Source organism: Mauremys mutica, chromosome 4, assembly GCF_020497125.1.
Source record: "Mauremys mutica isolate MM-2020 ecotype Southern chromosome 4, ASM2049712v1, whole genome shotgun sequence".
NCBI lineage: Eukaryota > Metazoa > Chordata > Testudines > Geoemydidae > Mauremys > Mauremys mutica.
The window spans coordinates 59,777,898-59,908,321 of NC_059075.1; the positions used below are offsets into that span (position 1 = coordinate 59,777,898).

Genomic DNA, 130,424 nt, shown 5'->3' on the forward strand with positions numbered 1-130,424 from the left:
CTCAAACATTTTGAGCACTAATGGTTCAATCCATCCACAGTAGCCATACTGAAGTGCTTTAAGAATTGATGATCCACAACCACACTGGTATTGCCCTAAACTCTTTCTCTGGGTTTCTAACCCACAGACCCCTGGCTCCACTCCAAACAACAGTGAATTCTGGAAGATTTTGCAAGGCCACCATTGCTCTGTGAGACAGGAGTAGGAAGAACTACTTGAATCGTTTCCACTAGTCTGCGTCTACACTGATTTTTAAATGATTCAGGCTGAACTGGTTCAGACTACTTAGCCCAGAAAAATCATAGACTGTGGTGCCTGGTTGGTAACATGCTTGTAAACAAATTGGAGAACTTTGCAAAGGGTGCAAGTGGATTACAAAGGTGCTAGGAAGTTAGAATGGTTCTTAGCACAGTCAATTTCTTCAGTGTAGATAGGCTATTGATGGGGCACAGGGGAAGCTTTGATAGCTGCTGTCCAGTGTGCCATCTCTCTCCATCTGATTATACTAGAGCTGTTTCAGTAAAATGTTTCTACACTGGAAAATGCTGATTTGCTGAACCCAAGACTCTTTGCAAGAAAAGGTCAGTTTTAACAAAGGTCCCATTCTGAAAAAAAAATTGAAAAAAGTTTCGAAATTGTCAATGTCCCATTTTGACAATTTCAAAATGAAAAGGTTCATTTTTTTCAGGTCTAACTCACTTTTTGTTTCAGAACTTAGGTTCATTAATAGGGGGGAAACATTAAAAGGCCAGAATCTAAACAAAATGTTTCAGCTGACCTGATCTGAAATTTGAGATTGTACTACTTTTCATCTTGGTTCAGGATTGGGGGGAGAATCTGTCAAAGTCACATGCAACAGAAAAACATTTCTTACCCAGTTCTAGATAATACTAATATTTAGCTCTTCAACATGCTTTACAAAAATGAAAGAATAAATCTCGCAACACCCCTATAAAGCAGGCAAGGCCATTGGTCCTAATGTGCTGCACTGAAAACAAGTATGTGGCACTGACCCTGGAATTATGCAGCATTGGTCCTACAAACTCTCTCCCCCTCACTACTTCCATTCCAATCAGTACAGCATCCCTCATGTTACTTATTTTTATAATAAATTCCCATTATTTTACTCCTCCCCATTTTCAGCTTTCAGGATGCTGCAGAGACTTTTGTTGACAACCACAGGAGGTGGAATATCCTTGTCCAAGGAGACTGACATAGAAGAGCTCATGCAACAAATAACTGAGGTGAGTGAGGAGGAGGGGGTTGTGGATAGGATTGGACAGCCAACAGTGCCCAACCTCCAACCAATCAGAGACAGGCAGCTAGACAATCATCTGGGAGGTGAGTTGTGAGTGAGAAGTGAGTAATTGCTCACCTGATCCCTCGTGTCTGTGTGGCTGTTGTCAATGTGACATTTATTAGATTATGGGGCCTTTGCATCAATCAGTGTTAGCAGACTAGAGAGTGACATCATCATGTGTTTAGCAGGACATGGGGGCGGGGAGGAGTGGCTGGTTTTTTGGATAGTTGCCTATGGTTGCCACTGTGTTAACTTATTGACATTGGCAGATGCAGAACAGTCAGGCTGTTTCTCCGCTCCTACAGAAGGCAGGACATCCTGCTAGCCTACGGGTAACAGTAGAAAATGATTTGGATTTAGGGGAATGAGTTTTCTGAGCAGACATAAGAGGAAGAGGGGCAGGCAGGAGGGTGTTGATGAAAAGGCATCTCCTGTTTCCTTTTGTGGGAGTATCATGACTGAGTTTGGTTTAGGTTTTGCCCACCGACTACATGGTTCGTGAGGACTTATTTCCAGAATATGACGTAATCAGATGTGACAGAGACATAATAAAAGGAGGAGGTGTCTGTATATTTATAAAGAAAGGTCTTTGTTACATTGAAATAGTCGTAGAGAACTTACATTTTGAGTACAACTGTTGAGATTCCTTTGCAGAATAATAATACCTTGACCATGAAGCTATAATATTTACAGCCCATGTAAAAACACTAGACAAGCTACAACTGGAAATGTTAGTTAAGGGTTTCAAAGACCCATGTATTATTTGTTGAAACCTTAATAGCTATAATTGTAACCCTTCCGCCAGGTGGAGCCGGCCGCAGCCAGGGCCGGGTTCAATATCTAGGGCTTCCTTTTCAACAATACAACACTGAACTGGCTCGAGCCCCCACTCAGTAACCTGGGAAAATTACACACCACCCCTGGGTGCCTCTGAGAGTACAGCACAGAGTCTGAGTGTAGAAAATAAACTTTTAATGAAAGGAGAAAAGGCAGCTGACATTAATTAGGGAAAATGCCACAAGCAGGATTCATAAACATAAAACTGTGAGCAGGACAGCCACCCCAGAGTGCATGGGGCAGAGTTTTCTGCCTCATGATCTTGAGCTCTACAACCAAAAATTCCTTTTCTGTGCCCTCCTCTGCTCCCTCACCATACCCCTCTCACAATGATTGTCCTTGGTCAGTGAGGACCCAGGTTCAGAGGTGCATCTGTGTGAGTTCTCCTCCCACCCGGGGAAGAAGGCTCCTGGCTTGCTCCAGCATCTGAGCACTTGCTCTCACTGGCCATCCCGCTAGCCACTGTTCCTCACTGCCCCCCCAGCTCGCTGCCTCCTGCTGGCTGACTGCTCACCACTTTCGCTGGCTGCTTCCGGCAGTCACCTTCTGGAAAGTAATGGAGAATTGTCCAGTTTTCCTGGCAGCATGCTCTAACTCTATGTTCCTTCTGTTTTACAGCACTCCTTTGGTTCTAGAAATCTGCTTACTCTCTCCTAAATCATAGTAATGCACCTGTGTGTCTTTCCACCTTTCATCAATATCTTCCTCTGGTAATCTCACCTTTTGCAGACTCACCTTTATTGGGTGTGGTGGGCTATGCAGAACTGTGCATGTATATAAATCTATGTAAATACATACATAAATACCTGAACAAGCAGAGGGCAAGATGTAAGTAATCAGCTGTGTGTGCATGTGTGTATATTTATAACATAGAAATCTAAGAAAAAAAACCAAGATATCTGAATCTTTCTATGTTTATATTGCTGAGTGAATTATCAATACAGCACATACTCCTACAAACAAGAAAAACAAATCTGAAAAACAGCAATATTGCTTCGCTTTAAATCATACTATAAGTAGATAAGGTGAGCCTCTGATAAAAATGTGCATCTGTGCATACCCAAGTAATTGAATAAGCTGTGCACCCATAAATGAGAGCTGAAAATACTCTGGACCTTGAAAAACGGAACACTTCTATTTAGGAGATTAAATAAGATCTAGGCACTTCAGACACCCAGCTCTGAAATGTTTGGCATGTGTCCACCTTTATGAAGGTGGCTCTTAGTGTGAATGAGTCTGATTCAGCTCCTGGCATTTGAACTGTGACTGCAATGCATTGCCATGTGTATATTCAACACCTCTGAAGTTGCAAAGGGTGAATGGTACTGACTGTGTTGCTGCTGTAAAATAAGCCTGGCGCAGAGGAGGTGAATCGTAGTTTATATAATGAGCTCACACATCCGCAGCCATGCAGGGATTGTTCCTCAGGGTCAAGTAGCCAGATATGAATAGTGTCACTTCAGATCTACATTAGGAAAGGTTGCCAGTTTCATAGAATCATAGAATCATAGAATCTCAGGGTTGGAAGGGACCTCAGGAGGTCATCTAGTCCAACCCCCTGCTCAAAGCAGGACCAAACCCAACTAAATCATCCCAGCCAGGGCTTTGTCAAGCCTGACTTTAAAAACCTCTAAGGAAGGAGATTCCACCACCTCCCTAGGTAACCCATTCCAGTTCTTCACCACCCTACTAGTGAAAAAGTTTTTCCTAATATCCAACCTAAACCTCCCCCTCTGCAACTTGAGACCATTACTCCTTGTTCTGTCATCTTCTACCACTGAGAACAGTCTAGATCCATCCTCTTTGGAACCCCCTTTAAGGTAGTTGAAAGCAGCTATCAAATCCCCCCTCATTCTTCTCTTCTGCAGACTAAACAATCCCAGTTCCCTCAGCCTCTCCTCATAAGTCATGTGCTCCAGCCCCCTAATCATTTTTGTTGCCCTCTGCTGGACTCTCTCCAATTTATCCACATCCTTCTTGTAGTGTGAGGCCCAAAACTGGACACAGTACTCCAAATGAGGCCTCACCAGTGCTGAGTAGAGGGGAATGATCACATCCCTCGATCTGCTGGAAATGCCCCTACTTATACAACCCAAAATGCCATTAGCCTTCTTGGCAACAAGGGCACACTGTTGACTCATATTCAGCTTTTCATCCACCGTAACCCCTAGGTCCTTTTCTGCAGAACTGCTGCCCAGCCATTCGGTCCCTAGTCTGTAGCAGTGCATGGGATTCTTCCGTCCTAAGTGCAGGATCTTGTCCTTGTTGAACCTCATCATATTTCTTTTGGCCCAATCCTCTAATTTGTCTAGGTCCCTCTGTATCCTATCCCTACCCTCCAGCGTATCAACCACTCCTCCCAGTTTGGTGTCATCTGCAAACTTGCTAAGGGTGCAGTCCACACCATCCTCCAGATCATTAATGAAGATATTGAATAAAACCGGCCCCAGCACCGACCCTTGGGGCACTCCACTTGATACCGGCTGGCAACTAGACATGGAACCATTGATCACTACCCATTGAGCCTGACCATCTAGCCAGTTTTCTATCCACCTTACCGTCCATTCATCCAGCCCATACTTATTTAACTTGCTGGCAAGAATACTGTGGGAGACTGTATCAAAAGCTTTGCTAAAGTCCAGAAATAGTACATCCACTGCTTTCCCCTCATCCACAGAGCCGCTTATCTCATCATAGAAGGCAATTAGATTAGTCAGGCATGACTTGCCCTTGGTGAATCCATGCTGACTGTTCCTGATCACTTTCCCCTCCTTTAAGTGGTTCAGAATTGATTCCTTGAGGACCTGTTCCATGATTTTTCCAGGGACTGAGGTGAGACTGACTGGCCTGTAGTTCCCTGGATCTTCCTTCTTCCCTTTTTTAAAGATGGGCACTACATTAGCCTTTTTCCAGTCATCCGGGACCTCACCCAATCGCCATGATTTTTCAAAGATAATGGCCAATGGCTCTGCAATCTCATCGGCCAACTCCTTTAGCACCCTCGGATGCAGTGCATCCGGCCGCATGGACTTGTGCTCGTCCAGCTTTTCTAAATAGTCCCGAACTACTTCTTTCCCCACAGAGAGCTGGTCACCTCCTCCCCATACCGTGCTGCAGAGTGCAGCTGTCTGGGAGCTGACCTTGTCTGTGAAGACAGAGGCAAAAAAAGCATTGAGTACACTAGCTTTCTCCACATCCTCTGTCACTAGGTTCCCTCCCTCATTCAGCAAGGGGCCCACACTTTCCTTGACTTTCTTCTTGTTGCTAACATACCTGAAGAAACCCTTCTTGTTACTCCTAACATCTCCGGCTAGCTGCAACTTCAAGTGTGATTTGGCCTTCCTAATTTCACTCCCGCATGCCTGAGCAATACTTTTATACTCCTCCCTGGTTATTTGTCCAATCTTCCACTTCTTATAAGCTGTTTTTTTGTGTTTAAGACGAGCAAGGATTTCACTGTTGAGCCAAGCTGGTCGCCTGCCATATTTACTTTTCTTCCTACACATCGGGATGGTTTGTTCCTGCAACCTCAATAAGGTTTCTTTAAAATACAGCCAGCTTTCCTCGACTCCTTTCCCCGTCATGTTATTCTCCCAGGGGACCTTGCCCATCAGTTCCCTGAGGGAGTCGAAGTCTGCTTTTCTGAAGTCCAGGGTCTCTGTTCTACTGCTCTCCTTTCTTCCTTGTGTCAGGATCCTGAACTTGACCATCTCATGGTCACTGCCTCCCAGGTTCCCATCCACTATTGCTTCCTCTACTATTTCTTCCCTGTTTGTGAGCAGCAGGTCAAGTTAAGCTGGTAAAGCTATACCATCAAACCCTCCACGTATAGCTGCAGCTTATACCAGCAAAGAAGTGCTTTTATGAGTGGTAGGTTATTCCAGTCCCTTAAGCAAAAATAAGCTATAGCAGCAAAGGCACTTGTATGCCAGTATAACTGCATCTACACTAGGGCTTTTGCTGGTATACATATGTCATTTTAAAAAATCACACCCCTAACCAACATTACTGTATCAGTAATATTTTCTAGTACAGACCTGGTCTGAGTGGGCTGGAGCAATAAAGAGTTTATTAAGGCAAAGGATACATGATTGTGCCACTGGTAGAGCTTGGCAAATAATGGATTTTTTTGGTTGTCTGGCAATTCTGAAAAATCCAAAATTAAATTAATTTTGGATCAACCCCTCAACAATTTTTACATAGTCGTTGGCAAATCGAAAAGTTAAAACCAAAATGATTTGTTCAACCTGAAGCAAAATATTTTTGATTTCAAGTTTTTTTTAAATATTTTGATTGCTTTTTCTTACAGGAAATCTTTCAATAAAAGTTGTTTGGAACCAAAAAATTGAAACATTTCATTTTGAAACTGTCAAAATGAAACTGACTTTTTTTCAGAATCTTTTTGTCTGAAACAATTTGACAAAACTGACATGAATTTGAAAGCTTATGCCCAAATACATTTGTTTGTCTCTAAGGTGCCACAAGTACTCCTTGTTGTTTTTACTGATACAGACTAACACGGCTGCTACTCTGAAACCTGAAACATTTCAGTGATGCCAAAAAAAAGTTTGGTGCTAAAGATTTTTGCCCACCTCTAGTCACTGGCTCCATCCTGGCAGCTGGCACTGAGCTTTGTGTGTCTGCATAGATAGCTCTGTTTTACTTTGTGTGTCAGCCTGGCTTTGTCTGTCTTTGCATCTCATGCATGCCTGTGCTTGGGGATTTGTACTCCAGTCTGCCTCTGTATTAGGATAGGCACTTCTCTGTGTACATTTGTCTATCAGTGCCAGTTATTGGACCTGATGAATTTACTGGTGAAATACAATGGTCAGTGTTATGCAGGGGGTCACATGAGATTATCATAATGGTTCCTTCTGGCTTTAAAATATGTGACTCTATACTCATATACAGCTTAGTGGGTATTTATCCAAATTGGTGTGTCTCTGTGTGTATGTGCCTGTCTGGCCAAATATCATTTGCTACAGTATGTGCATTGTGGGGGGGGGGGGGGAGAGATGGGGGGTTGTTTTTGTTTTTTAATGTTGCTAGGTTTTGTCCAAGGCCTGGATTTCTTTTCTGGCTCTGTTTAGATTTTCTTTTCAGTGCCTGACGCTTATGGATAAGTTTTCAGTGCAAAGTGCAGCAATTTAATTAGGTAACTCCCAGGAGTCACCCAGCCAAATCCCCATAAACCAAGCAGAAAATGTGTCTATCTTTTCTTATGCCAAAACCAGGCAAAAGAGAATTGAGCTGAGAAATCATGAGCCAGATTAAATATAGATGACAGAAGAACTGAAAATATATGATCCAAAATGGTATGTGCAGAGCTACAGAGATGAATTAGGAAAGTGCGAAAAAGGAACCAGTCTGAGCTTTGAGCCAGGCTGGAGTATGTATCTTGCTCTGATGTTGGATGTGTTTTGCTGAGCCAATTTTAACTGGAATATACTTTGCTGAGATGTGCTAATCTGAGCCAGGACATTATGAATTGAGCTATCCTGGGCTAGGATTAGTGGATTTGAAGTGAACTAAAATAAACTGTGCTGCATGTAGCTAAACTAAGATGGGATGTTCTGAGACGACTCATACTGAAAAGTGCAGAGCTGCATTGAAGTGAACTAGATAAGTTAAGAAAACATGCGAAGAGCTTTCCTTCACTCGACCTGATCCACCATACACATGCTAAGGAAAACACTAGAGAGGCAAGATGGATGAGATAATCTTTTATTGGACCAACTTCTGTTGGTGAAAGAGACAAGCTTTCGAGCTACAGAAGCTCTTCTTCAGGCCACCAACAGAAGTTAGTCCAATAAAAGATATTACCTCATCTACCTTGTCTCACTAATATCCTAGGACCAACATAGCAAACAAAAAAGGAAAACAGTTTTCCTTGTACCTCCCTAAAGAATCTCCTAACTATAGATCCTAGGGATCCGCAAACGTTTGGAGGGTGATCCTGTACCATTGAGGACAATGGAAACTTTGAAACTCACTTCAGTAGGAGCAGAATAGAGCCTTTGATGCTTCAGAACTTTCTAACCAGGAATCTTATAGTTTTTTCTTCTTCTTCTTCATGAAGGCACCTGCATGTGATGGTGGTGGTAGTGGAGGCGAGAGGGGAGATATGTAAGTATGGAAAGACATGGAAAGAATATTATATGTCCACATCAAATACTGTTTCAAAGCTCAAATGCAAGGTTATTTTTCTTTTCTTTTTCACAGCCAAAATGCCACAGGTAAGAGAACTCATTATTTGGCAGTAAATAAACACATTCCTAATCACTGGGCTTTGTAATGCAATTCACCCAGCATTCCCTATGTCCTGCCTTAACTGCCAGCTAGTCCATGTGGATCCAAAGGAGAAGGAGGAAGTATTGTGCAGTCTGACTCCTCCAGCCACTGCCACCAGACCCTTGGTTGCGGGGTTTGATGGCAAAGTTTTTGCTTATTATGCCCCAGGAGGCACATACTGCCTCCTTAGCTGCCCCAGAACCTGCATGGGGCATATAAAAAACATCTTCTACAGACATTTTTCCCCTGGGCGGTGGCAGGTTGGGTCTGGGGAGAGGAGGCATGGCGTGGCTTCGGCCAGCCTGGCCAGGGCTCCTCCAGGCGGGGGGAAGCTTGGCTTGGCTCGGGGCTTTGGCCAGCCCAGCCGGGGCTCCTCCCGGTGTGAGGGGATGCTCTGAGCTGCAGCTGCTCCTTTAGGCAGGTAGGGGGTGAGGGGCCTCAAGGCTTCGGCCAGCCTGGGCCTCTTCTGGACGGGGGTGGGATGGGGGACTGGTGCAGCTTGTGGCTCTGGCCACGGGGGGAGGGGGCACAAGGGGTCTCGGGGATCCAGCCATGGGGAGGGCGTGGGCCGAAGGGGCGGAGTGGGGGCTAGCCTCCCCAGAAGAGGGCTCCACCCGCCACCCATGAGTATATTTAAATCCCACCCTTACATCTCAGCCTCTTTCATCTCCCTTATCCCCTCTTCATCCCATACACCACTTTTATTTCTCTTCTCTCCTTTCTCATCTGTATTTTTCCCTTACTGTCTGTTCCTTACTCTCGTTTGCCCTTTTCACTTCTCCAGTTGTCTCTCATCTCTTTCCTTACCTCATATCTCTACTTTAGCTATCTTTCCCTTCACTTTTATTCTTTTTCTTCCTCTCTCTTTCCACCCCCAGTGCTTAATACCTTCGTTCAGGTCAGAAGGACAATAGAGAACAGCTGGACCTGTCTAATTTAGTGACAAACCTTGGATGTGTGGTTTGGCTGTGCTCCCATGGCGCACAGCCAACTACCTCAATGGCAAAGAGCAAAGGAAGGACGAGTGACTTCACACACAACTGTGCCAGCATATAACTGCTGTAAAAGGGACTTTGATATATATGGTAATGCCTATATGCCCCAGCTGAGATCAGGGTCCGACTGTGCTAGGCCGTGTACAAACACATAATAGGAGAACACCCCTGGTCAAAGAGCTTACAGTCTAAATAGACAAGACTGTCAAAGGGTGGGAGGAAGGGGGAGATGCGGCGGGGGGGGGGAAGCAAGGGTCACATACCCCTCCCCAATTGCCTGGGTGGGGTAAGGGCCCAGCTGCTGCTAACAACTTCCACCCTTGGGGCAGGGAGTTTGTTTATAAACAGAGGCAGGGTGATTAAGATAACAAAAGGCTTGTCATTAAATTAAGGATCATTAGATGATCCTGTAAGCATTCCCAGGCACTCCAGTTAAAAGGAAACAAAGGGTAGGAATAAATGGAGAGAAGTAAATAGAGATGTCCCCAGGGGTCTGTACTGGTCTGGGATCAGTGCTGTTCAACATATTCATAAATGATCTGCAAAAAGGGGTAAACACGGAGGTGGCAAAGTTTGCAGATGACACAAAATTACTCAAGATAGTTAAATCCAAAACAGGCTGCAAAATATAATCTCAACAATACATACAAAATGATGGTGCCTAAATTAGCTGTTACCCATCAAGAAAGAGATCTTGGAGTTATTTGCAGTACTCTAGAAGTACTGTTTCCAGAGTACTGTAAATGTAAAAGGGCTTGTCCACACTTACATTTTATAGTGCTCTAACTTGCTGTCTCAGGGCTTGGCTACACTTACAAGTTGCAGCGCTGGTGGAGGCTTTCCAGCGCTGCAACAACACCCCGTCCACACTTGCAGGGCACAACCAGCGCTGCAACTCCCTGGTTGCAGCGCTGGCTGAAAACCCATCCCGGCAGGGGTATAAGGAGTGCAGCGCTGGTGATCCAGCGCTGCCCAGCAGGTGTGGACACTCACCAGCGCTTTACCTGTCCTCCAGGGAATAAGTAGTTATCCCAGAATTCCTGTTCAGCCACTCTGCACATCAGTTTGCACTCTACTGCTCTTGCCTCAGGTGACCCGCCCTGTAAATGCCCCGGGAAATTTAAAAATCTCCTTCCTGTTTGCTGCAGCCAGGTGTGGAGTGCAATCAGTTTTAATCAGTTACAGGTGACCATGCCTCCACGCGGCAAACGAGCCCCAGCATGGAGCACTGGTGAATTGCAGGACCTCATCAGTGTTTGGGGTGAGGCATCTGTTCAGGCACAGCTGCGCTCCGGCCGTAGGAATTACGATATCTTTGAGCAGATATCAAGGGCCATGCTGGATCGGGGCCATGATCGGGACGCAGTACAATGCAGGGTGAAAATTAAAGAGCTGCGGAGTGCCTATTACAAAGCCCGAGAGGGGAATCGACGATCCGGAGCTGCTCCCACGACCTGCCGTTTTTACAGGGAGATGGATGAGATACTTGGGGGTGACCCCACTGCCAATCCCAGGATAACGATGGACACTTCTGAGCAGGCTGGGGGACAGGAGGAGGAGGCGGAGGAGGCGGCGGAGGCGGAGGCGTGGGGGGGGGAGGAAACCGCGAGTGAAGCTCCTGGCATGGGGGAAGAAACCGCAGATTCCCTGGAGGCATGCAGCCAGGAGCTCTTCTCAAGCCAGGAGGAAAGCACCCAATCGCAGCAGCCAGCAGTTGCAGAAGGACAAGCAGAGGAGCGTGTTACCGGTAAGCGGCTTTTATTTTCTGGGTGAAATGTTTCTGGAGAGGAGGGGGGGTTATGGATGCATGCATGCCAGCCTCTAGATGTGGAATAGCCCGTTGATGTGGTCTATCACGTCGCGGTAATCTGCCTCAGTTATCTCAGCAAAAGCTTCATCCAGAGCGTGGGCAATATGCCTGCGCAGGTTTATAGGCAGAGCCACTGTGTCCCTTGTCCCAGTGACGGTGACGCGTCCGCGCCACTCTTCTGCCAGTGGTGGGGGGACCATTTCTGAACACAGGCAAGCCGCATAGGGTCCCGGGCGGAATCCACATTGCTCTAAAAGAGCCCCCCGCTGTTCCCTAGTGACTCGCAGTAGGGAAACATCTTCCAGGATTAAGTCCTGTGAAAAATGTTGGGAGACTCTTTAGTGAAGAGATAGGGAGATAAGATCACCCCTGCATCTGCATCTTCATTTCACTCAACCCCTCTAGCACTCCAGATTACCCGAAGCAACCAGCTCCCCTCTTACACCCAAGCCCCACTTCTCCCCATATAAGCACTGCTCACTCACCATGTCGTGGCTTCTGTAGTGTTATGCGTGTGGGTAAAAGAATGCTTAAATAAGAACTCACTCCCTCAGTGTAACAATTCATGTCTGGAGATAGTGGATACAATGCTGCCCGTGTTAAATGTTGTCATTTCTGTTTCTACAGTGACCTTGACTACTGGACTGCCCAGATGTTCAACATCACAGAGGCTTCAAAATTTGAGAAAAAATCCCCGAAAGAGCAAAGAAGACATGCTGAAAACTGTTCTTAATCAGTCTGCTCGAGAGAGTAAGGACTTGAAGGATTGGCGAGAGAAAGAAAGCAGGACACGCAAGAGAAATGCAGTGGCCAAGAGGAAAACCACGGAGCGGCTGCTAAGCATCCTGGAGCGCCAAGCGGAGTCTATAGAGTCACTCGTTGCCATGCAAGCAGAGCACTACCGTGCTACTCCCCCACCCGCCCCGTCCTTTGTGCCTTGTGCCCCAATGTCAGCTCAAACCACCTTTCCCCAGCATCCAGGTTCTTACCACCACCAGCTGCCTCCAACACCTGTATGTTCCCCAACCAGCCCTGATACCTACCACCACCCTTACCCTCTGCATTCAACCCCCATCACCATGCAGTATATGAACCCTGAAGTGCAGGATTCATTAAACAGCAATCCAGACAGGGCATATGCAAACTTGTGACTGTACAGTTCACCAACCCACACCCCTGCCCTCTTGTGTTCATGAAATGTTGTGTGTCTGTCTGTCTGTCAAGGAAGTTTTTTTCTTTTCAATAAAACAATTCTTGGCTTTGAAAACAGTCTTTATTATAGCAGATAGTGAAAGATAACTTAGCCCAGTAAAGAAAGAGGCACTACAAATCATATTATTATTATGGATAATAGAATAACAGTGTAAGCAGTGCAATTCACTCCCATGCAAGGCAGCAAACATTATTGTTGGCTTTCAGCCTCAAATTCTTCCCTCAAGACATCCCTAATCCTTGTAGCCCTGTGCTGGGCCTCTCTATTAGCCCTGCTCTCTGGCTGTGCATATTCAGCCTCCAGGACTTGAACCTCGGTGGTCCATGCCTCACTGAATGTTTCACCCTTCCCTTCACAAATATTATGGAGGGTACAGCAAGCGCATATAACCGCGGGGATGCTGCTTTCCCCCAAGTCTAGCTTCCCATACAAGCAACGCCAGCGGGCTTTTAAACGCCCAAAAGCACACTCCACAGTCATTCTGCACCGGCTCAGCCTGTAGTTGAACCGGTCCTTGCTCCTGTCAAGCTTCCCTGTATAGGGTTTCATGAGCCAAGGCAGTAACGGGTACGCGGGGTCTCCAAGGATCACAGTGGGCATTTCGACATCCCCTACTGTGATCTTCCTGTCTGGGAAAAAAGTCCCTGCCTGCATCTTCCTGAACAGGCCACTGTTCCGAAAGATGCGTGCATCATGCACCTTTCCAGGCCAGCCTGTGTAAATGTCAATGAAATGCCCGCGGTGATCCACAAGCGCCTGGAGAACCATAGAGAAATACCCCTTCCGATTAACGTACTCTGATGCCAGGTGGGGGGGGGCCAGAATAGGAATATGCGTCCCATCTATCGCCCCTCCACAGTTAGGGAAACCCATGTGTGCAAAGCCATCCACAATGTCCTGCACGCTCCCCAGAGTCACGGTCTTTCTTAGCAGGATGCGATTAATTGCCTTGCAAACTTGCATCAAAACGATTCCCACGGTCGACTTTCCCACACCAAACTGGTTCCCGACCGACCGGTAGCTGTCTGGAGTTGCCAGCTTCCAGATTGCAATAGCCACTCGCTTTTCCACCGTCAGGGCAGCTCTCAATCTTGTGTCCTTGCGCCGCAGAGTGGGGGCGAGCTCAGCACACAGTCCCATGAAAGTGGCTTTTCTCATACGAAAGTTCTGCAGCCACTGCTCGTCATCCCAGACTTCCATGACGATGTGATCCCACCACTCAGTGCTTGTTTCCCGAGCCCAAAAGCGGCGTTCAACGGTGCTGAGCATTTCCGTAAATGCCGCAAGCACTTTAGTGTCACACGCGGCAGGCAAATCCATATTGATATCATCGTCGGAATCCTCACTGTCACTTTGGAGCTGAAGGAATAGCTGGACTGCCAAACGTGTTGTGCTGGTGACACTCATCAGCAGAGTCCTCAGCAGATCGGGCTCCATTTGCCACAGAAATCGCGATTCACACAGAGAGTAACAGAAAGACACTCACAATGGCGCCAAACGCTGCTGGAAAGAGTGAATGCTGGGATGTGAAGCGATGCACCACGGGGCGCTGGCAAACAGGAAGCGGAATGACCCGCACACTTCCTTCCCCTTCCCACAATACTCAGCGCCAAAACGGCGCCAAAACGGGACGAGGTGCTCTGTGGGATAGCTGCCCACAATGCACCTCTCAATACAGCGCTGGAAAGTGCTGCAAGTGTGGCCACACTGCAGCGCTGGTAGCTGTCAGTGTGGCCACACTCCAGCGCTGGCCCTTCCACAGCTGCATGACCAGCGCTGTAACTCCCAGCGCTGCAACTTGTAAGTGTAGCCAAGCCCTCAGGGGTCACCCCATTGAGCGCAACAAGTCTGGGCGTTTTAAAGCGCTAGTGTAGACAGGCTCTGAGTGCTCCAGCACTAATCCCCTCATGGAGCATTCCCGCTGCAGAGCTTTGAAGTTTCCAGTGTAGACATACCCTATGAATCCTTCTCACTGTGCCTGTATCATCCTGAACTCATTCTCCAGCTTCAGAAGATTTAAAAATTATCTCCAGTCATCAATGGGACAGATGCAACTAAATAATGTAGCTATCCTTAATGTGCAGGTCATGTTGGGGGGGGGTCACTTTTTAGCTTTTAAACACCTTTAGTTGGTGCCCCCCTTTGTCTCCCTCCAATGTGTCACCTAATACAGATGGGGAACAGAGGCACAGACAAACTATGGGCTTGTCTACACCACGCAGCTTTTAGTGACAAGGCCTTGTCGCCAAGTCAGTGTGTGTAAACGCTCTTTGTCGGCACTTTTGCCGGCAAAATATTTCCAGACCTGTGAGCGTCATCTGTCGGCAGGAGAGTGCTCCTGCTGACAAAGCCGCGTTCACACTGCCACTTGCATCGGCAAAACTTTTGTCTTTCACAGGGGGGCTTTTTTAAGTACCTGTGAAAGATGTTGTACTTAAAGTACTGCACAGGATCTTTTCAGGGGGGATAAGGCAAAGTGCTACATTTATTGGTAATACATGTATCAATCAACACTATCATATGCATGTGATATATATTACACTCATGCGCTCACATACACACATGTTGTTACCAACTAGTTGCTCCCCTTAACTTCACTGGCCAGATGAGTTAGATGGGGCAAGGGTGGAGCCAGGATTTTGTCGATCCAGATCGATGCTCCAGTGTTGACAAGACAAGACCTGGGATCCTCTGCAAGACACCTCACATTTATAGCAGCTGCCCTCTCATGCAAATCTCTACCAGATGCAAAATCTGTGTCGGTGTCAGTTGGTCATTGATGGGTGCTTCCTTCTGGGTGTTGTCTTAATGCTGCCACATTTATTTTCAAAGACGGTGTTTTCAAGAGAAGGTGCTCGCTTCTAACTCCCAAGGCCTTCAATATGTCTGATCGTCTTTAATAAGTCCACTTGGCAAGTGGACACTTTTGCTTTTGACATGTTTTATTGTTCTTGGGTCTGGCTTCCCTCCCCTCTCCAACTGTTGCAGCTGTCTGGAGGTGCTTGCCTTCCATGCCTTACTCATTCACACCTCATTCATTCAACAGGGCAATTGATTAAAAGGGGGGAGATCTTATTCTACTCCTAGTGAAAAGATTTGTTTCTTCTACCGTAACTATCCTTAGGGGCTATAACATTATACCAAGGCTCAATACAAAGTTTCTATATAAGGAATTGATACAAAGTTCCTATATCAACAGACTTGATACAAAGTTGTATGAAAATAGAGGTTATATATGGAAAGACTTAATAGAAGGTTATATGAAGAGGCATAATACAAAGTCATATGAAAATGATACACAGTTATGCAAAGATGCTTAATACAGAGATTTATCTACAAAGACAAAAGTTTTGTCGACAACTTTGCAGTGTAGACATACCCTAAGTGACGGACAGCTTGTGGCATAGCTGAGAATTGAGCCCAGATCATTTGAAGCCCAATCCACTGCCTTAACCACAAGACCTTACTTCTTCTCAAATTGGTACTACATATGAGACTGTATTGCCCAAGCAACATTGCAGAAATCAAGAGCATAGAACAAGGAGTAGATTAAGCTCTTCTAGTTACAATAGCACTAACCCAACTCATAAAAATAAAGCCACAGTAATAGATTATAGCCTATATGAAATTGCTAGCTATAAAAGTAGCAGCATATTTATAATAGGGTTTGAAAAGTCTATCTCTCAATCTTTCTTTAATATTCTATTGCTTGTTTTATTTTATAGTAGCAGGAGGCAGGAAAAAGGGAAAGGAAATGGTAAGTGGAGACTTTACCATCAAATAAATCCTGTCCAATCTATTCAGTAGACTTGAAGTTTTATTTTTTTCTAGGCAGGCCACATAAGCTATTCTAGATCTAATAACTGCAATTTATTCGATTCTAATGAGCAAGCCCTTTGCTTAATTGTAGCAGAGAAACATTTTCATAGCTTTCACAGTGGTACCTGTATTAGTCTGTATCAGCAAAAAGAACGAGGAGTATTTATGGCATCTTAGAGACTAACACATTTATTTAAGCATAAATTTTTGTGGGCTAAAACCCATTTCATCGGATTCATAGCTGATATTCAGTAAAGGGGACTCCTTCCTCACTGTGCAGCCAGTACATCTCGACCTGGTCAGGGAATATTTTATTAGAGACATTGGTAGTCTCCATACCCTATTCTTGGGATTCCTCTTCCGCTGGATTATAAAAGCACTTCATTGCCCATCAAGGAAAGACGTACGCTTTTTACACCTTCTAAAAAATCTAGAGCAATAAAGCAGGAAGGGCTTATTCTAAGCAGCTAGTGGATTAGTGGGAGTTGCCAGGATACTCAGCACAGTAATACTCGTCCTTTTTGCTTTGGTTTTTTCACAGCAAGTAAAGCCATGAGGATGCCGTAGTCATGACTGTGTTCACTGTCATGAAAAAGGTCAAGGTCACTGCCATGGTGAAAATCACAAGCAGGGTCATGGCCATTACCAAGAATAAAGTTCTGGAGTGAGCTGCTGCAAATTAATCTTCTACAGTTATCCAGCGAAGTTTTCCTGTTCTCAGCCCAAACTGTGGTCAGTGGCACCCGTCTGACACCATGCAACACAAATGTTATTAAGTCTTTTCTAGCCATAAATAAACATACTCAGTGATACATTTGTGATAAAGGGAAACAGTGCGGTTGTTCATATTCTTTGTAATACAAGTATCAGAGGGGTAGCCGTGTTAGTCTGGATCTGTGAAAAGCAGCAAAGAGTCCTGTGGCACCTTACAGACTAACAGACGTATTTCGTGGGTAAATACCCACTTTGTCAGATGCATGTAGTGGAAGTTTTCAGAGGTAGGTATAAATATGCAGGTAAGAAACAGTCTAGAGATAATGAGGATAGTTCAGTCAGGGAGGATGAGGCCCTCTTCTAGCAGTTGAGGTGTGAACACCAAGGGAGGAGAAACTGCTCAACTACTAGAAGAGGGCCCCATCCCAGCTGCACTCAGGCGGGAGGAAGTAGAGTTGCTCCACTTGTGCGGAAGTGTGTGCGGGCGGGGGAACACTGCTGGGGGGGGGGAAGGGGAGTTGCCCCTCCCTGGAGCAGGCCCGCTTACCAGCTGGGGCAAGGGAAGGGCTCCATGCTGGGGCTCGCTCCCCCGCCCCTGTGCTGCCAGACACCTGGTCCCAGCCGCTGGCGGCTTCCCAGGGCCCGAGCCCCCTCCTCTTGGGGCCAGCGTCAGCTGCTGCTGCGGGCTCCCAGCCGCGCTCCGCCCCGAGCCTGGTCCTAGCCCCGCCCCGCTCTCAGCCGGGCGCCGCTATTGGGCCACGCGCCCGGCTCGACACCTCTCCCACTTCCCGCCCCGCGCCCTCTGCGCTTGCGCAGGCGCTGTGCCCGCGGGGAGGGGGGCGGGCGCCCGGGCGTTCAGTACCCGCGAGCGGCGGACAGCTCCTTCCCCCGCGGCCGGAGCCTGCAGCGAGCCCGGCCGAGCCGCCGCCGCCGCCGCGAGGCCATGGAGGGAGCGCCGGCCCCGCAGGAGCAGCCGGCGGCCGCCGAGGCGGAGCGGGGGGGCCGGGAGCAGGGCACCTGCTCGCCCAGGTATGACCCGCAGCGCGTCCCTGCAAAGCCACCCGGGCCTCCCCACCGCCCGCGGGTCCCCTCCCTCTGCCCCGGCGCCCGCCCCCAGCCCGAGCCGCTGCCTCCAGAGGCGCCTTCCCCAGCCTCTCCGGGGACCCGCTGCCTCCTGCCAGCTGCGCCGCTTCCCTGGAGGCCGGCCCCGCCTGCCCCCCGCGGCTGTGCTCCCCCTGCCATCCCCGCGGAGCCCAGGCAATCGGGGGTGGGTGGGTGAGTGAGCTCCCCACAGGGGCCGCCAGCCTTCACGCCCCCAGCTCGCCTCCTCCTGTCCCCTCCCTGCCTCCCTACGGTGCAGCACGGTGCGAGTCGCTGCAGCAGCTGCTGGCTACAGTACCCGCCAGGCTCCAGCTGCGATTGGCCTCGATCATCCAATATCACCTGAAGAAGAGACTCGCGACTAAACACAGGGCTTTCCAGTTCCGTGGGGATGGGAGGGACTAACGCCTGAGCAGGTTTCACTGGTGCTATCAGACAAGCCCCTCTGCACATCTGTCTCCAGATTGGTTTGGCGTTTATCCTCGAATTAAAACGGCACACACTGCCCTAGATCCCTGAAGAGAGCTGCCTGTCGCGTCAGCCAGGATTTTCTCAAACAGGGTAGAATATCTAATTTACCTGCCTCATGATTGCACAAACAAGGGAAATATATGCAGATTTTGCACCTATTTCCACTTCCAATGTAACAATGAGCAGGGGTATTAAAGTGGGCTGTGGATGGTGTCCTACAGAAGGGCAGCCGCACTCCTTATGATTCTGGAGATGACCTATCCTCGGTAACCGCCACATTTATAACAAGCAAGAGGGAAGCCATTAATAACTGCTACAGATCTGTGAATGGTATTTTTTCCTGCAGGGCACAACGGAATAAAATTCTAACCAGATATTATCAAAGTAAGGAGGCTGAAAGATAGTCATGGGAAGACAGTGATGTGGCATTAGGATGTGAGACCTGCAAGCACTGAGAATACCTATCTTTTTTATTAGACTGCCTCTGCCTTTAAATAAGGAGACATACACACACTACAAACCTCTGTGGGGGTAGATATAGAGAGATAAAGCTATACAAGAGTGACAGAGAGCTAATCAGATAGTTAGCTGTCAAATGCTATTTGCATACACACATTCTGATTGCTCTGTTTCCAAATGATTTTGCTTGCAAAACTGTGAGTCCCATATATCATTATGATCTGCATTTGTCTGGGTATGTGATTTAGCCTTATGAATTATAAGTTCTGTAACAAAATATGATATTGTTAAAGTTATTCTTAGTATTTATTATATTCTCTTAGCATCCATAATGTGCTAGGCGCTGCACAAACACAAAAGATGGCACATTCCTTGCCCCCAGATACTTTAATCACAGTCTAAACAAAACTCTGCAGCCTTGGTCATGTCCTTTATGCTATATGTCCCAATGCATAGCTTACAAAATCAGTTACTATGCATATATGCAACATTACAGTAATTTTCCTATGAAGCCCAATAGTCATTTTATTATAGGGCAAAGGCAGCCCTAAATAATTAAACAGATTTTCATTTGTTATTCAGGAGGCATAGGTCTTCCAAATTACCTGGATTTTCTAGTTGATCAGAGCATAGCAGATCAAACTAAGCTAAATATAGTCATAAAGGCAATGAGTTTCACTTTTGCCTAATACAAATAATAAACTTTACACTAGTGCTGAGATTATTCCAACCTGCCCAAGGAAAGTGGGCAGTCCAATCTCCTTAGATAGCTTTGAAAATCTCAGGCAAGAAGTCTGTGTGTTTTGGTTAATAAAATGCTCATGTACTATTCTAAAAATAAACCCTTCCTTTAACCATTGTACAATAAATTTTTGTTTTAAATCTTGGGAATCTGGTGACATAGAAATGACCAGTGGACCAGTGTACACAGGGCAAATTATACTTTGAAATTGTAGAATCATAGGGTTAGAAGGGACCACAAGGGTCATCTAGTCTAACCCCCTGCCAAGATGCAGTTGTGTTGTGTCTAAACCATACAAGACAGATGACTATCCAGCCTCCATTTGAAAACCTCCAGTGAAGGAGCTTCGACTTCCTAGGCAGTCTGTTCCATTGTCCTACTGTTCTTATAGTTAGGAAGTTTTTCCTGAGATTTAATTTAAATCCACTATGCTGTAGTTTGAACCCATTGCCTCTTGTCCTGCCCTCTGTGGCAAGAGAGAACATTTTTATGGGAGCTTTTCAAGTATTTGAAGATTGCTATCATGTCCCCCCTTAATCTCTTCTTTTCCAACTAAACATACCCAGTTCCTTCAGCCTTTGCTCATATGGCTTGCATTCCATCCCTTTGATCATCTTTGTCACTCGCTTCTGGATCATTTCCAGTTTCTCTACATTCTTTCTATACATTGGTGATGAAAATTGAACATAATACTCCAGCTGAGGCCTTACCAGCGCCACGTAGAGAGGTACTATCACCTCCCATGACTTGCATGCATTGCTGACTTATGTTGAGGTTGTGATCCACCACAACTCCCAGATCCTTCTCTGCAGTGCTGCTACCAAGCCAGTTATCCCTTATTTTGTAATTATGCATTTGTTTTTTCTTCTTTAAGTGTAGCATCTTACAGTTGTCTGTTGAATTTCATTTTGTTGATAATAGCCCAGTTCTCCAGTTTATCAAGATCCCTCAGAATTGTAGCTCTGTCCTCCAAAGTGTTGGCAACCCTCCCTTGCTTTGTGTCATCTGCAAATTTGATCAGTGTGCTCTCTATTCCTACGTCCGTGTCATTAATAATGATGTTAAACAACACCAGACCCAGAACAGGCCCCTGTGGAACCCCACTTGAGACTTCCCTCCGAGCTGGCATCATTCCATTAATAGTTACTCTTCGTTTGTTGTTGGTTGTTTAACCAATTATGTATCCACTTAATGGTAGTTCCACCAAGCCCACATTTCTCCAGCTTACTTATCAGAATGTCATGCGGGACTGTGTCAAAAGTCTTGCTGAAGTCCAGGAATATTATGTCCACTGTATTCCCTTTGTCCACCAAACCAGTTACTCTGTGAAAGAAGGAAATGAAACTGGTATGGCTTGATGTGTCCTTGGTAAATCCATGCTGGCTGCTAGTGATTATCCCCTCATCCTCCAGGTATTTGCAAATTTAATGTTTTATACATTACTTTCTCAGATATTAAAGTCAGGCTGACTGGTATATAGTTCTCCAGTTCCTCCTTCCTCCACTATTTAAAGATGGACACTATGTTAGCTCTTCTCCAGTCTTCCAGGACATCTCCTGTTATCCATGAGTTTATAAATATTATTGCTAGTGACTCTGAGATTTCTTCAGCTAATTCCTTCAGTATTCACCTTCTTGGGTGAATAGCATCCAGCTCTGGATATCAAGTCTTTTGTTTATTATGTGTATATGTATATATGTTTGTTTAAATATAATTGCATCAATAACTATTTGATAGTAAATTCAATATTATGTTTAGTAGCATCAAAGGATAGGAATGGTAAAGCTAAACTTTTCTTGTCAGTGGAAAGGACAAATGTGGGAGGCAGCCTTTTGCCATCTCATTCATTCTTCATACTGATTTAACATACTCAAGAGTCCCATTAAAAAGATTGCAGGGCTCCTCAAGGATAGCTTCTGTTGCTATGGTGAAAAAACCTGCGGATTTTTTTTCAATGTATAAGATATTGAGTATACAAAACATTGGCCATTGGAAAGAGTGAAAGTAATTGGGCCCCCCTCTGAAATTGTTCTGTTATACAAATTTTTAATCAGTTAAATAAATAACAAAATTCTTAGATCTTCTCTTTCAAGGCCCAATCCAGAAAGGTGCTGATCACCCTCTACATCTATTGCCTTTAGTGTTATTCTTGGGATGAATTTGGTCCATTTTCTGTGCATAAGAGGAAGGGGGAATTGGGCCTAATATTGCTGTGAATGAAGTCAATGGGAATTAAGAGTGCTCAATGTCTCACAAGAGATCCTCAGAACCATGCAGGATTGGCACCATAAATGTACATGATATGTAGGACTTATGTTTTTGGGGGATTGTTAATTTTATGGGGGCAGGGGGGTATTTTCAGTAAGGGTTTGGGGGGCTTTCTCTTTGTATTTACTGTAATGGGTAATCTTTCTTATGTTCCCTAGCAATTACTATATTAAAGCTCATTAGGGGATTTTTAATGTGCACCAGCAGGGTCTACATAGACTAATCAATTAACAACACGTTCATGTGCTTTCGAAATCACACCTCTGTAGCCCACATAACTGCTCTGTGTAGATAAGCCCTTAGATACAAGTAACTATTTCCAGTGTTTTTCTGCTGTTTATTGGATAATCCCTGGTCTTTCTTTCTTTCTTTCTTTCTTTCTTTCTTTCTTTCTTTCTTTCTTTCTTTCACTTGTTTATTGGTTAAACCCTAAAATCAGAAGCCTTAATAATATTGTATGTATACATTATCAAAGATGCCATCCCAAGAGCCGGGACTGACACAATCCCAAAGTCTTATTGACTTAAGTGGGAGCAGAAATGGGCTCCAGATTGTTTCCTCTTCTATTATCTCAACTATGTGACATACATAAATTGAGTCAAATTCATCCTGGTGTGAAGCTACAGAAGCCAATGACATCTCACTAGTGATGACTTTGGGCTATTGTACTTGTCTTTACCAGGATGTTATCAGATTCCACTAATAACTAAGGCCATGTCTACATTACAAAATTATGTTGACCTAACTTATGTTGGCACGCAGCCACCACAGTTATTAAATCGCTTGTGTGTGCACACACTTGACTCCTTGTGTTGGCGGTGCACATCCTCACCAGGAACACTTGTATTGATTGTATTGTCAGTGTGGGGCATTGTGGGATGGCTCCTGAAAGCCAGTAACAGTCGATGTAAGCCACACTGTGTCTACATTGACACTGCGTCAATGTAATTACATTGACAGTGGCTCTATTCCACTCGGGGAAATGGGTTCTAAATTGGCATAGAGAGGCACTTACTTCGGCAGGAGCCAAATTTAACTGAAGACATTTCCACAGCTAGGTCAGCACAAGACAGCCTACATTGACTTACCCATTTAGTGTAGGCTAGGTTTAAGAGCCTGATCTAAAGACCATTAAAGGCAGGCCCTCATTTAGTAAGATGCAATACTAAGATTAAAGAATTAAACATTCTTAAACATGCTAGCAACATATGAACAAACCATAATTGTTGAACAATTTTTGATCCTGTCATATTTATGATAGTCTTGTCTCTTCTTCCTGTTTTGTTTTATTTTATTTTATTTTATTTTGTATCCTATAACTATTTTTAATTGCTTGTTATGCAGAACATTAGATGACAGTTTTAGCTTGAGTGCTTGATATATTCTGATAGCGTTGTGCTGCTTTTCTGTTATCTCTGCCTTGTCTCTGAATGCTTGCAGCTGTGAGCTCCCAGTGTCTAAAATATGGTCCTTTTATCACCTTAAAAAAGTTAAATCAGAGAACTCATTCCCTCCCAACTATCGTGTCACATTTCCATGTTGCCGGTGTCATATTCCTAGTGCTTGAGAAAAGAGTCTGTCAGTATGTCTATTATAAACCTCTCTTTAAATTCTATTATAGTGCCCCTTCTAAAAACTCCTATTGTAAGTCTCAGTAAAAATTATAGCAAGTCTAGACAGAAACTTGGCACACAATATTAGGTCTTAGCCCAGGAGGATTTATTAATTATTATTATTATTATTTTATTATTTTGAAGAAAATTGGTAGAATTCATATTTTATGTGAGGAAAAACCCACTGCAACAAAAAAATGATTTAAAAAAAAATGAATTTTTGCAGGATTTAGTCCTTAATATGAGTGAGGGTCTTTTCAGGGGAAAAAGATACAGATTGACTCTAGCTTGTTTTGTCTTGGGACTGTAATTCTTCCATTTTTAAGAGTATGTGAATGGTGATTACTGCTACTGATTGGCTAGAATTGTCCACAGAGCTAGTCTGTTATATTTGTTACCTCCCCTCTCTCCTTGTCCCACACCTGCTTTTTTCTTTCATTCACCTAGTACATCTTGTCTTTTAGGCTGTAAGTTCTTTGAAGCAGGGATTGTCATTTAGGATCTGTTTGTACACGGTCTAGAACAATCCGGCTTCAACCTCAAGGTGTACCACGAAATAAATTATTAGTACATAATAAACAAAGACATTTACATTATTTGGGAAAACAGTGAGTGATGGCATCCTGCTAAGTTACTGATTCATATAACATCTTCAGAGGAATATTACATCATTGAGACAGTAGCAAAATAAGAAATACACAATGGGGAAACTGCAGCAGCTCAGGGAGGTAGTGAAGTCCATATAGTTTTCAGATTGGTTCTCATAGACCCACATTTTAGCTCTCCTTAAAAATGCTGGATTTGTTCCCCCCTCCTTTCTCAGTTTGAGCTACATGCTTTCTCTCACTGCATGGCTCAGAGAGAAGCAAAATTACAGAAATGCTGGAGAAATGGGGTTACTGCGCGGAGGGGGATGGTGGTTATGTGATACTGTTTTTCTGCCATGTGAAGCTGCTTCTGCCACAGTGCCTGAGCTCAGTTCCCTGTGACTGGATGTAGTCAGCCAATGGGAAGGAATTGGGGACCAGCCAATTTACACAGCATGTTTGCAGCACTAACTCTTCCTCTACAGCTTTTACACTGTGCGTGGGAGGTTGGGGGCCAGTCAATGACCACGCAGCACCTGAGCCACAGCCACGTGTATAGCCGGTGCTGAAGTTTGACAGCATGGCACAGATCCAGACTCTAGGTGCATACATGGGCCAAGACCTGTGGGCTTGGCCTCTGCTAATCCCATGTCTCATGGATCTGTGGCCCTTGCTCCTTGCATAAGCCACACCCTCTGCTTGGTCTGCATCGTTGTTGCTCTACCTTCCAGATGAGGTAAAGTAGTAGAAAGGAGTCTAGTTAGGAGTCAGTAATTGGTTAAGCTTTCCTGCACATTTTCACAAGGGAAGAGGAAGATACAGTCTTTGTTCTTTTGCTGTTTCTGATTCCTCAGGTGATGCAAAATGTTGTTGTCTGTGCTGCGGTATCATCTCAGAAAAGTAATGTAACAAGGTGATTAGTACAGTTTCATAAATTTGATTTTCAAATTGTCTGAACATCTTAGTGAAGGGGGAAACTTCCAGTGGAGACCAAATTTTCATAAGGTTACTGCTTCCGAGAGGATGGTCATTTAATCCAATCCAGCAGTTGTGCCATAAGTAAGGGTAAGATTATATCACAGAGATCATGGATTCCGTGACTTCCAGAGACCTCTGTGACATTTTCCGCTTCAGCCCCAGGGCAGTGGGACTGGAGCTGTCAGCCGTCAGGGGCCCTGGAGCTCCGAGTTGCCATGGGTGGCAGGGGTCCCCACAGCTGTGAGCCACCGTGGTTGGTGGGCGGAACCCAGAGTTCTGAGCTGCCGCGGATGGTGGGGGGACCCAGAGCTCTGAGCTGCCAGTAGGGTTGCCAACGTTCTGATTGCCAAAAACTGAACACCCTTGCCCTGCACTCTGCCCTGCCACTTCCCAAGGCCCCACCCCTGACCCACCTCTTCTCCAAGGCCCCACCGCCATGCACTCCATCCCCTCTCCCTCTGTCACTCGCTATTCCCCACCCCCTCTCAGTCGCTCATTTTCACTGGGCTGGGGCAGGGGGTTAGGGCATGGGAGGGGGTGAGGGCTCCGGCTGGGGCCAGAAATGAGAGGTTCGAATTGTGGGAGGGGGCTCCAGGCTGGGGCAGAGGGTTGGAGTGCAGGAGGAGGTGAGAGCTCTGGCTGAGGGTGAGGACTCCAGGGTGGGGCCAGAAATGAGGGGATTGGATTGCAGGAGGGGGCTCTGGGCTGGGGCCAAGTGGTTCAGAATGCAGGGGAGGGGGCTCAGGGCTGGGGCAGGGGAGGAGGTGCGGAAAGGGGTGAGGGGTGCAGGCTCTGTGTGGCGCATACCTCAGGCGGCTCCCAGAAGTGGTCGGCATGTCCCTGTGGTCCCTAGGCAGTTCCTGGCCAATGGGAGCTGCAAGGGCAGCACCCACGGGCAGGGGCACCACTCGGAGCTGCCTGGCCACCTGTGCACCTAGGGGCCACAGGGACATGTTGCCACTTTTGGGAGCCAAACAGAGCCAGGGCAGGCAAGGAGTCTGACTTAGCCCCACTGCGCCGCCGACTGGACTTTTAGCGGCCGCCAGGGTCCCTTTTTGACTGGGCATTCCGGTCGAAAACCGGATGCATGGTAGCCCTAGCTGCCAGCCCTGGAGCTCTGAGCCAGCTGCTCAAGGAGGCAAACATTGTAAAGAACACAACCAGCAATGGTAGATAACAGGAGCAGTTAATTTCAGTCTGGTCCTTGCTCTCTGCCTCCCGCGCCTCTCTGTTTATCTCTTGGGTTGCATCCAGCTGGGTTGGCAAAATGAGGCTATGAGGTCACCACTGTAGGCTGCTACTTTTCTGTGCCTGAGAGAACATTTCTGCCCACACAGCCCCAAAATTGTTGAATATATCACATCACCCTGATTGGAAATTATCTTCCAGAAGATGTTCTTCTTTCAGTGTTAGCTTCTTGTTCAGTTCCAGTATCATTAAAGCATGTGTGCAGATGATTCATAAATGCACTGATCTAGCCAGTCCTCCCCTTCCCCGCCACAATAAACAAACACCACAAACTCCTTCATCCTCTCTTCTCTAATAAGATTAGAGGGTCCTGTCTACGCTGCAAAATAATAATGTTCTGACCTGGTATAGGCAGACAAACAAGAGCCAGTCTACGACTCAGGCAAGGACTGCAGCACATAAAATGTGGAGGCTGCCAGATCGACAGCTAATTGGGATTGTAGGCTCTGCAGACTTTGAAATCTTCAAAGCTTACACAGGTGATTACCAATCCACAATTATCCAAAAGCTTCAGGTCTCCTGTAAGACCTTTGGATAACCAAGATGACACTATAATTAGTTGGAGAGAGTACAGCATAGGGCAGCTAAGATGATGAATGGAAATTAGGTGCTTACATATGATAAAAGATTGACAGAACTGAAATTATTTTGTCATGAGCAATGATTAACAGGTGACTTAAGTGAAAGATTTAAACTAGCTCAAGTTATTATAAACTATGAAGTTCTTGGACAGGCCAGGGTCAAGTGTATCAGCTGGAGGGAACATCTGGAGGAAGAATTTAAAGTGGCATTATTTTACAGGCAGAGTGGTGAATAGGGGGAATAGACTTCCACTAGGAGTGTTAGAGTCAAGACTATTCATGTATTTAAGCAACAATTGGATGCAATTGAATACATTAAAGGGTTATCTGTCCATTTTTATGATCAGTTATTTTTGTAGCTGACTGCTTTTTTGAGCATGTCAGGAGGATTTTTTCACAGCTTGTTTCCCCCATCTCCCCAGTTGGCTTCACAGTGTTGTGCATGACAATGTTTTTCTCGTCCTGTAATACAGACAGACATGGCAGAGTAGATATTAAGCCACTCTATATATGAAAAATCAATTAACAGTTTCTGGTCCTGCTCCACTATCTAGCACCAGCCCTTTAAAGGAAGAAAAAATGTATTTTCACTAGATGTATAATATTTTGAAAAATCCAAATATCTTATAGGCGTTAGATCACCAAAATGTATTGAGGACAACTTCTTGTTTCAGAAGGTGGAAGCAGCTATTTTACACTTGATTCTGAATACCAGCGAGGAATTAGTTGTGAATCTTAAGGTAGAAAGCAGTTGATAGTGATCATGAAATGATAGATTTCATGACTGTATGGAAAGGAAGAAGTAAGAGCAGCAGAATAAGGACAATGGACTTCAAAAAAGCTGACTTTTACAGGCCCAGAGAACAGGTAGCTATGGTCCCACTGGAGAAAAGTCTAAGGAAAAAGGAGCTCCAGACAGCTGGCAGTTTCTGAAAGAGAAAATATTATAGACACAACAGCAAACTATCCCAATGTGAAGGAAAGATAGGATGACTAAAAAGAGGGCAATATGGCTCCATCAGTAGCTCTTTAATGTCCCAAAATTCAAAAAGTGAATCATACAAAGTATGGAAACATGGACAAATTGCTAAGGATCAATACAAAATAATAGCACAAGCATGTAGGAACAAAATCAGAAAGGTTAAGGCACAAAATGAGTTACTTTGTGAGACATAATAGGCAATAAGGAGGTGCTATAAATACGTTAGGAGTGCCACTATTTAGCAGGGAATAAGAGTTAGTAACGGATGACATCAAGAAGGCTGAGGTGTTTAATGCATATTTTGCTTCAGTCTCCACTAAAAAAGTTAATTGTGACCAGATGCTTAACACAATTAATATTAACAACAAGGGAGAAGAAATGCAAGCCAAAATAGGGAAAGAACAAGTTAAAGAATATTTAGATAAGTTAGCTGTATTCAAGTCAGCAGTGCCTGACAAAATTCATCGTAAGGTACTTAAGGAATTAGTGGAAGCAATCTCAGAACCATTAGCAATTATTTTTGAAAATTCATGGGGACAGGAGAGGTTCTAGAGGGACTGGAGAAGGGGAAAACATAGTACCTGTCTTTAAAAAGGGGGAACAAAGAGGACCCTGGAGAATTAAAGACCAGTCAGTCTAACTTTAATATCCAGAAAGATACTGGAACAAATTATTAAACAATCACAAGCATTCCTTTAGGCCAATAGAAAATCCGTACTCTTATGTTGCAAACTACCTTTATCTGGAGTCATACCACAAATCACTTGCTTGAATGTCTGGATAAGTCTTCCCACTAATCCATTTGTGGCAAGATGGTAAGGAGCTGATGTGACATGTTTTATACCATTCTTTCTGACAAACAACTGAACCTCCACAATTGTGATTTGAATTCTTTTGTTGCTGACAGTCCCTTTAGGTACTCCTGACTTTGGAAACAAGAGTCTTAACACTTCTACCATCTGTAGTGATTTAGTTGAATTCATATAGCATATTTCAGGCCATTTAGAGTGGTCATCTAGTGCAATCAAAAAGATATGTCCCATAAATGGGATAGCGTAGTCTATGCAGATTTACTGCCACAGGGTTTGGCCACACCCAAGGATGCAAAGGAGCATTTTTAGACATGTGTTGTGTTTTCCCCAAACTTCCAGACATTTTAACCCCTTTTCCCTTTCTAAATGAATAGTTCACTCATACTCTCAGTGGTGGTAGGTTAGCTTCCTTTAGTTTCAGTTTCATTAAGCCTCTTGGTTACTCTCTGTTTCACTGTATTCCTGGATTATGATCCCATCCTTGTCATTAATTATTGTCTCTTTTGCCCTTTACACAACAATAAGAGCTTGAAGAAACCAAAAAGGAACTGTGGGGTCCAAATAACTATGACACAACATGGAAAACTTAGTTACATATTCACAATGCTACTCTGCCAGGTTTCTAAAACACAAAACACAATAAGCATCCCTACCAGGCTCACAAACTATTAAAAGGACTACTACCCAATTGCCATATACTACACAAATTACCTAGGGATGTGGTGGAGTCTCCATCACCTGAAGTCTTTAAATCCATCTCCTATGTCTTTCTGAAAAAAATGTAGACCCCCTAGCTCAACCACAAAATATGGGCTTGATGCAGGCCTTATTGGGTGCAGTTCTATGGTCTATGTTATGCGGGGTTTGGCCTTGAATGATCATAATGGTCCCTTCTGACTTTAAAATCTATTAATCTATCAAATCCTTTAGACTGGGAGATGTGATCCCATACAGGGCCTTTCAACCACTCTAGTACATGATACAATTGTTCCATGTTTTCTCACAGAGAGAAAGTAAACCCAGAACCTTGCCAAACCTGTCTTAATGTGCCAGAGATCAAGAAGACTGAACCAAGCCATGGTGGAGCTCCCTGGGAAAGAGTCTGTCCAGTCCATCGGTGCCCTATCACTGCATCTCCCAGCTTGGTGAGAGGTCGTCTGCCTTCCTCCAGCCGCATGCTTGGACCAATGTCTGTTCAGTCCAATGGTCAGGTACCATCCAGCTCCCAGGACTTACATCAACATCACCTATATTACCATTGCAACCAGCAAGAACCTAGAGACAGCTATGGCTTGCCCCCACTGCCAGGGCATGGAGAGAGGGCCACTTTGTGCTCCCACCATTCCAGTAGGGATTCTTTACCAGCTGCCCACCACGAGACCTCTGAAAGTCAATGGAAACAGTGGTCACATGACCAGCAGCAGTCACGACCAGTGCAGCACCACATTGTAACAGTCAGGTAAGCCAAAGTCTGTACAGGTCACAGAGTTACTCACAATTACAGCTGGGCAAAATTTTTCTACTAAAACTTTTTGGCAAAAAAATAAAATTTGGTGACACCAAAATATTTCACAAATTTATATCAATCTCACTGAATTGTTTCAATTGAGGGAAAAACCCCTAAAAAATCTGAAAAATCAAAAATGTTTTGTTTGACATTTTCTAAACAAAGCATTTCAAGTTTTTTTTATTCGAACTGACTTCTAATGTTTAAATTTCCTTTAATTCTATGTAACCAAACAGTTCATTTCAGGTCAAATGAAACATTCAGTTTCAACAACTTTTTTCTTACTTTTGATTTGCTGAAAATTTAAAAATCATATCATTTTTGCATCAGCCTGAAACAATTGGTTCCCTAATTTTTCAAGATTGCCAGTGAAATAAAATATCCATTATTCACACAGTTCTGTTCTCAACCTGTCTTAGAGCTTTGGGATGTGCTGGGAAGGGAAGTGCTGAATTAGAGAGGTGGTGAGGATGGAGATGGGGACCAAGGCTCTGCCAGCTCCTCTTCTGCTTTGGGGCAATAGGCACATGGAGTGAGCAGTGCTACTTGTGTAGGGCATACAAGCAGTTCCTAGTTCCTTCCCCCTGTGCACCCCACACTTTGATCCTAATAGGACTCATTAGATAAAGCCAGTGCTCTTCAAACTGGGGTCAAGATATCTAATATAGCCATTATCAGGCCCATATTTTGCAGTTCTCATATTTTCTTCTGGTATATTGCAAGAAGTACCCCAACACCCTTTGGTTCTTAAGTATTTCAGTGAGACGAAGAATGCATTTAATCCTGTGAGGCTATCAAAATGTTGGAGAATCCCAAATAGCTGCCAGGGTTTCCTTTCTGGTAGAAGAAAAATTCCATGTGAACTGGGGTGTTCTCTCTTAAAGTATGGTTATGGTCAGAAAAATTATTGTAAAAATGATCTTCTCACTCAACATAGTTGCCCTCTGAGAACTAAACTGGGACGTAAAGCCACTGCCTGGGTTGGTTGTAAGCGGAGGCTGAGGAAAAGCCTAGTGCCAGTGACATTGCTCCTGAGGCAGGCATGTCTCTGGAAGTGCTGTAAGAATACACAGAGGAGTGGCATCTGTTACACTCCTTAACAGAGTGAAGTGTACATTCTCCATCATCCTGCACCGAGCGCTGCCACTCTATTGGCACTAAAGTTTCCAAGCCCTTTAATATCACAGTGACAGGCACTTTAGAAGATCCTCATGGAGGTAGATTAGATAGTGTTGAATCTATCCCTGCACTCTGGTACAAGGTTAAGCACATTCTGTCCCTTTATTTTCTTAAGCTATATCTAGCAACAGAAAAAAAAACCTTTGTTTTCCTCTGTTTGCACAGCTGTCAGAGAGTGACCAGGATCCTATTTTAGCTCATATACCTTCAACAAAATTATCAGTTAAATTCTTTATAATAGGTGATTTAAGCTACAGACTCAGCTGGTTTTGCAAAGCGCTTGCAGAGTTTGCAGTGCTGGTAGTTAGAAAAGTCATAATCATCATCATCACCATAAAACACAGTTGTGATTTGTAATCTGAGCAAATGTGCGATAGATTTATTGAAAGAGAATTACTGTAGAGATCCACAGTGTATCTTCTGACTGTAATCTCAGTTTAAAAAAGAATGTAAACAACACTCCAGAATCCAGAGAGAGCTAAGGCTGCGTGAAAAACTAAAAGTGATTTATACTAAATGAATGTGTGCCATTAACTACCTTGGAGAGTACAGTACAATGTTTGGGCCCTCGTCATTTGCTTAACAAATACCAGAACTGTTCTGTATTGCAATTCTCCCATCCATCTCACTCTGAAAAAGCTGCCACCATACAACAGCTGGTGGTAAACTCCATCTAAGGCTGAATACTGGCACGAGACCAGTAGTCAACAAGTACCGTAAGGGAACGTTGAAAAGAACATACAACTGAAAGTCTCTTAAGCAGCATGCACTTGTACATGAGATACGCAGGGGTTCTCAAACTTCATTGCATTGTGATCCCCTTCTGACAGCAAAAATTACTAAATGACCCCAGGAGAGGGGACTGAAGCCTGAGCCCACCCAAGGCCCACTGCCCCGGGCAGGGGAAAAGCCAAAGCCCTCTGCCACCCCAGGGAGCCAAAGGTGAAGCCCAAGGGCCTCAGCCTTGGGCGGGGGGGCCTGTAACCTGAGCCCTGCCACCCAGCCCTGGGGGATGGCACTCAGGCTTTGGCTTCAGCCCCAGGTCCCAGCAAGTGTAACGCCAGCCCTGATGACCCCATTAAAACAGGGTCGCAACCCACTTTGGGGTCCTGACCTATAGTTTGAGAACCACTGTGACAGAGAAGTGTTATGCTGGGCAATCCTGAGCCTTCCCTGAATGAGGAGGAGGTTAGGCTACACACTTAAAGGGGATGAGAGAGGAAAAAAGGTTCTTCAGATTTGAAAGATATACAGAAATGGAGCTTTTGTTAATTGTGCAAGTGGAAAGCTCAGGCTCACCGGTTTGTTAACAAAAGTGACCTTGGAATCCCTCAGAGAAGGCTTGTTTGCTGAACTCCTTAGAACAGTGCAGCTAGGAATAACAAATGTTCATCTATGAAGGCATTTGTTTTGTGGCAAATTGTCATGAGCAGTTCCATATCCCTCAAACCATCATCAGCATTAACTGCAGAAAACAGAGCCCAATGCACAAATAATGTGTACCCTGATGGAAAAGCCCTATTGTGTTTAATAGAAAATTATACTCTTATTTTGAACCATCCTATAGAATTTAATGGAGAATTATACCCATGCTATGGAATGATTAAAAATCTGTTGAAAATATATAATTTTCTATTAAAATCTATAGATTTTAGTGTATAGAGAATATAGAGTAATTTCCATAGAACTAAATTGTTTATGTTCCAATTAAATTCTATAGGATTTTCCCATAAGGCAAAAGATCAGGAATGGGATTCAAACCTACGTCTTCTCTTGTTGTGTTTCTTTAAAATACCAGTGGGAGAAGAGTGTACTAGTCACTAGACTGCCTACCTCAGGATGTAGCTAGAGCAGTGTCAGATAGCTTTCATCAGCTGGAACTGCACTGTACAGCTTTCTTGTTTTACAGTTCCTGAAAGGGTTAATTTGCTCATTAACAGCACAGCATGCTACTTCAAGTTAAAATAATAAACCAACAACTCTCTTTCTGTCTGCAGACATGACAAAGCTTTCAGGATGCCAAAAAGGTATGTTTAATATCAAATGCTTCCTGTCTTGCTATCCTATTATCATTGCTCTCCTACCCTGTTATTAGGAAACACAGTGTATTATTCCTGGTGACATTCCAGACAGGCGCAGCTTCAGAGGCAAGAGCAGAGCTCCTCATTAAAGGCTTCCCATCTGTCTGAAAAAATCTCTTTCTGTTTGTGTAATAAATTTAACCTGCATTCATGAAGAGCTTCTTTGTCTAGCTAGCTTTCCTCTGAGTGTGCGCTTTCTCTGGTGCAGCCAACAGCTTTATTTGTTTTTCTTGACTGGTCTAAACCAAGCCTAGAGGAGCAGCCGGGTCCACTGGCCTGGGAGTCAGGAAACCTGGATTCTGTTGCCCACTCAGTCACTGACTTTCCGTGCCACCTTAAATCAAGTAATTACACTTCTTTGTGCCTCAGTTTCCATATTTGGAAAATAGGGATAATAATGTTTACCTACCTCGGTGAAATGCTTTGAGATCTATGGATGAAAAGCACAACACAAGTATCATTATTAAATGACTGTAGTGGATTCTCCTGGATCCTGCATCTCAGAATTAAAGCAGACTGGAAGATCTTCAGACACAAGATTGCTCGATATGAGGGTAACAGCAGTAATAGTCTCAGAGCTTTGCATTTTCCCATAGTATTTAGTGATGGAGATGTGTTTGTCAAGGTTATGTTTAGTGCTTCCTAGTTCTTCGTGTATTAATGCACCAGACCCTCTACAATTAAATTTAGATGACTAAAATATTTAACAGAGGTCAGGGAGTATAAAGTGCAACTCTATGCTGTGGCAGCATGGAATCATGTGTATGATGGAAAGGAGATTATGGACAATCTAGACACACTTCAGGAAATAAATGTTATATGAGAAAAGATAAATAAAATGATGACTTGTTGCCCTTATCTCCTGCCCTATGTTTCTCATATTTAAATCCAAAGGAATGAGAATACTTAAAGGGACATTGTCAATACACAGAATTATTTTTTAAAATCCTTTTTTGTGTAACCATAATAACAAAATATTACAATTCAAGGAATACTTAATTTTTAGAATTAATAACTTAATGATCAAAAGAATAATTAAAAGTATGGCTAATTTGCAGTATTTTTCACCTTCTAGTCTTCTTAATATCATGCTTGGAGAACACTTAGCTCAGAGAATGAAAATACATGCAGGAGGGACCCTTTCTGGCTGCTACAGGGCTGTTACATTTGGGTTTCCAGCACAGCAATGGAATGTAACAATTTTAAAAACTGGTTTTGTTGAAATGCACAAATTAAACATTTTTGTAATTCCTTTCACAACACTCCATTTAAAAATAAAATTTTGAGGCCTAAAACTAATTAACAACATCCATTTAAGCTGACATCAGCAAGATACAAACTATTTTAACAGGTGGTTCTCTACCTCTTAGCGCTTCCAGTTTTTGGTTTCCAAACTGTGTTTATCAGCTAGGTTCTCTAGTGGAGTTGTGTAAGAATCTTTCACCTCTGGAGGTTGACGGCCTGATGTTTAAAAAGTTAGGCATCAAATTACCCCAGCCCCACACATAAATAGATAACTTAATGTGCAAGTGGCCATTTCTGATCTTTTGCTTGCACAAATACCTGCTTTGTGCATGCAAGCTTAATAACTGTCTAAATTTAAAAAAATCAGGTCATAGGTTCAATTCCAGATTCAGTCACATGGGCTCATTCTTGTCCCTGGTTATGAAAAAGCTACATTATTTGTCACAATTAACAGTCTTTGGCTCAAGAGACGCATGGGACTGGGCTAACTCGAGTATTACAATACAGGATTGAAGTGCAGTGGCACAGCTCCTTAGGCTTGTAAACAGTAAATTCATTCATAAATCTAAAATACATCAGGACCTGTTTGCTAACAAATAGTCCTTAGACCTTACAAAGGCAGAAATATTTAAAAACAAACCAGATCAGATCAATAGCTCTTGTGGTCCAATATCCTGTCTCCAACAGTAGCTAGTGCCAAATGCTTCTGAGAAAGGTACAAGAAACCCCAGGCTAGGTCTACATTAGAAAAGACTTGCCAATAGACATGCCAAACCCATGGAAAAAAATGCAGAAATTGGGCGTGGTTGTTGGCTAATTTTTGGCTTGTACAGTAACTCCTCACTTAACGTTGTAGTTATGTTCCTGAAAAATGCAACTTTAAGTGAAATGATGTTAAACAAATCCAATTTTCCCATAAGATTTAATATAAAGGCGGGGGTTAGGTTCAAGGAAATTTTGTTGGAGGGCAGACTGTACTGTGGTGGGGAGGTGCCCCTGGCTTACCCCTGGGGCTCAGGGCTGGGGGTGCAGGGTCTGGGAGGGAGTTAGGGTGTGGGAGGGTGCTCAGGGTGGGGGTGCAGCATCTGGGAGGGAGTTAGGGTGCAGGAGGGCACTCAGGGTGGGGTGCGGGGTCTGAGAGGGAGTTAGGGTGCAGAAGGGCACTCAGGGTGGGGGTGTGGGGTCTGAGAGGGAGTTAGGGTACGGGAGGGCGCTCAGGGTGGGGGTGCGGGGTCTGTGAGGGAGTTAGGGTGCGGGAGGGCGCTCAGGGGGGGGTGCAGGCTCTGGGAGGGACGTAGGGTGCGGGAGGGCGCTCAGGGTGGGGTGCGGGGTCTGAGAGGGAGTTAGGGTGCAGGAGGGCACTCAGGGTGGGGTGCGGGGTCTGAGAGGGAGTTAGGGTACGGGGGGCCTTTGCAGGACCCTGGGCTATGGGGGCAGGTCCTGGCCTGCAGCTCTAAAGCCCCTTTTGAAATGCAGTCCTGCAAGCACGGACCGGAGGACTCAGGAGGAGCAGGGGCAGCCACGCAGCTAGTGGCTGGAAAGAAGCGTCGCTTTCCCCTTCAAAGCCGGCTGGAGAGAAGCGGCGCTTTGAAGGGGAAAGCGCCGCATCTCTCCTGCTGCTGGCTGCGCGGTTGCCCCTGCTCCTCCTGAGTCCTCTGGTGTGTGCTCGCAGGGCCGCATTCCGAAAGGGGGTTTAGAGCTGCAGGCCAGAGCCCCGAGGCACCCTTAGCCCAGGGCCCTGCAGCCCCTAAAGCCCCTTCGTTCCGAGTGGTCCTGCCTGCCGGGGTGGGGGGGTTTGAGGCGGCTTCCTCGCTCGCTTGCTCCCTCCCTCCCAGAAAGTCCTAAGCGCCGCGGCAGGGGAAGCGCTGGGAGGGAGAGAGAAAGAGAGGGGGAGGAGGCGGAGAAGAGGAACTTGTGCAATGCTCCCTTGTAAAGTCACAACTTTAAACGTATGTTCCCTAATGAAGCAGCGACGTAACTTCGAAACAACGTTAAGCGGGAGGATAGTAAGTGAGGAGTTACTGTAGCTTGTTTGGCATGTAGCTTGTTGCTTCTTTTTTTTGATCGGCTCCCAGCAAGCAGGGGCTAAGGGAGGCAAGTAGGGGCAAGGGGGAGAGCGTCAAGGGTACACAGCAGGCACACCACAGTACCAGACTGCATGCCGAGGGGATTTAGTCACACAGAGTGTTGGGGTTCTTAGGGATTGGCTTGTTTTGAAATGGGATTAGCTTGCTTTTTGGCATATTGTGAAAGTCGGGGTGCTTATTTACCGCGTGAAAGTTGGCAACTGTGCTTGCCAATATAGCTATACCAGAAAAATCTCCTAGTGTAGATACAGTTTATACTGGCAAAAGAGTGCTTTTGCTGGCATAACTTGTTCTTTGTCAGTTTATGCTAGTTCTCTCACACAAACACACACCCTTAACTAACATTACTGTATCAGCAAAAGTTTCTCATGTAGACCTGGCCTGAGAGGTTGCTGTATGTTTTGAAGCATGAGGGTTTATATCCCTTATAAAAATAATTATCTAATGAATGATCTTATTATCCACATACATTTATAATTTTCTTTTGAATCTTAGTAAGCTCTTAGCTGCAATAATATCTTGTGGCAGCAGATTCACAAGCTAATTACCTAATTACCTGTATTTTCTGTTGAGATCCCAAACTTCATGCTGCTCCTTGTCAGTTTCACAATGACTAGACTGTCTGTCAGTAGATAGTTTGGATTCTGCAATGTGGGGGAGGAGGAGAACGAAAGAATAAGAGGGGAAAAACAACCTTCCCAAAGGGATTTTTGCAGTTAAATATTAAAAGCTACATTTTGCCCAGGGAGGCAAGTGCCTGGTTTTTACTAATTCCAATTGAAAAGACAGGGAATTGTAGGGATGCAGAATGTAATTACCCAATTTAATGAGAGCTGCATGCAAGCATCCAATTGCAGACAGAATGTGTTCAGTGGAACTCTTACCTCCTGAGTGTTTCAACAAATAAATGCCCAAACCAGGAAGCCCTCATTCTATTAAATATTCTTCTTCTAACGTTGTGCTAGTACCGCAGCATGTTTTATGTTAATCTTAGAAATCAGGTTAACAGCAGCATTTGTTTTCTCCTGTTCATTCCAGTTATTCCCAAGTGATTGCTGAGTGGCCGGTAGCTGTCCTTGTGCTCTGTTCGGTGACAGTTCTGGTTTGTACTTTAGCTGGCCTGCTAGTTGGAAATCTGCCAGATTTTTCAGAACCGTTGATGGTAAGTCCTTGCAGATAATATGGGGCAAGCATGTCATGCATGAATGCAAGGAAAATCAGTGGAACAATCAGTTATGTTTTCTTCCTGCAGTGTAAAATTTTCACATTCCCTACTCCTTTGGAAATGGATGGAGAAGAGAGCAGGCCTATAAATACATGAGGACATTAAAGACACTCTCACATTCCCCCAGAATGCACAACAGTTTATAATATCTACCACTAGATGACAATCTGCTACCCCCTCATTCTCAGAAATATCAGAAAGCCTATTAGGTTACAAGGGGAATCTGCATTCCCTGCTCTTCTTTTGATACGAGAATCACAGAAATTGAAACTGAAAAGAAACCTGTTAGGTAAACTAGTCCATCTCTCTCATTCAGTACAGGAGTGTTCGCTGCACTGTATTTGCCTGTGTGTTGGCCTGTCATAGTTTTAAAGGATTTTAGTGAAGTACTTCCATTACTTCCTTTCGGAGACTATTTCACTGTTCATTAAAATATGTTTATTATTATTCAATCTTAACGTTCCTTTGCTCATTTTTCAACATATTGCTCCTAGTAGTGTGTAGCAATGAATGAAGCCAAGTCCGTCAGTCTGTTCCTGTGGAGCCGCCCCAACGGGGCTGTCCACGTCTATTTATTATAGTTGGTTACATAAATCATTCTATTATACGCATGTACAAACTCAAGCCAACGTCTCGCCCCCTCTCCTGATTGGTGCTTTATGCACTGCGTACTCCAGTAGTAAACACCTGGTCAGCGCTTAATCTGTGTGTCTCCTGACCGGAAGTGTGGGGGGGTGGGAACCACTTCAGCCGCTCTAAATCCAGGGGCGGTTTTCCAACCCTCTTAGTGCTTGAGAAGTGTAACATTCCTACAGAGTGCCCCTTCAGTATTTCTTAAATAGTTCCTCTCCCTCCTGGGTGTTTACCCTTTTCCTCTACCTAAGAAAAAACATGGAAAAATACCATCCTACTCAAACAGGCTCTAGGATAAGATGAAGGACACCTTTCCAGGAGAGAGAGAGAAGAAAATCATTCTGGTCAAGGTTCAAGTGTGGACTATAGACTGTGTCGAGAGGGAAGAAAATAAATCCTGCTTCTGCAGCTGTTGATTTTGGTTGACGCCCCTTACCTAGAGAGGAAGAGAGAAAGCCTGCTTGGCCTGTTCATGATGAACTATCTCACTACTGGCTGAAAAGGAAAGGATAAATTATATTTCTGTAGGTTCACGTATGGACTATGCCCCCCTTTCTAGGAGAAATTCAATTTGTGTGTGCCTCAAAAAATGTGATTAGATTCTAATAATCACAGACACATGCTGTGTCTGACACAAGGTGTGGAGGAGGTGGACTAAGGAAGGTTAAGCCAAAGCACAAGTCTGACAAGTTAATTAAACCCTTTTGCTTGGCTATAGGGATTTGAGCCTCGAGATACTGACATTGGCAGAAAACTCATTGTCTGGAAGAATGTACAAACCCATACAGGCTATCAGAAGACCCTTTCGCTTTCTCCCTACACTGAAAAGAACAGGTATCTGAATTTAGTTCTTTGGGTTTCAGTGCATGCAATGCCATGATGAGACTGCTTTACTGATGATGTGACATCTTAGTTTGGTTGCAATTGGGTTGTAAAATCGATAAGTAACATTTTCAAACATCCCAAAGTGAATTAGGAGCCTAAATCCCCATTTTCAAAATTGGTTATGTACTTAGGAGCCTAAATCCATTGGTTGTCAATGAGACTTAGGCTCCTAAAATCACTTTTCAAAATAGGATTAGGCTTCTAGGGATATGTCTACACCACAATAAAAAAGCTGCGGCAATGAAACTCAAGTGCCCAGGTCAGCTGGCTCAGCCATGTAGCGCATCGCCTGTGGGTCTAAAAATTTGCAGTGTAGACATTTGGGCTGAGGCTGGAGCCTGGACTTTGGGACCCTCCCTTCTCACAGGGTCTCAGAGCCTGGGTTCCAGCCTGAGCCTGAATGTCTACACTACAGTTGTATAGCCCTACAGCCCAAGACCTGCGAGCCTGAGTCAGCTGACCCAGGCCACCCACTGCCATGCAATGGGTCTTTCATTGCAGTACAGTCACTTAAATCACTAAGGCATTTTTGAAAATTTTACTCAACAGCTTTAAGCAGCTGCAGAGATAATTCAGTGACTCCAAAAGGAGTGATGTGGGATCTAACTTAATCACTCATCACTGCAAATTGATGCAGTCAGACCTGCACAACAGTCCAATACTGAACCTCTGGACCTAAACCATGTCCTCATTTTAGGTCAGTGGCCGCTCCAATTGCATTATGTCTCATCAAAGCACATTTTCATGGTGTGACAACCCATGGCTAGTCAACTACATGACTTGTAGAAAGATGTTGAATCTAGCTGTTCCATAGAAGGATAACTGTGATCTCTTGATAGCTATAGGGACGTTGGTATTAACAGAGGGCAGAGGTTTATCCATGGCGAGCAAGAAGCAAGAACACGACGGATGGTAGAACAAGACTATGGAAAGGACAGTTTCTTTTGTGGCCCCCCAGGTGAGAGACATTTTAACATACACCTTCAAAATGTAACCACCAAAAAAGAGGGGACAGTGGGAAACTGCAATAGCACGAAGAGATGTAACATCCGGTACATGTGGAAGTGTTCAGAAAATGCCCAAGAAAGCAGTCAGGCATAATACAATTTGGTGCCCTCTGTGTATTTCATCTAGTGATCTTGCAGCATTTTGCAAACATTAATTTATTAAGCCTCCCCAGTTATCGGTGAGCAAAGCTGACTGAAATTTGGTATGGGTTTTATTGGATTTCATGAAAAATGTATTCTTCCCTTCGTGCCCCCGCCCCCCAAAAAATCATTGTCGAAGGGTGTGTTTTTAAAAATATATATATATATATATTTTTTTTTTTCTTCCAAAATTGAAAATTTTCAAAAATGTTTATTTTGAAATAATGAGAAAGTACCCATTTTATCTCTCAGTTTCTTACTTTTTTCTCCTTCTTTTTTCCCAACTGGAACAGTATGTAAAAAGTAAAAAAATGAAAATAACACTTTGCCACAATTATTTTCTTTTACACTTTTCCAGTGGAAAATAAGAGAAAGTGAGTTTTTTTTCTCTCACTTCCACACCCCTCCATACACCCTTTTTTAATTAAAGAAATGGAGGAAAATAGTGAGTGCAAGGGGGGGGACTATCCCAAATATTCAAAAGAAAAATCTTAATTTTGTTTTGAAAATTTTGTTTCAAATGTTTTCAGCAGAAATGAAATTGAAAAACGAAAAAATTCAAATGAAATGAAAAGTGTTGATTTTTCTTTTGAAAATTTTTGACCAAAAGAGAAATAAATCTGAGTCTGTTCTGTTGGTGGGGGCATTAGTATTCCATTTTACAGATGGGTGGGGAAATTGAGCACAGAGAGGTTAAGTGACTTGCCAGAAATAGCACAAGTGAGTGGATTTATGGGAATAGCACCTAGATATTCTGGTTCCCAATCCCCTGCTTTAAGTCATCCTCTTAAGTAAATGGTTCAACTACTGGAGAAACCAACAGTTTCTCAGGGCCTCAGACCCTCCCTCCCTCCCCACGACCGACTGTACAGACTTTTGTCAGGAGGTAACAGAAATGGCCTGAATCTGATCCACAATAGTTTCACTGTAGAGAAATGACATTCACAAGTGAAAATTATGAGAGAACCCCATGTCCCCCCTTTCCTGACTCTGACACATATGGAAAGCGTGATGGAGCAGAGTCACATGAGGCAATTTGCACACTTTATAGCCCTATCATTCATCATCCATAAGCCCTGTTGCTCCATTCAACTGATAGAATCATCAGTGGTAGACTTACACACAACGTTATGTTTTTTAAATAGACTAATTATTTCAAACAGTGTGGCTGATTCCTCTTCGGTTACCTAACTACATTTCTGGGTTTTAGGAAAGAGTTATTCTCAGCTGGTGTTTATGTCCACAACTGCTGGGAGCTTGTGGAACTTGCAAGCGATTCAGTCCATGTGTCAAATTGAACAGGACAAGGTTAGTAATATCATGCGGAATGTATACACATGCAATCTCATTTCAATTTACTGGTTTAAACATTAACTAAAAGCTAGCAGGGAAAAAATCATATGAGAGATATAGTATCTTTCATCCTGGAGAATCCCAGTGGATTTTACTGGCTTATTAATAAAAGAATAACTTTACCTACCACTGAAATGCAGCTGCCTCTGGGTTGAAGAGCCATAGCTGTTTTATAGTACACACACAACAGCTTGGGCAAGAAACTGATGATAGTATATCGAACTGAAACTATAGAATTTAGGGTGGTTAATGTAATTACCAAAAGAGGAATTTGGCCCATATACTGAGCCTCACTACAGTGAGGAGAGCCATATAAACAGAAAGATTAGATTGGATTAGATTATGATAGTTTTGTGAAAAGCACCATGGGATCTTTAATAAACATAAGTGATCATATTCATCGGAAGTTGGCAATTCTAACAGCACAACATCCTCTCTAAATTAGAGGTGCCAAGTAAGTAGATGGAGATAGATCAGCAATATGGCCTTCTATCCAGAGAGCACTGCACTGGATGTGACTAGATTTAATCTTCTAAATAGCCAATAATATTTTACATCCAAGACTGGTAAGAATGGCTCCGTGGTCTCTTGAATGCTCCTTGCTACAGTAGTAGAAAGACATAGCAGAGGACAGGACAGTGAGTGGAAGACTGGAGTATTAATTAGGACTAGTTTATCAGTGATGGTAAGAAATACCAATAGCTAGTGTGCCTGAAGAGTTAAAATTGGAAGGGCTATGAAAGCCTTACAAAGAAAAAGATGTTTGAATGTATCCTCTGTGCAAGTGCCAGGCAAAAGGGTCCCTGAGAAGGAAGGGAATAGTATTTGCCCTATGCAATTAACAGGGAAACAGTGTTAAGCATTGACTGGATCAGAGGTGGGCAAACTACGGCATGCAGCCCACATCCGGTCTGCAGGACCGTCCTGCCTGGCCCCCGAGCTCCTGGCCCAGGAGGCTCGCTCCCCGGCCCCTCCCCTGCAGCCTCAGCTTGCTCGCTGCGCCACCGGCGTAATGATCTGGGTGGCAGGGCTGTGAGCTCCTGGAGCAGCGCAGCTGCAGAGCCCAGCCTGACTCGGTCTCTGTGCTGCGTGGTGGTGGTGGCGGCGTGGCCAGGCTCCAGCTGGGCGGTGCAGCTGTAGCGCTGCCAGCCACCGGTGCTCCAGGCAGCACGGTAAGGAGGCAGAGAGCACGGGGGTTTGGATAGAGGGCAGGGGAGTTCAGGGTGGTGGTCAGGAGGCAGGGGTCTGAATAGGGGTTGGGGCGGTCGGGGGGGCGGAACATGGGGTTGAATGGGGGCAGGAGTCCCGGGGGGCAGTCAGGAAGGAGGGTGGTGGGATGGGGCAGCAGGGGGCAGTCAGAGGCAGGGGTTCTGGGGGCAGTCAGGGGACAGGGAGAAGGGGTGGTTGGATGAGGCAGGGGTCCCGGGAGTGGGGCGTCAGGAATGAGAGGAGGGATTGGATGGGGCGGTGGAGGTCCGGGGGTGGTCAGGGAACAGGGAACGGGGGGGGGATTGGATGGGGCAGGAGTCCTGGGGGGGCAGATAGGAGGTGGGGGCCGGGCCACGCCACGACCCCCTCCCCTAACCGGCCCTCCATACAATTTACTAAACCTGATGCGGTCCTCAGGCCAAAAAGTTTGCTCACCCCTGGATTAGATCATGGTGGAAGAGAGTCTGTAACACCTGTTACCCTCACAAAATTCTGTTACTCACACACCCTAGGGGCATCCACTCTTACCCTGTTCCTAGGGCTCAGGTGTAACCCTGTTAATTTGGGCACCCATCCTTACCCTTCCTTTGGCTCAGGGCATAACCTGATACTCGGCAGGTTTGTGGGGTCTTTTACCAGTGAAAGAGCTTTATACAGTAATATCCTACTTAACCTCTATTTATTAACAATTTCCCCCCGCCCCCAAATGCATATGCTAAACATACAATGCTCACCACTCCCAGTCCCAATAAGGCAGATGAAATTTTCTTGATGGCCAGTCAGGATCAGGTCCTCTGGGGGACTCCAGTTTCTGCACAGTGTCATTAACAGAGTGTTGAGGTCTGGCAGCTCTGATCTTGGGGCTGTGTCCTGGAGTTGGTTTCCAAGAACTTCCTTTTGAACCCCAATTTATATAGTGAAACTTCAGTCTCTCTTAGCTATACCTCAACCAATCATTTTACTAAAATTTTACTAACCAATCCTAACATATTGTAACAAAATTCTCTAACCAATCATACCCCACCACCTTAACTGATTTACACCTTGCAAAATTAATTATGTAACAGACAATCAATCAAAGAACCAGACAGAGATCATACAGATAAACACTAGAGAAGTGGGGACCATAAAGACAAAACTATAAAGAAATGAGGATTTCACAACCACAACTATTGATAAGTGATTTCTTGCCAGACAGAATGCTATCAAACTAAGTTTTCTTTAACCATCATAAGATCTGTTTCTTTATCTGGTGATGGTGGGTGCTATTAGGACAGGATCGCCTTCTTAACAGCCTGATATTACATTGTTTTAATGTAATTTAGATGGAATGTGAGGATGTGATTTTCTGTTTCTTAGCTAATGGCTGCTGCTCTCCTAATATGGCTGCAGACAAAGGCCTTAGGTCTTACAATATGGCTACAGGAAAAGGCCTTCTCCTTACAGCATTATGCCTCCTGCTTATGTCCTTCACAGAATGTCACTGCAGTACAAAAAAAAAAAAGAAGCTTAAGAGAAAAAGGATAAAGGTTGTAAAAATTCTCATCTTAGTGGTCCTAATGCAGAGAATGAATGTAAATTGAGGAAAGCTGCTGTCACTAGTAGTAGGACAATGGATTGAGGAAGGGTCCCAATTCCTAAATCTGTGCAAAAAATACATAATGGAGGTTATTAATTTAGTTTTGGAAAAAGTGCTGCCCAAACATCTTGTTTCAATGGCTACAATATATTGTATTTTGTCAACAAAAGGTTGGGGAGTCAGGGTTTATAAACATGGGGAGGATAGAATAATTCTTGTGAGAATTTAAACACTCTGCTGTATAAAGGCAGTTGGGTAAAAAGTTTTATCGGGAGAGTCTAATCTGATGTCCTCCTATTGGCTGTTTTTCAGATCCGCTCACATGCTCATTTTGGGAATCTCTGTCAACGTACTGAAGGCAATGAATGCTGCCCAAGCTGGTCTCTGGGTAACTATATTGCTGTCCTTCACAACAGATCATCTTGTTTGGAGATAACTCAAGCAGATGTCTCCCACACCCTGGCACTCCTCCGTTCCTGTGCCCCAGACTACCACAAAGGCATCCTTATTCCTTCTTGCATAGGTCCCAGGACTGGAAGAGAGAAACACTCTCAGTGTGCCAAAGTACCAGAAAAATGTACCCGGTTCAGTGGTATTTACCAGCTTCTTCACTTCTTGGTTGACAGAGACTTTCTCAGTCTTCAGACAATGGAATATCAAGTGCCATCACTGAAATACAGCCTGCTGTTTTTGCCTACAAAGAAAGGAGCATCTATGATGGAAATCTACCTGGACAACCTTGAGTCATGGGACCTGTTTGATAATTACACATTAATCACTGGAATGGACCTGGGTCTTAAACAGAAACTATTCCAGCACTATCTTTTACTGGATACAATGTATCCAGTCCTGGCAATATTAGCCATTTTTCTAAGTATGACTTTTTATTTACGCTCAATCTTTATTACATCTATGGTTCTTATGATTGTTGTCAGTTCTTTGATGATCTCCTTCTTCTTGTATAAGGTGGCCTTCAGATTCACCTATTTCCCTTTTGTAAACCTGACAGCAGTTGTCATTCTCAGTAGCATTTGCGCCAATCACACCTTTGTGTTTTTTGATCTCTGGAGCCTCAGCAAGAGCCAGAATCCTTCTGCAGGCCTCCTGCAGTGGATGAGCCAAACCATGCACCACTTTGGCTATCTCATGTTGGCGTCTTCCTTTACAACAGGTGCAGCTTTCTATGCCAGCTATATGAGCAATATAATTGCCATCTGCTGTTTTGCCATCTACATGGGCACCTGTGTATTGGTAAATTTAGTATTCATGGTAACTTGGCTTCCATCTTCTGTTGTGTTGTATGAACGCTACATAGCAACAAACTGCATTTATAAACCGGAAGACTACTGGAACTATAGTGGGCATAAAAGAGTTATTTTCTCTCTCCATCATATACTCAGGGGTCTCCAGAATACTTTGTGTGAAACCTCCAAGCTGTTATTTGAGAAGATTCTTCCATGTGGTGTTATAAAGTTTCGTTACATTTGGATCTGCTGGTTTACAGCCTTGGCAATAGGCGGTGCCTACATTTCCTGTTTTAATCCTAAACTAAAACTCCCCAGTTTAGAGATGCCATCTGTCCAGATGTTTAGGTTAAGCCATCCCTTTGAAAGATATGATGCAGAATACTGTCACCAGTTCATGTTTGAGAGGCTGGAGCATGGAGAAGGACAACGCATGCCCATCACTATAGTCTGGGGCATACTGCCTGTGGACAATGGGGATCATTTCAATCCTAAAAGCAATGGCACACTGGTGAAAGATACCACATTTACAATCCAAAATCCTGAAGCTCAAAACTGGCTCTTGGAATTCTGCCAAAAAGTGAAGAATCAAACTTTCTACTATTCTGATTTGGAGCAGAAATCTACAGTTTGTTTCATGGAGGAGTTTCACACGTGGATGGACAGTCGCCAGTGCTCCCAGCAAGATCACAGCTTCAATCTCTGCTGTAACCACTTCCCCTTCCCCTATGGAAGTGAAGTCTTCCTGCACTGCATCAAAATGATGATCATGGAACAAGGCAGAGATGGAGCTGAAACCTATGACTTGGGTCTTAGATTTGACGGAGAGGGAAACCTAGTTGCCTTGGTGCTACAGTTTCAAACTATTTATCACTACAGCTTCAACTACAGCAAAGCCAAACAATTCTACAATGAAATTGGCCACTGGATAACAGAGGAAATGAAGACTGCCCCCATGGGGCTTCAGAATGGATGGTACACCAGTAAACTAGAGCTATATAATCTCCAGCACAGTCTTAGCACAGAGACAATGGTGGTCATAGGGCTATCCATAACCATCTCTTTTGTGGTGCTGCTGCTCACCACCTGGAATGTCATTCTTAGCATATTCTCTGTTACAGCTATCACAGGCACTGTCCTGGTAACTGTTGGACTTTTGGTGCTGTTGGAATGGCAGCTCAATGCAGTGGAGTCTCTCTTCATTTCAGCAGCAGTAGGCCTCTCCACTGACTTTACAGTGAACTACTGTATTTCCTACCACCTGTGCCCACATTCTGATCGCCTGAGCCGAGTGGCCTTCTCTCTGAAGCAGATGAGCTGTGCCACTGCTATGGTGGCATCTGCTCTGTTTTCTGCAGGTATCATCATGCTGCCTGCCACAGTGCTGGCATACCGGAAGCTGGGGATATTCATAATGATGATCAAATGTATCAGCTGTGGATTTGCCAGCTTCTTTTTTCAGTCTCTATGCTGCTTCTTTGGCCCAGAGAAGAACTGTGGTCAGATCCTTTGGCCTTGCACCTATGCCTTGAAGGACTATTCTGATGACTCCAGGCCAAATGGAAGCTTTAACTGTGGGGGAGAAGAGAAGCAGAACAGATTACGGAAGGTGCAAGAGTCTAACACTGCAAATGAACAGTATGAGCTCCAGCCCTTGGCCAGAAAACTTAGTGACAGCTTTGACAACAGCACTTCCACAAGCAAATTGTCTAATCGTCCTTCTGTCCTGTCTGAAGACATACAGCTCCAAGACAGCAGGTGTCCCCGAATAGGAATCCATCCTTCTCTTGAAACAGACAGACAGAATCTGCAGGAGACTCTAATGGACCACCATGTAGATCTTTGTCAGTGTCCCGCCTTGCAAACATCTTCTCCTTACAAACATAGCAGCACAGGAGCAGAAGCAGAAATTCATAGAGAGAGACTCTGCAGAGATTGTAGATGTCAAAAGTATGGTCCAAAAGCCTGGGATGGATACATGCTGGACTATCTTTATTCAGCCAGCATGAAAGATGAAGGACAGTTAAATAACTCTCAGTGTTCTAGAGACACTGCTCAACAACAATCAGATTATACCTCAGAAAATAGTAATCTCCCTGAAGCTGAAATTTACAAATTTCACAGAGGCCTTTGTTCTCATAGCAGTTCTTTCAACGTGCTCAATGTCTCCAGTGAGATCTCGCTGAGTGATTTTGAGCAGAGCATAAAACTTGCTGAGTCAGCCAGTTCTTGTCCCAATGTCTTAGATGTGTCTGATTCCTGCTGTGCAGAAGAGAGAGGTCAGCTGAATGGGAAGAGAGACACCCTGAGGTTGGACCTGAGAGAGACTGTCTTTGACGTGTCTCTACCAGCATCCCAGCAAAACAGCTCTTCTTGGAAAAACCGACTGGGATTAGGGAGTGAAGGTCCAGTTGTTTTACCAAACAGCCAACCAGACATGCCTGATGTTTGGATCAAACGATCCAGTGCACAAAATTCTGGTTACAGCAGCTGAAATCTCCAAGAAAGCAAAACTCAATTACAGAAGAAAACAGGAAATGAACCTCCTATGTACACTGTAAATATAAAATCTTTCCTCCCTTCCCTTTTTTAGCTAGGAATATTTCCAGATATTTCAGCTGCAGAGATGCCTACATTTTCACTGAGTCAGCAAATCTGATATTAAAAAAAATGAGGATTAGAGATGAATTTTAATGCAGTAAAAAAATCTTTGACTGTCCAGCAGCCCGTGCCATATTCACAATTGTACTGTATGACATTCCCTACAGTGATTAGATTTTGTTTTCCTACCAAGTACAAGAAAGAAGGGGATAATGATTAAAGAGGTGACTCGCTCCAAATATTTAAAGAAATAAATCCCATGTACAAAAATATCTATAATTCTTAATCATTGGAATCTGACTAATGGCTGGAGAAAGAACTGTTTCCTGTTGAAGCAGATCTGTTTTTATTAGCAGTCCAGGTTTACAAATTTCCCCAAAGGAATTGTATTCAGATATTTGTTTAAATCTGTCCAGTGAGTGTTTTTCAACTGGTATGGTCTGTTACTCTTCAACGAGAAGACTATATAGTCCAGCCCCAAATATCTTTCAGATCAGGATTTCAGCTGGTTTTGCTCGAGGGAACTCCATCTGACACTGCTTCAATGTGGGGTTTTCCTTGGCAGAAAGCCATCTCCTTGTCCTCTGTGACTTGGGCAGCTTGTGTTTCATGTTCATAGCTAGTTTCTATCCCAGGCAAAAATGTAAAAATATTTTTAAAGTTGGCATATCTGCTGAATCTTGAATTTTACTTTTTTCTTTACCAGAAAAACAAAAAAACTAAACATTGTCTTTATCTGTTACAATAAGAAAAAGCTTTCTCTCTAGAAGTCAGCATAAAAATAAATATTGACGACAAACTTTCCTGAACACCATGATACCTTGTGCCTTTGCTATGAATATTGTGATTCGTTTTCTTTATGTTGTACATGCCTAATGTGTTTTCCTATGGCATCAGCAAGAGGAAATTTGCACCTCTGAGCTTCCATCCATCAACATGCACACTGTAGCTATCTATTCATTCATATTAGCTATCTGGGAAACTCACCAAGGTTGGCTGGTGCAGGTTAGCAAGAGCTAAGAAATTCAAAAAAGCAAGAAATTCAAGTTGGAACACTGGACCTTCTGGTTTGTATTTAATGTGGTTCAATTTTCCAATTTGATTTTATGTTTGCCTATATCCCATATGGATGGCACCTACAACTTGCATTTCAGCTCTACAGTAATAAATACGAAAAGTGACTTGAGAATACACAGTGATTTTGTTCTTCTGTAAATTAGGACCTCATATTCATTGTTTGCAATGATTTGTAGCCCACATCTGAAAATGTCAGCAAATATGATCTAAGCATTCCAGAAAGTCAATGACAGATTTTATAAATATCTTTTTTTGGTTTGTTTTTTGCTCATATCATTGTGCAAGTGGAACAAGTGTCTGCGGGGGAAGGAGGGGGGGAGGAGGAGAGGGGAGAATCATCTGATTGAAATATAAAATGAAGGCCTAGTTCTGCAAGGTGATCTAAACTAGAGGATTTACACCTGCACAAATCAGCTCACACAATTGGGCCCTAAGGGAAGAGCTGATTATGTAACAACTTATCCTTTAGCAGTATCTACTAGTGCAAAATTACAGAGCAATAAAGTTAATAACTAAATGTAATATTTCAAATGACCCAGCAACAGTTCTATGAGACCTCCCTGTGAGAGAGATCTCTTATAATTGTAACAAAAGCCAGCAAGGCTGGTCTTGGCTCAGTGGTGGGAAAATCAATATCTCTTGTGTTTTATCTCAGGCACTGATCCTGCAAAGACTTACCAGTACATACTTAACTTTAAAAACGTAACTCATTCTAATGGTATCCCAGAGTATGTGATATCCTTGAATAGAAAAGCTTATCTATCAGATTTGGGTAAAAGAAGGAAGACAAACAAGATATTTAGACATATGGAAATACCTTGGATTACATATTCAGAAAAATAAAAAATAGCAGCAAAAGCTAAAACTATCCACCCTTCTTCAAATATTGAGGACAAGCTCTGAGTTCCAAAGGGCTTGCAAGTCTCTTAAAAGGCAAATAAGCTAAAGGATGTTTGGGGAAAAAAAGATTGGCTTACTTGTTAAAAAAGAGGGAGAGAGAAAATATGAAACGTCTGAAAAATCTGAAGTTCTCATTTTTAAGTAGGGAGTTTTCAAAAATACAGTTATATGTCTGTGACCTCTAAGCACACTTTTTTAGGGGCAAGCAACAACCACAATGCAATTTTGAGTGTGTTAAGTTTCCATTACAAACCATATTTTTTAGGATTTTAGAAGTATTAGAGTCCATAAAATGTGCTTCAGTCTTAATTGGTCAAATTCATGCCTGTATATTCATACCTGACTAGTGTACCATTATTTCTCACTATTTGGGGACTGTGCATATTACTGTATCTGTTGAAATAATTTTAAAATAAATAGTTAAAAAACAGATGGCTACTGTTGTCACATAAGGTAAACACTTGCGGCACTGGTACCCTTTAAGGGTCTTTCCCCCACATCAGCCCATGACTAAAGCTGATCAGAAAATTTTCATCAGAAGTTTTTTTGCTGGGAAAAGCTGATTTTGACAAAGCTTTTTTCCCCAAAAATCGTATTATTTTTTATGAAATTTCTCATAAAAATATTCAATATGAAAAATTTCATTTTGGAAACATTTCTAAAGTTTGTTTCAAATTTTATTTTTCATTTGTCTATTATTTGCATGTTATTTCCTAACATGTCAGCAGTAGTAGTTCACAATATATTTGTGTATATACCATATATATAGTAGTGCATATACATATTATGCACTACAGCTGACATGGCATAATACGATAATTGAAATAGTCTCTTAATTGTGAAATCATTAAGTTTAGTACTGATCAAAGTGTTTCCTTCTTGTGTTAGAGTGATAAGGCAGGTCAGGTAATATCTTTTATTGCAGTGGTTCTCAACCTTTCCAGACTATTGTACCCCTTTCAGGAGTGTGAGTTGTCTTGTGTATCCAAAGTTTCACCAAACTTAAAAACTACTTGCTTACAAAATCAGACATCAAAAGACAAAAGTGTCACAGTTACTGAAAAATTGCTTTTCATTTTTATCATATAAATCAATTGGAATAAAAATATTATACTTATATTTCAGTGTATACATTATAGAGCAGTATAAACAAGTCACTGTCTGCATGAAATTTTAGATTGCACTGACTTCGCTAGTGATTTTTATGTAGCCTGTTGTAAAATTAGGCAAAGCTCTAGATGAATTGATGTGCACCCTGGAAGACCTCTGCTTACTCCCACGGGTATGGGTACCCCTGATTGAGAACCACTGTTTTATTGGACCAACTTCTGTTGTGGAAAAAGTCAAGCTTTTGAGCTACACAGAGCTTGTCTTCAGGTCCTGCTTGTGTAAGGAAAGGTTGACATTCAAGTTATGCACCAGTTACTATGCACACTTCTTAACACATAATACTGTATAAATAATACAAAATAGTATACAATTGAACACATTACAGATACAATTTGAAATGTGAAATTAAAAACAAAAGGAACATTTTCAGAATATCCGTTGTGAAGGAAATTGCAAAAATAGTCGGTTTTCTTTCGATTTGGAATGAAAACAAATGTCAAAATGCTCATTTTCCCGCGAAATGGAAACCCCAAGTTCGCAGCAGCTCTGCTCCTGCCTCCCTGCAGCTACCCTGCTTGGCGGTGGTGCACCGATACTAAGCAGCAACAGTGCTAGCTCAGTGGGAGCCCGACCAGAAATGTCCCCTACAAGTTTCGAACTGCACTTTCCCACAAACCAAAAACGAGGGAGGCCCTTGTCCTGCTCTGAACAATTGCTGAGTCTACCCATGCCTAGCTCCACCGCTGGGGCCAGACAGCGCCACGCAGCCCCACAGCACTGCCGGCTACTGCAAGTGTGGGCGGGTCGGCAGCGGGGAGGGGGGCAGGGCAGGGCTGAGTTGGGGTGGCCGCCCTGCTGCGCCCTTCGCTCCCCCGCAGCCGCAGGGCAGCACAGAGCAGGAAAACCGCCGCCCCGCAAGCCATAGCAGCGCAGCGCCCCGCCCGCAGCCCAGAGCCCCGCAGGGTAGAAGCCTCCGCGCCGCCCGCTCTCCCCGCCCGCGGGAGGCTCCCCCAGGGGCGCGTGCGCGTGGAACCGTTCCCTGCGTCTCCGACTCGCCCGCCCCAGCTCAGGGCAGTGAATGCGTGGAGGCGTCGCTTTCCCCACTGCGCATGTGCACACATCTGGCGGTGCCTGCGCACTATGGAGACGCCACTAGCTGGCTTTGCGCCTGCGCGCCTCTTCGCCCCGCCCTTCCGTCGCCCGTTCCCATTTTCAAACGGCAGCGGGAGCGGCCCCCAGCGAGAGCGGTGCGTGTCGCTGTTACCGCTCGCTGCCCCGCGAGCCGGCGCCCGGTCCGGGGCTCCTTCGTTCCCGCTCTGTGTAGCGCGCGCGGGGGGGTGGGGCGGCGCTTTCCTCGAGTCCGACACGCGCGGGCTTCGGCTGCGAAGCGAAACGGTCGGAGCGGCCGCGCCCCGCGGAACGTCCCCTGGGTCTTTCAAACGCTCGCTGGGCTGCTCGGGGTCGCAGCTCCCGGCCTCAGCACGTCCTGCCTGTGTCACCCTGGGCGTCCGGCCTCGCGCTGCGGAGACCCGCCGGCCATGGAGAACGAGAACTCCAGGATCCCGGTCTACAGCTTCCATCACCCCGCAGCGCTCTCCCGTGGCGGCCCCACAGGTCAGTGGCACGGCGCGGGGTGTCTCGGCTTCATCCGTCCTCGGCCGCCCTTCTTTCCTTAGAGTAAGGGTGGCCCAACAGAGCCTTTTGAGCCGCAGCGACCTATTCTTGCCTATATGTGGTCTCTTATATCCTGAAACAATGAATATGTTAAATTTGCAAATGCCTCTCCTGGAATTGACACCTCCTCATCTATGATTGGGAGTGGACCACATCCACCCTGATGGAATTGGCCCTGTCAACACTGGTTCGCCACTTGCGGAGGTACTCCCTTCTCTTCACGTGTCATTAATATGGCACTTTTCCAAGGCCTTGGCTACACTTGCAAATTGGCAGCGCTGCAGCAGGGTGTGAAAACACACCCTCTCCAGCGCTGCTAATTGCGGCGCTGCAAAGCGCCAGTGTGGTCAAAGCCCCAGCGCTGGGAGCGCGGCTCCCAGCGCTGTCCGTTATTCCCCACAGGGAGGTGGAGTATGGACAGCGCTGCTGGCGCTTTGACTACACTTAGCGCTTCAAAGCGCTGCTGCGGCAGCGCTTTGAAGTACAAGTGTAGCCAAAGCCCAAGACCCCTCTCTTTCATTGGCTGAGCACCTGTTTGCTTCTCAAAACCAGTTGTTTTTTGGTAAAACATAGGGTGGGAGAGGGTGTGCTAGAAGAGTCCATTATTATTTTATTATTTTTTATTATTATTATTTATTATTATTGCAAGGTAGGTTGGTGGGAAAGAATACAACCCCTTCCATTTTTAGGAGTAAAATGGCCCAGGGGTACTTGACTTTCAGAAGGCTGATGAGAGATGGCATTGAGGGACTTTTGGATTCAGAGGGTGACATAGGTCTTAACTTCCTAGGGTATTAACTTTGTTCTCTAAAGAATCAGGGATAAGTGCTCGTCAATATCTTTTAGTAAACCCATGAGCATCATGGGTGTTTTAATTTGCAGGATGGTTTTAATCTTACTAATAACTATTATAGTTCATCCAATATTAAACCCTGTAATTATTCTGCATCCTTAACTATAAAAGTGATAAATAGAAAACTCTTAGCATGCCATCCTCATGTGTTCATAATCTCTTGAAACTTGTATTTTGGGCAGAAACTCTCCATGCTTGGCCTCCTAGGTTTGTCTTAATTCCCTGTGTTTTTAATTTGTTTGTGGGATAACACGTGTGTTAACTATCTCTGTAAAAACATAGTGGAGCCAAGGCATGTTAGTTTTGCTACTGGATTAACTAGGTGAGATCAGTCACAGGAGGGCATATGTTGCTGACCTCACAGCTCCGCTTTGGATTTTACAGCAAGATAGCTATCACACATTTGTTATTTTGCTGTTCTTTTTTAAAATCAGTTTGCATCATTGCTGAGCTTTTTCAAAAATTCTCCTACTGTTGGTCTAGTGCTGGTGCAACTCACCAGTGCAAGCAATACTGGTAGAGCCAGCGTAAGCCAGGTACAGTCATCTTAACCACAGTTTTGCCTAACTTTGCTCAGAGGAGGTCAAAACAATACGCTGGCCAAAACCCATGTGTGGCTGCTCTACATTAATGCTCCTATTGTTAGCCTGTAGCTGAACTTCCAAAACTGCTTGGTGTGAACAAAGCTCTACATAATTAGTGGAAATATCAGATGTTAGAGTGGCCAGATCATCATGACATACAGTCTGACTGTATATTCAGGGAACAAGCTTTCTCATGACCTTGTGTGACATTCATCTTAATGTTAGAAGTCTGTAGTTGCTTAAGCAACATCAAATTAGATCTTCTAACCCTAAAAGTGTTAAATAGATCTGTTCTTCATTCAACACTGAACAACTTTCGCTATCAAAGCAGTGTTCATGTACCTGTCTGATGCTGAAATGACTGAGTTATTAAACCTGGGTGTCAAGCCATCCCATCCAGTGCTGGAATGGTAAACTACATTCTAAAATTGCTTACCATAGCCCATCCAGGGCTTAAGTAACATAAATTTTTCATTCTGAGCCTATATTTTGTTCAGAATTTGGAGACTGTAGGGATGGGATTGCAGCATGCTACTTAGTCATCATTACTTCACATCTTGCTAGAGTGAGATGTTAACATACAAGTGATTCCTCCAAAGTTCAAGATTTCTTTGCTAATGTGGAAGTTGGAGGACTATTTTCTCTTGTTAATTCCTCAGATTGTTCGGTGACACTTGTATCTTGTTGCAGACACACAGACGCCATTTCCATCGAAGAAACAACGTATCAACGAAAAAGTTGAGCCAGAATTCAGCAAAGATCCCAATTTCACTTTTAGCTCAAATGTTCCAGAGGATGGTGTCTTCAAAGCCAAAAACCAAGGGTAAATGGAAAATACATGCACTGACAAACTTCAGGTTTTTGGTAATCTAAAAATGTCCAAAAGGTACCCCAGTCAGTAGCAAAAAATATGCATAGAAAATCAGGCTTTTGTTAAAGTGATAGTTGGTTTGGCAAAATGCTACATGCTTTGATAGTAATACGTCTACCTTTTTAGTCTCTGTAGGTCTACCAAGAAAGCAGAGCCTCTTTCTAAAAAGGCAGCAACAACTGCACGAGGGTAAGTTGGTGCAAAAAAAAACCCTATCTCAAATAGTACTAGTAGCTCTTCTGATGAGGCCCAGCCTTGTATGGCAACGAACAGTATTGTCTAATTCATGTGCTGATGGCCAACAATAAACTCAGGATACATGGAGCCCAAAACACTCTAGTAGTTAGTTCACTGCGCACTCCATCTTTCAAGAGAGGAAGCTACACTACTGCAGGTGCACTGAACATTGTCTGACAGTTCCCTGGCTGAAGCATGTCTTAACCATATGCTTAGCTGAATACTAACCATAAACTGGCATCTGTTAAATCCTCGGTGATGTGTGACTTTTGACAGACCCCTGAGCCGATACAGATTGGAGACAGAACTAAAGACGAAGAACCAGTTGTTGGAAATAGCAAAACAGCAACTGCACTCAAAGCTGGCAGGAGCACAGGTAAAAAGCAATACTTGGCTGATCATCTTGTTAGAAGATTATCTGGTAATACTTTTAAGAGCTGTGTGGGGAATAATGCTGTGGCTCATGGAGTCCAAATAAGATCTCTTCTGTTCCCATAAAACCAACGAGAAGTTCTGTTCTGCTGTACCACACTCCCAATTTACTTGTTTAAAGCTGTGACTGAAACCTACTATTAGGTCTAGTATGTGGAATAGAAGGCAATGAGTTTGTCAAGATTCAGGGCTAGCTGCACCTCTGTCCCCTCTTGATCCTTCTAGCTTTTAGGCCTTGACCCTTCACATCTCAGGCAAAATCATGTGATTCTTCCACTCTTAGACCAGGCTATAGGCTACAGTACCAAGTGGGACTACTCAGTAGATCCAACTGGATTTGAGTACCTGCAGTTCTTCTCTTCAGGAGCTGTGACTGGTGGTGAACACAGTGACACAAAACAGCCTTCTTTTAAAGTGTTCTTAAATCTGAACAGTGGGAACACAGCATAAGAATACTCCTGGGGTATTCTGTGCCAAAAAAACCTAAAAATTCTGCACACAATATTTTAAAATTTTGCAAATTTTATTTGTCAAAATAACACTACATAATCACACCAGTTTCAATTATTTTGGTAATTTATTTCAAAATAGCTGTCAGCAAGTATGCCTGTAACAATACTGCGCGCGTGCACACACAAACACACAGAGTCCGCCAGCAGTAGAGTTAAAGAAACCACTATGACAACCCAGTGTCCTGTTTCTCTGCCCCCTTCCTCCCCCAGAGCCCAGCTGGGGGGCCAGACACCCACAACTCCTCCTCATCAGAGCCCAGCTGTGCTTGTGTCATCTCCCCCCCCATACATTCCTCCCCTCCCCCCTAGAGCCCAGTTGCAGGGCCCACCTGTCCCAGATACCTGCACCACCACACACACACCCCGCCCAGACACCTGCCCCTCTCCCCTCCAGAGCCCAGGGATCCAGTGGGAGAAACAGCCTGATGCTAGCTCCCAAGCTTGTGTAGAGTTTCCTGTGTGCCATGTCTCCTTCCCTCCAGGCATGCGGGGAACTGCAGCTGCTGGGAATCCTCTAGCTCAAGGGTAGGCAACCTATGGCACGTGTGCTGAAGGGGGGCACACAAGCTGATTTTCAGTGGCACTCACACTGCCTGGGTCCTGGCCACCAGTCCAGGGGGCTCTGCATATTAATTTAATTTTTAAATGAAGCTCCTTAAACATTTTAAAAAAACCCCTTATTTCCTTTACATACAACAATAGTTTAGTTATATATTATAAACTTATAGAAAGAGACCTTCTAATTTAAGGTTTTGTGTGCCAGTAATACATTTTAATATTTTTAGGTCTCTTTCTATAAGTTTATAATATATAACTAAACTATTGTTGTATGTAAAGGAAATAAGGGTTTTAAAATGTTTAAGAAGCTCTTCCCCCCAGCCATTTCTTCTGTGTGTGAGGCTACGACTTCTCTACCCGCTGTATCGGCGGGTAGCAATCGATTTCTCGGGGATCGATATATCGCGTCTCATCTAGATGCGATATATCGATCCCCGAATGAGCTCCTGTCGACTCCGGAACTCCATCAATCCGAACGGCGGTAGCGGAGTCGACATGGGGAGTCACGGACATCGATCCCGCACCGTGAGGACGGTAGGTAATTTGATATAAGATACTTCAACTTCAGCTACGTTATTCACGTAGCTGAAGTTGCGTATCTTAGATCGATTTCCCCCCCGTAGTGTAGACCAGCCTTGAACTGGACTCTGCTGGGTCCAACGGCCCCTAGTGGCGGCCAGCAGCACTGTAGCCCATTTCTGTGGGAGGAAAGGAAATTCTGCACACACAACATTAATTTTGTTAATTTCTGTGAATTCCCCCAGGAGTAAAACAAAACATTTTAATTATTAAATTATCAGATTTATTAAAACAAAAGTCATTTTACCTAAAAGCTTAAATAGGCCTATATTACCCGAGACCCCCTGACCTCTTGGGGAGCAGTCTGTTGCCTACACTCAATAGTTTCTGCTTCAGTGTCTCCCTCTTACTCTGACCCTTAACATTTTGACTTCCTCCACAGCTTGGTCAGGTCTACACTATAAAATCTCATCAGCAAAGCTATGCCCATCAGGGTTATGAAGAGCTATGCCAGTAAAACCCCCTAGTGCAAATGCAGTTGTACCAGCAAAACTGGGCTTCTGCTGGTATAACTTATTTCTCTGCAGGGCAGGGGGGCAGTGCTTGAGTAAGCTATACCAGCAAAAGTATGGTTTTACTTCTATAAGCTGTGTCTATACTAGAAATGCTTTGCTGGTAGAATATGCTGGTATAGCTATACCAGCCAAGTGCTCCTACTGTAGACCTGGTCTTTCTGTTTCTAAATCCTTCTGGAGGTTTTGCTTTCTCCTCGTGGGACTGAGACATTCCTGGATAAACCTGTTTTAGCAAGTCAATAAGGGGTCTAGCCGGCACTCCAGAACAAACAACTCCAGCACTGTTCATCAAGTGGTTGCTGAGGGGCAAGATTTACTGCCCCCCCTTCCCCTAGGATGCATTTAATTAGCAACATTGTTAGGAATTAACACAACATATGCCTACAGTAATTGAATCAAGAGAAAGTAGTAAATTATTACAGGCAGCTCCATATCTGTCAGTATTAAAAAGTGGTGAGCACTAAATCAGTGTCCAAGAACTTATCTCCAATGTATTGGGAGCAGGTATGGCTGCTAATTGGGAAGAAGATGGAGGGAACAGGAAGAATCTTTCTAGGGGCTCTATTGACTTCTAACTTGTGTGGTATTGATAGGGCACTATAAAAGACTTGAGAGAAAAGAATGAAGTCCTGGAAGAAGAAGTTCAAAAGCTGAAGAAATTTGAAGACAACTGTATGGTGATTTTAGAAAGCAGAAATATTGATCCAGGTAAGAACCAACTATTTCAGTTCGGAGCATAAGATGGGGAGCTAGCCCCCCATCTCTCCCCATTATGATAATTGGTACCCCGATTCTTTTTGTTGTAACCAAGGAGCTCATGTGACATTCATTCTTGATTTCAGTGTAGCAGAGATTTTGGCATAACACTAATCACTCTGGTCTGAAAGGGAGAAGTTGTTCCATCTGGCTCTCTGCTTACTACAGAAAAACCAGACTCACAACTCCCCAGAATACTTGATTTGCTCTTAATGTAAGTTTAGAGGCTGATTCTGCAATGAAGTGACTTAATACTGTGGGTGAAGGTGAGGTCTAACAGCTAGTGGGGAATCATATGGGTAACTACTAAAGAAGCTTATGAAAGTATTTATAAACCAGTTACAGGCAATGAAATCTTGGAGGAAGAAGATACGAAGGAGTGTCAGAAGCAGACAATGGTGAGAACTTGTCAGAGTGGAAATGGGTTAAACAGACTTTGTTTACTAGAAGTTTAAATTGATAATAGAGGCAATTGCTGTGTGGTGCAGAATCTGGATAAACTAGATGCTTTGGACTTTTTCTTCAGTTGCTGACAGAGAAGCTTAAAGAAGAACTGAGACTATTCAGCCAAATGGCTGCAAAACAGGAAGAGCTTCTGGTAAGACAACCCTTTCCTTCATTCCAAACTAGGCAATTGAATATCTGGGGTTAGCTGAAATTCTGAAGTTTGGTTTTCCTGGGTTCTCTTCAAGCAAACTAATGTACTGTAGCAGGCCTTTTACCTTGCCTCCTGTCTTCAATTCTAAATATGCATGTCGTAAGGACATTTCTAGGTGGTATTAAGTTCCCAAAGAGATGGGAAGGGATTACAGCTAAAATCAGTCATGTCACTGATATTAACAGCCAATTTAACTTGGAAGAGCCAGTATAATCAAGGATAATCAGGATTAAGTGTAGTCAGAACTGGAATGAGAGGCCTCCAAGTGAGAACGAAGGGTGCATCAGGACACTAATGATTCTGAAAATAGCAATGAACCAGTGTCGCAGAATGGTGGGAAAGCATGGCAGCAATGTTCTAGAAGTGCAAATTTACATATGTGCCGAGAAGTTTCTGCTACTTAGGGTCATGAGATCTTTAGTGACCCTTTCACAACGGATGATGCATCAGACTTCATGGGGAAAAAGGATGGTCTAGTAGTTAGGGCACTAGCCTGGAACTCTGACTTGGGTCCAACTCTCTGCTGTGTCACAGACTTCCTGTGTGACCTTGGGCATGTCATTTGGTCTGTGTGCCTCACTTTCCAATCTGTACAACAAGAAGAACAGTACTTACCTTCCTTATGGGGGTCTTAAAAATAAATTAGGTTGCCGAGTGTCAGATGCTACAATAATGCCCATATAACTACCACAGGTAGCATCCTAGCCAAATTTCAGCTATGTATCAGTGTTTCGGAAGTGGCTCTTCGGGGTGAGAACTCCTGCTATGCCAGCTATGGTAAATTCAGAATACCGGAGAGTCCTTAAACGGTGGTCTTTACTGAATTAACTTTGATTCAGTTGGATGAAGACAAAAAAAAAATACTTAGTTGTGCTCTCACTTGATCAGCAGGAGTTTTGAAGTTACCAAGGGCTGGGCTTGAACAGGATGTCTTAGTAAGAAATTGATGTGTGGGGAAGGGGCTGACAAGAAATGGGTCTGAAGCAAACTGGTCTTCCTGGTGTGGCTTGACTTAAAATAAGTTTGTGTGCTTTTAGCTCTGCCACCTCTATGGAGTCATACATATTTGTAACAGTCCCTACTGTGCACTAACTTGCTCTTTCCATATAGACAGCAACAGCTATGTGGAAACTGGCAGAGAATGACAGGAACAATTTCCTGGAGAAGCAGACATCCTTTCAGAGAGAAACAGAAGAGTATGCTGCCATCATTGGTCAGATGGAGCTCCTCTTGGACACATGAGGAGTAAGGACTAATACATGTCGTGTTTGTGCCCTTATCAGCTTCTCATGACATATGTGACTCTGATCCAGGACCATAGTTTACTGTAAACAAAGGAATTAAAGGTTACTGATGGGTCACAGAGACTTAAGTGGACGGATAAACCTAATAGAGATGTATTAAAGTCATTCTATCATAGGAGGGTCCCCTTCACAGCATAACTATATATATACTTTTTTACTCTTTTGTAAATGTGATCTATTAAAAAAAAATCCTTTAAACTTTTGTGAATTTACGTGTATTGCTTAGACATATTTTAAGCTGTAAAACTGATTTGTCTCGAGCAGGGGTGGCTCTAGCCATTTCGCTGCCCCAAGCCCGGCGGCACGCCACGGGGGGGCACTCTGCTGGTCGCTGGTCCCATGGCTCCGGTGGACCTCCCGCAGGCGTGCCTGCGGATGCTCCACTGAAGCCGCGGGAGCAGTGGACCCTCTCCCAGGCATGCCTGCGGGAGGTTCACCAGAGCCGCCTGCCAGGCGACCGGCAGAGCGCCCCCCACGGCATGCTGCCCCAAGCACGTGCTTGGCGTGCTGGGGCCTGGAGCCGCCCCTGGTCTCGAGGGGCGAAATAACCCTCCCGTTTAGGCTTATTTTAATGCCTGCCTTTTATTACTCAACTGTACTCTCATATTTCTAGTAAACATTGTATTACCCCTAACTCAGGTGTGGATTAAGTGGAGTGAAACTATAATCACTTTTCCCAACCTGCTGTTCGTGCTTTCCTAGCTCATTTCCAGCCCTCCCCATTCCCTTCTGAATACCTGGCTGTACCTGCCAGCAGCTGCAGGAAATTGATGTGATCAGTGAAGACTCCAGGGTGGGTCGGGGTCTCGCTGTGCACTGCCTGCCCCGTCTCGTCCCAGAGCAAGCTGCGCTTCAACTGCAGGGGGGCGGGCCGGGGCGTGGGGCGGCGATGGAGCGAGACACCCCCCAGGTGCTGCCTACTCTGGTCGTTGCGAGGCTGGGCTCTCCCGGGGCCCGCCCGCTGGCGCAGCTAGGCTGGGCCCGTCTGACTGCCCTGCCCTCTGATTGGCCAATGGGTGGGGGCGCGGGGGGCCACGTGGCCGGCCGTAGCGGCGGCCTGGGCAGAGATGGCGGCGGCGCTGGGGAGAGCGGCGGCAGTGGGCAGAGCCCCGCGCCGCCTGCTGCTGGGGCTGGTGCGGCGGGGCTGCGCCGGGGTCGCGGTGGATGACACGGTCAATGGGCTGAGCGAGGAGCAGCGGCAGGTACAGCGGTGCTGTCCCCGAGAGGCTTGGGCGCGTCCGGCCGGCGGGCTGCCTGCTGCTCCGGGGCCGAGCCCTGGGGCGCGGACACCCGCCGCTCGCCTGCAGCGGGGCTCGCACGGCGTGTCCCCCCGCCCCCCTCAGTCCCGCCTGCTGCGCTCTGGCATCGGCCGGGCTGGGCCCGCCTCTCCGCCGCGCCCGCCCCCTGCTGCCTGTGTGTCGCGTGCAGCTTTCCTGGCGTGTCCAGCTACCCGGGGCGGGGCTTGTCCGCACCGCTTGTGTCCCCCCTTCTGCAGAGCGCCAGTGTCCAGCGGCGCCTTCGGCCGGGCTCTAGTAAAGGGGGACTGGAGCCGCTGGCCCGGATCTCTTCCCCCACCCTCCCGCACGCCTAAAAAGCTGCTTAGCGGCGACAGGGTCCTGGCGGAGGGAGGGAGGGAGAGAGATGTAATAGAGACAGCTCTTGCGGAGCAAAGCGCCCTCCACAGGGAAACCAGGTTACTTTGGGGGAGGGCTCCAGACCTTTACCCTTGAAACTGACCTAAACTACTGGTCTTAGGCCTTCCTTGGCTTTCAGTGCTGGGGAGGAGGGAGTGTTCAAACCTTGCACTTTGATTGGTGGCTGGTGTCAGTGAGAAGTGTCGCCTTTGCCCCCCCCCCCCCGAATTAAATTACAAAACAACAGATTGGTGATGGTGACTAGTAAAAGTCATTAGCCTTGCCAGTTTCCATCTGTACCAAAGTCACTAGAGATGTCATGCATCCGACAAAGTAGGTATTCACCCACGAAAGCGCATGCGCCAATACGTTTGTTAGCCTATAAGGTGCCACAGAACTCTTTGCCGCTTTTAGAGATCACAAGTCATTATCATTCTAGTTGCTTCAGCAATGAGTTTGCTGTTCTTAACATCTGTCCAAGTAGACAAGGAACATTCTAGCCTAGCGCTTGGGAGACCCAGGTTCAAGTCCGTGCTCTGCTACAATCTTCCTATGTGGCCCTGGGCAAGTGTCTTACCTTCTCTGTGTCTCGGTTCCCATCTGAAAAAATGGGGATTATAATACTTTCCTACTTCATAGGGACACTGTGAGGTTAAGTATAGTAAAGGTTGTGAATCACTCTCCTGTGGTGTTATTACTGGCTTTATAAGAATGTAAATATCTTGTTTATATGCATGCTTATTACAGGCTTCGGTGCATTATAAAAATATATCTAGGAGACTCTGCCTGGTGGGCACTGCTTTGCCATAGTCTCTGTGCACCAGTTGTCAAACTTTCTTGACAGAAAAGGTGGGGGAAGGAACTGGTTTGCTGGAAATAATCCAGCTACAAAACCCCCCCAAAAGTGTCCCCTTTTCCATTTTAGGGTTTGGCTACACTTGCAGGTGTGCAGCGGTGGGAGTTACAGCTGTCTTCGTACAGCTCTGAAGGGGAAGCGCTGGAGTGTGGCCACACTGATAGCTACCAGCGCTGCAGTGTGGCCACATTGCAGCATTTGCAGTGCTGTTGGGAGTGGTGCATTATGGGCAGCTATCCCACAGAGCACCGTGTCCCATTTTGGCGCCGTGGGTTGTGGGGAGGGGGCGGGTCATTCTGCTTCCTGTCCCAATGCCCCGTGATGCATCGCTTCACATCCCAGCAATTCCTGTTTTTCCGTCCACGTTTGGCGCCATCTTGACTCTCTCAACGGTTTCTGTGCAGCACGATTTCTGTGGGAAATGGAACCCGAACTGCTGACGAGTCTCGCCAGCACATCACGTTTGGCAGTTGAGCTATTCCTTAAGATCCAAATTGATGAGTCCGACGATGATAGCGAGTCACCTGACGCGTATGACACTAAATTGCTTCTGGCATTCACGGAAATGCTCAGCACTGTGGAACGCTGCTTTTGGGCTCGGGAAACAAGCACTGAGTGGTGGGATCACATCGTCATGGAAGTCTGGGATGACGAGCAGTGGCTGCAGAACTTTTGGATGAGAAAAGCCACTTTCATGGGACTGTGTGCTGAGCTCGCCCCCACCCTGCGACGCAAGGACACGAGATTGAGAGCTGCCCTGATGGTGGAGAAGTGGGTGGCTATTGCAATCTGGAAGCTGGCAACTCCAGACAGCTACCGGTCGGTCGGGAACCAGTTTGGAATGGGAAAGTCGACTGTTGGAATTAATCGCATTAATCGCATCCTGCTAAGAACCGTGACTCCTGGGAACGTGCAGGACATTGTGGATGGCTTTGCACAAATGGGTTTCCCTAACTGTGGAGGGGCGATAGATGGGACGCATATTCCTATTCTGGCACCACCCCACCTAGCATCCGAGTACGTTAATCGGAAGGGGTATTTCTCTATGGTTCTCCAGGCGCTTGTGGATCACCGTGGGCGTTTCATTGACATTAACACAGGCTGGCCTGGAAAGGTGCATGATGCACGCATCTTTCGGAACACTGGCCTGTTCAGGAAGCTGCAGGCAGGGACTTTTTCCCCAGACTGGAAGATCACAATAGGGGATGTCGAAATGCCCATTGTGATCCTTGGAGACCCCGCTTACCCGTTAATGCCTTGGCTCATGAAATCGTATACAGGGAAGCTTGACAGGAGCAAGGACTGGTTCAACTACAGGCTGAGCCGGTGCCGAATGACTGTGGAGTGTGCTTTTGGCCGTTTAAAGGGGCGCTGGCAATCTCTGTATGGGAAGCTAGACTTGGGGGAAAGCAGCATCCCCACGGTTATATCCGCGTGCTGTACCCTCCATAATATTTGTGAAGGGAAGGGTGAAACATTCAGTCAGGCATGGACCTCTGAGGTTCAACGCCTGGAGGTTGAATTTGCACAGCCAGAGAGCAGGGCTACTAGAGAGGCCCAGCACAGGGCTACAAGGATTAGGGATGCCTTGAGGGATGAATTTGAGGCTGAAAACCAACAGTAATGTTTGGTGCCTTGCACGGGAGTGAAGTGCAGTGGTTACACTGTTAGTAGGAATCTGTGTTTCCTAAGCTGATTTGCAGTGCCTATTTCTTTCCTGGGCTAAGGTATCTTTGACTTTCTGCAATAATAAAGACTGTTTTCAAAGCCAAGAATTCATTTATTGAAAAGAAAATAACTTTATTGACAAGACACACAACATTTTGGGAACCTAAAAGGGCAAGGGGGTTGGGTGGGGAACTGTACAGTCACAGGTTTGAATATGTCCTGTCTGGAGTGCTGTGCAATGAGTGCTGCACTTCAGGATGCCTATACTGCATGGTGATGGGGATTGAGCGCAGAGGGTAAGGGTCGTAGTTCTCAGGGCTGGTTGGTGAACGTACAGGTGTTGGAGGCAACTGGTGGTGGTAAGAACCTGGATGCTGGGGAAGGAGGTTTTGAGCTGACATTGGGGCACAAGGGAAAGAGCTTTGGGACGGGGAGGGGCCGGTGTGGTAGTGCTCTGCCTGCATGGCTATGAGCGCCTGGATAGAGTCCGCTTGGCGCGCCAGGATGCTTATCAGCTGCTTTGTGCTTTTCTTCCTCACCACTGTGTTATTCTGGCGGATCCTGCTTTCCCTTTCCCTCCAGTCCTGCAGTTTTTGATTCTCTGTGGCAGAGTGATCTATAACTGCTTGCAGCATGTCGTCTTTGCTTTTTCGCGTCTTCTTCTGGTGGTTTTGGACAGGGCCGTCTCCAGACCCCAGCGCGCCAAGCGCGCGCTTGGGGCGGCATTTTGCCGGCAGGGCGGCAGGCGGCTCCAGCGGACCTTCCGCAGTCATGCCTGCGGGAGGTCCACTGGAGCCACGGGACCAGCGGACCTCCCGCAAGCATGACTGCGGAAGGTCCGCCCGAGCCGCCTGCTGCCCTCCCAGCGCACCCTCCGCAGGCGCGTCTGCAAGAGGTCCCCCGGAGCCGCGGGACCGGCAGCACGCCCCCTGCGGCATGCCGCCGTGCTTGGGACAGCCGAATTGCTAGAGCTGCCCCTGGTTTTGGAGTCTTTGAGTTGTTGATAACACGGGCAGCCAAGATCTCAAGGTTGCTTGTGGAAAGGCAAAAAAGGCAACACTTTAACAGAGGCAGCATTGTTTCTCAGACAGTTATTCCTACACACTGAAGGAGTTTACAGTCTTTACAATAGCATAATTTTCCCATACCAAAGAGAGCGCACATGACCCACAGGAGCCCCAAAATGGTGAGTAAGGGGGACTGATTGCTTCAGGGCTGTACTGTCCTCAGGGTTTCTGAGGAAAAGCGTTGGGGAAAGCAAACAGCTGCAGGGGCCACCTACACTGAACAGTCTCCTAACATTTTCCACAGGAGTTGATCCTGGAAGATATCTCGCTGCTGCGGGTCACCTGGGAAGGGAGAATGATTGCTTCAGGGCTGTACTGTACTGTGCGTTGGGGAAAGCAAACAGCTGCAGGGGGCACCTACACTGAACACGCTCCCAACATTTTCCACAGGAGTTGATCCTGGAAGATATCTCGCTGCTGCGGGTCACCTGGGAAGAGCGGGAGGGTCTTCTACAGCGATGCGGAATCCGCCCTGGCCCCTATGCAGCTTGCCTGTGTCTTGCAATGGTCCCCCAACCCCTCGCGGCACAGTGGTGCGGATGCGTTAGCCTGACTGGAACAAGGACCACAGTTTTCAGAGTAGCAGCCGTGTTAGTCTGTATCCGCAAAAAGAACAGGAGTACTTGTGGCACCTTAAAGACTAACAAATTTATTTTAGCATGAGCTTTCGTGAGCTGCAGCTCACTTCTTCGAATGCATAGAATGGAACACACAGACAGGGGATATGTATACATACAGAGAACATGAAAAGGTGGAAGTATGCATACCAACAGGCAGAGTCTAATCAATTGAGATGAGCTATCGTCAGCGTGGCTCTCCCAATAAACTTGCGCAAGCGCGTTGCCCACGCTCTGGCTGAAACTTTTGAAGAGATTACCAAGGCCGATTACCGCATCAATGGGCTATTCTACATCTAGGCATGCATGCATGCAGAACCCTCCCTCCTCTCCTGAAAAATTTCCATCCTGAAAATAAAAGCTGCTTACCGGGAACCTGCTCCTCTGTCCTCCACCAAGTACCGGCTGCTGCGACTGGCTACCTTCCTCCTGGCTTGAGAAGAGCTCCTGGCTGCATGCCTCCAGGGACTCCGGGGTGTTTCCTCCCACCCCAGTACCCTCACTCTCGGTTTCCTACTCCCCCTCCCCGCTCTGAAATGTCCATTGTGGTCCTCAGATTGGCGGTGGGGTCACCCCCAAGTATCGCGTCCAGCTCTTTGTAAAAACGGCAGGTCGTGGGGGCAGCGCCAGAGCGGCGGTTTCCCTCGCGGGCTTTGCAATAGGCACTTGGCAGCTCCTTCACTTTAACCTTGCACTGCAGCACGTCCTGGTCATGGCCCCTTTCTAGCATGGCCCTTGATATCTGCCCATAGGTATCGTAATTCCTATGCTGGAGTGCAGCTGGGACTGCACAGCTTCCTCCCCCCAAACACTGATGAGGTCCAGCAGCTCGCCATTGCTCTATGCTGGGGCTCGTTTGGCGCATGGAGGCATGGTCACCTGGAAAGAGTCACTGATTGCACTCCACACCTGGCTGAGCAAACAGGAAGGGGATTTTTAGAATTCCCGGGGCATTTAAAGGGCAGGTCACCTGAGGCCAGGGCAGTAGAGTTCGAACTGATGAGCAAAGTGGCTGAACAGGCATTCTGGGATACCTCCGAATACCTCTGGAGGCCAATAACAGCGCTTTTGGTGGCCACACTGGCGGAGCAGCGCTTCATCACCAGCGCTGCAGTCGTTATTCCCCAGGCCGAGGTGGAGTACATTCAGCGCTGTGGCCAGGGAGATATACAGCGCTGTATGTGCCTTGCAATTGTGGACGGTGAGTGAGTTGCAGCGCTGTAAAGCCACCACCAGCGCTGCAACTCTCCAGTGTAGCCAAGCCCTTAGTGTAAGACTGTCACTTGCAGGTTAATGATTCAAATCCAACCTTATTATTAACTTCTCTTAAAAGGCCTTTGGGGTTTTCTTTTTGTCCTATCACCTGAAACTCAGAGCTGCGTGATTTCACTGTGCTCTCTTAGGGGGCATAGGAAACATCCTGTTGGGGCATGTTGGAGATGTGGCAGGGAAGGCAATGAAGATATACTGTTATGGTTTAATGTGTATTTTTTTCTCCCTCCTTACCTCATTTACAGCTTAGACAGACAATGGTCAAGTTCTGTCAGGAGCATTTGGCTCCAAAGGCCCAAGAAATCGACCAGGAGAATGAGTTTAAAGGCATGCGGGTAAGTCCTTGCTGTGTGATCTGGGAGTGAGATGGCAGTCAAGGTCCCTCTCTGTCATGTGCTGTGTCTAGAAGAGAAAGTGTAATCCATGTCATATGAACATATTCACTTTACATTTATTCTCAAACCCTGAAGAAAGAGTTACGGTAGGAAATACATGGGGCTCGTAAAGTTATTAAGCTCTAACAAGCCTGAGAAATAAACCTAACCAGAGGCCATTAAAAAAAATTGGCAGAGAGTCTGGTGATAAGGCCTTTTCCTTGCTTGCTGGGATTGTCATCAGGCTGCTGCCTCTGGGCCCCGCCCAGAGACTCCATCTTTCGTACTGGCCTTGGCTAGTTGGTGTCTCAACTTTGGAGCACTGCACTCTTCTGCGTCCTGGCTAAAAGAGGCATGGAACTTCTCTCTGATGCATAACGCTTTCTTTGCAGGCTCTCTGATGTTAGAGTTCTCTGTGAAATTTGTTATAGAAAATACTCAGTGCAGACACTATCCAAACAGATATTTGACTTCCAGTGTGAAATTCACATTCCAACAGAACTTGTAAGTTCTGCGAACAAGAGCTTTTTGATTTATGGAGTATTCAGGTCCCATCATTGGAGAGCATAAGCTCGACAAGACTAAGAAACTTGTAATATTTGCTGAGACGTCACAAATCTCTGGTGTTTACATTTTCATAATGAAGAACTCCAAAGCTTTGCACATAGCCTTTATAAATATGGTCCAGCGCATCAGGTAGCATCCAGGGCTGTTGCGTAAAACAGAACTGTTGTGTCTAGTGCAGGCCATTTTGGGGGATCCAACTTCCATAACATGGCAACTTCTAAAAAATGAGAAATGTCCTGTATCTGAATAATAATAATAGGGTGGCCAGACAGCAAGTGTGAAAAATCAGGACGGGGGTGTGGGGTAATAGGAGCCTATATAAGTAAAAGACCCAAAAATTGGGACTGTCCCTATAAAATCGGGACATCTGGTCACCCTAGCCAATAAACCTGAAACTTTTCACAAAAAAAAGATTTGGGGCGGCGGTGGAGATGGGAAATTATTTTTGGCAAGAGACAATGTTTGAAAATCTAGTCAGAAAAGCAGTTTTCGGAGGAAGTGCGGGTTGAGTTACGTCAAAATTGGGTTTAAACTGGGGAATGAGTTACAGCCTTAGGCCCTGATCCTGCAGTGACTTAAGTATATATATATATATAACACAATATCATTGAAGTCAAATGAGACTACTTGCATGTATAATATTATGCACAGGCAGGAGTTAATCTTCAGAATCTTTTTGCAGTGCATGCAAATTAATATGTTGATGGAGATTGTTGTGAGGAGTCCTGCTCTTGTGTCATGGTTGGGCAAGGCTGTATTAACTGCTTTATTTTGTGTTCATAGGAGTTCTGGAAGAGGCTCGGGGAGCTGGGAGTTCTGGGAATTACAACTCCTGGTGAGTCTGTTCTTATCTTTTACACCTACTGAATGATTACCTCCATGAAGTGCCACTTAGGCTCATCTGTCTCAGCCCTTAACAAGCTAGTCCACATTAATTCATACCTCACAGTCTTGTAAGCAGACTCTGTCCCTTCAAATTGGGATACAGTTTATTATACAGACCTTTTGTGGTAGGATCAGGTTTTTCTAATTATAATAAAGAACATCATGGAAGACTCACCACTCACCCAAAACTCGTATTTCAGTGTGATTTAAACCTCTTTTCTGAAGAGATGCAGAGAATTCTATCTTTGTGCTGAAATTTCTCAAGGTGCTTCTCTTTGTTGAAACTTTGAAGAACATCACTTTATCCCTTTTTGAGCACTTCAAAATGGCTTTTACAGTTTAAGGACGTTCAGCTATTACCACTTTGCAGTTTGATAACTCTCAAATTGTCTTGTTATCCTTCATCATAAGCAATGCAGTCGTGAGGTTTGAAGAAAGAAGGTTAAAAATAAAAAATTCTTAGAATAAGTATCTGGCTACATTACAAAATATTAGTGTGTTCAAGCAGCATGGTGAAGAGTTGAATTAGCTGATGTAGCGCTGACCACAACTGTAATCAGAGGGGTAACTGCAGATGTGTAGACATATTTAGTTAGCTAAATCAAAGCTAGCTCAGATAACAATAGTGAAGCTGCAGCAGCACAGGCTGGACTGCCCTGCCCAGGACTCTGGTTATGTACTCATGACTAACCCATGCAGAGCCCTTCTGTTTAGTTATACATTGAAATAATTCACCTGCATTTATTTCAGTGGTCAGACCTGAGTTTGCTTGAGTGAGTCTCTCTGCCCTTGTTTCCTCTTGCTCTCGCTCTCTTTGCTCTTCCCAACTCCTTACAGTTCCTTTCAGCTTTTTCTCATGCTTGCCTTTTTGTCTTCTTTAATGCTGTACCCCAGGCTGCAATAGTTTCCCACTTTGCATAAGCTCCATCTCTGCCTCTCCTCCAAATCCCTCCTCAGAGCATGCTTCTCCCGTGAATTGTTCCTATTCTGATTTCCTCAAGGATTTTCCCACAAACACCTTTCTGTGCCTGAGCTTTTGCCCTGTGATTTTTGTTGGTGTCCCAGTGGAAGTTTTCTGGGAGAAGGGGTCTTGTCTGTAAATTTATTTTGTGCAGGGCACAAACTTTGGGACCATAATGTTGATGATATGAGATCCTGTGGGAATGTGTGGTCATTTGAACCACATGTTCAGGTACCAATGGATTATGGTTCTTCGATAGTGTATTAAATGATAATCGCTCTTTTCAATTTCTAGACCTAAAAATAAATTATGTTAATGCAACATTATATCAGAGTTAGGAAATGCAAATACAGTCGAACCCATTTATCTCGACCTCGGTTAACTTGCCAATCCTATTAACTCGAGGTTTTACAAGTGGAACTGCCAAACTCCCTCTTTATCTTATGGGTTTCTCATCCCTTATGTCGATTTGCCCAACCCTAATATCTCGAGCCCGGCTCCCCGTGTCCCCAGCCGCCCGCTCCCTGGCTCTCCAACCGTGCGGTTCCCCAGCCGCCCGCTCCCCGCGTCCCCAGCCGCCCGCCCGGCCCCGCATACCCGGTCCCTGCCCGTCCCCGCCAGCCCGTCCCCGCATACCCGGTCCCTGCCCGTCCCCGCCCAGCCCCGCATACCTGGTCCCCGCTTTGCCTGCCGCCTGCCCGCCCGGCTCCGCTTCGCAGGTCCCCGCTTTGCCGCCCGCCCGCCCGGCCCCGCATACCCGGTCCCTGCCCGTCCCCGCCAGCCCGGCCCCGCATACCCGGTCCCTGCCCGTCCCCGCCAGCCCGGCCCCGCATACCTGGTCCCCGCTTTGCCTGCCGCCTGCCCGCCCGGCTCCGCTTCGCCGGTCCCCGCTTTGCCGCCCGCCCCTCCGCCCGGCTTCGCTTCGCCGCCCGCCCGCCCGGCCCCGCATACCCGGTCCCTGCCCGTCCCCGCCAGCCCGCCCGGCCCCGCATACCCGGTCCCTGCCCGTCCCCGCCAGCCCGGCCCCGCATACCTGGTCCCCGCTTTGCCTGCCGCCTGGCCGCCCGGCTCCGCTTCTCCGGTCCCCGCTTTGCCGCCCGCCCCTCCGCCCGGCTCCGCTTCGCCGCCCGCCCGCCCGGCCCCGCATACCCGGTCCCTGCCCGTCCCCGCCAGCCCGCCCGGCCCCGCATACCCGGTCCCTGCCCGTCCCCGCCAGCCCGCCCGGCCCCGCATACCCGGTCCCTGCCCGTCCCCGCCAGCCCGCCCGGCCCCGCATACCCGGTCCCTGCCCGTCCCCGCCAGCCTGGCCCCGCATCCCCGGTCCCGGCCCCTCCCCGCCCGGCCCCGCATACCTGGTCCCCGCTTTGCCTGCCGCCTGCCCGCCCGGCTCCGCTTCGCCGGTCCCCGCTTTGCCTGCCGCCTGCCCGCCCGGCTCCGCTTCGCCGCCCGCCCGCCCGGCCCCGCATACCCGGTCCCTGCCCGTCCCTGCCCGTCCCCGCCCGCCCGTCCCCGCATACCTGGTCCCTGCCCGTCCCCGCCCGTCCCCGCCAGCCCGTCCCCGCATACCTGGTCCCGGCCCGTCCCCGCCCGGCCCCGCATACCTGGTCCCCGCTTTGCCTGCCGCCTGCCCGCCCGGCTCCGCTTCGCCGGTCCCCGCTTTGCCGCCCGCCCCTCCACCCGGTTTCGCTTCACCGCCCGCCCGCCCGGCCCCGCATACCCGGTCCCTGCCCGTCCCCGCCCGCCCGCCCAGCCCCGCATACCTGGTCCCCGCTTCGCCTGCCGCCCGCCCCCCCGGCCCCGCTTACCCGGTCCCCGCTTCGCCTGCCGCCCGGCCCCGCGCTTCGCCTGCTGCCTGGCCTGCTTACCGGGTCCCGCTTCTTTGGCTGCCCGGCTCCGGGTCCCCGTCCACGGCCGCCCGGCCCGCTTCCCCGTCCGGCTTCGCCGGATCCAGCCACGTGCAGGCACTGCAGTAAGAGGGCAGGGAGGGGGTGTTGGAGAGAGGGCAGGGGAGTTCAGGGGTGGATAGGGGTTTATCTCGATCATCGGTTATCTGGACTATTTTTGGCAAACCCCTAGGCCGGCGACATAACAGGGTTCAACTGTATATGGTTCTACAGTAACCATAATGCAACCATGTGGCATATAAAAATTCTGAAGGGACACCATCTTGAATCACACTTTTTTGTCTAAAAGACTGACTTACTGTTGTTACAAATAACATGTTTCTGTAATAACTCTGATGGATATTAGGGGGGAAATTTTTTCTATTTTCCTTTCGTTTGTTTTCTCTGTGCATTTGATAGCACTTAAAGTGAAATCCTGGCTGCACTGAAGGCAGTATTTTTAAATGTCTGTCTTATTTCACCTGGTAACTTTTGGAATTCAAAAATGTCTATGTCAGTAATGTTTAACATGGTGGTTTCCTCTCCATAGCGTTGTGTGTGTCCCACCCAGCATTCTTACTGTTCCCACAAATCTGCTTCATATTTTCCTCATCGGTTAGCATGCTGGGAGTAAGAATACAGACTCTGATGTGGGGTGAGGAGGATGAGAATCTAGAGCACAAATTGATCAGCTGCCACCAAAATGAGTGTTGGTGTGGAAGGGGCTGCACTTGGAATCAGAGGCCATCTTTTTAGCTTTAGGAGTTACAGGCAGTAGCACACACCTCCAGGCTATGCACTCACTCTGCTCTTCATTCACTTTCCTCAGCATGGCAAGCAGCCTCTACTCTCTTCTTGGCTGCTGCTCCCATAGGGCAACATTCAGTGGTATTGACCATCCAGACCTCCTGGATTCCCTCCCTAGCTAAGCAGCTATCTCTGCCTCCCTCCCATTGTAGTTCTGTTGCTACCTATAATATCACTCTCTGTCTGCAAGCCAATATATATACACTCCTGGGCGTATATATATTCCTCAGTCTTTGCTCTTTTTTCCTCCATCTTCTCTCTCTGTTTCTGTTGTTTCCTCTCCAGCTTTAATCTTCTACCACTTCAGTTTGAGACTATTCTGTTTGTATCTTTAGTCACCCTTTTAGTTACCTTTAAAAATATTTTTATTTAACTAATCATCAATTTTTCTCCATCCTGCTTCTGAAAAGTTTGACCATATCACCCCCCAACCCTTAGGCAGTTCCACTGGCTCCCCCATTCATTTCAGAATCCTGTTGAAAGCTGCCATTCTTGTTTTGAAAACCGTCCATGGAATTTGCCCCAGTTGACTTCACCCACTTTGTTTCTCTTTAGTCTATTAAGCCCTCATCTATTCTACTATGCCCTCATCTGTCATTGGCTCCTGCTTCTCGAGTTGGCCATACGTGAAAGTCTTCTCTTTTGCAGCTCCTGCTATTAGTTAGGAGCAGCCTTTTTGTTCCCCTCTGCCCTACTCATTCTCCATCTTATATCAATTATCCTCTGGAAAAGTCTTCTTGTTTTTCTGTACCTTTTTGCTTTTTCTCCATTTAATTTTTGTGGTAATATTAAATTAATGCTAAGTTTTGGGATACAGTTAGTATGAGAGATGCAGAATCATGCAGTTGTCTACGATGCTTGGATGTTGGGTCAATGTTTTATTCATATATACGTGTATATGTGGTTACTATGCTTTTATATGCACAAAGTGTTACTAATTGTTCTGAATAAGTAATGTACTGTGCCTTTAAGATAGGAGAGTTGGGATTCAGGAAGGATGGGGAACCCAGAAGTAACTAGCTCAGTGAGAGTCAGTCTAAAGCGGAAGTCCAAATGTAAGTTTCTGAGACATCCAGTGAAGTTTAAGTCCAGCATTGGACTCAATTTGCATAAGAACATAAGAACGGCGATACCGGGTCAGACCAAAGATCCATCTAGCCCAGTATCTGTCTACTGACAGTGGCCAGTGCCAGGTGTCCCAGAGGGAGTGAACCTAACAGGCAATGATCAAGTGATCTCTCTCCTGCCATCCATCTCCATCTTCTGACAAACAAAGGCTAAGGACACCATTCCTTACCCATCCTGGCTAATAGCCATTTATGGACTTAACCACCATGAATTTATCCAGTTCTCTTTTAAACGCTGTTATAGTCCTAGCCTTCACAACCTCCTCAGGCAAGGAGTTCCACAAGTTGACTGTGGGCTGCGTGAAGAAGAACTTCCTTTTATTTGTTTTAAACCTGCTGCCCATTAATTTCATTTGGTGGCCCCTAGTTCTTGTATTATGGGAATAAGTAAATAACTTTTCCTTATCCACTTTTTCCACATCACTCATGATTTTATATACCTCTATCATATCCCTCCTTAGTCTCCTCTTTTCTTATGTTGCAGGAGACTGTATATGTTTTATTTACCATAGGGTTATTGATCTAAGGTGATCATGAATTTTTTTTCTCCTGCTAGTGGAATATGGTGGATCTGGAATGGGGTATCTGGACCATGTGTTAGTAATGGAGGAAATCTCTCGAGTTTCAGCAGCTGTTGGACTCAGTTATGGTGCCCATTCAAACCTTTGTATTAACCAGTTAGTACGGAATGGCAATGAAGCACAGAAAGAGAAATACCTACCCAAGGTATGTAGTTGGTGGAGGCAGAGGACCTGAGAGAATATCTGTTTACATGGTGCCTGTGGTATCTGGTGCGCAGTAAGAAGAAATGTGAAGTAATAGATCTAGTTATAGCATAAAACTACATGTTTTTTGACATTTAAAGTAGCAACAGAGTTCACAACATTTCACAGACATTCCATGGCTGAACTGAGCTCTAGCACTTTGTCTCCCCTTGTGTGCCTAACAGCTGCATACATTGAATGGGACAGTACTGAACTTCTGGCATTAGTATCTCTTCCCAGTGGCTGTTTGGGTCAATCCATTTCTGTCTTACACCTGGGACAGAAAGTACCACAGCAAGCTGCTCTTACTGTAGGGATCCCTATATTCTTTAAAACAAATAAGGAAGCCAGTGGGCACAGGATGAGGCCCTTTAGTAAGAAAAATGTTTAAAAGTTAAAAAGACATTTTGAAAAGGGGTTTTAAGCCAGCAAACACATCTGTTTTTTTCTAACAAACGTGTGTTGCTTACACACATTTTGCTGGAGTAACTGCTGACCCTTTTAAAATGAGTGGTTGCAGTGTGGGATATGCACTTCTCAGGTGCCAGAAGCATTTTGCCCTGCATGGCTCATGAGGCACCAGAGGCATGTATTACAACTGCATGTCCGGACATGTTTGTCTTTCACAGAGCTTAATCTTCCAATACATCACGTGAGCTTACTGCAGCAAGCTTTGAAAAGGATTGTACCTTTCAAATTTGCCCTTCTCCAGTTTGTTAATGATCCTCTTTTGTCCTAACTAATCCATCTTGGTGAAGGTTCCTGCAGAACTTAAAACTGGTACAGATGTCTTGTTTGAGCTTTTTTCAGGGTCATTTCTGGAGGCAGCGTGGTCCAGTGGATAGGACAGTAAACTAAGGGTATGTCTACACTTGGAGCTGGAGGTATAAATTCCAGTTGGAGGAGATATACCCACACTAGCTCTGATCGAGCTAGCACACTCAAAATAGAGTGTAGTCATGGTGACGTGAACAGCAGGAGTATGTGCCTAGCATGTCAGATGGGTACGTATTTGGACTAGCTAGCCTCTGACGTTTGCACAACCACAATTATGCTCTCTTTGTAATATGCTAGCTCGATTAGAGCGAACGTGGGTATGTCTCCTCAAGCTGAGTATTAAACCCCAGCTCAAAGTGTAGACATACCATGAGAGGGAGGAACGTTGCTCTTGTATATCTGCCTTTACCACTGACTTGCTGGGTGACCTTGGGCAAGTCACTTAATCTCTCTGTACCTCAGTTCTTGTGTGTGGCTGTGAAGTAAAATTTTTTTTTTTTTGGTTTCCCCCCAAAAAGACTTTGACGAGAATCTTGTTCTACCTTCATAAAGCACTTTGATATTTCTGGATGAAAAGCGCTGCATGCGTACTAAGTATCACTCATTGCTTCCTTATTCCGTTGTCTGGTTGCTTCGTTTGTTTGTTAATCAACTGATTGTAAGTCTTCTCTGGCACTCAAGTGACCTCCGTGGTTTAAACCCCAGCCTCTGTTAAACAGATTTCAATAACTAAACATATTGGATGTATTTTTTCATAAGTTGAATCACAGCTATCTAAAATGGTCAACATGAGGGACTTAAATTCAGCAGCAAGAAAAGGGTTCAATTACTTAACAAAATAAATCTTGTTCAGTCTATCAGTACATAAACTCCATGTGTCCCTGTCATTTCTCAGTGTATTTTAACATTATTGTCATTCTCTGGTTTGCAATATGACAAACCACCTTATTTTTCATTATTCCTGAATTTTAACTGAATCTTTAATGATGGGCTGAAAACTACTTTGGTCAGTTTATATAATTTATAAAACCAAACTAGTTTCCAGTACATCATTAAAAATGCGGTTGAAATATACAGATTTAATATGTCATATATATATATATATATATATATATATTTGTATATTAAATCTCTCTCCACAAAACAAGGGAACAAAAGAGGGGGGGGGGGACATACAAAAAATACCCAGAGAAGGTAAAGGGCAAGAAGGAGAAAAGGACAGGAGAACATGAACAGAGAAGAGACAGCAGCAGCTGTGTCAGAACATGGCATGAGGGGACACAGAAGGAGGGTGTCCATCTGCCATGCCATCACAAGTGTGTGGTGAATCATGGTATTAATCTAGTGCTGAACACTGCAGACTCTCTGTCCCCCTCATTGACTTTTTTGTTTTCTACAATTCTAGTTTTAAACAAGCTGAGCTTTCTTTTGCATATGCATAAAATATTTGCCTCTGCCAATCAGCCATTTTAAAAGGCAATCGGGGAACATGGAGTTTGAAAAAGGCATATGGCTGTCAGCATGGTTCTGTTGGCACCTTCTTGGAGATAGATGGATAAAACTCTGTTTTTAAAACAGTAACTGACATGTGAATTGACTCATCTTGTGGTTTGATTCTGTTCTGTGCCCTCAGCACAATAGCACACGTGAGCTTGTTGTTGGAATTCTTCCAGGGACAAAGTTTCCTACGTATAGTTTATATGGAACACAATGAACTTTGAGATTGAGTGCAACCCCTTCCCTCCCCACTCAAAAAAGCAACAAAAACATTTCCTCCTCCTCTTCCATTTTTCTGTCTTGTTTTTTCCTAGCTGATCAATGGGGAGCACGTTGGAGCCCTGGCAATGAGTGAACCCAATGCTGGTTCTGACGTTGTCTCTATGAAGCTCAAGGCAGACAGAAAAGGTAAAATATTTAATGTGCCAGCTGGGGAAATTGCCCATGTGCTTCTCCTGGCCAGCCTAAGCATCTTTCCTTTAAAAAATAAATTTAACCTTCTTGACACATTCAGCTGTGCTCTGGGCAGAATCAGCTTTCATAGAATCATAGAATATCAGGGTTGAAAGAGACCTCAGGAGGTCATCTAGTCCACCCCCCTGCTCAAAGCAGGACCAACACCAACATGCCACTCCCTAGTAGGCAAGCAGAAGGTTCACTCAAGGATTTGACAGAAAAGTTGTAGAGAGGGATGGGCCAGGTCCATTATTGACGATGATGGAAGAGACTGAGTGATTCCAGACCCAGAAAATGTAAATATGGAATTTTGGCTGGGAGAAGGGTTAAAAAATGAACCATCACATTGGCACACCTGTGACACCTCTAGTCTGTTGTTTCACACAGAGAGTTGGTTATGGTGGGAAGAATAGCTTGTGTACGAGGGCTGTATAAAGGCCTTATTAAGAGGCCTGGGGTGGGCTCTACAATGGCTTATTAATCTTATCCTTTGGACCCCAGAGTCTGGGGAGGTATTTTACCAAGGCTGCTTTGTGGACTTCTGAGAGTGCCGTAGGGAGCCTGGTTTATAGTTTATTGGGTCATGAGGCAGAGGAGAGGTGTTGTTTCTGAATCCCTGACTGAGTCTGTTGTGAACTAACAGAGTCCATCTCTTATGTTTCTAGGGGATTACTTTGTTTTGAATGGGAACAAGTTTTGGATCACTAATGGACCAGACGCTGATGTTCTAATAGTTTATGCTAAAACAGATCTCAGTGCTGTTCCAGCCTCCCGGGGTATAACAGCATTCATCGTGGAGAAGGTAGGCCTTACTTCACTGGAGAGTAAGTCACCCTGCCTTATTTTATCCTATTTTGAGCCTACAATCCTTTCCCAAATAGAACTACTTGGCCTTCTAAAGTAGTCAGTCTTGACAATTAGCAGCCCCGTGCTCAGAGGAGCATTGTGATATGGTAGTGATAACCGGACAAGTAATGCTTTCACCCCACTCGTCCACATGCACATAGGGTCTGGAATGCCCTCTCTAAGCCTGTACACTATGCTGCCTCACTTCCTCTGCTGACCTGCACTGCCACCTTCATGCCTGTTTTTGTTCCCTCAAATTTTTCAGTATATCACCATGAAAACAATCTTCATTATTAACCCTCCCCTACCCACTACCCTCCCACCTCCTCCCCCACCCCCCTCCCCCCCACACACACTGCCTTCAGAACCTACAAAACATGTACATAAAACATATCTTGTGATCTTCTGCTGTAATCCCCATGCTCCCCATCCTCTGTTTGTCATACCTTGCAGATCTTGGTCCAATGGCTCAATCCTGTTCCATTGACTTCAGTGGGAGCAGAATCAGGCTGTTAGCTTGCGAGCCGCTTGGGGTCAGGAACCTGTCTCTCTCCTTTTAATTTGACTGTAGAGAGCCATATACACCTATCACACTGTAGAAAAAATAACAAGGCGTCTTCATGAAGGCAGGAAGCTATGATAAAGGGCTAAACATAATGGTCATTTGATAAGAATGGTTCAGACCAGTTAACCTTTTGATGGCGTTTCCAGTGTCAGTGGCTGGAACCACACAACCGCTGGGCCCACACAGCTATCCTTACCATGTATTGATTTAAATATTTAACATCTGGTTCTGTGTTCTGACTAAGTCATTGTTACTCATTCCAGATTTATGTGTCTTAGAAAACAAATTCCACTCCCACGGTTCATGTTGTCATCTCAGGCACTGCTTTCTGGTACACGTGTTTGCTTCCCCCACACTAATACTCACACTTGTGTTTGCTCCAACAGCAGACATTTGACACTGCTAGTCCTCCAGCACACCTCACTTGTTGCAATCCCTCCTGCTCGTCTATTAGGTTGGGGAGGTTTTGCTTTAATTTCTCTGTCATGGTCTGTTTCAACTTCCAGAAGAGAGAAGCTAGTAACCTGCTTCTCTTTTTCATTTGCAGGGTATGCCTGGTTTCAGCACTGCTCAGAAGCTTGATAAGCTGGGAATGAGGGGTTCCAATACCTGTGAACTGATCTTTGAGGACTGCAAGATTCCTGGTGAGTGACTTCTGAGAGCTGAGCAGAACCCCTTACCATATCCACATAGTGGCTTCCACTCTCCTCACTCATATAGACTGAAACATCACTTATGTGTGCATTCAGATTCTGAGTAGAAGGTTTTCCAGATACTTCTCTCCTCGGTGACTGTCTTGCAGGTGAGATGAGGCTAGGAGAGGTTGCTATCTTGTGCATTAGAGTGATTCAGTCTGCCAGTGATGGGTCACTTCTGTTCCACTCTCTGGGTTGAGCTGCATTGGACATGACACTTAGCCACTGGCTTTGCAAAGCTTGGATGAAGCTTTAGGAGAAACTGCTGATTATGCTGTTTATCTTGGAGCCTCCAGTCTGGATACTGGGAATGGTGTTTTAGAGAAACTCTTAACGAGTCCTTGAGCGCCGCTTTTCCAGAACCCCTGGTAGTAGGTTGTGGTCACTGTCCAACATGCTTTATTTGGTTCAATTCCTGTGACCATTTTTTCACGGAAGGAAATTAAAAACCGGTGTACAGTACATGGAAGAGATCCATTTTCTTGACTCCGAAAATCTCATCTGTGAGGGCAAGGTTTGGTATCACTTCAGAGGAGTTTCAGGGGCTGATTCAGACCCCTAACTGCCAACATTTCTAATTTTACCAGATCCCCAACCTCTGGTCAGAAAGGTCAATGAACCTAGGTTGGGTCTTTTAACCATTCCATGTATGCTCTGATCCATACAGAACAGTGTTCTCATGGCAACATGATTCCTGTTTTCTGATCACTCACTGAAGCAGATCAGGATAGTGCTAAAACCGTACACTCTTTGCATGTGAGCTACAACTGCTGCTTCTGATCTCCAGTCTTGGAGACTGAGCCAATTCAATATCTTCCTGTATGTCTTCAGGACATCTTTCTCTTACGGTACGTCTACATGGGAATAAAAGCCCTCTGGCTTGGCTACAGCTGGCCTGGGTCAGCTGACTCAGGCTCGTGGGGCTTGTTCTGTAGGGCTAAAGATTGCTGTGTAGATGTTTGGGCTCAGGCTCCAGTCCAGTCCCTGAGACCGTCCACCCTTGCAGGGTCCCAGAGCTCGGGCTCCAGCCTGAGCCCGAATGTCTACGCTGCAGTTTTTCAGCCTTGGAGCCTGAGCCCAAGTCAGCTGACCCGGGTGACCCATGTTGTTTTTTTTTTATTCCTGTGTAGACAAACCCTTATAGATCAAGGGGTCCTCTAGCACTACAATCTCATCCACTCTAAGGTACATGGTTTCACTGTCAGCAGTGCTTCACTGAGTGTTTTTTGCCATAGTGGATACCTTCTGTGGATCCACATTCTTGTGACACATGGAATGATTGAGAAGCCAATTCAGAGCACTTTCAGGTTTTTGCCCTGAGACACAACCATTAGCCCTGCACCCCTTGTGCATTGAGCGCATATATATTTCAACTTGTTGCATAATCATCAGTTCCTTTTCTTCATTTGCAAAGGGGGCATTTGTGTTTGTTCAGTTGTTTCGCTGTGACACTCCATTATTTGTGAGTAGTTTTGTCTTGTTAGCTTCTTGTGACTGATGAGGACATTTCTCTTTTGACAAAATGTTTAAGATGTTTGCTATTAGTATTTTTCCTTTCTCTTCTCCTGCATTTTTTCAGCTCATTCTCAAAGTCCCATGACGTGACAACTGACCTTCTGGTGGAGGAGGATTGGTTGCAGTTCCCCACAGAGCCCATCAACACAATTCCTGAATGAGCTAGACATCTGGCAGACCTTCAGTTTCCATCCACAGTGAACAGAAGTCGCATGGGGTATGTCTACCTGGCAATTAAACACCTACAGTTGACCTGTCATCTGATTCATGCTCAGGCTGCAGGACTGTAAAAATGTGGTATAGATGCTCAGGCTGGGGCCCAAAGCCCCACCTGCAAGTGGTGAGGAGCCCCAGGCTGCAGCCCGAAACCAAATATCTATACTGCAGTTTTACAGCCCCACAGCCTGAGCTCTGCAAGCCCGAGTCAGATGACATGGGCCAGCCACTGGTGTTTAATTGCTGTGTCGACATACCTTAAAGTCCAGAGTATTAGCTTCAGGTGATCCCAACCTACCTGCCTATGTCCAAAAATTCCATTCATATCTGGTTTTCAGCTTGCATCTTGCACAGTTATATTCTTTTGTGATTGAAGCCCGCACATTAGTGCTTACTTATTTTGGACTACAGCAGCATTGATGAACAATCTTCTTCAATCCTACCAGGCATGGTTTGCAAGGCATTCAATTCTCCCATTCTTATCACAGTACAGCATCACTGAGGGGTTAAGCTTTCTTTTCCTGCTTCTCCCTCTTTGCTGGCACACTTTGATACATGCTTTTCACATCCTCATAAGCTAACATATGGGGGAGTTAATCTTTTTTTGTCTGTAACCTGCTATCTAGTGTGTCAGCTCTGTTCATCTTCATAGAGCTAACGTTAGCTCTCTTAAAAAAAAAAAAAAAAAAAAAAAAAGAATGATTGCAGTACTTGTGCAAATTGCTGGATTGACAGTCCTGCACAGAGCACATGGATAATGGCAGTGCAAATTTTCCAACACCATCTTGCCAGTGTGTCCCAACCCTGACCTGCAGGGTCAGAGGAGAGTTCTGGTTCACTGTACATTTAATCCTAGGCGTCAGTGTTAGAGATGCCCATTGTGATATGGAGACATACATATATCAGACAGCAGGAATCTCACTGCTTTCACAGAGGTTACCTAATAGCCATCTGACAATAACACATTTCAGTCACTATCAGCTTCAGCTAGATTTGAACTAAGAACGAAGGCCTTGTCTCCATTGCTAAAAAAGGTGTGTGTTTTACCTCAGGATAACTAATGTGCATGAGCTGGCCTGAGGTAAAAACACAGTGAAGACCAGGTACTTCAGTTCTACTGTAGGGTAGACTTGCCAAGCCTCACCAGTGAGGTGGGAGAGGCTCAGAGCCTAGGCTCCAGGCTGAGCCTGAACGTCTACACCACTATTGCTAGCCCTGTGCAGCCCCTGCCTCACAAGCCCAGAGCAGTTGACCCAGGCTGTGAGACACACTGTTGTGGGTTTTTTTATTGCTGTGTAGCCATACTCTCACTTCCCCATTGTTGTAATTATTTTAATCTTTAGCCTTATGGCTCTATAGACAATACTTACTCTGTTCCCCATTTTCTAAAAGGTAACACTGGCTGTAAAGGCATCTTAGATCACACTACTGCTTTGTTTATAGCTTTGGTTGGAAAGAAAAATTGTTGTGTGGGTAGGGAATGTGTGTTGCCTTAATGGTTGTGCCCCAAGGCAAAAGGAGAATACTGCTAGAGGTTTGAATCTTCTCCCAATAAAATGTAGATCCATAGGCAACAACTTGCCTTCTGAGAGCCCTGCTTACAAGTAACTTCTCTTTGCTGATTGCAGCTGAGAATGTCTTGGGGCAGCTGAGTAAAGGAGTCTACGTTCTGATGAGTGGCTTGGATCTGGAGAGACTCGTGCTGTCTGGTGGACCACTAGGGTAAATGGTCTTTTAATTTTTCTACTAATCACGTATCGTTTTTGTTTATATCACTTCACCTGGTTTAACCAGTGGTCCCAATTTGTGGCATTGGTTTCTTTACAGCATAACAACTTAAATCCTCCTCACAAGAGAGGTGCTTCTGCTTGAGAAAGGGATACATTCTTCTTATTCATTCCATCCTTAGGTTCCATACTGATCCCTCATCTTAAATCTTTGTGTCCCCATCTAGTGGGCTAAATGGTAACCTTTATTTAGAAAGACTACTCTCTTCCAATAGGAAGATGGAGTTCCTCCGCTCTTACTTAGTTCTGGGCTTCTTTATGCTGCTCAATTAATGAACGAGATGCACAGCAGTGCAGAGTAATCCTAGCTGAGGTTGTAAAGGAGCTGTTGAATCCTCTAGTTCAGAGGTTCTCAAACTTCATTGCACCACAACCCCCTTCTGACAACTTCGGATTCTCTTCATGCTCACATTCTCTTTGCTACATGTTCTAAATTTAACAGTTTCTATTACTGTATTTTCTCCCCCAATAACACCCTGCTTTTTAAATTCCCCAATTTTATAATATGCTCATAATAAATAAGATAATCACGAACATCAGAAACTAACAGCATCTTAAAAAAGGCAAATTTAAATAAAGAAACAGCTCTCTGTGCCAGGGACCAGAATATGGACTTTTTCTAAATTTTAAACAAGTGACACAGTGTGGGGGACTTGTCTCCTAGTCTTCAGTTGTCCTATGCAGGCTCCCTAGTGGCAGTTCAGCATTGAAATGCAGGAGAAAACTGCCCAATAAGGATGCCTCCTTCAGGTTGGAGGCTTGGCCCAACCCGAAGGGCCTTTCCCTACACTCTGTTCAGTGAAGGTGCAGTTCAGCCCCTTGCATCAAACAAGACACTAGGATGTGTCCCTGACAGGCAGCGTTGTCTAGTGTGTAAAGCATATGAGAGGGAGCCGGGACTCTCCTGAGTTTTATTCCTGACTCTGCTTCTGTTTTAGGTGTAACCTTAGGAAGGATACTTAAGTTCTCAATGTCCCTTTTTACCTATCTGTAAACTAGAATTCTCTCTGCACCTTTGTGGAGCTACTGACTCTGCAGCGCCCTGGAAGGAGCTAGAGAAGAGTAGAGCACTTATTAATCCAGCCATAAACTTAATGTAACAATGTCTTGAATGCCCCTAATGATGGTGCCATAAGTATCTCACTAAACCAAGCCTTATCTTTAACAGGTGTTTCTCTCTGTCATTAAAGCATCCTTTTTTCTGAACACTGAATTGTTCTCGAAGGAACAGCCCAGCACACACTGATGTGAAATGTTATTTAAAACCAAGCCCTTGTTTTCTTTGTAACATATTAGCCTTAAAGTGTGTGGCAAGGACCTGAACTAGCGCTTTCTCCTCCACTCTTTTACATCCCACCAATACAGTACAAATAACTCTAGGTGATACATTGACTTTCATATCAAAATAAGTAATGAATCTTATTCTGTCCCAAGATTTTAAGTTTTCAACATGCTGCAGACTTCTGAGTTCAAAATCCAGAACTGAAGTATAGAAGTTGTTTGGGAGTGGGATGAGGATCTTAAGATCTAGGCAGGGGACAATGGGCACTTCAGGCACCAGGAAGTAGTGGAAGTTGGTTTAGGTTTTTGGAAATCCAGAAGACAATTGGGGCTTTTGGACAAGGGAAGAAATGCACCTTCCCTTTTGGGCAAGGTAAGAGGTGACTAGAAATTTGGAGGAGAGGGAGTTGAATGCTTCATTTCGTCCCCTCAGCAAACGTTTACTGTCTCATTGTACACTGCACACTTCGCCAATATCGGCTACTACAGCCAGTCTCATAGATGCTGATTAAAGTACGGTAGCTTGACTTTGCTCAAATGATCAGCAGTTAAGCAGTTAACAGTGTGGCCATTTAACATGTCCCCATTAGGCTTCAGAGTAAATGGGCCATTGGGATGGATGGGAAAGTGCATGCCTCTCAGAGCTGTTGTTTCAGGCTATCTGCAGACTCAGCCAGACACTGTTGCATTGGTTACACTCCATGTTTGGAAGGTTTTCTTTGCGACTATAAGGATTGAAACTTTTTTTAATAAGAGCTTAGATTCTGGAATACAATTATACAGTAAATTCATGAAGGGTAATTTCATAATTGCATTGTATGCCAGGCACTGCCTTAGACTGAGATACAGAATTTGGATTATTGTTTGTTATTTATTCTGTCTTCCTCCTTTTTCTGTTTCCTTCCACTCCCTCACCTGTGTCTGTGTTTCTCTCAGAATCATGCAGGCTGTTCTTGACCATGCTTTTCCATACTTACACGTGAGAGAAGCATTTGGACAGAAAATCGGCCACTTCCAGGTGAGAGTGAGGGGAAAGAGCTGTCAGTGATACCCTTAGAACAGGCTGCTTTCATCTTTGGTCAGATCCTGAACTCTTCTTTAGAGGGTGGGGTTGTCCCATTATGATGATGATCACAGTACATATTTCTGTACCAGTATGCAAAATTGTAGCCTGGAATTACCCAAAATCTGGTGAGAATATTTAACTCTGAAGTAATTTGTATCTGCTGGTTTGTAATAAGAAATTGGAGAACATGGTCTCATGCTGATGGAACCTCAGATTTTTGTAGGTTAGGGTGATGAAATCTATCCTGGATTTTTCCTGAAGTTGCACTTCTTAGTCAGGGCTGGATTTACCCCTTATGCATCCCTTGGCACAGCATCCTCAGCCCCCCTCTCCCCTGCCTACAGCTGACTTTTGCGTTGCACACTGTTTTAGAGAGGCAAGGCATGCCTAGAATGCCTAGGCACGTGCCTACTGTGCCTAATTGGATATCTGGCCCAGTTCTTAGTGACGCTGCTGCTCGCACTGAATGTGAAAGGCACTGGCTTAGTCAGCATGGTAACCCAAGGCTGGTGTTGGGGTGAACTAGGATTTGAAGTCCCAGGTCTCTCTATTCTAACTTTTGTGAACTTATGATCCAACAGTAACCCAGGCTCAGTCATGTGACTTGTGAATCCAGCTTCACTGGTTTGTCCAGTCCTCAGTTGGTAGCATAAGACGACCAAATAAAACAATGTCATTTCCCTGGCTTTGAACCTAGAGTGTTGTCATTTCTGCCCTCTTCCCCTTTATTTCATGTTAAGTGTTAAGATTTTGTTGAATTTAAGAATATTGTTTTGTCTTGTGTAGCTCATGCAGGGTAAAATGGCAGATATGTACACACGGCTGATGGCGTGTCGGCAGTATGTGTACAATGTGGCAAAGGCCTGTGACCGAGGACACTTCAATGCAAAGGTGAGCTCAGTTCCTGATGGGCTGCTCAGGCCACTGCATGTATCTTTTACCCTTGTTCACGTGAGAGGGCGGAGGTTCTAGATCGTAGGTGTCCATGAATCAGTTACAGAAAATCTTATATCTTGTACCTTTGAATCCCTTGTACCCCACAAGTAAAAGAGAACTTAATTGTGCATGTCAACAGATTTACCAGTATTCAGAGCTGCATCCTAGTAAGTCCATACAAAATGTTCAGGCTACTGAAAGTATCTATTGGGTTTCCGGGAAATGGGGCGGGCGAAGCCCACCCCATGCTAACGGATCCCCCCCCAGCCTAAGTGGAGGTCACACAGGCCTCAGAAACCCACTAATTGCGGGGGACAACTAATAAAAGAACAGGGACAGGAGTGCGGTCAAAGGGTCATAAGAAGGGAGCCTGACGGGGTAGCTATGGCAGTCACTATAGGGTGTTATCACTTCCACCACTGATACCATAAGCATGCTTGGTTCAAAGAAGGCAACTAAAAGAGACTAACTGTTGGAGAAAAGTTTTACATCCTAAGTCAAATTGCATATAACCTCCATGGGCATGATGTAAATTCATGAAGGAGGGTGTAGTTTCCCTGCTGCATTCTTTTTTTTTTTTTGTCCTTATGGAACGGATATGGTGAGATCTGATGGAAAGCTTGTGTCTCTGCATGACAGACAAACTTTTCTGTTTTTCTGCTGTGACCCCTGTTTGGCTCAGTGTGTCAGAGCCGTAACTAGGCATTTTTAGCACCCAGGCTGAGCAAGCAGAGGTGATGTGGGGAGAGTGGCATGTGGGGTCACATTCCTCCCCTCCCCCTTCAGTGGGTGGCCCACTGAGATGAGTCAAGGGATGGAAGTGACACTCCCTCCCCAGCTCCACGGAGCCCCAGCCCTGCTGCATGGGGCTGGCCCCACTGAGCCGCCTGGCATTGCTGCTCACCCCCAAACATTCCTCTGCACCCCCCTCAGTTTGAAATCCTCTGAGGGGCAGTCATGTGCCCCGCCCCACTGTCACCAGTTACATGCTTCCTTTGCCCCCTACTGTTTTTTTTCCCCGTAGTTTCTCTGCCCCCTGGCTTTGTTCCCTGGGCAGCTACCCCACTTGTCCCACCCTGGTTATAGCCCTGCACAATCTTGTGTGCTTGAGAGGGACAAGCTTGGGCCTGTTTGCAGGTATACAAACTTGGTGAAAAGTAGGCATGATTGGAACGGTGCAGATGAAACTTTGCTGATTCTGTTGCTGTAAATATAAATGATCTTGTCCCTCCATTAGGATTGTGCAGGAGTGATCCTGTATTCGGCAGAATGTGCTACACAAGTAGCTCTGGATGGAATTCAGTGTCTAGGTAAGAATGTTGCTTCCTCCACCATTAGAAAGGGTGACCTGTGATGGATTGAAACATGCAGGAATACAGGCTCTCTGTTGTCCCTCTCCTAGTCATTGAGTTCAGTAGGCAAGAAATGCCTTCTGCAGTATGACTTAACTATTTACTTCTGTTCTTCAACTGGGAAGCTTTCTGTGAATGTGTCTGTACAGAATCAGCCCATACCCTGTTCTTTCTTGGTTTTCATCTCTTCTCTTTGTGATTGTAGGTGGAAATGGTTACATCAATGATTATCCTATGGGTCGCTTCCTGCGTGATACCAAGTTGTATGAGATAGGGGCAGGAACCAGCGAGGTGCGGAGACTTGTCATTGGCCGGGCATTTAATGCTGCTTTTAAATAACACCCACCATTCAACGAGAAACAGTCTCAACACCAAGAAGCCTTTGATCATAGTGGTGGTCCGCAAAACTTTTTTTCTCATATCACTGTCACTGCTGGTTGATTATTATCCATTTGATAAACAAATGCTGCTAGGTTTAACTGGGCTCTGCTGACCGAATGAATTGGGCAGGAGAACAAAAGTAAATGTGTTCATGTGATCAGCCTGAATTTGTTCCTTCATCATACTCAGCAGCCATTTTGATTCTAAAATCTAAGGAGTTGAGGATGAAGTTTATGCCAGGAGTATATGACAGTCAAAGCAGGATGTTTCTTGCATGGTGAACTTTGAATAGGAAAAATCTGTTACTGAGCATTCTCCTCAATCTAGATCAATCTAGAGGGAATGGACATTGGATCAATCCATAAAGAATGGACAATGGGAATGGAATTTTATCATCTTTAAAAATTTAGAGTGCCATAAACAAGTAGAATTTTTAACATGCTGCTGCTGGAAGATGGTAATTTCCCAATGCGACATTCCACCAGTATGTTAACCTCCTGGTGCCATCCAGTTAACAATTTCAGCTTTGGGAATTCAAATGCCAGCTAACTTTGTGGTAGCTACTGTCTGCTGTTAACATCAAAGGATTTAAGCTACACAAGCAATACTGTAAAAAATGTCACCTAAAACCCTGTTAAGATGTCATGTATTTTTCTTTGCCCATTGCCTTTCCTATCCCTGCTGCTTACCAAGATATTTGAATGTAATCTGAAGTCTTCACTCTTCTGATTGGTTGCCTCCCGCTGTCTGATTCATTTGTTGATGTCACTATCCGTCATTCTGGAAGCTTTTAAAATGTCAAACCCTGTACTGTGGCATCCATCAATGAATCAGGCAAGAGGAGGTTGACTTATTTTAAAGGGTTCTCTGTTGGCGAGTGTGTTCACTTGCACTCCTAAATTTAATTGGCAATAAGGAGAAAGAAAGAGCCTAGTGAGAAAATTTGGGTCAGTTTTAAGAGGGAGTTAGGGAAACATTATGTGGAGTAGTTTAAATCTTGTGTGGTCTATTTTTAATAAGGAATACAGCAGTGTGTAATACAACTTCAAAGAGTGAATTACAGGAAGAAAGTAAATCTCTTGAATATAATAGACCAATGAATTAAACAGCTGCCATCTTGACCGTCTCATGTAGGTTAAAAACAATATACCTTGTAGTTTTTATTTTTCTCTCTATATTTGGTGTTTGTCGAGATGGTGACTCTAAGCCAGCACACAATACAATATTTTAAAGCATCTATTTAATAATCTAAACCAACAATATAATAAAATATAATAAGAAACGCCCAGACCCAATTAAAATCCACCTTACTCAGTTTCCTCTGAAAAAACAAAACAAAAACTGATAGCTACATAGGTCATGCAGTATGCCCAGAAGGTCTTCTGGCCCAAGGGGAGAGGCAGCTCCCAGAGCCATGGGTCTGCCCCTAGAATGCCCAACCCTCAGACTGGGGATTGTCATCTCAAGCATCCCAACTGAGCTTTACTACTCGGGAAAAACACACAGAGAGGTGATCTCTGAGATACCCTGGGCCCAAAGCACAAAGGGCTTTGATCCAGGCTGACATCTTGGCTTGCACCTGAATATAATTTTGAATCCAGGGCAGACTTTGAAGCACAGGTGAAATATGCTTCACTTGTGAAACACCAAGTACATTTATGTACTGAATATATGAGAATGGAAATATGTTCTCATTTATTTAGATGAGAGAACGACTTAAGCTTTACCTCAGAATTATGAATGTCATCCCCTCTCCTACATTCAAACTGCATTCACTGCATCATGACCAGTGCCTCAAGAAAGATCTAAGGTGGGATTTTTCAACACTGCCTAAAAGATTTGGATGTCCAGTTCCCATTATAGTTTGTGGGAATTGGGTATCCAACTCCTGTAGCCATCTTTGAAAATCTCAGCCCCAGTCCCATGATATATCAATAGAATGGCAGCTCCTTAGAGAGGGAGCCAATAGCAGCACTGATGGCAATGAAGGTGCCGAGACCATGCATGATACTTTTTTTAAAATAATTGAAAATTCATTTTTTACTGATATGTTCTTTAGCTCTTTGATATGAGAATTAATTTCCTTGAGTTTTTCTTGAAGACTTGTTTAAAAGACAAAAACAAAACCCCACATTGGCACTGAATCATAGCTTTGTAATCTGGCTTGGTCCAAAGGAACCCCACTGAAATGAATCATAGAATCATAAAATATCAGGGTTGGAAGGGACAACCTCAAGATCTTTCAAGTGACTAGAATTGTTAAGAATCCATGTTCTGAGTCAGAATGGAACCTATATACCATGGCTTTTAAACCTGCCTCTAGCCCTGGCATTGCTTGTTTTAATACAAACAATAAATAACATCCCACTTTCTGGGCTGATCAGCACCTCAAAGTCAAGGCAAAATGAATTTGCATCTAATTCACCATCAGATAGAGTGGGAGGAGAGATCCATAAATCTTAGGAAAGGTTACATTAATCAAATTGCATACACTTCCATACATCACTGTGGTGAATATCGAGTGATCTGTCTTGCAAAAAGCATTGATCACGGGGCTCTTTCCACATACTGAGCTGTTCTCACTGTGGAGAATGACACGGAATCTCCTGGCTAAGTGGAAGAGGGTCTGTGATTAGGGTTTTGTTTTTTAATGTGTACTATGCCAATAAAGATATCTGCTCTTAAACACATGCCGGCTGAGCTTCTTGGATTTTGCCCAGCAGGGGGCAGATATAGACTTTGTTTAGTTCTTAACTACAACTCAAATAGAGAACTGGACTCCTCCCAAAGTGCACATCCTGTGTGATTCAAGCTTGTGGTGTGCATGGGAACGGATGTTGCCTTTTTTTCCCCTCCCTCCCTGTTCTCCACCAACCACTTTTTTCCTCTAATTGTTTTTTAAAAAGCTTGTGGTAGATCTGGCAGGTGCGGAAGCCTCTGGCCGCCTCCGGAGACCACAGCTAATAGGAGAAATTCTAGAAGGGCACTGTGCCCCTGCATATGTTGTTTCTGGTATCTGTTGCATTTAATTTGTAATAGAAATCATTCTAGCCCGATAAGGGACATTCACCTGATCACAGAGCTGGATTAGTCAAATATCCTGTCATAGAAAAAGTAGCTCTGAATTGGTGAGACAACAGTGAAACAGCACCTGCAATCTAGATGGTTTTCAAGACACTTCAGTAATTATTAGTGTCTGTGTCTATCTAAGGCATCCCTGATTGTTTCTCCTTTGTTCTGAGAGCCCTTGCCTCTCCACTGGGTCCTCCCTGGACTTCCCCTATGGAACAGAAGCTGGTTACGTTAATAGCCATGTGTGCAGGGTTTAGGAGACCGTGGCACAGCTCCGTATCCTCACCCTGTTGTGATTGCTTTTTTCTGCGATACCGCTAGAAGAGAACATGCAGAGACGTGTTTGATGCAGAAGACCTTGACGGAGGGAAAGGGGAAGGCTGTGAGAGAATAAGCCTCCAGTTAGTGGGAGGGAGAGTAAGAAGGTGGATGAGATGTAAGTGGATCAGACAGGGTGTCAGAGCCCCCTGCTGTAGTTACCATGAGAAGCTGCCTCATGCCGCTCCTGATGGAGGGAGAATTTAATAGGACCTTGGCCCCTCCCATGTTCCTCAGACAAAACTGAAACTTGAAACAGAACCAAGCGCTCTGTGTTAGGGAACGGCCGGTGGAAGGGAAGGTTTCTTTTGCAAACACCAAACAGGATCTTTGGTTTAAATCTCCCCCAGGGGATAAAGCTAGTGTTGAGGGATGTGACTACAACAGAGATCAATTGTGCCCTGCCACTCTGCAGGGAGGAGACAGGCTCCTGACCACCTCAGGCTATAGACAGTGCGCCATCCCCCCCCCAGGTCCCTCTTCCATCAAGGTCAAGAACTAGTATGCTCTGCTGGCAACAAGAGGTGAGGAGCAGCCCCCAGTGGTTGGCGAAGAGGATCCACCTGCTCCCAAGACTGGGAGACTTTCAGCTACCACACCCAAGAGGAGGAAACAGGTTAGTAAAGGTTCAGGACTCCCTTCTGAGGGGGATGGATGCATTTATCTGCTGACCTGACGTCCCAGGAGGTGTGCTGCCTGCCTGAAGCCTGTATCTGAGACCTTACGGAAAGGAGACCACTCTATCTGCTACCCCATGCTGCTCATCCCCATGGGCACTAATGATACTGCCAGATATGACCCTGAGCAGATAGCAGTGACTACAGGCCTTTAGGGCCAAGGTGAAGGAGTCAGGAATTGGTAGTGAATATGAAAATGGAAGGCAATGTGGGTGAAAGTGATTATGAAAGGGTAGATATCGTGAATCTAAGGGAAAGGAGCGAGAGCAGCAGAATAAGGACAATGGACTTCAAAAAGCAGCTTTTGACAAACTTGAAGAACAGGTACCTAAGTCCCAGGGGGAGAAACCTAAGGGGAAAAGGAATTCAGGAGAGCTGGCAGTTTCTCAGAGACCATATTAAAGGCACAACAGCAAACAATCCTGATATGAAAGATAGAAAAATTAATAAAAGGGCAATATGGCTCCATCAGGAGCTCTTTAATGACCTGTAAATCAAAAGGGAGTCCTACAAAAAGTGGAAACGGACCAGTTGCTAAGGATGAATATAAAAGAATAGTACAAACGTGTAGGGACAAAATAAAAAAAGCTAAGGCACAAGGAGAGTTATACCCAGTAAGGAAATAAAAGGCAAAAAGAAGTAGTTCTATAAATACATCGGGATCAAGAGACAGACAAAGGGAAATATAGGTCCACTATTTAGTAGGGAAAGAGAGCTAATAGATGACATCAAAAAGGCTGAGGTGTTTAATGCCTATTTTGCTTCAATCTTCACTAAAAAGGTTAATGGTGACCAGATGCTTAACACAATATTAACAACAATGGTGAAGAAATAGGTAAGCCAAAATAGGGAAAAAATGGGTTAAAGACTATTTAGGTAAGTTAAGTGTATTCAGGTCAGAAGTGCTGATGAAATTCATCCTATGATATTTAAGGAACTAACTGAAGCAATCTCTGAACCATTAGCAATTATCTTTAAGAACTTCTGGAGAAGAGGTCAGGTCCCAGAGGACTGGAGAAGGGCAAACATGGTACTTATCTTGAAAAAGGGGAACTAAAAGGACTCCAAGAATTATAGACCATCAGCTGAACTTTGGTACCTGGAAAGATACTGGAATAATTTATTAAGCAATCAGTTTGTAAGGACCTAGAGGATAATAGGATTATAAGGAATAGCCAGCATAGATTTGTCAAGAACAAATAATGCCAAATCAACCTGTTCTCCTTCTTTAACAGGGTTACTGGCCTACTGGATGTGGGGGGAAGCAGTAAACTTGATATATCTTCATTTTGACGCATGACATTCTCATAAGCAAACTAGAGAAATGGGGTCTAGATTAAATTATTATAAGGTTGGAGCCATAACTGGTTGAAAGACCATACACAAAGAGTAAATATCAATGCCTTGCTGTCAGACTGGGAGGCCATATCCAGTGGGAACCTACAGGAGTCAGTACCTGGCTCTGGTACTCTTCAGTACTTTCATTAATGTCTTGAAATTGAGAATATGCTTATACAATTTGCAGATGACACCAAGCTGGGAGGGGTCTCAAGCACTTTGGAGGACAGGGTTAGAATTCAAAAGGACTTTTCCAATTGGAGAATTGGTCTGAAATCAACAAGATGAAATTCAATAAAGACAAGTGTAAAGTACTACACTTAGGACGGAAAAATCAAATGCACAACTACAAAATGGGGAATAACTGGTAGTGACTAGACAATAATACTACCGAAAAGGATGTAGGGGTTATAGTGGATCACAAATGAATATGAGCCAACAATATGATGCAGTTGTGGAAAAGGCTAATATCATTCTGGGAGTGTATTTACAGGAGCGTTGTATTTAAGAGACAGGAGGTAGTTGTCCTCCTGTCCTCAACAGTGGTGAGGCCTCAGCAGGAGTAGTGTGTCCAGTTTTGGGCACCACACTTTAAGAAAGATGTGGACAAATTGTAGAGTCCAGGGGAGAGCAACAAAAATGGTGACAGGTTTAGAAAACCTGACCTCTGAGAAAAGGTTAAAAAAACTGGATATGGTTAGTCTTGAGAAAAGACGACTTGTGGGGAGGGGGCTGATAAAAGTCATCCATATGTGAAGGGCTGTTATAAAGAGGGCCATGATCAATTGTTTTCCGTGTCTGCTGAAAGTAGAACAAGAAGTAATGGGCTTAATCTGCAGCAAGGGAGATTTAGATTAGATATTAGGAAAAACTGTCTAACTAACGATGGTTATGTACTGGAACAGGCTTCCAGGAGAGGCTGTGGAATTCCCGTCATTGGAGGTTTTTAAGAACAGGTTGGACAAACACTTGGTCAGAGTTAGTCTAGATTTACTTGGTCCTGCCTCAGTGCAGGGGCCCGGACTAGATGACCTGTTGAGGTCCCTTCCAGCCCTACATTTCGATGGTTTCTGTGCTTTACAGACACGCTTGCATTTACAAACTGTGCACCAGCTATGGTGTGGTTTGGGGCTGTGGTTAAGAACAAGTTCCGTCTACATTGACATGATCACACTAGAGCATTCCAACTTGATCCAAACCTGACAGGACCCTATTACATGTGTTGGGTCTGGGTTGGGCGGGAAAACAACTGGACCACCTTGGGCTCAGGGCAGGTCAGCACTCCTCCTCCTGCCCATAGGGTCAGCACCACAGCAGCTGTGAGTCCAGACCCTGCCAGGTGCTGCCTCCTGAGAGTGTGTCAAGCAAGGCTTTGTAGCACCTCTCACTCCGCAGCGGGAGGCAGCAGCAGGGCCCACAGCCACCGTGCCAACCCCACAGGCAGGAGGAGGCGAGCCCTTCCTACGGGCAGAAAGTGACAGCAAAGCTGATTCTGGTTGTAACTCAAACCATACACCTGCAGGGGGCCTATCATATTGTAAATGGGTCTCAAGAGGACAGTCAAGACCCCATCACTATGGGATTGTTTGGCCAGAGAGCTCCCTGCATAACTCTCCTCTTCGCAAAGCTGCCACAGAGACCCCTTTTTGTATCCTGTAAATGGCATCTGCTCCACATTGGGCTCCTAAGGTGGACAAGAGAGATGATCCTGGATGTGCACTGTAGGAGCTCTGCCACGATGGAGCCTGGGCAGACATGCGGGCTGGCTCCTCTCTTGTGCACCCTCGGAGCTCCCCAGCTGGTGTTCTGCCTGCTCTGTGGAACTCCTGATCTGCAGAGTTCCCGCAAGCCTTGCCCCTGGTCACTGTTAAGAGCTGTCCGGCTGCAGCTGTGCCAGGACTCTGGAAGATCCCTGCTCTCTTTTGGTCCCTGCTGCATGCTCCCCAGGGATGGAGGATTGCTTAGAGCTGACTTGTGGCGGTAGGCTGTGTGTGTGGCAAGAGATGTGGTTTCTAGGCTGAGGTATGAATGAAGGGGAGGGAGGCTTGTGGTAGTGAGTGAGGAGCTTCACTGCATAATTCAAAAGTAATGTGATGCATAATAAAAGGATCATCAATGCTGGTTTTCACAGGTTAGATGGGACCTTGGGGGGAAGGAGTCTTTTTTAGGGCTTGATCCTGCCATCATTAGCAAGCATAGTACATATTTGCATGAATAGCTCCACCATACTCAATGGGATTATCTCATGCTAGCAAGTAATGTACCTAGTACTGTTTATAGGCTTGGGCCCTTACTCAGTGTATCCAGCCTGTTTCTGGTCTCCAGAGCTTTTGGCTTTAGCTTCCAATTCAGGCCGCACTGGAGTTGATGGAAGGATCTGGTTTAGAGCGAAATATTGGCAGCAGAAAGCCATTGCTTATTTTTAAACTTCTTGCATGTCATGCAGCCCACGTATTGAGGGGGAGGGAGAGGAGCGGAGAACCACTGCAGCTGTTTTGCAAACGCCATCCAGCTGCATGCTCTAGCTGCCCCTGGAGTGATGGGCGCAGGGAAAGAGAGGAGCAGTCTACATTTAAGGCAAAACTTTCCTGCTGCTTCTCTCTATTATGTCAATCCTCATAATCCAGGGAAGCCAGTTGGACTATGTGGCAGCTGACACGCAGGCAGCAGCTCCTATCCCTGGCCCAGGAGGCAGACTGTGCTTGGCACAGCTGTGCCGGCTGTGCTCCCGTGGCCTGGTTACAATGACAGGGCCTGCTCTTCCAGAGGAATCGCTGGGCAGAAAGATTAGAAGGCGATTTCTTTTCAATATAAAAGAATTCACAACTGTGAAGAGGAGACAAAAACATTCTTGAGCAAAGCGGACAATATTGTGGGGGGTGAAAGGGAGAGCAGGGATTACTGTAGCAGTGCCAGGGGGTTGCCACTTGCACCTGCTGTTTGCTGAAAAGGCTGATGCTGAGCAATAAGCAGCTGATGCTGAGGCCCAGTTGTCAGCCAGAATGAAAAAAAAGCCTCTGATCAGTGCACTTGCCAAAGGCCCCGTCCAGCATCCCCTCCACACAAGCAGGAGGAGGAGCGGAGCATGTGTGTGGGTCTTAGACATAACTCAGACACCCGCATGCAACAGGCTAGGCGTGCGGCTGAGTGAATCTCCCAGACACATGGCTGTGATAGCAAATTGCTCCGCAGGGCTAGATTCTCCCACCTCCAGCACAGAGGACCTTCATGAGTGGCTAAATCAGCAGGACAGACACTGGGAGTGGGATTGCCTGCCTTGGTGTGGAGCTGTGAATGTTGAGTTTCAAACAGATCTAGAGGAAGTGGGGAGAAGCCTGAACTCTCGCTCACCCTTGCAACTCCAATTTAAAACATCCCCCATTCTCTCAGCTATTGGAATCCTCAAATAGACAAGTGAATTTCTCTGTGAAATCACCAGGACTCTGTATTCTTATTTAGTGCTGGTGAAAGTGCTAGCTTGACCCGCCCAGAGATGAAGGAGGAACAAATATACAAGACAGCAACACCACAAACTTCCCCCCCCCCCCACTCTGGCTTGTTCCTGAGCTGCAGGAACCTCCCGAAGATGCAGTATTAGGGTGACCAGACAGCAAATGTGAAAAATCGGGACAGGGTGTGTGTTTGTGGGGGGGGGGGAGCCTATATAAAAAAGACCCCAAAATCGGGACTGTCCCTATCAAATTGGGACATCTGGTCACCCTAGCAGTAGTTCACGTTGGATCCCTGGCCTCTGCTGAGATAGCTGAAGTGGGGCCCAATTAGTGCAGTACAAGGATGATTGACCGCTACTGCATTGGGATCTAAGGGGGAGACTTTCATAAGAGCTCAGCATTACTCCCCTGAGAATCTGGCCATAAATGTTGCAGAGGTTGCTGCTGGGTGCTGAACACTTTTGAACAGCTGATTCTTATTTAGGGGCCTATGTGGGAGCTGAGCACCTAAAAAGCTGGCCTGCATGTCCCCAGTCAGCCGCTCAGTCAGGCTGCATGTTTAATGCCGTCTGAGGAAATAAAGTGGAACTCACAAGGAAGTGGGGAGAATGTTGAGTTGCTTCAGCAGATTTCAATGGAGACTCAGGCTGTTTCTACACTGTGGATTTCCCACACTTTGCCCACCATTTGCCTGCCTTGTGCTTCTGTACTGGTGGCAGCAATTGTGGCAGTGCTAATATAGACTGGGCAGGTGTTTACTACAGTGTCTCCTGTCCCTACCCAGAGCTTGCTGCAGGGCAGCTGTCTTGGTAGGCAGTGAAGAAGAGCTAGGCTTGTCTTGCTACAGCTATTTCCCACTGGGGAAATGAAGAAAATGTCATCCAGGGACCTATCAGAGGGTGTTAATGCCTCTTACGTCGGCAGGGGTGCTGAAGGGAGGCCCTTACACCTCTTCTGTGCTGAAGACAAGGTGGTATTTTACTGGGTAGGGCTTCTGCTACAGTGAACCAACCTTCATAGCAACTATATTGGCGCAGGACAGGAAACCACTCTTAGTAGATCCTACTGTAGCTCATCTTTAAGTGAAACTCATCCTTGGATTTGGAATGAAACAAGCAGCATACACAATTTTTTTGTGAGGTTGAACTTTCTTTTATGTTTTATGTGTATTTATCATTGTTGTCCTATGTCTTCATTTTCTGATATAGGGCCAACATGCTATGGAGTACACAGGGCCTTGCCTTTATTTGGATCAAACTTCCTGGTATTTATTGAACAATGGCCCTTTTGCAGAACTGGGAATCTTAAAAATCCCCTAGGAGGTTTCCAATTGCGGATACTGGAACTGTCTAAGTGAAACTGTGTGAGCGTAATTCTTTCTTGCTTTACCAGCTTGCCCCTCTGATCCAGGGCTGTTTGTTGCAGATGGCAACTGGAAACATTTCCTTTTGCAGAAGTATGTGAGCTTAGGATCATTGCATCACATTGCCCTTCAGAGGAGCTAAAGGGATTAGGTAAGTGGATGGCTCATGTGTTTGGTAAGAAGAGGCTTTTCACCAGATTTCAGTCTGGCCTGGTTCAGTGGTGATGAAAAGTCACTGCTATGGGAAATGAGCTGAGGGTCCTAGTTCCAGTCCTAAGGGCAGGTTTCTGTCATCCCAGTTGGCATGTTGCTCCACTATCAGGCGGGCCCTTTTTCGTGGCTGAGACATGGAAACTGAATCTCTCTTTTACTCCTAGGGCTGGTCCTTCCTGGTGTGTATTGAGACATCTAGATGCTCAGTTACTATAGACATGAGCATGTTGTAAAACTGTTTATGGATAAGGCTGTGCGTCTGTCACGGAAGTCATGGATTCTGTGGGCAAGCAGCAGCAGTTTGGGTGTGTGGGAGGGGGCTCAGGGCTGGGGCCGGGGGTTGGGGTGCAGGGCAGCACTTACCTCGGAGGTGGGGACTCCCTGGCTCCCACTGGCATGGCCCCTGCAGCTCCTAGGCAGAAGGACCAGGGGGCTCTGCACACTACCTGTGCCCACAGGCATTGCCTCCATAGCTCCCATTGGCTATGGTTCCCAGCCAATGGGAGCTGCAGAGCCAGCGCTTGTGGCGGGAGCAGCATGCGGAGCCCCCCTGTCCACCCTCCCCTAGGAGCTGCAGGTACACTAGTCGGAGCCAGGTAGGGAGCCTGCCAGCCCTGGCAACCCTCCCCCCTGCAGCACCAGCAGGGGTCCCAGGCCGTGTGCCGCCGCTGCCTGCCCTCCTGCAGCACCAGCAGGGATCCCGGGCCAGCACCCCCAGCACCCGTGGCACCCCTGGACCATCATCCCAGAGCACCCGTGGGGCCCCCAGCCTAAGTTTTAGTTAGGGGTATATAGTAAAAGTCATGGACAGGTCACGGGCCATGAATTTTTGTTTACTGCCCATGACTTTTACTAAAAATACCCGTGACTAAAACATAGCCTTAATTATCAACAAATAGAACCTAAGAATGGCTGTATTGGGTCAGACCAATGGTCTGTCTAGCCCAGTATCCTTGCTTCCAACAGTGGCCAGTGCCAGATGCTTCAGAGGGAATGAACAGGGTAATTTAGAGTGGTCTTTCTCCTGTCATCCAGACCGAGCTTCTAGCACTTGGAGTTAAGAGATACCCGGAGCATTAGGTTGCATCCCTGACCATCTTGGCTAATAGTCCATCAATGGCTTTCTTCCATGAACTTATCTAATTCTATTTTGAACCCAATTATGCGTTTGGCCTTCACAACATCCCTTGGCAACCCTTCCACAGGTTGACTGTATGCATGTGAAGAAGTACTTCCTTCTGCTTGTTTTAAACCTTGTGCCTGTTAATTTCGAGTGACCCCACGGTTCTTATGTTATGTGAAGGGGTAAATAACATTTCCCTATTCACTTTCTCCACATCATTCATGATTTTGTAGACCTCAGTCATATCCCCCTTAGTCATCTCTTTTCTAAGCCGAACCTTGGTCTTTTAATGTCTCCTAATATGACATTATTATTAAGCTGTTCTATGCCCCTAATCATTTTTGTTGCCTTTTTCTGTACCTTTCCTAATTCTAATATATCTTTTTTGAGATCTCTGGATTGTCATTTACTACAAAGATGAGCATGTTATAAAACCCTACCTACAATACGGGTGTTTAGGCAGCCAATACAGCCAACAACTTCGGTGTGTATTTTTAGTGGACAAACAGAAGACGCCAGCTTCTAATCTGGCACCTTTTCCCATGCACAAAATCTGTGGAATTAAGAAAAAAAACACCTGAGGCAAACTGACACCCAGATAAATAAACACAGTTCCACCCTCGCCTGCTACTCAGAGCTGATGAACCTGATCTGCTGACATGGCTAGGCAGATCCAGCCGAGGTTGTTTTTAGCGCCAGCTGTCTGGCCAGCCAAGTCAGTAATAGTTCTGTCCTTAATGGCTGCAAAGACGATGATGCAACCCTTTTTTAAAATTGAACCAACAAACCTTTAAATGCAAAATTGCGTTCTCCTTTCTGTTACTCCTGCTGCTGCTTGCCAGGGCCGCCCAGAGGGGGGGGCAAGAGGGGCAATTTGCCCCAGGCCCCGGGTCCCGCCGGGGCCCCCACGAGAGTTTTTCGGGGCCCCTGGAGCGGGGTCCTTCACTCGCTCTGGGGGGCCCGGAAAACTCTTGCGGGGCCCGGGCCCCCGGGGCTTCTTCCGCTCCCGGTCTTCGCCGGCGGGGGGTCCTTCCGCTCCGGGACGGAAGGACCCCCTGCCGCCGAATTACCGCCGAAGTGGGACCCGCCACCGAAATGCAGCCGGGTCTTTGGCCGTAATTCGGCGGCGGGGGGCCCTTCCGTTCCAGGACCAGCCACCGAAGTGCCCCGAAGACCAGCGGCGGGGGCCCCCCGCCGCTGAATTACCACCGAAGACCCAGCTGCACTTCGGTGGCGGGTCCCGCTTCGGCAGCAGGGGACCCCTGCCGCGGGTCTTCGGGGCACTTCGGCGGCGGGTCCCGGAACGGAAGGGGCCCCCCGCCGCCGAATTACCGCCGAAGCGAGGACCCCCCGCCACCGAAGACCCCAGGCCCCCGGAATCCTCTGGGTGGCCCTGCTGCTTGCATAGCTGAGGGACTTGTATAATATGCTGTGGGCCGAATTCAGCAGTCATAGAATCACAGGACTGAAAGGGACCTCTCGAGGTCATCTTCTCTAGACCCCTGCACTCACAGCAGGACTAAGTATTATCTAGACCATTCCTGACAGGTGTTTGTCTAACCTGCTCTTAAAAATCTCCAATGATGGAGCTTCCACAACCTCCCTAGGCAATTTATTCCAGTGCTTAACTACCCTGACAGGAAGTTTTTCCTATTGTCCAACCTAAACTACCCTTTCTGCAATTTAAGCCCGTTGCTTGTTGTCCTATCCTCAGAGGTTAAGGAGAACAAATTTTCTCCTTCTTTGTAACAACTTTTTATGTAGTTGAAAACTGTTATGTCCCATCTCAGTCTTCTCTTTTCCAAACTAAACAAACCCAGTTTTTTCAATCTTCCCTCATAGGTCATGTTTTCTAGACCCTTGATCATTTTTGTTGCTCTTCTCTGGACTTTCTCCAATTTGTCCACATCTTTCCTGAAATGTGGTGCCCAGCACTGGACACAATACTCCAGCTGAGGCTGTATCAGCACGGGGTAGTTACACCCACTTATCAGTGTCTAAGGGAATCTAAGCTGCTGTAATGTATATGCTGTAAGGCCTGGTCCATGGATAAACACAGAACCTCAGACTCTCATGATCTAAGTCCAGTACCTTTTTACCAGCACTAAATTCACTGTGTAAGAATCCTGTTAGGCAGATGAATGTCTCTCTTAACGTAGCCAGCATATAGTATAGGCAAGTTTGAAAAAACCCTTTGGGCCTGGTTTTCAGACACAGCTTTGCACCCACTATTACACGAGGTGCCAAACTGAAGGCACAGTTATTTATGAATGCAAAACTGCATCTGTAAAACTGAAGGCTGGATTGAGGCTTTCTTAGAAATCAGGCCCCCCAGGTCAGATCCTGGTTTGCTCTGTAAACCCTTTCCACAGCACAAGTGAGTTGTAAAACAGCCCTGAAAGGGGTAGTTGGGGATTTCTCTGACTGATGTAGAGCAGATATAGCCAGTACTATCCTATCCCCACCCAACCCTCTCCCCACCTCCTGCAGGGTAGGTGTTGAGGCAGAACACCTGTACTCCAGCAATTCCCAGCTAGCAAAACATCCTCTAAGGGGCTGTTACAAACAGGTATAAATTGCAGGCCTGAGGTTGCTCTCATTTATGCCAAGTGGCCACCATCTGCTGCAGGGATCAGAGAGGTGCAAAGATTCTGTGGAGCCACCTTTGCTTTGCTTCTCTTCAGCTGTGCTGGGCAGAGCCCTGGCACCACTGGGGGGCCCTAGAAACGAGAGCTCCCTCCAGAAAAGTGGAGAGTGAAATTAGGGATGCTGGGAAGGAATCCCATCCTGTACCTACCCCCAGGTACTCCATTCTAATGGCACTTGACAGGGCTATAAGCCCAGAAGCTTACGGACTTTCACCTCCAGGCACTGCATGGCGGGGGGTCACCCTAACTGCTGGAACAGGTGATCAAGCATGTCCCTGCAAATTGCAGAGGCCCCTGGCCTGCCTCCTCTGCCCACTAGACTCTGATTGGAGGGGTGCCCAGAGGGAATAGGAGCAGGAAGTAATAGCCCTTTCCTGAATCCTGCTGCCACCAGTGACCAGCCACAGGGAGGGGCGGAGAGGAGATGAATGGAAATGATCCTTGCTGCAGGTGAGCTGATCCCAAACACACTCTCCTTGTCTACTGCTGCTGCTGTGTGAGTGGGAGGGGGCTGTGTGGGTTAAACGTTCCTGCAATCATTGCTGCTTTCACTCGGCCCAGAGCTTTCAAAGGCGGTTGCCTTTGCTCCGCTGTGCTGAGTAAGGGGGAAGGAGCAGCACCAGCAAAGCAAAACCAGCAGCAGCAAGGATGACACACCCTGCCCTGAAGTCTCGGCAGAGGACTCGAAAGTGAGCTGCATGAGTAACTGTGGAGGTGGCATTGTCCTGTCAATTCCCCCCGCAGCTTGCTGGCACCGCGTTTGCGAGAGCTAAGCCCTGGTGGCTGGAGTGGCAAGATGCTGAGCCAGGCTTGCTGCCCCACCAGGTCGTGAGCTCGGGGCTGCGGCCCAGCAGGACTGCTGCGTGGCGCGCGCAGCTGGCAAGCAGCCCATCTCCGTAGGAAGTCACTTTACTGCTGTTGAAATCTGTGCGTCCTGCTGGGCTGGAGCGACAGGAACCGCACAGGGCCTTTCAGGGGCAGTGGGAGGGAGAGGCCTTCGCCTCCCTCGCTCTGCTCTGACTAATCTACCTGACAGGGGAGAGATTACAGGCACAAATAATCAACAGGAGCCTCCAGCCGACTTCCCCCTCGCACTAGCTGTGCCTTCAGGCTGGACAGCCCCTCAAGGGCAGGGACCAGCAGCAGCAGCTGAGCCTTTGCAATCAAACAGCCTTCTCCGGTCATGCGTTAGCTGAGCCAAGCCTTTGCCATGGGGCATCCCGGCATCCCCAGGGGCTGAGACTAGTTTTCCTTTGGAGCTTCAGCCTCAGGCAGTGCTCTCTGGGGCTCAGGTTAATGACAATTGAGCCTTGCGGCTCAGGCAGCCTTAGCAATGGCAAAGGGTCACTCGAGGCAGGACCACAGGGTGCATTAGTGGCCCTTGCTCATTTCATGCACCTTCCCACTCACACTGGCTGTCTTGTCTTGCACGATTCTAGCTCCCTACAATTTTGCTTCATGCACATTTAGGGTGCAGTGGCTCCTGTCGCACTGAAAACACAAATGGTTGCTGCTGATGACTATCGTTGGGAAATGGTTCCATTTCCCGGAGTGACCTTTCTACCCTGTATTATACAGCAGGTCAGACTGAATGCTCCACTCCTGCATCCACAGTCTGTCTTTTGTGGAAATGCTGCCAGGTCTTCGTTTGCAACGCAGCGTGACCATGCTGCAGAGTGGCTCTCTGAGTGCTTCCCCTATCATCTAGTTTGGATTCTGAGCATTGAACCCAAGCTGGCACTAATTGGTGCCCTAATCCTGCTTCTTTGTCCAGAATGTGCATGGCCTGTTACTGCTGTATCTTTATTTACAAACCCCATTACCTAGTGGAAATCAGACACCCAGTGCGCTTCTTGGGTGGTTAAGGCCATTTAGCCTGGAGCAGCCTACGGGATGCAATAAAACTGCCTGAGGCCTGCAACAATCCTCTGGAAATGCATTGCCTGTCATGTCTTATTGTTCATTCAGCTGAGTCTTTGCCCTGAGGAACACCCGTCAGGACTATGGCTCAGCCCAGGAAGATCTCTGTGCCAGAGAGTACAGCCTGATGGCAAAGGCTGAGGTAATGCAATGCTCTGCTCTGGAGGAATTGCCAAGGAAAGCCTATCAGACTGAATTCTCTAATATAAGCCCAGTTGGGGGGATTTTGGGGCAGATCCTCACCCGCTGCCTTTCTTTGCACTTGTCTCCTTGCAGAGTGTCTAATATAGTGAGATCCCATCCCTGTGTCAGTGGGTTAGATCTCTGGCTCATTTTGTCCTGCTGCAAATGCTCCTTGCAGACTGCCCCATTATTCATCCTGCCTAGGAGCTCCTCCTCCTGTCTGCTTCTCCCTGAAGCAGAGCTGTGCCAGTGTGGGTCGATCCTGTGCCAGCAAAGAAATGGCTTCTCCCGCTCTGATAGAAGCAGCACAGCCAGCCGGTTTCCAGCTTAAAATAAGTTATGCTTCCAGTCAATGCCCTTCCGTCCCTCTTCTCCCAGAGAACAAGTGTTGAGAACAGTGCCTGGCTGGATCTACCAACATCTACTGGGGTCCCTACTTCAGAATGACACACTTTGGGGTCATGTCAGCCCCCTGCTTTTGCCATCAGTACTCTGCTCTGTGGGCGTGTTACTGCCTGCAGAGAGTTTCTTCACCTAGAAGTGACCGCAGAGGAACTCTGGAAATATGCAGAATTTTTTTTTTTTTTTAAGTGGAGGCTCACCATCCCTTCTGTGTGACTGTCAGAGAGATGTCGCTCCTTTTACCTCCTGTTGATGTTTTCAACAGAGCAAGACACATTCCGCCATCCTTACTCACACTGACTAGTGCCTTGCTCTGCAAACAGACCCAGACAGCCTCGTTCTGATCTCCCTGATGCTGGTGGAATGTCACTGAAGTCAAGATAGTTACACCCGTTTTACATAGGTGTAAATGAAATCTGATCAAACCCCACAGACTCCAATGGCACTACTGGTGGAGTAAGGGATTGCTCCACCCTATGGTGGATGATTGAATCTGGCATTATGTATATAAAAGAAAAAAAATGAGCAGATCAGGTGACACGAGAAGAGTTATTCACATTTGGCAAGTGCCAGGCTCGATCTAAACGCTCTCCAAACCCACGGATGAAAATCCATCTCTAAATCGAAGCACTCCCCAAAATCAGGGGGTTGAGGTTTTTGGTTTGATTTTGGCGGGGGTGTGTGTGGGAGCAGCATTCTACAGAGAGAGGTTTAAGAGGTCAATTCTGATATGAACGTGGATTTGGATTTCAGGCCTGCTTCTAATAATACAGTATTTATCTAAAGCTGGCAACAGCGTCCCAGATCAGAAGCCACTGTGCACATATATCACGGATCGAGCATGTAGCACACAATAACATCCACTCAGTGGCAACGACTTCTTTGTATCTAGCAGGACTGTAACCGTTTTATTTATTAAGCACTTGCCATGGCATTTGGGCTGCAGTACAAGAATTTATAATTAAAAGATTACAATTGTGGTTTGATTGTCTTTTTAGAGGTCACCCACCACAGTCAAATAGCCTTGAGCTGACCAGTGGTAGGGGGAAAGGAACAGTCAGCCTGTGGGGAAAAGTGTAAATGTCCGACACAAGCAGCCTACAACCTAATGAAAATCTGCTACCTAGATAAACCAAAGACAGGAGGCGGCCTCTGCACTGCCTCTTGTGACAGCAGCGCGGTCATGCCACTGAAAGACCGGTGCTTTCCCCACCTCCACCTCAGCCACAAAAGCCAGCCCAAGTCACAGCAGCTTTATGGGTGAGTCACAGTGAGAGGTTAGAGGCAGGACTCCTCAACCCTCACACTAATCTCTGTTGCAAAGCCTGCCAGTCAGAAAGCAGATTCAGCCCTCTCTCTCTTAGGAGGCTAGTCTACTCTTTCGAACCCAGGAGCCTGGGGATGCAACGCACTAAGGAGCCGAGCTGGTGAACTGCCAAAGACCTTTCTGGCTCCTGAAGAGGAGCCGCCATTCTTTGGAAAACCTTCACGTTAGAGAGAGGCCCAAACTGAGGCATGGAATCCAAATGCCCCTGAGCTTTGGGGAAGTCTGCTCCAGAGCCATCTCCAAACCTCCGGATTCAGCCCCAGTTCTATTTAAAACATCTTTTTCCAAACATGGATCTTCTTCTTCTTCTTCTTCTTCTTCTTTTTTTTTTAAGAACTTCCTTTTTCCTAGGTAAGAATATTTGTGGCTGAAAAGGTAGGTTTGTTGCCTCCCCAGCCAGTCTCTGTTTCTCATAGTTGAGCAGGCAGTGGGATCATTCTGGTGAACGTGACATTATGGCTGTTCCCTTGGCAACAAGTTATGGAGTCATAAACCCAGGGTTATACTTCCAGTGAAGGGACCAGCAACAGGAGAAGCGGAGCACTGAAGGGAAACATTTAACCACACAGAATTGCAGGAATGAGAGGTGAAAAGCAACGCAACTAGCAGCAGCAATGGTTCTCTTTTCAACAGCAGTGTTAAAGCTTCTTTATAGAAGAGATGGAGCTGAACTGGACAACAGGCTCTGAACAACGCTGAACTTTGGAGAAGTTTGGATTAGGATCCAGTTCCAAAGCTAAGCTTCACATATATACAGGACTAAGCCCTCCCACTGTGTGACCAGGACGTTGGTGCAACCAAAGGGAACTGCCCCAAATTTTACTTTGAAACCAGTGTATCCAGGGAGAGGGAGCTTCGTGGGCATTGTGTGGATATCCATGAACTTCTGGCTAGTTATGGTCAACACAAATCATAATTATATACCTCACTTAAGTCTCAATGCAGTGATTAAAAGGAGCTCCTAGTAAATCAGAGGTGCATCAGAGACCATCTCTCCTTTGAAGGCAGATGTCTTCTCACAAACTGTGTATAGCTCAGGTGCCCAACTCTGTGTTTTCCTGATGTGAGTAAACCATCAGTTCCCCAATGCTGGCTGCCAACCACAGATACCAAAAGTATAGCATGAACGTGGGCAGACTTCCAAGAAACTGCACCTCTGCAGACACCACATGAAAGCAAAGAATCGTTCCCCATAGAGGACAGAATTGAAAGAGCACCAAGTAATGATGGCACCCAAAGCATGCATCCCTCAGTTCCCAGCCACACCTGGCCTGTGAGCCAAGCAGGAGCCGGCGGATGGAACCCCTGAGTGGCAGTGCACTGAGGCGCTCAGCCCACTGCTGGTCTGGGGTCCTGGTCGCTGGCCCTGCACAGCCTGCTGCCTGTCTGGGGTTCTGGCTGCTGGACCCTTGCCAGCCAGGGTCCCGGCTGCAGGCCCCGCTCAGCCCGCTGCCGGCCTAGGTGAACAGAACCCCAGACCAGCAGCAGGCTGAGTGGGCCAGCAGCGTAAGATCGACATTTTAATTTAATTTTAAATGAAGCTTCTTAAACATTTTTTAAACTTTGTTTATTTTACAATACAACACTAGTTTAGTTATATAATATATAGCCTTGTAGAGAGAGACCTTCTAAAAAACATTAAAATGTATTACTGGCACGTGAAACCTTAAATTAAAGTGAATAAATGAAGACTTGACACACAGCTTCTGAAAGGTTGCCGACCCCTGGGCTACAATGTCTATATAAAAACCAGCAGTCAGTTGTGAGCAACCCGGAACTGATAAACACAACCCTGACGGTACTGAGTTTCAACGCAATTACAAAAAAAAAAAAAAAGATACTGCAATCCACATGCTTGTATAATTATTTAAAAAATTAGATTCCCTACCCTGATCCCATCTCCTGGAGAGAACATCCAAAGGATTTCCATTGATACATAGCCCAAAGGTCAAGCTAATTGGGGTTCTGAGATCAGAATTCTTCCCAAGCCCACTGAAACAAGAACAGTCACAAAGAAAAGCTCCCTGAGGGTGAAATCAAGCCCTGGAGATGAGCAGCATGCTGGTTATCAAAGAGATGGAAAGAATGCCCAGCAAGTGATCCCAATACAAGTCATGTGGGCAGTTAGTTACCTGAGAGAAGAGATTAGGTGTATCCATAGCCCAGAACACTAAGCCAAGGAAATGGCTGAATTTATTAAAAAGGAAACAAACAAATGGAAACCTGCCTGTCTCAGGCCATTGTCTGAAAATGACATTCTGCCAAGTGCAGCCAGTGCTCCTTGTTCAGGTCAATGCCGACCTTCTCTGCCTTCTTTCCTCTCTTCCAGTGCAGGCCAAGAGATGATCTCTATTAAATGGATTAATTAGCTAATGTTTGTACAGCACTACGGAAATATGAAGCATTTTGTAAGTAAATCTATAAGCCCCCAACAGAGTCCTTATCTTCTATCCACTGGAGTTCTATAAGCAGAGGGTTATTGTAATGCAGGCAGTTCTCAGGCGTGTCCAGCTTTTCCCTGGGCATAGCTGCTTGATAGGCCAAAAATCTTGGCTCTTTCCCAGCACTGCTGCACGGGCATCTAGCTGGCTTGGTCTAGCTCTGGGCTGGCCGGAGTCACTCTGTCTCTGTAATGCCCGGCTCAGCACTCAGAAGTGCCACTGAAAGCAGGATAGGGTGCACTGAGAACTTGGCACTTTGAGGGCTTCCTAAAGACCTTTGGCCTCCTGCATTTCGGCAGGAGTAGATTAGTGTGTAGCCAGATTCTTATTTGCCCTTAACTTCCCCTTCAGCTCAGAGGCTCAGCTGATTTCACTTCTTCACCTGTGGCTGTTTCCTCTCTCCAGGTTTATATTTATCTCCGAGCTTTGCTGTAGCCTGAAATCCTCAGCAGCAGTTGAACCATGTGGTCTTCACAGGGAATTCAGTGCCAGACTTCTGCACACCATCAGAGGACCCCATCCCTGACCTGAGGGGACCAGTCCTTTGAGAAGGGAATGGAACTCCTTCCTGGAATGGTACTAACATACAGTTGGCTGTAGCAATTCTGTTCTGTTCTCCTTAGGGAGAACAGATTCCTTATTGGTGGCATAAAGAATCAAGTCCTGGCTTTCTAATACCTGAGATTTACTAAAGAAAAGTTCTATAAAAGAGCTAGGTGTTATTATTTATTCATTCTGTGTGTATCCCACTTCCCAGTGGAAACAATGAATCAGAAGACCTTTCCTCAACACAGTGTATGTCCCACTTCCCAATAAGACCACTCTTGCTTTTTCACCAAGCTCCCACAGATGAGAACGTGTTTCTTGTGTTTCTCTAAATATTGCTTTTGCCAAACCTGTCCCTGACTCTCTCATGGCCTCTGCCATTCCTGTTCCATACTGTTTTTTTCAGAGGAGTTGAGGGAGAGGGTCAGAATTACTCATGTCCATGGAGGACTTGCCAGACTGGGGGTCCACATGAGTCCAGTACCCTGTCAGCAACAGTGACCAGCAACACCAGATGCTAAGAGGAAAGTGCAAGAACCCTGCAGCAGGCAGAGAGGTGTGTATCTTTCTTCACATTGATTCAGTATAATTCAGGAAATCAGGCATCTCTGGGCAGCAGCAAAGTCTTGCTGCAGCTTTCCATGAAGCTGCTTTCATTATAACGGAGCGCCTTTCATCTCTAAGCACTTCACACCCCTTACATTCATTGCCCTTATTACGGTACCACCCAGAGGCCCCAGTCAGGATTGAGGCCCCTCTGAGCTGGGAGACAGACAGACAGACACACACACACACACACACACACACACACACCTTAAACCTGGAGCTGGGAAGGATGTAACTCCAGTCTGCCTCCCTATCCCTTATATCCCTATCCCAGGGAGGGGGGAGTTTGTCTCACTCTCAATACCTTCCCCAGGCTGCAGTGCTAGTACCCCCTGTCCCTTCCCTTCTGATTGCATTCTCCCTGCCTTCCCTTTGTGCAGCCCTCCCGCTCGCTATGTAAACATGCTGTGCTTGCAGACAGGCAGCAAATGTTTTCCTGGGCTCTGGATCTGTGCTCTGAGGCCTGAAAGGGCATTTTAATGGCTGGATAAGCCCATCCCCTTTGGCTGTTGTGGTGTGTTGGGTGTTCTCTTCTGGGCTGTATAAATCATTCTTCTGTGCTCTGCATTATTTGAGCTTGTTGCCTCTGAGAGAGGAGGAGAGCGATCTGAAGGAGGTGTTCTTACTAGTATGACTGTCCTCATTACCAGCAGGCTGTAAGCAGCTGGAGGGAGGACATTGATTCAAAGGCAATGCATGGTGCTGAGCTGTAATATCTAAGGCAGAGCTAGCACTATAGTTTCAGCTATTTATGAGATGCAAAAACTACATTCAAACCAAGTCCCTCCCAGGCCATCCACTGTTAGAGCAGCAAGCTGGGAATGAGGATAGCTGCTCCTGGTCCCAGCTCTAGATCAGATTCCCTGTGTGAATATGTCATTTAACTGCTCCGTGCCTCAGTTTCCCCTATGTAAAATGGAAATAACACTTGCCCATTTCACAGGGGTCCACTAGCATCAGATTCTAATCTCATGGGCCTGGTGGAAAGCCAGAATAACTGTGCTGACATCAAGATTTACACCAGCATGACTGAGGCAGGAATCAAGCAATTAACAGCTGTGAAATACTTTGAGCTCCTCAGATGGCAGGCGTCTGAGAAGCGCAAAGAATATCATTAACACTGAGATTTTCATTGTGAGGAAACAGCACTGGGCAGGGACGTGTGCCAACGATAAGCCCCATGCATGAGGTGTGAACATACTGGTGAGAAGCTGGACACTGGGAATCTGTTTGTTTTCCCAGCTAAACACAAACCATTTGCATAACCAAAGTGGGAGGAACTGCCACTTGGCAAACAAACTTCTATTAGACTAATTTCCAGCAAATTCACTTATTTTGTGCCTGGAAAAAATATCCTTAATGTGTTGAGGTCCTCAGCTGGTCCTCAGCTGGTGTACTTCTGGAAATGGGGCACTGATCTCAATAGTTTTAGCAGGCTGCGGGGCCTCTCTCGAGTCACTAACACCAAGTACAAAGTTTGTATGATCAGTGGATGAAAGTCCTGTGACATGCAAGGAGGCAGAGCATAGGGCCTGCTTCTGATCTCATGTTCACCACCTTTACACTGGTGTAATTCCACTGGCTTCCACGCTTCCTGGTCTGTAGTGGAGTAAATGAGATCACAATCAGGCCCAATGTTGCTGTGAAAACGTTAACTCTGACGACCAGATACTCGGCTCCAATCTGGCCCCTTGGCACTGCTCTGGTGGTATAAAAGGCTTGTGCAGCTGCACTAAGACCGCTGGCACTCGCCTTGACATGGAGGAATCCCTGGCTGGCGTAGAGTTATCATAACCCATGCTGCAGCATTCCCTCCTAGCCGCCTCCTGTGTAGGGGGTATGCTGGCAGTGTGTCACTGGGAGGGGTCATGATTAGAATGCTGCTGCAGGTTCCTGGCCAGTGTAACAGGACTGTAGTGGTGCTGGAGCAGTCCAGAGCATTGCTCTGGCCCCTGAAATCCAGGACAGAGCAGTGCTCCAGCACTTCCCTGGCACATGATGTTGCAATGCCACTCAAATTTGGCCTGGCTGCCCCTCCATCATGATTGGGGGGGGAGGGCAGCCGGGCCAAATTTGAGTGAGCAGCTTTGTGACTTGGTGCATGGGGTTGCAATAGTGCTCAGATTTGGCCCGGCTGCCCCCTGTCATGATAGGGGGTGGCCAACCAGGCCAAACCTGAGTGGCAGTGCAAGCCTGGGTGCCAGGTCGCAACACCACTCATCACACAAATTTCGCCTGAGCTATGTGAGTGCGGGGTGGGCAGTGGGAGCGAGCAGAGCTGCAGGGTGGCCAGGTTTGGGAGCAACTCCCCTAACCCAGGATGGGAGCAGAGTGCTGAGCTGGGGGCGCCACAGTGAGTGGCCAGGGAGGTCCCACAGGTGGTGGGTGAGGGTCTGGGGCAGAGTTGTTGGTGAGCTATTGGAGTATGGGGATGTTGGGGGCTGTGGCCGGTGGGGCTGAGGTGTTGGGGGCTGCAGTTAGCGGGATGTCTGTCAGGGCTGCTGGGGGTGGGGTAGCTGTCAGGCTAAGTGGGGGCTGGTGGAAAACAATTGTCAACCTGGTCTGATCAGCAGTTTAATTGTGGTTATGGAATGGCTCAAAAGCAGCTGAAGAACACCAGTGAGTCTTTCCCTTATTTGAAGCTTGCAGAGAATATTAATATTGGCCAAACCGTGTTTTACATGTGCTGCCAATGGGCTTTTTGACATGTGCTTTGGCTGTGCCTTGCTCCTCAGTTTACAGTGGGGTGTATAACAGCTGATACGTTTTATGTTGATACAGTATGTGTAGTTAATACTAATGTGTGAAGTCTCATAATTTCTGTTGAGCAGATTTTCAATTTGATACAATTTACTGGTAAAACGTACGTTAGGTGTTGAATGTGGGTGTTTTAGCTTATGGTGACATCACACATAAGATGGTCTCCAAAATCTAGCTCACATATGACAGAATTGCCAACTTGAGAGCACTTCTGCAGGGCTCCTGCAATATAAAATGTAGCCCTAGCTCTCCAGGTGAATTGTCCCCTTTGAGGCCATTATCAACCAAAGGAAGTTAGAGCAGCTAAGAGGCTGCTCTGCCTTACGCTGGAGGTGAACTGGCCCTGGCAGGCTGTAACTTGAAAGAGTGCAAAAGGAGCATAGTGTCCCATTTCCCTCTCCCCCTTTGTCCTGGGACAAACAGTGTAGTCAAGCCCAAGGACTGGGCCCTGCCTTTCCTGACTTCTGTGCCATCCAACCCTAATGTTACACTAATGAGAAATTTCAGTCTCCAGAGTAATGACATTAATAGTTAGGCAGGCCAGAAGATGCCGAACTGATCTGAAATAGGCAACAGCACCAAAATCACCTGTGCAGTTATTCAAGATTTCAGCTGATCTCACAAAAAGATTGCCACCACTTACTCTCTTCCAGGCAAGGACTGTGCTTCTGTGAAGTGCCTAGCATACAACGTGGCATGTGACTAGTGATAATCTTGGGCTGCATCTCAACCAGGGCCAGAAAATAGACCTCTTCCAACTTTGGATCCCACCCAGTACCAACAACATAGGGGTGGATTTGGATCTGGGGATTTAAATCTGAGATTTCCACCCACACCCGCCAAAGTCGGGGCTGGGGGTCAGACTTGAAGTTCTTGTGAGGCTCCAGCTTAATAATGTTTGCTCCTGTGGGACTCCTACCCAATCACCTCTTGTTTCATAAAGTTCTGGGCTGCTGCAAATAGGGACTTAGAGTGAATGTGCCATCATACTGGAAAGGGCTGGTGAAGAAGACAATTCTGGCTAGACTAAATATAACCTGCAAACCTGATGAGGACATTGCAGACTGCAGAATGGTATCAAAGAGAGTGAACAACAAATTGAGGATCACCCTTATTGACCCTTACTGTCTTTTGTGTTTCAGAAGGCCCTAGAACGCTGCCCGAGCTGCTGTGAACATATTATGGCTAAAGAATCTGTTTCAGCAAATAATTGCATCCAGGACTTCTGCATCTAAAGGCAGGAGGGCTACCTGTAAAGCTCAGAGATTTTAAGGCCAAAGAGACTATTGGATCCATCCAAGATAGTTGTATGGCCTATCATATGACATTTGTATGACATTATCATAGTGTCTGAGTACCTCACAAGCTGTAATGTATTTATCCTCACCACAGCCCTGGGAGGTAGGGAAGTGCAATGATCCCAGTTTTACTGAGGGGGAAGTTGCATCCCAATTCCAAATATGGAGGCAGGGCCGGCGTTAGGCCTATTCCACCAATTCCCCTGAATCGGGCCCCGCGCCTAAGAGGGCCCCGTGCTCAGTGAGATTCCCTTCCCTGGCTAGAGGCGCCTTTTTAATTTTTACTCACCTGGCGGCGCTTCGGGTCTTCAGCGGCTCTTCGGCGGCGGGTCCTTCAGTGCCGTTGAAGACCTGGAGCAAGTGAAGGACCCACCGCCGAAGTGCCCCCGAAGACTCGGAGCATCGCCCGGTGAGTACAAGCCCCACGTGTTTTTTTACATGTAAAAACTGTTTGAATTGGGCCCTGCACTTCCTAAAGCCAGCCCTGTATGGAGGTCTTAGTTTCAATGGGAATCAGGGCCCTAAATGCCTTTGAAGACCCAGGCTTAAGTAATTTTTCCAAGTCACACAGGAAGCCTGTGGTAGAACAGGAACTTGAGCCTGGGTCTCCTGAATCCCAGGCTACTGCTGTAACCAGAGGACTGTGTTTCCTTTCTAGAGCCACTTGTCTGACCTACTGTAAAATTCAGGCCATAGAATTTCACCCAGCTAGCCATGTGCTGAGCCCAATAACTTGTGTTTGGCTAAACCGTATCTTTGAGAAAGGCATCCCGTCTTGGGCTGAGGACAGCAAGCGATGGAGATCCACCACTTTCCTTGGTAGTTTGTTCCACTGGCTAATCACCCTCACTACTAAACGTTTGTGTTTTATTTCTAATTTTGATTTCTCTGGTTTCAGCTTCCAACCATTGGTTCTTGTTCTGACTTTAGTACGCAATATTTTGTCCCCGTGATGGTACTGTAATCAAGTCACCTCAGTCGTCTTTTGGAAAAATCTAAACAAGTTGAGCTCTTTAGTCTCTCACTAGAAGATATTTTCTCCAGCCCTCAAATAATTTTTGTGTCTTTTTTTCTGCACCCTCTTCCGTTTTTAAAACATGAACACCAGAACTGTAAGCAGTGGTCCAGTATCTGTCTCACTAATACCGTACACAGAGGTAAAATCAACCCCCTACTCACTACTCTCCTGATTATACATCCAAGGATCATTTTAGCTCTTATTGCCACAGCATCGAACTGGGAGCTCATGTTGAGTTGCCTGTCCACTAGGACCCTGGGATGCTTTTCAGCATCACTACTTTCCAGGATACAGCCCCCCCCCACCCCCCGTCTGGCCTACGTTCCTTGTTCCTGGATGTATGACCTGGAAAGCTAGGGGAGAATTTACTTTATATCTGTGCATTACTTCCCATTTGAGGCCTGCAAGCAGCAACTTGAGTCACAAGAACCTGCATGGTTCTTGGCATGAGATTCTCCTCTCATTTCCACCAATATAAACCAGGAGAAACTCCACTGGAGGTTAATGGAGTTGAATGGGTACGCTGGGTGGGATCAGATAGGTCCCAATGACCACCGCTCTGCTCTTTTTAACAAATACAATAAAAATATTATTCAAAACAGCACGTAAGAGAGCACAGGGGATTGGTATCCTTGATACAGTACTTCAGATATGCAATTGCACAGGCACAAAATCCAAGGCCTAAATAGAAATAAAAATAAGTGATGGGTCTAAGCAACAAAATTCACATTTAAACCTGGATTTCATCCCTCCAGCTGAAGTTCAGAGCTGTTCGTATCTGGGAGCTTTGGTTTGTCTTATAGAGATGGAGCTGCCAAATTCAGATTGGGGATCAAATTCCAGATCTGCCCCCTTCCACATTTTGCAGGCATCTAGGTTCAGGTTTTAGTCTGGGGCCCATCACTAATAGAAATATAGTAGGGGAAAGCAGGAATAATTGCAGACAGCCTCTCTAGTACAAGTTGTTTGCACTCACATCACTGCTGTTATTATCACAGTATCATTGAATGCTCCAGGTCACATTTTGACCAGACCCCAAAAGACAATCCCAGATGATTGCTCTGGACACTATCATTTAATTCAATTACATCTGCTGTCAAAAACATCCACCTACTGCCTCCTCAATAGCAACTTCTGTGGATGCTCATAATTTATTCATCTGAGTACGCACTTAAACATCTGCTGGAGTGCTAGTTGCATTTGTTAGAGCATTAGCTTTAAAATTTTATAAACCGCTGTGCAGGTGGCAAGGTTTAAAGTTAAGGAGGATAATTACTGCAGGGAAAGGGTGTTAAACAGGACTCAACCTGACTAACAGGGCCAAGCTCTGCAGAGCGTGCATTTATTGACAAAGGAGACACATGAGGAGACTCTTTAGGGCTTACTGACTGCCAGGTGCAAACCAACCCTTACTCCCCAGTGCTTCAGTTTTAAATGGAATTGAATCACAGGTGAGGATGATCCCACATTTCCTCTCTGCACTGGAAACATTGCACTTTGGTGCATACTTGAACAAGTGAGGAAAGTGTACTGGGCATGCTCAGTTTCAAATATTAATAGCTTTGTTACTGCTAATGCAATTTTTTTCAAACAAGGTGAATTCCTCATGCAGGACTGTGTATGTGCCAAGTCTGCAGTTTGGAAACAGCCATCAGCAGGGACAAAAAAGTGCATGTGTGCAGGGGGGAACCATCTTTCCACTGATGACAGCCACTTCTGTAATACTAAAAAAAAAATGGGGGGGGGAGGGATAACATTTTATTAAACTTTCCATCCAAAGTAGTTTTTGCTGTTGGGGATGAGACCAAAGTTGAGCAATTTTATTCCTAAAAATAAGGCTTGTGAATGTTCTAAGCATTGATAATGGAAGCTCATTATGGATGAGCACTACAGAAACCCCAAAGAGAGAGAGAAAATTTTATCTCAGCAGTAACTAGTAGCTATAACGTTGCTCCCACCTTGTCTAATACCCTTCACTGACCCTTCCTTTCCACCCTGGAGTTTTTCTGCCTCTTCAAGTAAAATTCAGATTACATATAACTATTTGCAGACCTTGCCGTATTCCCCTGAAATTATATCTTTTCAGTTTACATGAGTTCAGATCGGGGCAGCTCTATGTTTTTTGCCGCCCCAAGCATGGCAGTCAGGCGGTCTTCAGTGGTACGCCTGCCGGTCGCCGTGAGGGCGGGAGTCAGGTGGCCTTTGGCAGCATTTCTGCGGGTGATCTGATGGTCCCACACCCTCCACCGAATTGCCGCCGAAGCCGCGGGATCGGCGGACCTCCTGCAGAAACGCTGCCGAAGGCCGCCTGATTCCCACCCTCACGGCAACTGGCATGCCGCCCCCACCCCCGCAGCTTGCCGCCCAAGGCACGTGCTTGCTGCACCAGTGCCTGGAGCCGCCCCTGGTTCAGATCTCAAAGGAACAACACCCTTCCTCTCCTATCTATTCTTTTCTATCCACCCCTCCATTTCTAATGCATCCATAACCATAGTATGTAGGTACCATATACAAAATGTAGAGTGACATTCTGTGTATCCTAAAGATGGACCCAGCTTTCATCTCTGTTTTAAACAGTGTTCTTGAGTCGCCTGGGATTCCTCTTGGTTTCCAAGAGGCAATATTGCTGAGCCATCATGTAACTCCACTGTGGGGAAGACCTGGCTGAAGAGAAGACTCTTGCACTGGGCCTTACAGATGGTAAGTCTTGTCTCAGGCTACTTTCTGGATGTAGTGGGTAGGGCTCCATCTCTGAAGATGTGAGAGGCCTTTCCTCGCTTTATCTCTTTTTCAATGAAGGCGTGGGGAGGATCTAGCTACGTGAACCTATTCACTCCCACCCCAACTCTATGCTGTATAGTGGGGAGAAATATCACCTCCCCTAAAAGAGAAGAGGCCAAGAGAAGACACCAAAGGATTGAACTTGGAGATGCTGCCCTCTCTTGGTTTTCCTCTTTGTGAAAGAGTGAGCACGGAGTGGAGGTTGGGCCAGGAGAGGCTATCCTTTCCTTTTCTTGTGTGCGTGCAATTCTGTGAAGTCATCCAGTGGGGAAAAAATAGCTATCCCACCCCTGAAGCATGGCAGGGAGGGCAAACTGCATAGGCAGAGGCTGACCTGCGTAAAGAACAAATGTGTCAGGGATGCACATGATGGGGAGGGCAGGTGTATTATCTGGAGCAGCTGCCCATATAATAACTCAGCATTTACATAGCATTGTATATCTCCAGAGCACAGTACAGTAACTCCTCACTTAATGTTGTAGTTATGTTCCTGAAAAATGAGACTTTATGAGAAACGATGTTAAGCTAATCTAATTTCCCTATAAGAATTAATGTAAATAGGGGGGGTTAGGTTCCAGGGAAAAAATTTTTGCCAGACAAAAGACATTATATACATATACAGTATAAGTTTTAAACAATTTTAAACAAACAGTTTAATATTGTACACAGCAATGAATGATTGTGAAGCTTGGTTGAGGTGGTGGAGTCAGAGGGTGCAATATTTCCCAGGGAATGCCTTGCTGCTAAATGATGAACTAGCACTCAGCTGAGCCCTCAAGGGTTAATACGCTGTTGTTAATGTAGCCTCACACTCTACAAGGCAGCATGGACTGAGGTAGGAGGGATGAAACACAATAGATGTAGGCCAGTAGCTGCAAACACTTCCCTGCAAAAACTGAAAGTGATGAGCCCACGCTATCCAGCTGGAGCACACCACTCCCTCCTCCTGACAGCACATGCACGGCTGCACAGGTGCTGACTTTCCAAAGTGCTGGGGGGGTGCATGCATGAGTGAGAGAGAGAGAGACGTGCATTGCCCCTTTAAATACACGGACCCCACTTCAAGTATGTTGCCCTGTTATGCGGATCAGACAGGAAATAACAGCTTCCAGCAAGCTCTCTCCTGTCTATCCCTGAGGCCTGTCCCCCCTTCTCTGCTTTGCGGAGAGGGGGTACAGAACGGGGGGGGAGGGGGCAGGAGCTTCCCCCCCCAGCAACCAGGAAGCTCCCAGGAGCAGCTCGAGGGGAGGGCAGGGTAGGAGCAGCACGGCAGTTGGGGGAGGGCCACCTGAACTGCTGCTGGGCAGCTGCAGAGCCACATACCTCACAGGGAATTTAGGGGAGCTGATGGGGGGGCGGGCTGCTGGACCCCCCTGGTTCTAATCCCCACAAGGAGGGGCTGCTCTTCCAGAGAATCCTGTGAGCAGTGGACAAAGCAGGCAGCTGCCAAATGACATTATAGGGGAACATTGCGCAAATTTAAACGAGCTTGTTCCCTAATAGATCAGCAACGTAACAACGAAACAACATTAACCGGGACAACGTTAAGTGAGGAGTTACTGTACAGACATTTACTAAATAATCCTCATAGCACCAATGTGATACGCAGTGATGTTGTAGCAGTGTCGGTCCCAGGATATTAGCGAGACAAGGTGGGTGAGGTAATATCTTTCATTGGGCCAACTTCTGTTGGTGAGAGAGACAAGCTTTCGAACTTACACAGAGCTCTTCTTCAGGTCTGGGAAAGGTACGCAGAGTGTCACAGCTAAATACAAGGTGGAACAGATTGTTTGGCATAAGTAAACACATATTTCAAGGGACCACTCAAGGTGAAGTGGCCTGTTAACACCCCTCTAGACATAGGGAAGAAAGGAAGAGGGGAGGGGAGAAGCTGGAGCGGGTTGTTAGTGGGTTATAGATTGTTGTAATAATCCATATATCCAGTGTGACTGTTCAGTCCATGATTTTTAGTGTCTAGCAAAGTTATGAATTTAAGCTCCCAGGCTCGTCTTTTGAACGTGCTGTGCAGGTTTCCTATGAGGACGAAGACTGAGAGGTCAGTTTGGAGTGGTCGCTTTGTGAAAGGTGATAGGGTGTTTTTGTCTTTTATCATTTTCCTATATGAGTTCTTTGGAGAGCACAGTGATTGTCTGGTTGCGCCCACATAGTTGTTATTGGTTAGCACCTATGTGCGGCATTCACTTGTGACAGATGGGGAAATGGAAACACAGGGGCCTTGTCTACAACAGCCTACTTTTTCTGAAAAATGTCCTGCCAGTGCTAATACCTGCACAGCTCCCCCAGTGGCAGCTCTAGTGTAGACAAAGCGCTAGTAGCCACCAACCATTGGGTTGACCTGCTCTGAGCAGGATGAGATAACATGGTGGTTATAACACCATGGCAGTGTCTATGCTAGTGCTCTTACCATTGCTAGAGCTGCACTAGGTTCAGCAGTGGAGGAGTCTTTCAGAAAAGAGGTTGGCAGAGACTCAGCCAGTATATAGAGACATTAAGTATATGCTCAAGGCCACAGAAGGAGTCAGTGGCGGAGATGGGATTAGTTCTCCATAGGATGTGGGATTAGTGCTTGGCTCTTATACATGGGCTGATTTAGCCACAATATCTCTTGCGTGTGTGAGAAGCAGATGTCTCACAGAGGAAGGGGAGCATGCATGGGATGTCTCTTGTGAAGAGTGATCAGATCTCTCAGGGGAGTGTACACACTGTGGTTGTCTTGGGCAGGAGCGCACCAGAGAGGACAGGTATGTCCCAAACATGTTGGGAGCAACACAAGGAAGAAGGAGAGTGGCCCTCCAACCACCTCCACCAAAACCCAGCTGTCTCCAGAGTGGGAGAGGGAATCAAGCCTACAGCAGAGGCTGGTAGCACAATTCACCCGGGTGTAGTTTGTTCCTCTCTGTGTACTCCACCCATAACAAGTATTGCTAACTGTGTGTCTCCCCAATGGGCTGAGCCAGAGCCCATCTGCACAAGCAAACTGACCATAGCAGGAGCTCATGATATGGTCAATTTGCCTGGTTAACAGGCCCTAAGGGCTTAGCTGAGAGATGGGTCTAAGCCCTCAATTTCTAATCCAGACCTCCCCCAGTTTCAGGGGAGGGTTGGTTCAGGCCCATCTCTAGTTCAGACTGAGGAGATATTTGGCCTGATTCTCAGTTCTGCCCAAACTCCTGTCAGCTTGGGAAATGGGGGGAGGGGGGAGCATATTCTGGGGCTAGCGTCTGGGCTGTTCTGTCTTGAACTCAGCTCCCCCTAACCTCATGGAGCACAGCTGCGCTCTGGCTGTGCCCTCTGGCTTTTGCTCATACTTCCTATACCACAATTACACTATACAGGATATAAACCCTCTTGCTTCAGTGCCTAAATACCTGGGGTTTTCAAGAACCTTCCCCCTGCAGGCAGCACCTTCTTGAAGCATCTGGTACTGGCCACTGCTGAAGAAAGGATGCTGGACTAACTGAGCCAGCGGTCTGCTGGGCTATGGGAACTTTCTTTGATCCAATGTTGAGGCTTCCTCTGGGCTTCCAACTTCATCCCATAGGCCTTGTCTACACTACAAGACTATTTCGAATCAACTTAGTTCGAATTTGTGGATTCGACCTTATGAAGTCAAATTTGTGTATCCATACTAAATACACTAATTCGAATTTCTGAGTCCACATTCACGGGGCCAGCGTCGACTTTGGAAGCGGTGCACTGTGGGAAGCTATCCCACAGTTCCCGCAGTCCCCGCTGCCCATTGGAATGCTGGGTAGAGCCCCCAATGCCTGCTGGGGGGAGAAATGTGTCAAGGGTGGTTTTGGGTAAGTGTTGTCATTGAACCGTCAATCACAACCTCCCTCCCTCCCTCCTTGAAAGCGCCTGCGGGCAATCTGTTCGTGCACTTTTCTGGTCAGTGACAGCGCGGACGCCACAGCACTGCAAGCACGGAGCCCGCTGCGATCATCGCCGTTTTCTCCTCCTCGCACTTTATCGTCCACCTCTTCCACAGTCAGCTGATGAGAAATTGGGCTACTTTTCAATGGTGCTGCAAGCACTGGGGGACCATAGGGGACGTTTTACAAACATCAACGTCGGGTGGCCGGGCAAGGTTCATGATGCGTGTGTTTTCAGGAACTGTGGGCTGCTCAGATGCCTGCAGGAAGGTAGTTTCTTCCCGGACCACGAAATAACTGTTGTGGATGTGCAGATGCCTATAGTCATCCTCGGGGACCCAGCCTGCCCGCTAATGCACTTGCTCATGAAGCCCTATACAGGCGCCTGGGACAGCGACAAGGAACTCTTCAAATACCAGCGAGCAGCGAGCAGCGTGACCTGTGACTGTTCAGTTTCTTTACAGAGAAGCTGAACCTGCCCCTGTTTCTTTACCCACTGACTGTTGACTCTCCTCTTCGGTTACATACCCCGTTCACCCCGTTACCCCCACTTCCAGCACACGTGTAAAAATAAAATACATGTCCCATTATTACTTAACAAAGGTTTCTTTATTCATGACTTTTCGTGAAAGGGTTGAAACTGGGACGCAGGCTGTGCTGGGTAGGGTGTGCGGTGATGTAAAGACCGCCTCTAAACTCAAGGAATGACAGGCTCCTGCTCCTAGAGCGGTCCGCAGTGCCGGAATGCTTCTTTCAACGGAGCCTGCCATCCCTCTTTATGGAATTCTGTGTGCGGGCGGATATGTGACCTTGTGGTGGAGGAGGACGGATACAGATTCCTCAGCTGCGTGACTCAGCGGTCCAGGACAAGGACCGCTGTATAAGATCTGTAACCGCCCTCCCCCGCTGCAAAGTCACATCTCCCCCGCCCACACAGATCCTGGAAACCACCTCCAAAAACCGACCAGGGTGCCTACTGACTGCACCGTGTGTGTGACCCGCTGCTGATCCTGCCCCCGTGTCTGTACCCTGGGAAAGGTGACTGTCCTATGCAATTAACCACCCCCTTTCCCACGCCCCCCATTCAAACACAGTCTTCTTTGAAAAAACATAACGGAAACAGTAATTAACAGCAAAGCATTTTTATTAATTAAGTAGACAGTTAGGGGATGGGACTGGGATTGGGACTACTGTGAGTCTGGAAGTGAAGGACTTCGGCAAATGTAGGGTATGAGAGCTTTTAGGTACTTGAGCACTGTGCTGTGGTGCAGTGACAGTATTCACGTCCCCGGCCGCCCCTCCTCCTGATTATTTTCGGTGAGGGGGGTATGGGACTTTGTGGCGGGGGAGTGCGGTTGCAGATACACTGCAGGGTGTCTCTGTCCTCCTGCGGTCCTGCAGAACATCCACAAGGCGCCTGAGCGTGTCCGTTTGCTCCCTCACTAGTCCAAGCATTGTTTCAGTCGCCTGCTTGTCTTCCTCACGCCACCTCTCCTCCCGTTCGCTGTGTGAGCGCTGGCACAGAGAGACAGTCTCCCTCCACTGGCTCTGCTGGTCCGCCTCTGCTAGGTAGCAGCCCATACATTCCTCGAACATCTTGTCCCTTGTCTTTTTCTTTCGCCGCCTAATCTTTGCCAGCCTCTGCGAGGGGGATGCTGTGGCAGGTCTGGAGACAGTGGAAGCTGTGAGATGGGAAACAGGGAGTGAATTCCTTGCAAAGATACATTTTTGCGAACAATTAACTGAGTCTAGGCTGTCTCTGTGAATTCTGGGTTGAGACCCTGTGCCTGCTGGGGCAGAAATCATTTTCGCGGTGGATTCTGGGTAAATGTCGCCAGTCATTCCTTCCTCCGGGAAAGCAACGGCAGACAATCATTTCAAGCCCGTTTTCCCAGAATTGCCCTGGCATACGCCATAGCATGGCAACCATGGACACTGTTTTGCCTTTTGTGTATGTCACCGTATGTGTACTAGATGCCGCTGACAGAGGCGGGCCAGCAGCGCTACACAGCAGCATGCTTTTGCTTTTGCATGACAGCAGAGATGGTTACCAGCCATATTGTACCATCTACCATACCATAAATTGGTAATAAGATGGTAATAAGATGGGCATGGTTACCTGTCCTTTTGCACTGCACCATTTGCTGCTGTCATAAGTGCCCCTGGCCGAGCAGCCAGGGGCGCAAAAGCAAAAATTGGGAATGACTCCCTGAGTCAATCCCTCCTTTTTGGTATCTAAAAATAGAATCAGTCCTGCCTAGATTATGGGCAAGTGTACTAGAAAACCACTGTATCATAGAACCAGAGAGCACAGCTGCTCTGTGTCCGATCCTGCATAAATTATGAGCTGTATGCTATTCACAGGGGGTGCTCCTGCAACAACACCACCTGTTCATTCCGTTCTTACCCCAGCCTTCCTGGGCTACCATACCATTGTCCCCCCACTTGTGTGATGAAGTAATAAAGAATGCAGGAATAAGACACAGTGACTTGTTTGTGAGAAATGAGTGGAAGGAAGCCTCCAGCTGCAATGATAGTCCAGGCAGGACATTAAGGAGTGTAGATGAAGGAGCCCATCATCCCTCTGCTAGTCCAGGGGCAATTGAATCTTTTATTTACAATGAAGGGTGGGGGCTGATGGAGCTCAGCCCCCTGTTGCAATGATGAGGACGGTTACCAGCCATATTGCACCATCTGCCATCAAAAATTAGAGACAGGCGCCCTTGATCGACCTTACTGATGCTAGTCGGCATGGTTACCAGCCCTTTTGCACTGCCCCATGTGCCAATAGGCTGATGATGAGGACGGATTTCCATCTTTTTGTACCATCAGCCATCCATAGCGTGGGGGGAGCAAGGATGTTGGTGTTGAATGCTGCACCATCGCGTCTATCTGCAGCATTCAGTAAAGATAGGGTGACATGTAAAAGAGTCAACAGAGGATTGTTTTCACTTCTGGTGGTGGGTGGGGTGTGTGCGCAAATTGCCAAACTATGCCCTGACCCACCGCAGACACTGTGTTTGACCCTAGAAGCATTTGGAGCTCATCCAAGAATGCAAATACTTTTCGGAGACAGCAGGAACTGTGGGATACCTTGCGTCCTCATTCCCCCCTCCCTCCATGAGCGTCCATTATATTCTTTGGCTTTCCGTTACGCTCGTCACGCAGCTGCGTGCTGAGTCTGTGCTATGCCGTCTGTCCGTAGATTTTTTAAAAATACTTTGGACCAGGTGTAAAATTACAGTAATTACCCTAATTAGATGCAGGAGTCTCCAAGCGAGATCACCCTGAGGAGGGTCACTGAAGGAGATAGAGAGCGCATGCTGCGTGAAAGCTAGCACGAACCAGGGCCCGATGCAGCCGTGCTCGGGGAGGCAGTGCTCCCTGAGTACCTCATGAAAGCCTTGCGCGGAAAACTGTGCTACCACGGAGCACCCAATAAGGCAGCTCTCCCCAGGAACCTCCTGCTGATGCTTTTCGATTAACGCAAGGAGAGCTTCGTGGAGATCTCCAAGGATGATTTCTGTTCTATCCCCATATCTAGAGAGACCTCCTTTTCACACAGTTAAGATTCCTGTTATATTAAGAATAAAAGTTAACATGGTTAAAGCACTTACCGACTGCTCCTTCCCCTGATTCAGGGTCCGGGTTAATGGCCGGGGAGGGTTGTTGGGGGATCTCCGTGACGGTGATGAATAGATCCTGGCTGTCGGGGAAACCAGCGTTGTAAGCGCTCTCGCCTGCCTCATCCTCCACAAACCCTTCCTCATCTTCCCCGTCCGCGAACATCACCGAGGAACTGGCCGTCGACACTGTCCCATCGTCAGAGTCCACGGTCACTGGTGGGGCAGTGGTGGCAGGCGCCGTAGCGTCCGTTTGCCGCTTTGATTTTTTGGTAGCCTTGTCTGGGGTCCTTGATTTTCACGCGGCGCTGCGTTGCATCCCGCCTGTATCCTCTGTCTCTCATGGCTTTGGAGACCTCCTCGTAGGTCTTCGCATTCCCTGTTTTGGAGCGCAGCTCCGAAAGAACAGACTCCTCGCCCCACACACCGATCAGATCGAAGAGTTCCCAGTCAGTCTACGCTGGGTCCCTCTTTCTATTCACAGATAACATGAACTCCTCTGCTGGAGAGCTCTGCATCGTTGCAGGTGCTGCGGAGCTCGCCCCGATGTCCAGCCAGGACGTCAGATTCAAAGTGCCCAGACAGGAAAATGAATTCAAATTTTCCCGGGTCATTTCCTGTGTGGCTGGTCAGAGAATCCAAGCTCGGACTGCTGTCCAGAGCGTCAACAGAGTGGTGCACTGTGGGATAGCTCCCGGAGCTACTAAGTTCGATTTGCATCCACACCTAGCCTAATTCGAGCTAGCCATGTCGAATTTAGCGTTACTCCACCTGTCAGGGTGGAGTACCAAATTCGAACTAAAGAGCCCTCTAGTTCGAATTAAATGGCTTCCTGGTGTGGACGGTTGAGCGGTTAGTTCGAATTAACGCTGCTAAATTCGAATTAAAGTCCTAGTGTAGACCAGGCCATAGTCTCTGTTCGTCTACTAGAAAGTAAAGTCTTTAGGGGAGGGCTTGTCTTCAATTAGTGCTTTGTACAGCAACAACCTCATTCAGTAATTAACAAATGAATTACAGTTTATCTGGTCATGGGGCACTTGAAAGTTATATGCAGCTTTGTACTGTGAATTTTCACTCCAGCATAGATCAGCTGGCTGGCTGGTGAGACTCCTGCAACCTGGAATCGTTGCACTGCGAAATGTAAATGACTGACTTTGAAAGTCCTTGCCGAGCTGACGAGGAAAAGGCCTGACACAATGCATGGATAATTATTTTCTTTTCAAATAACAGGGAAGCACAGCTCCTGCAGCTCCTTGTGACACCCACAAGCTCTCGCTTTTGCTGTAGAGTAACAATCACGCTTAGAATGTGTCTATTACAAGCAAAGTTTCCATGTGTTTAAAACTAATGAATAGTACATTGAAAAGAAAATATTTAGTGTAAAAATTCCTCTTTAATCTCCTATAACCATTTTTTTCCATACTAAGCATGTCCCGTGCCAGTGAAGTCCAGTTTATTGCAGTTTTCAAGGAGCTGAATGCAGTGAGGGAGAGGGTTGCCTGGACAAGTGCAACCAGATCACTCGAAAGTTTCTTCTAGCTACTTCTCCCCTCTATGTCCCTCCGAGCTCTTGCTTCACAGCTAAGGGACTAACCTTAGGTTTTGATGTTATCAAATGAGAGTGAGGAACTGAGGCCTGATCTACACTACGGCATTAGGTCAACATATGCTGCGTTAGGTCAAATTTATAATGTGTGTGTCTACACTACCGAGCCCTTTCCGCTGACCTAAAGGGCTTGTAAAGTCGACGCCTGTATTCCACCTCGGTGAAAGGCATAGCACTAGAGTCGACATTCCCAGGTCAAATTAGGTGTAGTGTAGACACAACGCTGTGTAATTTGATGGGATTGGCTTCCGGGAGGTGTCCCAGAGAGCTCCAATGTGACCACTCTGGACAGCACTTTCAACTCCACTGCACTTCAGTCAGGTACACAGGAAAAGCCCTGGGAACTTTTGAATTTCATTTCTTGTTTGATCAGCATGGAGAGCTCACTAGCACAGCTGACCGTGCCTGCCCAGGGCTGCAGACGCACTCCAGCGTGGAGCAGAAAGGAGACACTGGATCTGATTGCTGTGTGGGGAGAAGAGTCTGTGCAGGCAGAGCTCCAAACCAGCAAAAGAAATGCTGACGTCTCTGCCAAAATTGCACAGGGAAGGGGGGACAAAGGCTACACCAGGGACACGCAGCAGTGCTGCATGAAAACAAAGACGCTCTGGCCAGCAAACCAGAAGACAAGGGAGACAAACAGTCATCTTTGTTCTAAGCCCACAGACATGCTGCTTCTAGGAACAGCTGCATGCGATTCTAGGTGGGGACACCACCAGTACCCCAACACTCTCTGTGGATACCTCCCAGGGGCCCCAGGCGGCCTCAGGCAACAACAAGGAGGACATTGTTGATGAGGAAGAGGAGGAGAATGTGCAGCAGGCAAGCGGAGGATCCATTCTCCCCGACAGCCAGGACCTTTTCCTAACTCTGGAGCCAATCCCCTCCCAGGACCTATTGTTGCGAGACTGTGATGGCGGGAAGGTACCTCTGGTGAGTGCACACTTGTAATCACACTACAGGGATTAAATGCAATTGTGTTTAATGTTTAATCTGAGGTAAACAATTGGGATACAGTGGTGGCCAGTGCAGCCATGCAAAGGGTGTTCCCCGGAAAAGCCTGATTATGTGCCAAGAGATCCCCATCAAAAAAAGTCCCTGGGTGTGCCCTGACACCTCCTTCCCTTTCTTGTGTGCTTACCATGCCTGCCTGCAAACCTGCCATGTGTTGTACCTTACTGGTAGGCACTTCTTTTAAAAGACAAAATGTGGCCATGTACCTCAGGGAATGTATTTACTGCTGTGAAGTGTTTCATTCATTGCAAGAGTTAACCTTCTGTTTTCAACAATGTATGTTCTGTAAGGCTATCCCTTTTTTTTTTTTTTTTAAGGGGATTTTTACTTTATTTGATGAAAAAAAATATACATGGTATTGACACGTATGATGTAATCTCTCTCAAATAAGAACTAAAAATTTGCATGATATTTTACAAATGGTTTCACTGTATAAGGCTATCCTTGTGGGGTTTTTTCCCTTGCAGCTGCAACCTTGTCTGAGGGTGCTTTCTCCACACCAGCACAAAGGCTGTCCCAGATTAGAAGGTGAAAAAAGTGGACAAGGGAAGACATGTTCTGTGATTTGATGCATTCCTCCGAGACTGACAGGGCCCAGCTGAATACATGGAGGCTTACACTGTCAAAGAGCATGCGCTGATGCGCACTGACCTAGAGGGCAGGAAAGCATGCAGGGAACAAGAGCATAACACACAAGAGGAGATATTGTGACTTATGGGGGAGCAAACAGACATGTGGAGGCATCTGGCTGAGGTGCAGGAAAGGCAGCTAGACCTTAGAGTCCTGCTGTACCCAGTGATGAACCAGCTTCCCTCCTCACCAAGTTCCATATCCTCCTCTCCCAGATGTCTTAGAATGCGGGGCAGGGGGAGCTCCGTTATCCCTTGAACTCAACTTCAGGGGATGGTTCATGGAGCAAAAGGCTCTCATTCCCACAGCTTGGATTGCTAGACAGTGCAGTTGTAATAAGCTACATGTCCTTGCCCCTCCCGCCCTGTGTTATCAGGACCTTAGACTCGGGTTATCTTTGCTTTTCATTGCTGTCTTTGTTCAGTGTTTGTTAGCATAATAAAAATGAACGGATTGAGTACAAGAGGCTCTTTATTCATTGTGCTCACAGTGGTTGGTAGGTGTTTAGTTTACAGGGCAGTACATGCAAAAAAGGGGGCAGCTTGGTAAGGAACAACACACAGAACTGTCACATCAGTGTTGGGTCATTCATTAAACTGGTTTTCAGAGCCTCTCAGAGATGCAGTATGCCTCGATGTGCTCTTCTTATTTCCCTGGTGTCTGGCTGTTCATAATTGGCGGATAGGCGATCTGCCTCAACGCCCCACCCCACCAGAAACTTTCCCCCCTTACTTTCACAGACATTACGTAGCATACAGCAAGCAGCAACATCAATAGGAATATTGCTTTCACTGAGGTCTAACCTAGTGAGTAAACTGCACCAGCGCCCCTTTAAACGTCCAAAGGCACATTTTACCACCATTCTGCACTTGCTCAGCCTATGGTTGAACTGCTCCTTAC

The 130,424-nt window shown here is 46.2% G+C and overlaps 3 protein-coding genes across 3 annotated transcripts; all 3 read left to right on the forward strand.

Moving 5' to 3' along the window:
- The first annotated feature begins 17,911 nt into the window (after positions 1-17,911).
- Positions 17,912-49,596, forward strand: DISP2 (dispatched RND transporter family member 2). The gene is made up of 8 exons (XM_045012393.1): positions 17,912-18,008; positions 29,828-30,280; positions 33,505-33,534; positions 37,959-38,082; positions 39,497-39,612; positions 40,503-40,621; positions 42,022-42,119; positions 45,265-49,596. The coding sequence occupies exons 1-8, from the start codon at positions 17,923-17,925 to the stop codon at positions 48,688-48,690; spliced, it is 4,452 nt and encodes a 1,483-aa protein (XP_044868328.1). The 5' UTR covers positions 17,912-17,922; the 3' UTR covers positions 48,691-49,596.
- A 3,497-nt stretch (positions 49,597-53,093) lies between these two features.
- Positions 53,094-61,621, forward strand: KNSTRN (kinetochore localized astrin (SPAG5) binding protein). Its single transcript, XM_045012879.1, has 8 exons — positions 53,094-53,498; positions 55,686-55,818; positions 55,993-56,055; positions 56,380-56,479; positions 59,293-59,407; positions 59,795-59,853; positions 59,982-60,053; positions 61,224-61,621. Exons 1-8 carry the CDS (start codon positions 53,423-53,425, stop codon positions 61,353-61,355), a joined length of 750 nt encoding a protein of 249 aa, XP_044868814.1. The 5' UTR covers positions 53,094-53,422; the 3' UTR covers positions 61,356-61,621.
- An 849-nt stretch (positions 61,622-62,470) lies between these two features.
- IVD (isovaleryl-CoA dehydrogenase) lies at positions 62,471-91,959 on the forward strand. Its single transcript, XM_045015438.1, has 12 exons — positions 62,471-62,619; positions 68,777-68,866; positions 70,256-70,307; positions 75,692-75,861; positions 78,488-78,581; positions 79,295-79,431; positions 80,588-80,684; positions 84,095-84,188; positions 86,471-86,552; positions 87,387-87,491; positions 88,774-88,846; positions 89,094-91,959. Exons 1-12 carry the CDS (start codon positions 62,485-62,487, stop codon positions 89,225-89,227), a joined length of 1,263 nt encoding a protein of 420 aa, XP_044871373.1. The 5' UTR covers positions 62,471-62,484; the 3' UTR covers positions 89,228-91,959.
- The last annotated feature ends 38,465 nt before the right edge of the window (positions 91,960-130,424 follow it).

Excerpts from the sequence above, each read along its gene's own strand:
- IVD (XM_045015438.1), top strand. The coding sequence starts at position 62,485 with ATGGCGGCGGCGCTGGGGAGAGCGGCGGCAGTGGGCAGAGCCCCGCGC. Across the intron at positions 62,620-68,776 it reads TGAGCGAGGAGCAGCGGCAG|CTTAGACAGACAATGGTCAA; the intron begins GTACAGCGGTGC and ends CCTCATTTACAG. Across the intron at positions 86,553-87,386 it reads AGAAAATCGGCCACTTCCAG|CTCATGCAGGGTAAAATGGC; the intron begins GTGAGAGTGAGG and ends TGTCTTGTGTAG.
- KNSTRN (XM_045012879.1), top strand. The coding sequence starts at position 53,423 with ATGGAGAACGAGAACTCCAGGATCCCGGTCTACAGCTTCCATCACCCC. Across the intron at positions 53,499-55,685 it reads CTCCCGTGGCGGCCCCACAG|ACACACAGACGCCATTTCCA; the intron begins GTCAGTGGCACG and ends ATCTTGTTGCAG. Across the intron at positions 60,054-61,223 it reads CAAAACAGGAAGAGCTTCTG|ACAGCAACAGCTATGTGGAA; the intron begins GTAAGACAACCC and ends CTTTCCATATAG.
- DISP2 (XM_045012393.1), top strand. The coding sequence starts at position 17,923 with ATGGAGGGAGCGCCGGCCCCGCAGGAGCAGCCGGCGGCCGCCGAGGCG. Across the intron at positions 18,009-29,827 it reads CAGGGCACCTGCTCGCCCAG|AGAGAAAGTAAACCCAGAAC; the intron begins GTATGACCCGCA and ends GTTTTCTCACAG. Across the intron at positions 42,120-45,264 it reads GTCAAATTGAACAGGACAAG|ATCCGCTCACATGCTCATTT; the intron begins GTTAGTAATATC and ends GCTGTTTTTCAG.